Genomic DNA, 105272 nt, shown 5'->3' with positions numbered 1-105272 from the left:
TTACCTGCTGGCCTCCTGGGCTGCCTCAGCCCCGCCAGAGAACGGGGTTACGGCCCCTACAGACGTCTCGGGCACGTACAACAGTACTGGACATTTATTTTCATCAAAGTTATGTATCCAGAGCTGCAGAACGGTATGATTTCACCTTTCACCTATGGAGCAGATGCTTGCTCATGTTTCCGCAACTGTTTTGTTCCCTTTCTTGCTCCCTGCTTTCAGACAGAGCTGGAAACCACAGTACGAGATTGCCTGAGGAGAATCTGCATCGCACAGACACGTTACAGCATCTCTTGCTGCATCTGCGTCTCACAGGCACTGGAAGCCTTGCTGACCTGGTGGGAAAAATCAGACCACCTCATGGTATTTCAGCTTTATTTGCAAACCACAGGCTTTCGGCAGGCAGGCCGCTGTGTGACACCGAATCTGATCGAGCAGCTCTCGGCAGGCGTGCCAGGTCTAAGCAGAAAGGTGGGATTCTCCGTTATTCCTACACAGCTAAGAAGCAGCCTCTTTTCATTGTCAAAGGGGAGCACAGTAACCTGCAAGTCATGAACTGATGTTACAAACCTTCATGCATAAAAACCCACAGGAAGAAAACACTAAGATCGACTACGCTGGATGAACCACTTCTATCGTTTTATGATTTCCAACAAACTTTATTCAAAGCAAGGAACAGAAAACGAAGGGTGAGCCATTCTGTTAGAGGTACATGCATAGCTTTGTGGCATAGAGGTTCACCTTTACTGTACATACCTTTAAATATAATAAACGGGCTATAGTAACCTTTATAAAAGAGTTTGTCATATGCAACCGGCCTTCAAACAAGCCTTGTTATTGGTTATAAGACTTACACGTGGTTCTTGAAAAACTGTATAAATAAGCTTTAAAAAAGCCTAACAGAAAGACTACAGCCCACCAGCACGTCTGCCGCGGCTCGGGTCCTGGGAGCCGCCAGCACCTGCCCTGCCCCGGGACGCCTGCACCCGCCCCACTGACGCCGTGACCACTGCGGGGACAGACGGACGCGCTGCCGTCCCGGTGAATCCCGGAGCACGGCCAGGGCTGCAAGCGAGGTGGTGTGGAGATCTGCTCGGCGATGCTGCAAACAGATGAGCTGCAGCTCACGTATTAAAACCATACAGTTATCGGCTAAAAGTCCTTCGACTAGAAAGGGCAGTTGATGCTACTAGAAATGAAGTATTCCAGCCAAAATGCACCTTCATTTTCGTCCTGGCCACGAGCCAGCCGGCAGCAGGGCTGAGCGTGCTGCCACGCGTACGTCTGGGTGCCCGCATGCACAAGGGGAGGGCTTTCCGAGCTAGTGACGAAATACAGACTGGGAGAAATCGAGATGGGAGCGCTACCTCTCGGGAGGGTTACTCTATTTTCTACCTACGGAAAGAAGGGGCTGGGGCAGCTGACGAATGCTCGATTTTCATCCTGCGCTTGGGGGCGACCCACCGTCCCCCTCCCGCCTGGATCCGGCCCCAGTGGGACCCAGGCTCGCCCCGGCGGCGGCTGCGGCGGGGACAGCCACGCCGGCACGCCGGCAGCGCGGGGAGAGCGCGGCCCGCAGGCTGCCCCGCCGGCACGGGGGCCGTCAGGATAGCGAGGTGATGTTGGACCGTCCACCCGGCGGGGCGATGATTTTCTGAGCCGTGCGTCTGGCAATGTGGTCGTCTGCCTGCGACCCTAGGGAAGAGGACAGGCATGGGCTGTGCTGTCGGCACGGGGCGGGAGACCCACTGCTTAAATGCACAAATCGTAAAACATTCCCTTTGTGGGAAATACTAGTGTTTTCATTATATATAATTTTGGACGCTGTATTATCATAGTACAGTTTGGAATGGCTTCACTTGCCTGAACGTCTTTATTTTTTATTGCTTCCTTCTGGAAAACATTGTAAGTGGCTTTCGGGTAAATAAAGAGTTTCTATATAATAAATGTGGGACCTTGTACATTCACTAAACAATATGTGATCACCTGATTTCAACCAGCTAAGAAAACAAAATTACAAAAGTCATTTTATGGTAGAGCATTGGCTTTCCAAGGTCCCTAAAGCTGCCCGGCAGATTTCTGCAGGGTGCCGAGCTGAGCGATGCTGAATCGCTGCCTGCTGATGCAGAAAGACTGAAGAAATTATCTTTTTGGTTCCTGAAAATGGAGTTATTTGGCTAATCTCTACAAACCCAACCACTTCTAGCCCCTGACTTGCAGGGGATGCAGCCGGGGCTGAAGTCCCGAGCGCCCGACAGCCACGGCAGCGTCCCCACTGCCCGGGCAGGGCTGCGGTGCCACCCTCACCTTCAGCCTCATCCTCCTGCTCCCCCGGCCGCAGCCTCCACCTGCCTCGCAGCCCCGCCGGGCTCTGCCATACACGTTCGTCAGCGCGTTTACACAGATACTGTAAAACACCCTAGAGACTTCTGTGCTGCATTCAGTCCCCAGGCTGCTGCAACAGCAAGACTTGCTTTTTACTGAGCAAAAATTAAGTTTCTGTCCTCAGCTCTGCCCTGCCGCTCGCACGAGCCTGGGACTTTGTGACACCCAGGCAAACCAGCCCCCCGCCGCCTGCAGCCCCGACTTTGGCCCTACCAGACAAGCTGAACCCCGACTGGTGGAGGTTGCGCACGGCAGGAGCCTGGGCTTTGCCCGCACAGGGAGCGATCCTGGACGCCGGCGTGGGGGCCACGGCTTTGGTGCTTGCGAGGACATCGTGGACCGGTCCGTCGTACAGCCCTCTGGGGACGCCGTGGACTTCAGCCAGCTACCGGGGGGAGTGAGCAGAGGTGTAAGGCACGTATTTGAGCTAAGGTGAGGAGAGCCAGACCCAACATACAACATTGTTGTCCTTCTGTCTGTGCTTAACCCCCTACTGAGGGTTCTGGGTGGAACCCCCAAACAGACAGAGCAGACCCCTCCCCAGGGAGAGGGCAGTGGAGGATGCTGCCCGGCCCTGTGGGAACGCAGCGCTGCACCCCCGCAAAGGCCCTGTCCCCCCGGGAAAAGGGGCTCCAGGAGGTGGCCGGGGGGTGGCCGCCGTGCGAGGGGCTGTGGGCAACATCCCACGGGTGAGTGCCCCCGCCAGTGTCACCCGGTGTGACCGTCACGTCCTCCTGCAGGGAGGATGAGCTCAGCCCTGGGCGTTCACGGCTGCTAGGGGAGCCAAAGCCGTAACGACTTCGTTACCAGCGGTTCATCACGGATTTGCTTAAGGCTGTTTCTCCTCCCAGCAAAGCAGTGACAGCCCTTTGACAGCCACGGGGTCAGAACGGAGTTGTTTTGAACATGAGAAGTGCTGGGTTTCAAATTAAAAAGGCACGGACTGACAGGTTATCAAGACATATATAGCATTTTCTGTAGACATTTTTCTCTTGCATGACCTTTGTCTTCATCATGCTGCATATCTTGTGAAGAAAATACCCAGCTCAATGTTTTCCAGTGCTCTTTTTGACCATAGCTTTTGTCAAAAGCTCCGGTTAAATCAAGGATGAAGAGCTGGCACGGGCAGGCTGCCGGGGCGTTTGCAAAGTGCTGAACACGCCTGCCCAAACGCATTAACAGAACAAACCAGCCCCTCACCGCCTGGGCTGACGCCCGGTTATCATCCACCCGGCGCAGGGACTTCAGCTCACTGTGTGACAAGGTTTGTGTTTAGCAAACTCCAGCCTTCATGATAAAAAATATGGCACGGGGCGTCTGCTTCCACAATGGACAGAGATGCAGCCTGACCGCCAACAAGGAGCCCAGGAACCCTCTGCCCCAGCCGACGGGACCGGCCAGCCTGCCCTGCCGCTTGTCCGTGTGTGAAAAGGGATGCGGGACGTGCCAGGGAAATGAAGGAGGCCGCCGCCGGCGCCGCCAGATGGAGCGGAGATGGCTGCCCACCAGCGGGCAGTGCCGCGGGGGAGATCTGGCCTCCCACAGGGACCTGGCAGGGTCCCATCCATCCCCATCCCCATCCCACAGGGACCCAGCAGGGGCTCACCCCCAAACCCATCCCCATCCCTCAGGGAGCTGGCGGGGTCCCATCCATCCCCATCCCACAGGGACCCAGCAGGGGCTCATCCCCAAACCCATCCCCATCCCGCAGGGACCTGGCGGGGTCCCATCCCCATCCCCATCCCGCAGGGAGCCGGCAGGCTCCCATCCCCATCCCGCCCTGACTCCGGAGGCAGCCCAGGGAGCACCCCAGGCACCCAGGGGCACCCCGGGGGTTCCTGCCGCAGCTGCCAGCGCCGCTGGTGCCTCTGCAGGGAACGGGGGGTTAACGGCTTCCGCTCTGCACTCAGCTACAACGTCTATGAAAATGTCTGCAACAACTCATGGAAAAGGGGAGGAGGGCAGAGCTGTTAAGAAGCTTTTTATCTATTTGCCCGTCTTTGCACTCCTAAAAAAGCTGTGCTAGCACACTGAGGGATTTATCTTCTTGTATTTCCAGTAACTACTGACCGCTACATCCATCAGTCTTTGACAGATGCAAGGCAGATACTGGTAATACAGTAACATAAACTTTTCTAATACAGGTAGGAGAGGAATTCCTCCCTTCTACCTCAATGTGAAATAAACCAACCCAGATTTGCTAGAAGTCATTTTTGCTTTATAACTTTATAATAGGCAAATAATACTAATAATACTAGTATTATTAGTTATAATACTAAAATAGGCATTATTGATTAGTGAGCCAAACCACGCACCAAAGCAGTTACCTGACAACATTCCAAATTTCCAAGGCCTAAGAAGAAATAATATTAATAATATTCTTGTTGCTGTTGCCTATTCCATCAGGAAGCTTACTATAACAGCGACTGCAATACAATAACGCAGAGAGATTGCAACAAAAATACAGGATTATTGCAAATAAAATTCTCCTTACCCTGTTTCGTGCCTTTATCCTTTTATAAACAAAATCAGGGAACGTCTTTCTAGGAATGAAGCGACCTGACCCCTGGGTGACAAACAGGTTTCCATCTTCAAGAACAACTCTTCCTTGAGTTATGACCATGGTAGGAACCCCGTGGCACTCTGTGCCTTCAAATATGTTGTACTCCACATTCTGGAAAGAACAAACCAAGATATTCAATACGTTTACGATTTAAGAAGAGAAGGGGACAGTCTAGCCAACTATAGACCCCCCCTCGTTTTTGTACATTGCTCCCGGTGCACAATCAGTTGTACTTCACTAACCCGTTACATTTCAAATAATAAGGTTCTTCTAACTGGATGAACTAAAGCAAACTGGAATGGAGAAACTAAACCCTCAAAACACTCGGTACTTGCCCAAAAGACAGGCAGCACTCCTGGAGCAAACTAGGCTTTTACTATACATGAACAATTAATTATCTCTGAGCCCCAGAAGAGCCCTGCTTAAGTTCTCCATCTGGGGACAGAAGTTCTTGTCATTTCTTCCAAGTCACCGCACGTCTTCTACCAAAATAAATACGGAAAGTCAGGTCTGTTTTGTGGGAAATGCAAAATTGTGCCACTTGCTTCAAATGCTCCCATTACTATCACTAACAAACTATCAAACCCCAAAGTTTACAGTGAAAAAATGCAGCATTATAAAAAAGGAAAAGTGATTTTTCTGGACCAAAAGAAAACCTGTTTCTATTTTTTAAAGAAAACACCTGGATATTTCAATCACAGTGGTAATTTTCTTCAATAAAAAACATTTTGGTGAAAAAAACACATGGGTCAAAATGTTTCTACATTAACTTCAATCAGCTCCAGCACCAACATTCCTCACAACACCTCACCCCCTCTCTCTTTCAACTGCAGACTTCTGTCTGAGGGTCGTGTTGGAAGTTGGTCTGGGGACGTCCATGGCCTGGAAGACCACGGCTAAAATGCCATTAAGATGCACCCGAATCTCTCCTGACTGAGTGACCCCTACGGACAGGCAGCGCCCGTGGAGCCCACGCAGGAATGGGTCTGGCTCTTCGGGAGTGATGCTGATACAATAAACTGTATTGATAGTTTAATCATAGAATCACAGAATGGTTTGGGTAGGAAGGGACCTGACAGATCATCTAGTTCCAACCCCTTGCCATGGGCAGGGACACCTTCCACCAGACCAGGTTGCTCAGAGCCCCATCCAGCCTGGCCTTGAGCACTTCAGGGATGGGGCATCCGCAGCTTCTCTGGGCAGCCTGTGCCAGTGCCTCGCCACCCTCACAGTGCAGAATTTCTTCCTTATACCTAACCTAAATCTCCCCTCTTCCAGTTTAAAGCCATTACCCCTTGTCCTATCACTACATGCCCTTGTAAAGAGTCCCTCTCCAGCTTGCTTGGAGGCCCCTTCAGGTACTGGCAGGCTGCTAGAAGGTCTCCCTGCAGCCTTCTCTTCTCCAGGCTGAACAACCCCAGCTCTCCCAGCCTGTCTTCATAGGAGAGGTGCTCCAGCCCTTGGATCATCTTCATGGCCCTCCTCTGGACTTGCTCCAACAGGTCCATGCCCTTCTTCCGTTGGGGGCCCCAGAGCTGGACGCAGTGCTGCAGGTGGGGTCTCATGAGAGCAGAGTAGAGGGGGAGAATCCCCTCCCTCGACTGCTGGTCAGGTTCTTTTGATGCAGCCCAGGAGATGGTTGGCTTTCTGGGCTGCAAGCGCACATCGCCTGGTCATGTTGAGCTTCTCATCAACCAACACCCCCAAGTCCTTCTCATGACTGCTTTCAATCCATTCTTTGCCCAGCCTGTGTTTGTGCTTGGGACTGTCCCGACCCATGTGCAGGACTTTGCACTTGGCCTTGCTGAACTTCATGAGGTTCGCACGGGCCCACCTCTCAAGCCTGTCAAGGTCCCTCTGGATGGCATCCCTTCCCTCCAGCGTGTCGACCGCACCACACAGCTTGGTGTCATCGGCAAACTTGCCGAGGGTGCACTCAATCCCACTGTCCATGTCACCGACAAAGATGTTCAACAGCACCGGTCCCAATACCGACCCCTGAGGAATGCCACTCGTCGCTGGCCTCCACTTGGACATCGAGTCGTTGACCGCAACTCTTTGAATGTGACCATCCAGGCAATTCCTTATCCACTGAGTGGTCCACCCATCAAAACCCATGTCTCTCCAATTTAGAGACAAGGATGGCGTGTGGGACAGTGTCAAATGCTTTGCACAAGTCCAGGTAGATGATGACATCAGTTGCTCTTCCCTTATCCACCAATGCTGTAACCCCGTCACAGAAGGCCACCAAATTTGTCAGGCACGATTTGCCTCAGTGAAGCCATGTTGGCTGTCACCAATCACCTCCTGATTTCCCATGTGCCTTAGCACAGTTTCCAGGAGGATCTGCTCCATGATCTTGCTGGGCACAGAGGTGAGGCTGACTGCCCTGTAGTTCCCTGGGTCTTCCTTTTTTCCCTTTTTAAAAATGGGGGTTATGTTCCCCTTTTCCAGTCAGTGGGAACTTCACCAGACTGCCACGACTTCTCAAATACAATGGATAGTGGCTTAGCAACTTCATCTGCCAGTTCCCTCAGGACCTGTGGGTGCCTCTCATCAGGTCCCATGGACTTGTGCACCTTCAGGTTCCTTACATGGTCTCGAACCTGATCTTCTCCTACAGTGGGCTGTTCTTCATTCTCCCAGTCCCTGCCTTTGCCTTCTGCGACCTGGGTGCTGTGGCTTGAGCACTTGCTGGTGAAGACTGAGGCAAAAAAAGTCGTTGAGTACCTCAGCCTTCTCCTGGGTAACCAGGTCTCCTGTTTCCTGCCGGAGAGGGCCTACACTTTCCCTAGTCTTCCTTTTATCACTGACGTACCTATAGAAGCTGTTCTTGTTGCCCTTGATGTCCCTGGCCAGATTTAATTCTATCAGGGCTTCAGCTTTCCCTGGCTGCTTGGGCAATTTCTCTGTATTCCTCCCAGGCTCCCTGTCCTTGCTTCCACCCTCTGTGGGCTTCCTTTTTGTGTTTGAGTTTGTCCAATACCTAAAACAAGTTCAGCACTTACATTTTTCTAGTTCAGAGCGAACACATTGATCTTAAAATTTCTGTACCAGATGCAGACTGTCTCAGAGTAGTCACTGCTACTCAGTTACAATCCTGCCCTTTACAGTAACCAAAGGATATTTTAATTTGCTTGTATTTTAAAAGCAAACACAAGGTCCTTCACCACTTTATCCACATAAACAGCTCCTCCCTTGCTGAATGATCTGATCTTTGTGATCTGAAGAACTATATTGCTTTACTGCTCTCTTCTGACTCTAAAACCAGCTCAAGAAAATAACTTTTAACATATTTTACCAAATTGTGGGTTTTTGCTGAGATGATTTTAGTAGCCTTGGGGTTCCACAAAACCAAGTCCGCATCAGCGCCCACAGCGATGCGCCCCTTCCTGGGGTAGCAGTTGAAGATCTTGGCAGCATTGGTACTGGTCACCGCTACAAAATCGTTCTCGTCCATCTTCCCAGAGACCTGGGAAACAGAAGGGAAGAAGGACCGTCACTGGAGACGCACCCTGCTCCTGGCAGCGGGCAGCAGCCCCGTCTCCGTGGCTGGACCCCCGCTCTCCCACCAGCAGGAATGAGGCACCAGGAGAGGAAACCGCAGGACCCAACCAGGTGGCCGTGCGGTGTGAGGATCCGCGCTGCGACAGGCTGCAATTACGGGGAAAAGGGAGACATGGGGCACTGAGCCTTGTCCCTGTGGGCTAAATAATACAATAGAGGTTTTTAGTTTCCCTGGACTCTGTGAAATTTAAGGTCTCTGAAGAACAAGACCTTCACTGGTAGGCTCCAATTTCCTGTACACGTTCACGTCCTGTCTCATGTTCACCAAAGATGGTTAAGGATATTTCAATGAAGAAAGACTGGAAGTGAACCTAAATAGTGCTATTTATCATCTTTACTTATTATCTTTATCAACTTTATTTATTACCTTAAGCTAAATTCTATTTATCTTTGAACAAAGCCTACCGAAGACAGAGACTTCAGGGTGGCTTGGTTCCCAAGCTCCTGGAAGTCCACCCAGAGATGTCTGCTCTGTGGGATGCAGGCTAGAGCCTCCCAGGGATGCTCCTTGGGAGGGCAGGCTGCACCGGTGTGCCGGGACACGGGACTCGGTCCCACTGGCCAGACGCTCGTGGACCGCAGCTCTCCCTCGGCAGCGGAGCAGCTCTGCCCGGCAGACTCGGAGGTGCCGCAGGAACCCGTCCCCACCGGTGGGGCCTGGGGTGACCAGGCAGCTGGCAGGCATGGCCACGGCCACGGCCACCAAGGGAGAGACGCCCTGTCCCCGTCCGCCTCCCCAGGCCTCCTGCAAGCGCCAGGGAAGGGAACGTTGCATCTTACCCTTAGTAAATTTGTTGGAGAGACTTTCTCTTGTGACTGCAAGTGGGAGTGGGGTGGATGATTCTCGTACCGAAGCCTTTGAAGACTTTGTCACATTTTCTCTCATTAGCAAGCTCCTCTGAAGCAGCAGTCTAGACAATGTCACACCTCCTGGCTCGTTTGAATTAACGAGGACGCTGACATCACCTAGCACAAGCACCGCTCGCGTGCGCTCGCGTCCATAGCTTCGCAAGGAATCAGCGTTATTTCAGTACCTACCACACACTTTTCCCAAATTATCGCCATCCGCTCTTCGATGCCGTTGGTTCCCTCGGGGATGAGGGTGAAGTTGTCCTTCCCCACTGCCTTCTGCGCGGTGGTGAAGGTGCAGTGAGCGCTGCCTGCGACCTGCAGGGCCCCGCTAGGCAAAGCACAGCAGCGGAGGTCAGAGGAGGCACCCGGCGGCACAAACAGCCTCCTCGGCACTAACCACCTCCCCGGCCCCGTGACGAAGGCCACCCTCGCCTGGAAGACTGCCTGTGGCACACGCGGCTTGTGCCTTCGTGCTCCCTCTGTTTGGTACAGACTGGTTTCACCAACAAAGACTGTAAAGACAGGCGACTTACGATCCGTAAACCCTGAGGGAAGCCAAGTTAAAAGGTAATTTTTACAGGTACACAGAGGCATCGTTATCCCACAAGTGTGAGGTCGCTTACCCGTTTACTCGCTCTACTAATTTATACAGGAATTAAGCACTGGAGTCATCTAAAAGATGTAAACAGCAGCCTCACAAGCACTATTTATATTCTCTCCTAAACTGGCCATAATTTTTATTATTCAAGCCAACATTTTAATCTTTGTACCTTCCTTTTGAACCTCAGATTATTTTAGGAAATGGGTCTCCAAGCAAGGTTCTTTTAAAGCAAGGATATGGTTAAATAAAACAAGATCCTGGACAACCCCACGCTATGTACTATCACATACTACAGCGGGAGGAAGCGGATCCACGCTGGCAGGCAGGGCAAGAAGAGAACCGAGCCTGTGGCCCGGCGCGCCCGGGAGCACGCCGCCAGACAGGTCAGAGCCGCGCTAGACGGGACCACGCGTGTATTTTACTGCCTCTTAAGAAAACGTTCAATGTGTCGAGGTATCCTTATATCCTACGTAAGATATACTAACATGGAACACTGTTCTCTCTTAACAACTGTTTATCCTTCTAGGAAAAAACCCCACATTTCAGGGAATTCTAAGAAACGTTTATTTCTTCTTTAAAATATATATTGAATGCAATTCTTTTACAATTATCGGGATCCATAAACACCTCTCATCCCATTTCAAAAATTCTTCACGCATTACCTCGGGACCTGATTTTTCTATCTCCACCCACCCCAAAGTGCAGTTAGTGCAGAGAGCTGTAGCTTTCCTCCTGGTGCCGCTCAGCGGGCTGTGAAGATGCTAGGGCCGGGCTGCCGGCACCTGCACGCAAACCCCCCGCTGTGAATGAATCCCCTCTCCCACGGACTGCTTTCTGCAAGGCGGCGGTGACAACCGTGGTGCGTCTTTGCTGTGAAATGTTAAACCCTGGCCCGCGGCAAAGCTCCAACCCTGATTAACAGCTTGGCAGCTGCGTCCCTGGATACAGCCCCAGCACACGGGTCTGTATTTCCCTGCCCGTTGGCATTTTCCAGCCCGGTCTGGGCTGCCAGCTCCCGCTTGGTCTGTGCACAGCTCTGGAGACGCTCCCGCCGGCCCCTGGGGCTTTGCCGCGTACTCAATACATCAAAACAACTCCGCACGGTGACGTGCCCTAAAAGCTTATGTTTCACACGTTTTAAAATCTTGCAAATGCCCAACACTGCTTCCGAGAGAATCCTTTTTGTTTTAACGCTAAAGCAGCGCAGGCGGCTTTCCCTAGGACGCAGCGAGGCAGAGCGGCAGCGACGGCTGTCCCTCCCGTGCTGGGGTGCCCTGGCCACCCCGTGGGACGCTGCGCCCTCCCCCTCCGGTGCTGAAGGAGGAATCGGGCAGCACGAGCCTGGTTTTTACACAGAAGATCTGGTAACTATTACCTGGCTTCATCAAAGCAAAACTGAGACTCTCTTTGAAAGAGTCACCTGTCTCCTTGCTCAAAAACCCAGAGATTTATTCTTTTGATATGGAAAAGTGCAACAATTGATAGATTATTTTTCCTACTCTGATTATAATATCAAGGGGAAGGCTGAATTGCATGCTAGCCTTTGCTGTGCTGCTGCACCCTACGGTGCCCGGGTATGGGAGAAGACCGGGGGTGCCGCGGGAACGGGGAGGCTGTCACCCACCGAAAGGTAGGGGGGCCAGGCCAGCGAGGCCAGGGGCTGCGACCCCCGGCCAGCCCCGCTCTACGGGCAATGCCGTTGCTGTAAACGGCATTCGAACAAATGCGGGCGGGATGCAAACACGACAGATGCGCTCAGGCACCCGTGCCGACACGGAACTCACCAGGACAAGAGGGAGGTGAGATGATCCGGCGTGGTGGGGTCCGGGCTGATGGGGGGAGACGTGACAAAGGCTGCAGCTTTGGCCCAGTTTTTACTCCAGTAGTGCGACCCGTCGGTGCCCAGGCTGGCGGTAACGGGCTCTCCGTACACAACCGTGCCTACGGAGCAACCAGTTAATGAGTGCAAACGCGCCGCACGCCCTGCAGCCTCTTTGCACACAGTGCGGACAAACACTGCGGATAGCGATACAAGACGGTTTCACTTATCCTCAGTGCTCTCAGTATTTCAGCTTTTTAAATTCACGTTAATCCCTCAGATTACCTCATACGACTGGGAAATGCTGTCAAAACAAGTTTTGAACCCATCTATTTTCTCCTTAGACTAAACGTACATTTGTATCTACAAACCCTCACGCCTTCCCCCAAATCAAAGCAGAGTCTCTGGCAGAGTCTCCTGGCTGGGGGCAGAGGTGGCTGTGGACCCCCGCCTCTCCCTGGGCACGGCCTTCTGTCTCGCTCCCCGCGGGATTGCTTCCAGCTCTTCCCACTCTACCCCCAGTTTGAACCTGGAGCTTGCTCCAGATCCAGTTTCCATTTAGTCCATGACAAATGACTGCAAGTGAATTACTTCCTTTTTCTCAGCTGCGTCTACTGAGATTCAGGTGTCAAAGTTTCAAGCACATCTCCGCGAATCTTTCCAGCTCAGAGCAATGAGCTCTGGCTCACTCTGCGAAGAAGAGCCAACACCATGTTTCAGCACCCTTAAAATGTGAGAGAACTTGGGTGACAGCGAGTTCTTAAACCTTGCAGCTAGAATGGTATTCCTGGACATACTTAAATAGGCTCAATTAGCCTGCAAATATGAAACACTTTACCTTTTCTCTTTGCTTGAGCTAACACATCTGCTGCACCTCTGCTCATTATTTTGGTGATGTACAAGGGGCAGTTGGCTTGTTTCGCGATGGTAATTGCACGGTACACCGCCTCCGCCTCCACCTGCGGACACCAGAACACAGGCAGCAAACGTCTCAGGGCACCTCTGCTACAGCCGCAGCCGCTGCTCCAAACCCCTGGGTAGTTCTGCTGAAGGACTGGAGATCTTACCTCCTCGGGGCGGCTGAGGACGTGCCCTTCTGGCCCGGTAATCCCAAGTTCCAGCAGCCTCTTTTGCTCCTAGGTGGACAAAGATGAACGGAAGAGCCGTCAGTGATATGACAGCCTGTCCGAAGCCATGTGGGACACAAAACACCTTTTCAGGCATACCTGAAGGATGATGGAAATGCGTGAGTGTGACTAGGCGATACCATTTATACCTGTGACGCTCCATAAACCGCTGCAGCTACTTCCTAGTAGACCCGCCTCATGCTGTGGAAGCATTTCTGGACCGGGAACTGCTGCGTCCCAACGGTACCTTTGGACCTTCCCCACCCTTCAAACCCAGCTACATTTCTGGAGGATGTGTACCCGCTTACTCTAAGGCTGTGCTAGGTATGATGCATGGCTACGGGAAAGGAACGGATGTTTTCCCTTTCCCTGGGGCTGCCTGAAGCTGCTCCGAGAAGCCCACGGAGGAAGCCGAGGTGGGTGCAAGGCACGTGAGACCATCAGCAGGGCGCAGCAGCTGCCCCCTCTCCGGAGCTTTGCCCGGTAAGTCACACAGCCGTGGCCGCGTGCATTCCCCGTCCCCGGTGCACTTCGCCGTGCAGCAGCGGGGACGTGGCTCAGACGGAAGGCTGCTGCTGCTCGGCCCCTCGCAGTTTTGGGGGGAGGCAGCAGCGGGAGGGGAGGTTTTGCACAGCCACTGGCACAGCCGCGTGCCCCAGCACAGGGGCTGAAGCTGAGCAGCCCCCGCCTGCGCCCACGTCCTCTCCCACCCGGCTCCGCTGCTCCGGCGGCACCAGCTCCCCCAAAGAGCAACGCGCTCAGCCCCCGCTGCCACAGCCTCACGTCGCGTTGGGCACGGATCGAGTCCCCGCAGGGCCTCCATGTTAGCTGGGACCCCACGGTGACAGAAGCTGGAGTGAATGCTGGGTTGCACCCAGGTTACTCACGTTGTCTTTGAAAGCAGATGTCTAGCACCACCTCATCCAGTTTCCCTACTGTGATGTTCTACGTCATGTAACGGTCCCACTTAGCTGGCATCAGGTGCAAGGACATTATTCAACACTACGGACCAGATCTCACAGGCTTTAAAGGATCCTGCTCTTAGAGGATGGTTATTTTTCCATCCACTGTACTCCCATTGCAGATATCCTCCGAGTTTGTCCCCAGGGCTCGAGTGTCATCACGCTGGCAGCTTAAAGAAATACTTCTGAAGATATTGAACTGCCTGGGATCACATTATGCTTCACAGCCAGCTGAAGAAAAGGTTTCTCAGATAAAATCCCGGGGAGGTGGGAATTAGCCTTTATCCTGTTTGTTCAAATAAGCCCATTTGAAGGACTGGGAGCCTGCTTTCATTTTAAACTCTCCTCCCACACCAGACTGAACACCTGCGTGGCCATAAGCTAAGTCTGCTCTACCTGCAAGTCTAGCTCTACCTTGTATCATCTCATTGCAGTACGTATCTAAGATTTTCTTTTCTAAAGGTAAAAAGGAAAAATAATGAACACGAGCCAAGTCTGCAATACCAAGGAAGTTCCCGAGTACCATTTTTGGAGATAAATATTGCCAAGTGTAACGTATGTCATTTCAAAAGATCCAAACCTCTTTATTTTCTCCAGTACTCAAGACTTCTAAGACAGATAATGCAATGAAGTGTCACTTAAGGCAGTCAGTCCCCCTTTAAGAAGCCCCAAAACATACTTGTGGGGAACCACTGAACAGTCCTTGTAAAGATTTCTGTGACGACACCCAAGCGCATGCAAGGAACTGGGAGGATCTGCTGATTTTAGCAGGTGCCCCCGGTGCTCCCGCACGTTCTTCTGTCTGCACACGCTGTCACCACCATGTCCCCTGTCTGGTCTGCCCTGACAGGTCTCCTGTCAGCCCTTTCCCTCCAAGGCTGGGGTAATCAGCTTACACCGGGGAGCAGATCCCACCGGCGCGCGGGCGGACGCGCGTGGGCAGGACGCAGGAGCACCCTTCTCCGTTCCCCTGGCTGCTGCAAGGCTCGGGGCCCGCACGCACGGACCGACCGAGGCTGCTCTGCTGCAAGGCCACGAGCTCAACTCGGCTCGGCTTTTGCCGGAGACCTCGGAGGTGAGCGGCCGGGGTGATGCCCTGCTGACAGCAGACACTGAGCAGTGCCTGCTGTCCTGTCCCCAGAGCAACCAGGCGTCACGGCGGGCTGCTCCTCCCTCTCCCATCTGGACCAGTCCCTACTGGATTCGCAGCACCAACTGGAGGCTACAAGCGTGCTGGCACTGCTCCACCTTCCGCTAGACACCACAGCCCATCTGTTTGCCTTAAAATACTCTGGTCAGCCTTCAATTTAAATGAATATAACTACTGTACCTCATCGATGATGTCTCCGTTTTCAGCATGCACTTGGGCAATGGCCCCCAGGTCCCGAATAATGCAGAATATTTCATACATCTGCCAAGAGACAGTGGGTTGCCCAACGTCAGATAAAGCACAGCTCGCGCTCAGAGGGTGGGTGACGACATTCGCTGGACGCTGGCTGGCTCTGTTACCTGGGCATCGGTGCACTGAAGTTTGTCTTTGTAGGCCATAAAAACCAGGAAGGAGTTCACACCTTGAGAAAAGAACATGACGTGTGTGTTTACCGTCGCGGCCGAGAACTCAGTGACGTGGTACGGGCCGAGCAGGGGCGTTCGAAACGGGGGGAGGTTTGTGCCGGCTGGGGTCAGACTGAAAGCAAAGCAAGGCGAAGGGCTGGAACGGGAACTGTCCCCACAAGAACTGAACCCCAAAGCTTGGGAGCCATGAAAGACCATACACCCCTGTCTTTGGACACACCTGAACCAGAAAAACCCAACCCATAGCCCACTTCTGATTTGAGGGACGCTCCGTAACTTGGTCCGAATGCCCAGAATCAAACGCATTGCTCCCAGTCCGAGTTTTCCCTCCAGTGGTGGTTTCAATTTATGGTTCATCCTCAACTTCTTTCTGGTAACTGTCTTTGCATTAGTGTGTTAGTGCTAAGACTAAATTACAGCAAAAGATGAGACTCTCTAATATTTGAGCACTGTTATTAGAGCACTGCTATTCAGCAAGGGAAATAGATGGGCAGTACTTTGCATACAGCATTGCACCCAATCCTAATTTCTATCATTTCTATCTAACATAAAGGATGATTCATGAAGCACTGAGTCAAAGCCGGAGAATTGCTACTGTATTTTATATGGATAGAGGCAGCAACTAATCCCAAACTACAATCAAATTACAAATAAACCGTATTTGATGTGAGCATACATATGAAAAACACCCGGTATAAGCTTGGAATAGCTACATTACTTCAGTCGCTCTGCATTTTAATAGGAAATTCACTGCAAATTTCTATGTTAATTGACCAATTAAGCCCTTGCTTGCAAGACTACAAATTACACTGAAGTCATTTAGCTCTACATTAGCATATCTGAAAGCAAAATGTAGTTCCAAATGTGGAAATAAGTATTAATGAAATGCATGAATTCCTGCCGCATGGCCTGCTTTCCAGTAAGCCATGTCCAGCGCGTACTTCAGGATGTGCAGGAATTATAGGCACAAACGAAATCCCTACGGGAAGCCTAAAGCTTAGTTTTATCCTATAAGCCCCGTCTTGGATGTTTTTATAGAAACGCTTTTCTGTACATCAGGCAGCCTGAATCAGGGTGCCCGACACCATTCCTTCCGTTTCCAACATCAGTTTCCATGACTGGGCTGTGCATTGCCCAAAGGTGAGAACACACGAACGAGATGTTCTGGTATGAACATCGGTACGGTTGGACTCGATGATCTTAAAGGTCTTTTCCAACCTATACGATTCTGTGATTCTGTGAAGCCGGTGTCAATACCCCATCCGCACCCTTCTCCCAGACGGCAAAGGACAGGCAGGTCGCACCTCAGGAGCGAAGGAGCACGCTCCCCTCCCCGCACCCCATTTATCACCGGGCAAGAGGAGCACGGCAGAGCAGCAGTAACTGTCACAGCTTACCCTACGCCGACCTGCTTCTGTGCCCGTACTGCAACAATTACGATGGGGGGTTGTGGGGTTATAGCCAGCACACCGCCTTCCCGCCCTTACCCTTGTCCTTCACCAGGGCTTCCAGTTCCTCCTTCAGGCTTTCGTGCCAGCGAGGGATGTCGATGTGCAGCGAGTAATCGCAGCAGGCCTGGCTGTCGGCGATCCCGCGCCACTGCTCGTAGGCAGCCAGGAGGCTCGTCCCCGCGTCCGGGCAGACGTGGTCAACTGAGGAAACACTGCACAGCGTTAGCACGCGTGCCGGGGAAAGGGCTAGAGAAATACCTGGGGAGCGCAGCAGCCACCAGTAATCTTGTGCAAGACTCTACTGCTGTGGAAAGGAGACGTTTTAATACTAATTCATTTTTATAGCATTGATTGAAGATGAAGGATAATAAATTTCCCAGATAAAGTGAAACAGATGGAACAAACGACCTCCAAGTTACGGCTATTATGATGCCTGTTTTTCACGCAGCCTACCCAGCACAGCATCTGAGAGAGGCCGGTGACCAACGCACGTCCGTGCACACTTTTGCACAGCTCCCTTGGCATTTTCCATGTCAGTCACCCACAGCCCACCGGTTACTGCACTTCTCTGTCTTTGTTCCTGCTCCCTGCAGCGTGGGCCATGAGATCGGTACAGAGCTACGCCGGGGCTCGCTGAGCCTGGCCCTTCAGTCACATACTGCAGTGGGCCTTGGGACCAGAACAGGAGCAAACCAGAAATCATTACATTAACACAAAACTGGAACCCATGCTCACAGAGCCAAAAAACTCTTATAAAAACACACTTGCAAAGCTATTAAAAACCTATTAAAAGGTGTTTAAAGCTTTCTTCTATTTTATTCTCTTAGGAGGTGAAGCAGGAGCAACTATATATTTTTAATATATGTGTGTAGCAACAGAAGGAGGTTCCAAAAGGCACATAATACATTCTAATTAGCTTTGTAATGCTTTGATTTCTACCGCAAAAATCAACATTTTTCTGCTATGAGGGTAAATAATCTCTGCAGTGATAAAGGGCCCAATGTGTTTTGCTAAACAATGTTCTACGTAGAAGTCCATTCAAATGCTGCTCCATCTTACTGATCATGGTGGTTCCTCCTGCCAGGGCTGCCTTTGTGCCTTGGTAGAAGTCATCAGCAGAGGTCATCCCCATGACGGGCATCTGCAGCCTGGTATGGACGTCTATCCCCCCTGGCACCACGATCTGGCTGTAGGCATCAATTGTCTTCACACCACCAGGAACAATCAGGTTTTCTCCAATTTGTCTGAGAACAGTATTAAGATCTCCTGTTAACTGGCAACAACTTTTAAGTGAAGGTGCAAAAGCAACTCCTAAGTACTGCTCGTGGCACGCACGCGTGCGCGCTGCCCAGGTCTCCTCGCGCCGCGGGGCCGGGTTCTCCCCGGGAGGAGAAGCAGCTGCACGCAGGGAGCGCGGCATGCTCGGTCGGCGCTGGGAGCAGAGCCGGGGTCTGCTGGAGAACCCGCGGGTCCCACCCCGTGGGTCCCACCCCATGGGTCCCACCCCGCGGGTCCCACCCCGCCGGCCCAGCAGCACCCAGCCCACCCCTCCCGGCTCCGACACTCGCTTAGCAGCGCTGGGACACGAGGCCATCACCTGAGGGACCCCGCTCAGAACAGAGGAGCTGCGGAGGTCTCGGTGCCGGACTCCGTACACTACTTCTGACGTGCTCCTTTGCAGGGCTTAACCTGGCTCCTCACTCATCTCCTGCACAGCTTACACCAGCGCACAAACTGTCAGCACTTCTACGTCTTTCCAGCCACAAAAGCACACTAATGTAGCTCTGTCTTGACACTATTCTAAAAAGCTGTCCTTGTTTTTCAAAAAGGGAACATACTTCAAAGAGAAAAATGACGGAAAGGAACCTTGCTCAAATTCCATGGCACTGTATCATGCTTGGAAATTAATTATAAAATATAAATTTTAACTTACTTTATTAAACCATCCTCCACATAAATGTCTGCATAAAATGACTGATCATCGTTGACAATTCTTCCTCCTTTGATTAGAAGCTGGTCACTCTAACGGAAAAAAAACACACTTTTTTTAAAGATTACTTTATTTACATGCTGCTTTACTCATTATGAGGTTTCATTAAGTCTAGGACTTAATATTTGCCCTTCAAGCATTCAAGTTTAGTTGAATATCCAAACTACGCTACACCAAAGCCCAACTGTATTTTGCAAAGGAAACCATACACAATTGTCATTTGGAGGAACATACGTTCTCCTACGAAGCGCGGTACCAGCCTGGGGTACAGGCAGCACGGCCGAGCCCAACGGCTCCGGGTACCAGAATGCTCCCGCTTCAGAGGTCTGAGCCGTGCATCGGGGAGCGGGGCCGGCTGAAGGGAGCGTGCTTCAGCCTTCGCTGCTCCCGACCCGCCGCGCAGGAAGCACACGCACCGAGGGCCCGCCAAGGGCTCTGTCAGAGCAGGCTCAGAGACTGACCAAAGTTCTCAGCAGTTTTAAAAGGTCTGCAAGATAACATCCTGCAGCTCAGCCATGTATCTGCCTCCTCCATCAGCTCCGGTTATGGAGACTGTTGAGTGCACCGTATTAACCTGGTAATTTATTGACGTTCATTAGTTTTCACAGCCTTGTGAGGCAGATAATGCCTCAAGGACTTTCCTCATTTCAAAGCAAGAGAGTGGCACAGCTGTCAGATCTGCAGAATCTTTAACCAGGAAAATGAGAAAGCACAGGCATTTATGTAAATGTGGAACTGCAGCCTAATTTAAGAGGATTCCTTTCCCACTCTCTGGTGTTGCTAGAAAAATTATCACGAAGGCTAAAATGGGCAACACAAAGAGCATGGCCTTAGCACAAAAACAACGGAGGGGTGGAAGAGCACGTGGCAACACGGCCCGGGAGGCAGCTTACACCACAGCAATGTGTGCTGATGCAAACCAGCCTGGAAAACATTTTGGGGTCTTCTTTTAGGGAGCATCACTGGCACATTAAAAAGCCATTAAAGCCTCGCATTGTGTTTTTAAAACTATCAAGGCTTTTATTGCATCTTTATTGTTTTCCCTTGTCCCATAAAATCCATCAAAAGAAGCCTCAGTGTTGGCTGCCCCACGGGAGAGCCCTACGGCCCCTCCCCTTGTGGGGCCCATCTTCACCCCATCCCCATCCCCATCCCCATCCTCATCCCATCCCCATCCTCATCCTCACCCTCACCCCATCCTCATCTTCACCCCATCCCCATCCTCATCCCATCCCCATCCTCACCCCATCCTCATCCTCACCCCATCCTCATCCTCACCCCATCCTCATCCTCATCCTCACCCCATCCTCACCCCCATCTTCACCCCATCCTCACCCCCATCTTCACCCCATCCTCACCCTCTCCCCATCCCCGCCCCACGCCAGCCCCAGCCCCGCACGCCCCGCTCCGCTCTCGCAGCCCGCTAACGCAGCTCGTCACCGGCTCACGCAGCGCCCGGCAGCCACCGGGATGTTTTCAAGAGAACTGGGGAATGAGCCAGCAAAACGAGGGGGGAAGCACCGCTTCCCAAGATTTGTCCTCACTCCTGCCGAGAAGCCCTGGCACCCGGCGCGGGTCCCCCGCCGGCACCGCCCGGCCGGGGAGCGCCCGCCGCCCCGGGGCACCGCGGGGGACGGAGAAGCCGCTGCCGCCGGCTCTGCCAGCGAAGCACCGCGCCCGGGCGGGCTCGGCCGCGGCGACCCGCGACGGCCGGGGCCCGGGGGCGGCCCGACGCCGGGCGGGGGGGGCAGGGAAGGAGGCGGGCGGACGCTTCCCGCCGCCAAGCCCGTCCCGCGGGAGAAGCGTTTCCCGAAGACGCTCTCCGCCCCAGCGAAAGTCGGGGAGGCGGCGGCGCAGCCCCGCAGCCCCGCCGAGGGTCGCGCCCGCCTTTGTCCCCCGGCAGCCGGGCGGCCTTTGTGGCGGGGCCCGGCTGCGCCCCCGCCCGCGGCAGACAAAGCGCGGGGCCGCCGGGCTCAGCCCGGGCCGCGGCCAACAAAGGCAGCGGCGGGGCCGGCGGGCGGGGGCTGCCCCGCCCGCACCCCTGCGCGGGAGGGCGGCACGGCCGCTCCGGCAGCGCTGACCGCCGGGACCGCCGGGCTCCCGACCGCAGGAGCGGGCGAAACCCGGCGGCGCTCCCCGCGTGTCCGGCCCCACGGGCGGCAGGGACCGCCCCGCTCCAGCACCGCCGGCTGCGGGGGGGGGGACGGGACGGGACCCGCGGGCCCCGGCCCCACGTCCGGTCGGGTCGGGTCGGGTCGGGCCGGGCCGGGCCCGCAGCCCCCGGGGTCCCGCCCGCGCCCCCGCGGCGCGCAAGGGAGCCCCTCACCGTGACGCGGGGGATGCTCTTCTTGCCCTGGTGCGACATCTTCCCGCCGCGCTCCGCGTGCGCGTCTGCGTGCGCCTGTGTCTGTGTGCGTGCGTGTCTGTGCCCGTGCCTGTGTGTGCACGTCCCTGCGTGCGTGCGCGCCCCCCGCCGCTGCCGCCGGTTCCCCCCGCCCGCCGCCGGCCCGGGGCCGCGCTCCCGGCGCTACAGACAAAGCCGGCCCGGCAGGGAAAGGAGCGGAGCGGAGCCGCCCGGCCGGTCCCGCAGCCCCAACCGCCCCGCGGGCCCGGCGGCGGGACGGGGCGCGCAGCCCCTGCCCGGTCCCGCTGCCGCCCGGAGCGGCCCTGCAGCCACGGAGGGGGCCCGGGGGTCGCGGGGGCCGGTGCAGGTTGTGTTCCCCGAAGGAGAAATGGCCGCTCGCGGCCCCTCGGACCGTCCCCTGCAAGCAGCCCGTCCGCGGGGCTGGGCCGGCCGGCGGGGCTGGGACGGGACGGGAAGGGAAAAGACGGGGAGGGAAAAGACGGGGAGGGACGGGACGGGAAGGGACGGGACGGGAAGGGACGGGACGGGAAGGGACGGGACGGGACGGGGCCCCCGCCCGCCCTCCCGGCGGGGTCCCGGCCAGGGCGGCTCCGCCCGGGGCTCCGCAACCCGTGGGCAGAGAGGGGGCGAGGGCCGCCGCTTCCCCGCGGGGGGCTCAGGGCGCCGCGCCGGGGCTGGCTCCATGCCCGCGCCCGGGCCGGGCCGGCGGGAGGGGACGACGGCCCCGGCCCCTGCCCCGCCGCAGCCGCCCTTACCTGCGGGCAGCCGTCGGGCAGCTCTCCCGGGGCGGCGGCCCCCGGGGGCGGCGCGGCCGCGGCGGGGCCGGGGCCGGGGCCGGGGCGGCGGCGGTGCCCGCCGGAGGGCGTCCCGGGGCCGGGGGCGCCGAGCGAGGCGAAGTCCAGCGTCTTGTTGTCGAAGGCGTCCTCCACGCTGCAGAACATCCCGCCGCGCTTCTGCCGCGGCCGCGGGCTGCCCGCGCCCAGCCCCGCGAAGCAGGCGGGCAGCGGCTCCTCCCGCCGCCCCGCCATGGGCCGCGGGCCGGCGGCGCGGGGAGCTCCCCCCGCCCACGGCCCCGCCGCCGCCGCCGCGCTCCGCAGCCGTCTCGCCCCGCGGAGCGGAGCAAAGCGCCTTAAAAGCCGCCCAGCACCGACCGCCGCCCCCCGCCCGCCCCGCCCGGCCGCCCCGACCATCCGCCCGCGGCACGGCCCCGCTGACGGCCCCGGCTTCCCCCCGGCAGCGCCGTGCCCACCGCCGCCGTCCCACCGCCGGTCCCCCCTCCCGAGCCCGCGGCGGGGCTGGGGCGGCCGGCAGGGCGGGCTCCCTCCCCGGGCTGCCCGCGGCGGCGGGGCAGGGCCGCACGCCGCCCCTCGCCGGCGCTCGGTGCCCGGCGGCCCCTCGGGCTGGGCGGGCCGGGAGGGGCGGCCCCGCCGGCGGTCGGGCGCTGGGAAGGGGAGAGCGGTGGGGTTCGAGCGGCATTGCGGTGGGTTTGCCCGGGTACCCGTTATCCACGGTTTCACCACTCTTTCAGGCAGAACTTAAAAGGCGACTAAAAAATTACTGCGTCATAACCCAAGAATGAGCCCGGGCACTATAGCTAATCAAAGGCGTCCTTTGCGCGACCCGGGAAAAGAACCAACGCGGTTCATCCGATTTGAAGGTTTAAAACAGATCTTTTTATTAAAAGTTTGCAATACTTTATGTATTTTACAAATGAATAGAAAGTCTCTTGATAATATATCATATGAATCACGATACAAAAATATGTGTAAAATTCTGTAATCGATCAATCCAGCCCTGCTTCGGGCCTGTCAATTACTGCTTCAGCACTGAACCAACCATTACGTATTTAGGATACGGTTATTGGGAGATTATATTCGAGAACACAAGTCACGGCACACTGGCCATCGGAAAGAAACATTTTCTCTGGATTACGTTTTGCATAAGTTTACAATAGTTCCTTTTTATAAAATGTACAATATGTAAGTACAGGGTTTCATACACATATTCACAATACGATTTCCTGAGTCTAAACTAAATCCGTTCCTGTGCTACCGCACGCTGCCCATCGCGAGGTGGTGGTGGCGGTCGGGATGCAAAGGGAGTCGGCGTCGGCCCCCCCAGAGGGACCCGCGGGTGCATTTCCTTCCTCTTCACCGTCAGGAGTTTTCTTCACAAGCTGTGTAAGGCACTCGAGGATACGCTGAAGGCTACAGATAGTACTAGAGCAGGATACTGTAAGTAATAGCCACAGTCCTCCAACAGCTTGAACAAGAAGTACGGGCCTGAAATACACAACGCACGCACGGCTGTTGACAAAGCAAGCTGCAATTCCAGTGGATTTCAGTTTAGACGTGGTGCTCTGCGGATGCGGCGGCCGGCCGGTACCGCACCTGCGGGACCCGGGCCGGGCGCGTCTCTGCCCGCTTCGGTGCTCCTTCAGAAACGGCGCGTCTGAGCGAACGCACCTACGCGCACTGCTCAGGTTCCTGGAGGCGAAACGTGGCCAGCGTGCTGTATCTATCCCTAACACACCCGGGATACGCTTGGCTTAGCTGGCCCCCTGTCCTGGCGTTATTTGAAGGAAATCTGGGGAACTTACAAAAGATGCTTATAGGTGAGAAACCGGAGCGGGTGGCAGCCCCCGACTTGCGGCTGCTTCCCTGAGGAGCAGGCGCTCGCCAGCCTGAGGACAGCCGGGGGTCCCCCCGGGCTGCAAACCCCTCCTTTCCTCTGCTGCTCTACGGAGGGACGGAGGAACGGAGGGTCTGCAGGAAAAAGGCCCAGATTAGGGCAATGCCCCCCCGCCGCGGTCCCGTGCCTTTGAGACCATGTTTTTAAGAGATGCGCAAGGCCCAGAGGTGAGAAGACAGCAAACAAGATCTGACACAGCTCATCTCACGGATGAAGGGTGGCACCGTCTCCAGAACGGCTCTGTGCCACGGTCGAGGACTCATCGTACAAACTCCTCGCACAAAACCCCAGCTGGATCAAACTCAAAGTGACTGAAAATTGAGCGAAAACCCTCATGTTGAAATTAAGGAGCACATTTATGTAAATTTCCTGGTTGTGCATTTGTAAGAAAGAAACAGTTTTGAAAACATTCTTTGAGCCATTTTTTTCTTTCCTATGTACATATCTTTTTACATATAACTATTAACATATACATAAGCATAATCCCTTATTTACACACGTACCTGTCCTGTACAGTTAGCTTTTTCATTAAAAACCCCGTGATTAAGAAAGCCTAATTAATGGCAAAACTGGAACTGACATTCTAGACACATACACACAACGTGCAAAAGCATGGCCTGAGCACACAGCGATGAAACGTATCCACGCCACTTCCCAACGACGCGTCGTCACAGTCACCGTCCCCAGCCCCAGCCCCCAGCAGTGCACCGGCTATCGCCCACATTCCCCCCGGCAGCTCCCGAATTCCCCTGCTCCCCGGGACGGCCGGGCTGCAGCTTCAGGCCTTCCAGCTGAGGCGTTCAGAGAGATGCCAGCGTTCTGCAGGCTTCCAGCGAGGGTTCAGTAATGCCTTAGGCTGCAGGCAGTTACCTCAACTACTGGTCGCAGTTCTGCCAAGTCAATAAAATATTTTGAGACCTTACGTAGATAAGTAGAACTCAAAATGGACACACGTTTTAAGCATGAAATGCAGAAGTAAAAATGTAGCTCATCAATGTAATCCCAGTATTGGTATCGCTATCTGGTAGAACTGGAATTTGTTAAATTACTTTTATAATATAATCATATGCTGATATCAAAACCCGTAACCTTTGACTTAAAATGTCGTATTACTCCAGCGCAAATATAACACTTTTCTGAACAATTCATTTTCTTACATTTTTGTAGTTTAGCTCCCTTTGCTGTTTACACTGCCCAGTTTAAAACAGACGATTGATGTACAAGTATCTGGAGAGTTTTTAGAATTTCAGTATCAAGGGATTTTCTTCATAGCTTTATAAACTCAACACACGTTTTGTAAGAGGTGCAGGTACCTACAGAATAAAATAAATATGAGGATCAACTACACTTGGATTCTCTCTCCAGCACGCGATTTTTAGTCCCAAGCACTACAACATTTCCATTTCATGGGGTTGGCTAGATCGTGTTAAGTAGCTCTCAATTAAGGCTACAGTCGGAGCAGGCTTATTCAATTGCTGGTTGTTCTCTGGAAAAAAAGATAATTTATTAAATGCTAAATGTACTGTTTTCTATAGGCTGTACCATACATTGTATTATTCATTTTTCTTAAGCAATACTCCCCTAATAGGTTTCAGGTAACACTCAGAACACAATGATGATAATGATGAATTTCAAATTTGCCTCGTCTAGCTTCACACGACTTCTGAGGCCGCCTTTCCTGAACGCCACCCCCCGCAGCACCCACATCCCTCCCCTTCGGAGCATCCCACCGGGGCCAGTGAATTCCCGGGACGCGGGAAGTGCTGCGGATCGGGCCCCCGAAAGAGAGCGAGCGCACAAGCAGCGACCTGCAACATGCTGAGACACTGCCACTGCTGCACTGCAGCCAGCAAACAGCAACCAGGTGATTGGTTTGGTAATGGTTATTTACGAGGAGGGGTACAGATTATTCTCCTATCAGAAATTAAGGGAAAGAAAGGCTAAGACGAGTCTAGCTAAATTTCTGAGCTGACGAAGAGCTGCTGAAGAGTTAGTAAAGGCTGCTTAATTTGGTGGCAGAACATGCCCTGCAAGCAGAAACGATTCCCTCCCTCCGTTTCCAAACCCGGGATTCAGTGCCCATCCTGTATGGATGGACATACATCTCCGCACGTCGCCAGGACAGCGATAGGTGGTGAATTCTACCGCCAGGCACGGGGGACACAAAGAGACAACGCAGCAGCGTAAGCGACTTCAGAGACAGCTGATTCCTCCTGACAGTTGTACATCAGTGTCAGGGACAGAGAAAGGACTTGTGTCACGGAGAGGACAAGTTAATAAGCCACGGAGCCAAATTCGACCTCCTCAGGTGAGGAGAGATGGCACAAAAGGACATCAGGCCCCTAGGTGGAGAGGGTGGCTGCCTTCGAGCTGCTCTCTCCCTCCGTCTGCTCCGTTCTTTGACCGTTCTTCATCGTTTTCTATTTTACACTTAGCTACGAGACCACGGACAGACAGAAGGGGAATTTCTAGGGCAAACACATGGAAAGCAGAACAGTTCAGCCAATGATGGGAGGGAAGAGAACCCCCCCTTCCCTACCCCTTCACCCCCCAGACCTCAGGGCAGGCACGCTGGATGCCCCCCAGCACAGCCCTCCCGCACCCTGCGCGGGAAGGAATTAGCCCTGCGGGTCCCTGGCTGTCTCGAGACAGGGCTGTGCTGCTCACGTGTGCAAAATAAAAATCCAAGGACTTTAATAAGCAATTCCTAAAAAGACACGGAGCTTAGAGAAATCAAGAGCAAATAACATGGAATTTTAAGGATGCCACTTTGTTTTACGGGTGAGCTGTCACTCCACGCAGCAGCCAGGTAGGCAGCGCCGGGGCAGGGCAAGGAAGTCACAACGAGTTTACGTGAAGGCAAACAACGGGGCTGCGCGCTCACTCAAGATCACGGCTGCTGCCATTTCCAGTGTCACTTAAATGCTGTCTGGGGCACTGTCTGGAGGGCTGATGTTTGCTTATTTTAAAAGGAACACAGTTATCATTCTCTCACCATGCAATCTTCCACCAAAGAGATTTTTTTTTCAGAAAGCTGTAAAAATGGGACAGAAGCAGCATTTCAAAAATGGTAATGGATGCAGCTGTAATATCTGTGCACCTGCGCGTTCACTGCTTGTGACAAACTGCAGCTTCACTGAAACAGAGCAATCCAGAAAGGCAATTCATCAAAGGTTACGGATAAAATTTCATACGGAGAAGGAAAGATTGCTCTCATTAGCCTGTTGTTATTATTACGCACAGCCTCTTACCAAGACTGCAATGGAAGGAGATATAGATATAGATGTTTCTTTATTTATAAATGGTATAAGGCTATTTGCTGGGAGGTTGTTTAAACACACCACCCTGAGCTGTAAGCCCCATTTGCCATGCTCTTGCCTGTTGTACGCCGCTGGTAGGAAGCGAGGAGGCTGGCGGTTACGGGTGAGGCCATCCCCGTGACGCTCAGCAGATGGGCCATCTGCCCTCGCAGCCAACACCGACCCGCGCATTAGCAGCACGAGCGACCATATGGCTGAGAGAAGCAGCCAGCGTTCGCGTTGGACGTGCGTCTCTTACAATTGCTTGGGAAAATATGAGAAACGTTCAGGGAATAACAAAAAGGCAACTGAAACACATCGGCAGTAACGCAACTCGCTAAGTTAATACTTCACGTATCTTACTCTGCTTACATTAAGCGGAGTTAATAATCAGTTGAAACACGGGTGCAGGGTTAAATTGGCTGAAAATGTGAAATGAGATTTGCTTGAGCACCCTGACAGTGTGCAGTGAGTGTCACCGGGCAGTGTGCTTCATGGTGTGCCCAGTGTCACAGCCGGGAACCTCGGCGGCTGTCTTGCTGAAAAGGCCACAGACACAGCGAACATGGGGACTCAAACAGTCCTTCCTAGCCTGGAGGTGTTCTGCTTCGGGCTGAATTGCCAGGAATTAGAAGGACGAACCTGAGTCGGTGGCTTCAGCCCCCAGCACCCCTCAGCTGCACGCCTTTTGTGAGCCTGGGCTCGTCCTGCGGCTCGTCCCAGCCTGGTGCCGCGCCGAGGCATTGCCGGCCGGTCCTTCGGGCGCTCCGGGCACTGCAGGGAGGGCGAGAGACGCTGGAGGCGTTTCTAGAGGAGATCTCTCCTCTCTCCCAGCGGAGAGCCCGCGGGTACGAGCCTGAGGCTCTTTATCGTCTGTGAAATGTGAACATTTCGCAGCTGCCCTCTGCGAGATGCAGGGGGGGCAATAAATCAGTCTCCTGGGACCCTTATCACACGCTATGAGAAACCACGGCTTCAGAGAGCCCTCACACAAACGCTGCGGGCGTTGGGGGCTGGATCCCACCCTCACCTGGGAAGCCACAAGCTTTGTCACTCCTACGTGTGAATGCAAATTCCCTCCTGTCTCCCCACTTATCATCCATGCTGAGAATAAAAAGGTGGAATTTCCTTTTCAGGTTAAGACAAATGGGCTAGGCTTGGCTTCCTCTTTATTTTCCCCTTCCTCTCCCACTACATCCACATGCACGAGTGAATTTATGGCATATTCAACCCTCCTCTTATAAATACAGATAACCCATTGGTAGCTACTGCATGGGAGGGAGGAGGTCATAGAAAACAGGAAGATAAGAAATCATGAGCAGAATGAAATATTGAGGGGGTTTATTTAACCATTTAAAATAGAAGAAAAACAAAAGCGGCCACTTAGTTCAAAAAGGTTCCACAGAGTCGTGAACCTTTTATGTCAGGGAGGATGACAGGGCAGGTCCCTGGTGAGGAAGAGGGGACAACCTCTCTTTTTTCTTTTCTTTTTTCTTTTTTTCTGGTGAGAAAGAGGAAACTCTGCTAGTTGCAATGAAGTTATGGTGCTTTACAGTAGCTAAAGATCAGGCTAATAGAAGTTACGGATCTTGCAATACTCACACAAATTACAGCTGCAACCACAGCTTGGAAGAAGTGCACCTCATCTTTTAAGACGTTATTTTTTGCTAATATCTGACTGTGCGAGCCAGATGAGTGGTTGAAGACCACTCATACAATTTCCCTAGTTTAATTCTCTACTGAGCGAAAACAAGTCTCTGCAAAAATTCAGAGGCTTCTACAGGAGCATCATCCTGCCTAAAGCTAAAAAAAAGAAAAGGTGCTGTGGGCAAAGCTAGTCTGACTGTAAAACCTCCCTCGGACCTTTTGCCCACGTGCTCACCTGTGAGCGCAGCAGCTCCCGCGAGCAACCGGCGCTCGGTCAGCTTCTCCCTTCTCCCTTGGTGCGAAAGCTTCATCTGATGCTGCCCGACTCCGCGGCGCAGGAGCGAGCCCGATCCTCACCTGCTGCGACCTGCCCCGCTCGCCCGCCGCGACGCCCGGGAGCCCCGGCTTCCCGCGGTCCCTGCCCTCGCTTCCCCGGCCGTTTGCTCACCCTGCGGGCCGGCCGTCAGTACCAGGCGGCAGGGCCGGCTGCATTTAAGGCCACGTTCAAATGGCTTTTGCGGCATGAGTATCAGTTACCAGCTCCAAGAATCTCAGTAATCAGCAATTAACGATCTTTTACTGTCCACTGAAATTGTTACTAAAGTCTTAATTTTTATTTTGATTTTGGCCCTTAAGAGCAATTTTTGGAAGATATCCCGGTGAATATGTTTATGGTGTATTTTGTTCCTGACCACACTGATCTGGAAAACTCTGGATTTTTTCCCCCCTTGAAATAGTCAAATATACCAACTGAAGGGAAATGACCCCACATTATCCATCTACGTTGCTAAATCCTGAGAACATATGCCACGCAAAAGAACGATTCATGAGCATAAAGCATTTCGCTTCATAAATATCTAGAGGACTGGAATCTGCAACGCTGGCCCCCCCCGAAGCTTTCCAGCGTCCCCCGGGGCTGGGGCGAGCCTGGGGCCGGCGCTGCCGTCAGGGCGGGTCGGGGTTCAGCATCGCCTCCCTCACGCGAGCTGCCTGCGCCAAGCCCTGACCTAGATCGGCGCGCGGAGCCTCCGCCCTTCGCCGCCCATCGCTGCAGCTCTGCCGAGACCGGGACTAACGCGCGTAACAACCCGTACGGCTGATTTTTAACCATTTCTGTTCGCTTTTCTTCACAAGTTTATGCCATAAGCAGACCCACACGTAGGGCAAAGCTGGGTTTCTGCCATCAGCAACACGCTCACGAAGCGTCAGTGCGGATTGCCGGGGCTCCGGCACACGGCCGGGCTCACCCACCTTCCTTTAGTGGAGGTAGGAGGAAATCCGGCACAGATACGCTGGAAACGACTTCTGCTACAGGACAAAATAGTGTTGATCCTTTGATGCTTAATAGCAGGGTTTCTGAAAGCTGTTTCCTTCCATTACTAATGATTTATTTGTGGTAAAACCTTTTGGAAATAAACCGGATACTATTCATTTTACACCCACACATATCCATATATATGCGCACAGAAGAAGTCTATAGCATTTTCTTTTCCTGTTGGGTTTTGGAGCAGTGTGTAACAGAGAATGAGAAGAATATTTATAATTAAACCTATTTGATGACTCCTATACCATCCAAAAAGCAGCACGTGACAGCATGGCCTTGGTTCTCGTACTCCCACCAGAACAGGTTACATTTATCTATTTTAATCATGCATTGTTTTTAGAATAACAGCTGATTCTGCACTCAAAACTATTTGTTTTGCCCTTTAGAAACCTGGTTTACGTTAATTGCTGGTATCATCCCCTAATTATTGGGGGTATTTAATTTGGGTAAATGCTGCTTACGAGTGAATTTTTAATACATTTACATGTACTTTTCATGTAATTGGTAAATGATGTTAGAATGCTTTTTAAAAAGCATCTATTAGAAGATAGTAATTATGGTATTGGAAAATATGGTACGATAGCTATAAAACATATTTACTTATTGTGTTATATATAAAATATTAGATAATATGGCTATTTGTTACGTACCCAGAAAACATAGATAGCCTCAATTTAACTAAAGAAAAGAATTTAAAATATTTGTCTTCTATATTTGCAATAATGTGGGTATTAAAAACTTTATTAGCACTTAACCCTTACAGAAATCCCTATTTGCAATGTATAAGCAGTAAGTTTATGGCTGGAATCCCTTATGTAGCGTACGCATCCATCTGCTGCCGCGGCTGGAAGGGCTGAAGAGGCCACGAGGAGATAAAGCCTGTGGCTGGGAGCGTCTCCACGGGCAGCTGGAGATGGGGAGTTTCGTGTTTGGGGGACTCCTGTGAAAACTGCAGACACAGAAGCCATTCAGCTCCGCTCAGCCCAGCCAGACCGTTCGCAATGGATTTGTTGTACTTTCACAATGAATCTGCAGGAAATGGAGCCTTTCGATGGCAGCAAGAGGCGATGCCAGAGCTAAGCGTGCCCGCCTGGGGCTGAGCGGGAGCACCCACCCCGTCCACATCCCTTCACAAGAGGTACTGCAAGGGTCCCTTCCACTGCTTTAGGAGAACACGTGCTCTGCTGCTAAATTCATGGGCAAGTCTTCCGTACTGTCTGAAAATCATAATTACACAACAAAGCAGGGAATAAAAACATCCGCCTGGGTCACCTATTCTGTACTACATCAGCTGTGAAGGGCAATGGAAACAAATCATTGAAACAGCTCTGAAAGACAGAAAAATAATAAAAGCATGACAATCTGTCAAGCACCTGGTTGCTCACAAGCATTATTTCTTATTACAGATCACCAGGTCAGAGATACGAGATCAGCTGCGGCATTAATACATGACATTTAAAAAGGAAGTGTTTCAAAGCGGCGGGGAACCTAGTCAAGCCGTAAATGCGGAGCTAATGCAGAAAATGCGGGCTGACACCCCGACCGTAGCTCAGGCTGCTCCTGGGGGAAAGGCAGCCCAAGGGCGAGAGTTCAGGCAAGACGTCAGCCCCGATCCCAGCCCTGACGAGGAATCCCTGGGTCCGCTGGGTTGAAGGCAGCTGCTTAATCTTACTGAAACATAGCGCTCTTTCCTAGATGACCTTTTCACGGCAGTTTTTAGGAAACATAGCTACAATTAGCACACTCAGAAATCTGTTAAATTATAAATTTACAGCCTTTAGGACTCTACAGTCACTCTCTTGGTACAATTAGCGTAGGCTGAAAAGGTTGCTCTGATTTGACACTGTGTGAATATTTTGCAGTCCTCTTCCCTTCGTGACCATCACAGCATTGCTAACGCATCCTGGTATCTCCTTGACAGCCATTCTGACACTCATTTCATCAATTTGTTGTATCCCTAGGGTGTGTTCTTGTTTATAACAAGAAGGAAACTGGCCACTGGGGCAATCTGTCTTTAGAAAAAGCCATTGACAGAACAAAATTTCCTGCATCTGCCCCTACAGATCTGCGTAAGGCCATTACAGGTCTTAGTTTCTCGGATATGTTCTCCTTTCCTGGGGGAGGTTTATCTGGGATTTCTAACGACCCAGAAGTGCAGACACAGCCCTTTGCGTACCAACCCCACTGCATACATGCGCTGAAGACCGCCTGCACCCAGGCAGCAGATGTGGTGGGCCTGGGACGTGCAGGACTGGAGGCACGCACGTAGGTGGGTCGGGGGCTGCCCTCGCAAGCTGGACACAACACACGGACGAGGGAAGCCCCACATTTGTGCCGCTGTGGAGCAGATGAGGTGTGTAAGGAGACATCCTGCTCCCTGGATTCAGCAGAACTCTCTGATTTTAGTGGAGTACAGTAACACCCAAACCCTATAAGCAGCAGAGCTTTACGGAGGAATCAGAGAACAGGGCACCATCCCACGGACGCGCGGCCACCCTTACATTAACCTCTCCGGCGCAGTCAGTCTGGAGCCCTCCCGCATCCGATCCACCCCCTGGCCAGGCTGTGCCCTCTCTGCCGTCAGGCCGGCACCCCCGGAACCCCAAATCTGCAGGCAGCGGGGTGAGCTGGGCGGGCAGACACACGATGTTCCTCTGTCTTTGCAAAACCAGACTAAACCCAGAAAACTAGAAGTTTAAGACTCGCTAACACAGCATCCTAATAGCTAATAATGCTAAATAGGAAGTCAAATATCCATTGTTCTCGCCTAATTATCTAACCACAAATCTTCAGAATTGTGACTCTTCCCAATACATCTCAAAGCAAAATCTTCACGATACATTTTTATGCTTCTACATATGCATATTATAATAGCATTGGAAGGGATACATAATGTCCATGCTATGATACTACCAAACAGTTGGACCACTGCTTCAGGCCTATTATGTGAAACTTCATGAATAAAGAGCACGAATTCACACAAAGTTGTGCCTAGCAGCACTGTGAACTAGTCATAAAAAATTAAGGTTAATCTTGCTAATTTGCATTTATGCTTAAAATTTGATTCTCCGGATAATATTTAACCGTTTTGTTGTGCGTCTTGGCTCTCTATCAGAGATGAAAGGATGAGGCCCCTGACAGGAACCAAGAACAGGTTCCTGCTAATTTATGCTACAGTATGCTCAAAAATATTTTTTTTCTTCCTTTGCTATTACGTATAACAACTTCCCCAAAGGTTTTGACTGCTGCAAGCCTTGCAAGTTAATGCTATGCATATATAAATGTATCTGTGTATATATGTATGGGGGTGTGTGTACACAAACAATTTACAAATATAATGCATTTTTTTAAAAAAGGTTAACTTTATAATAGATTTTCCAGCTAATTAATTCTTCAGGCTAATACTGAGTTTGGTACGTTATAAAAATCTGTGTCCTTGTTATTTACAAGAACTCAGCAAGAATAAAATTAAGGGGAAGAGCACTTCAGACCTAATGACAACTGAATCTGCTGTGCCTGGGAGTACTTTGGAAAATGAATGATTAAACGAATGATTATCTTTAAAACCAGCTCTGTGGACCAGGCTTTTACAATGCAAGTCTCGGTTCTGTACTGAGTTATGCTGAATGTATATTTTGATTATAATTACTGATTTGTTGCTTTTCCCTAACAAAACCCTACATTGCTGATATGATAGGGATGTGAAACAAGCAGTAACTGCGGAGCGTGTCTAGTCCGTGAGGCACGCCGGGAAACGGTCAGTTTACGTAGAAATGTCTCGGTGGGGATTTGTTCCAAACTCCGGGCTCTGCCGGGAGCACGTCTGCAATTTTCTTTCTGAGAGAAAGACATGGGATGGAAGCTCCCGAGGTTTTGAGGGGGAAGCAGACATGGCACCGAATTGCTGCTGCTGTGCACACAGTTACAGGATGTTTACACTCCGAGAAAGCTCTTCGTTCCTTCTCACAGGTATAAGAACACTCGTAGGAATTATGCTGTGTATCAGATACCCCTACAACAACATAGGAATGTGGGCTTCTTGGTCGTAGAGAGGATAACGTAAAGAATTGTCTTAGGTACTGCCCTTTCTTAACCTGTCCGGAAAGCACAACGGAAAGTTACTGCCATAATAAAACAGATGTTCCACTTAGAAGGAAAATCTCAGCAGGGCTGCTTCAAATTGTCTTCCTGTGGGAGCCAGCAAAGCAGTAAATAGCAGCCTCTTCATCAACCGAGGCCTCTCCATGATCAAAGAGCTTTCCCAGATGCGCCTCAAATCTGCACTGTGCTGAAGCTATCCCTAAGCACCAGCGATGCCGTTGTGCCTGCCCGAGGACCTCCATCTCATCTCATCTCATCTCATCATCTCATCCCATCCCATCTGTAAATTCCGACTGACATCATTGTCATTTCTATGCATTTCAGTTTGGAACAGCCCCTGAAACACTAAAGCAGAAATCCTGTGCAACGAGACACTCTATGCTTTTATATAAATTGACGATCATTAATCTGCCGGAAATGACTTTATTATTACTGAGCCAAATTCTGCTCTTGAGTGAGATCAAGAAGGTCATGTGAGATGTACATCGCAGTAAAAATGAGCGGCCTTTGAGTCCTTTCTCTACATCTTCCCATGAATGCCATTTGCTCAATGAGAGTCTTCCTGGTGCCTTGAATCTCCCCTACACAGTTCACTTCAAACAAAGATGTTTTGGGTCATCCTGCACAGCAAAGAATTGCCAGTTAGTATTCTAATAATGTAGCTCATGAGCCTCATCTGCGTACCCCTGTGAAGAAAGCCATTTACAACGCCTTTCAAAATGCATGCATCTCTGTATACAGAAGGCAGCTGATAGAACGTTACAGGAAAATGTAAGCTCCAGCAGCTCATCATCTCCCCCGTGGATCGTTTCTGGAAAAATGTGCTGCTGACCTTAAAAAACCCAACCTCTTCTGACAACTAAAGCACACCAATAAAAAAGCAATTTGATTATGGGATCAATGCATAAAGTAATTTTAAAAAAAGTAATTATCTATGAACCGAGCAGCTTCACATGGACAGGTCCAGCACGGGCGCAGAAGGCGGTGATCGTGGCGGCAGCTCTGCAGGCGTGCGCTGGGAGAAATGCCACCCGCCCTGCTGCAGCGCACACTCGCACGTACCACCGCAGTTAAATAAAAACCTCAGATTCCGAAGATCTGAAGTTGGTATTTCTAATTGCTGCCTACCACAGGAAATACGCTGTATATTCTTTCTTAAAAATGTTAAGACCACTTCTAAAAAGAATGTATACTGACGTAAGAAACACAGGGGCTAGAGGACCTGAAAACACATGGGTTACTGTCCGAAGTGGTCCCTGATGAGCCTAAAGCTGGTTCACTGCTGTCAGCGTCCCTGACGGTTTGGGGGGGGGCATCTGGAGCACGTCCTGTTCCACAGGTGCCAATCAAACATGGGAACCCTCTTTTAGACTGAGGTCTTCTCTCCATCTTTCTGTCACTGAAAAAATGTAAATAATCTTCTTTAAATATTAATATTTCCAATGTTTTAATTAAGATTAAAATAATTAAGATTGTAATGACAGTACTATCTTCTATTACCAACAGGAAATCTTCCAGTCGTGAATCAAACTGGATCACCGCCCAGAGGTGATCCTTTTACAGAGGGAATATCTCTTTGTAAGGGTGAGCACAGGACCTGGTTTTGTCATTCCAATTTCATCTGTGTCAGCCTTCAGTCCAGGTGAACATGACGTAACGCCTCGAATGTATTTATCAGAAGGAATTTATTTACAAAAGATATTGTGCGGTAGCGATGGGCAACTACTCCTTCTCCTCAAACGCATACATTTATGGACCAGTCTCACAGGTCTCCATTTTACATACGGGTACGCACACACAAAGCACGTGATATTAGGTAAACCTTTTTAGCTATAAAGGGAAACATTGCATCGATACACTGGAAACCACAACCTAACAGCTGACTGTGTTTGGGACAGTTTTTCTTACCCGAACAGCTATTGCCAGCGAGAGCAGAGGGGTTATTGCCCACCCTGTACAAACCCCCATAACTTCTGCCGCAAAGCTCTGCCCACCCCGGCCATGGAGAAATTCGGTCTGTGACCACCCCCCGCTCGGCAGAGCTGGCTGCGGGCAGCGGCGTCGCGCCGGAGCTCTTCCTTCGTGTTTATTTAAGTCCCAGGCAGGGCCTGGGGGTGAACCTGACTGTGTCTGTCTGTCTCTCCGTCCCCCCGAAGCAAAGGCAATGTGGGAGGGGTAGGGAAGGACCAAAATTCCCGCTGCCAGGGGCACGGCTCTCCGCTGGGTTGGGGAAGCAGGACATCCCCATTGACCTCCCATGCTGCTGGGGTCCTCGGGGTCCCCCCTCCTGCCGCACCGGTGGCCCCGGAAGCCTTTGGGACCACGGGGGGTTCCCCCCAGAGACTGGGGGATGGCAGGGTCAGCAGCCACCTCCTGCGGGGTGTTGGATGGGGCCGTGGACCGGAGGGGTGTACGCGCTACTGTCCTCATCATGTTTCCCAGCCAAGTAACTCATTGCCAGTGTAAATTAGAAAAAAAGTAAGTGAAATGTGAATGAAAATACTTTTCTGAATACTATGTCTTTTCAATCCAAAATGAAAATTATTTTCATCTATTGCATTTAAAATACACATTTTTAAAGTAGCACGACTCCTTGCTGTTCATACAAATTTGACAGTGCATTTCATTACCTACCTAGTACTTTTTTGTTAGGAGCGACCACTGATCTAAAGAAATGAAGTTAGCATTTGTGATTATATCATACCTAACTTACTCAAGGAAAAGAGAGGTAGACAACTAAATAATGTTTACGTAAAGTCTTTGGTAATTGCAACATTTTCTCTGCATTATCATCAGAAACATTTTAACCCGAGCAAGAGGGACTAACAGCCATGTAAAGGAAGTTACATAGTACATACAATTATATGATAAATTAGTTTCCAGTTAATCAGCCTTACCTGTCGGGAGCTCTGGTTTTGCTTCCTGCTTCGCGCCTCCAAGGGACGGGCAGTTCCCACCTGCCCCCTGCGCCTCGGGGACCTTCGTGACACCGCAGCCGTGGAAGGAGGCTGGTTCTTGCCCTTCCTCGACAGCCCCAGGCTGTGCGCTCGGCTGCAGGTCCCATTGGCGACTCACCCTGGTGGGATTTCTGCCGGGTTTTCCTTCCTTCACCTGTTTTTCCAGAGGATCCATTTTTCCCTCCCGGCTCCTGCGCCAGCCTCCTGGGCTTGGGCTCTGCGGTACTTGTGCTCCCTTGCTTCAAGGCGATCAGATCTTCTGTTCCCTTTTGCCACCTCCCCCAGCCCAGAGCCTGCGCATCAGGGATAACGTGTTTTCCATTCGCTCTTTTCCAGGTTGAACTTTTTGTTGGGACGATGTTAAGTCTTTTGTCGCCATTTAGGGAAAGCAAATTAGAAATTATCGTGCCATTTTTCTCATTGTGCTGTGGGCCATGGTCTACTGAAAACTCCCCCCAAAATTACCACTTGATTCCTTGAAGGGTTCAAACATAGCTTCAAGTTTTTCCCTAAAACTGGGCTTGGGGAATATTCAACCAGCTGTTGGACATACCCTGTGTTATGAAGAAATACCTTGGAACAAAACACTTCATTTTCATTCACATTTGTCTTTTCATGAGTTACTCCTCTGGAACTCTTCCTAAAATCTTCTTTCAAGGCAGATTTTTAAATAACTATGAATAACAAATATAAATGCGCAACATACAAAACAGGACAGGGTCACTTCTACAGAGAAGCAATTTACTACCTGCTTAGCAGGGAACCAAAATATATTCAGTTTATCTGAATTAGTATACTGCTCCTTACGTAAAGCTGAGAGCCTGTTCAAGCAGCAGAGCCAGGACTCCGGGAAGGAGCCTGTGGCTGTAGGAGAGGGAGGGGGTTTTTGGCTTTCTTCTTTGTCGGCTTAGTTCTAGCTTTTCAAAATGCTCAGTCAGAGGTTTCAGTGGTGCAGCCATCACCTGTGCAGAGATTTCCACATACCCTAGTTCAGCTTCAGTCTGAAAAGGTCAGAAAGATTGCACCTTCCATCGCCAGTAGCAAAATATGAGAGATACGTGGGGTTTTTGAAATGGCAATGTCTCTTTTTCTGTCTCGGTAATCAGTGCTGTCTTCCTGTTGGTAACAGCAGAAGCAATTCTAGCTTCCTCAGTAGGCTGAAACAAGAAAAAGACACAAAAACATGCATCAAAAAAAAGTATATCTGGGCAAAAATAACGTGCATGAAATTTCTGTAAGGTTTATATTTATAACTATCTGTTTGAATTGTACAACTGATAAAAAAGGATTTGTGCTGTATTCTGTTGACTTTGATGACTAACAGGGAATGTTCCCCTCACTGCCACCCACGACGTGGTAATTTCTACCATCTCTGGAAGCACAAATAGATTGGCATTTTATCTCCTATTTACATGGGAAAAAAGGCGGGGTTTGGCAATATCTAGGGCCCTAAGGCATGATGCTGGGAGGAACACCCATTTATAAATGACATGTCCCCCCCAAACCATTCTGTTTTTTTAGCCTGACGACAGGACAAGCTAATGCAAGGGGTTTAATCCAGCTGCGAGCGTGTCAGACAGCCCAGCCGTGCAGGGAGAAGGAGCAGCGGCTTTAGAGATTTCCATTTTCAGATTATCTGGGGCACCCAGGAGACCCCTCAACGCTGCTGAAGCCTGAGCAGCAAGGGGAAGGCTCTGGTGCTTTACAAGAAGAAGAGGGGAGACCAGAGGTGATCCGAGGGCTTACCTTTTGCGTGTGGCCTGAAGGACTATGACCAAAGAATGAAAGCTAAAGAGAAAAATAAAAACAAAAATAAAAACTGAAAAGGGGAGGGAGGAGAGGAAAAAATGGAAGAGAAGAAAGAGAATAAGAGTTTACAGTGTGTTTAGCTGAGAAATAAGCTGTGGTTACAGACAGAGTGCAACAAAACTCTCAGTTGAAAAGAAACGTAAAGTGTGAAGGAAGCGCCGAGGGCTCGAGGCTCAGCTCAGCTCAGCCAGAGCCCGGCAACCCTCGGGCTGATGAGAGTCGTCTCCTGCCCCAGCGGAGCCCAGCCCAGTCGCAGCCAAGGGCTCAGGAAAAACAGGGAGGGAAAAAATTAGCTGCATTCTTCCGATACCTCAAAAAAACCCCCAAACCCACACTGCTAAGGTTTGGGTTTAGTTTCAGGTGAAAGTCCAGCTCAGTCCCTGTTGTACCTGAACAAGTTGTCCCATGGCAATGTCACTAGAAATAGATGATTTCAGATAAGGGTAAATTTAGGGTGAAGTTCAACAGTTATGGCTTGACCGGAGAAAGCTCGATGACATTGACCGCGGTGACAGTGACTGCTGTGGCTGCAGGCGAGGAGAGGAGGAGAGGAGAGGAGAGGAGAGCGAGCCTCCTCCTTCCCTCTGGGAAAGGCAGGTCCGTGCAGCTGCACGTGCAAATGCTGGAGACAGGAGGGAGAAAAGATCCCCGGCTCCTTCCCCGGAGCGCGTGCGAGACCTCAGCCCTCTGCCGTCCAGCAGCTCTCCATCGCTCCCTTCCCCGGGCAGACGGACCCCTCCATCCTTGCCAAGGCCCGTGTTTCGGACTTTACTGAAGGATAACAGAAGGAAAGACTCAGTTTAAGCTGGTAACCTTTCCTTCTCAGAGGGACTGATGCAAATGCAAAATGGTTTCCTGGAGCGCTCTCCCATTAGCTCACTGCACTAACAAACACAAACTTCTATAAGATTGTTTTCTTAGCCAAGATGAAATGAATACATGGTCATGTGCACATACAATAACTGTTTCATCTGCATTACCTTACCTTTTCCTCTAACTCTTTTATTTGTCTTTTTTGGCCTTCAATTCTTTCTTCTAGCTCTTTAATTCTCTGTCAGATTTCAAATAAAAAAATATTTATTAACCAACCAAATACAGATGTACCCAGAAGATGCATTATTTTTGGAGATATAAATTGTATGTGCTGTGCTTCTAAAAAAAATAAATTGGGTTCTAAGCCGTAGATGAGTCCTCTGTGAATGTCACTACACGTGACAAATTCATGAAAACCAAAATGCCCTGTTTGCAGGGATTATCCAAGACAAATCAAAATCTGGCCCCAGGACCATCCATTTCCGTACAGCCCTACGAGGAGAGGCTGGGGCTCACAAGTTCATTACATTTCCGTCTGAGGGACCGTCCCACCCCGAACCTCGCCGTGCCCGTGCACGGGCACCTACCTGCTGTGCATGCTGAATGAGCTCCATCCTTTCTCGCAGGATTTGGGCGTCCCTCTCCCGGAGCTCGCTCATCACCTGCCGCTTCCATTGCTCTACGGCACTCTTCAGTTTCTCTTTCTCCTCTTCTGAAAGAAGTTCGGAAATTTTGGCTCCAGCTTCTTGCTGCAGGGCATCATAGAGCATGGCTTCTAATTCCAGAATTTGCTAATCAAAAACAATATAAGGCTGTCAGCTTGACCTTGTCTCTGGTCGGATGAGGATTTTGTGAGGAACTGAAAATCCTACCCCGGGAAGGCAACGGGAGCGGTGGAGGGGTTGTGTGCTGAGCCTCCCGCCCAGGCCAGTGCAGGGGGAAAATACTTCAGGCTGCTTTTATCATGTGGGCAGCGCTGGAACTGGGACGGCCCCTGGGCCCAGCCTAGTCTGCCTCTCAAAACATACACGGGTGTCAACCTCTCCTTTCTGGAGACGGGGAGATGGCCGTGGGGAGAAAAGGCAAAAAGAAAGAAAAGAAAAGGAAAGGGAAAAGGGAAAGAGCTTCGTAAAAGACTCATTTTGTGAGTTACAGATACTTTTTAAATGTAATGTTCAGGCTCTCGGTTCACCTTTCCCAGCTATTCTGTTCGCAGCAGCAGAGGGTACGGCAGCACCAGTTCATACTCCTGCCGGAAAGGAATGACTCCCTGTTGTGTGCATTTCATACCAACTGGCTTAAAACGCCCCGTGTGAAGGCATTTCCAGCGCTTCCTCTGGCAGAGCTGGCAGCTCCAAGAGGCTTTATGCTCAAGAAAAATATATCTGGTAGCTGGGCTCTGTTCCTGCAGCCTCAGGCAGCAGAGCCTTTACTTCACTGTATCAGAAAATGTCTCTTGCACACAGACGGATGGACCCTCCAGATTTCTTGAGATATAGAAGTGTGTAGGAAACGGACTGGCAACGTTTCCCCAGGATCACCGAGCCTGGTACTCTCCTAGGGCAGGTGACCTTGCCAGATAATGTCTTCTGCTTCAAAGTCCAAGGTGAATGTTATTCTTTCACGCGGGCCAAAACCAAGACAAAATCTTTTGCAGCAAGTTTGATATAGAGCAAGAGACAGAGCAGTAAAAGAGGGCATCTTTGCACACCCTCTCCAAAGCTGCTGGCGTCTTGCAGAGCTCCCCATGGCTTCAGGGGAACAGGACTGCAGTCGTGTGGTTTGAACCTTGCAGAGCTCCCCATGGCTTCAGGGGAACAGGACTGCAGTCGTGTGGTTTGAACCTTGCAGAGCTCTCCGTGGCTTCAGGGGAACAGGACTGCTGCCATAGTGCGGCCTGAACCTCTAGACAGGCTGTTGGAAAATGCCATAGATGTCTGTTGTGATAATTCAGCTCAATTCAATCGACAGGTTTTTCCTCCTGAGGCTGCTGGTGGTGTTTTCTTACTATGTCTTAGCAGAGTCAGGACAGAAGAATACAAGCATTTACAAGAATAATAACATCATGGCACGAGTTACAGATACTGGTGATAACTGAAAGACAGCAACCATGGTATCTCTGTAGGGAAGCTCAGATCAGATCTCAGAAGAAGATTCTGCTTTTGCTTTTAAAAATAACGCCAACATCCTTGCTAACCATAATGGTCTCAACAAAATGCTGTTATCTGAAACACGGATTTCTGTTGGGCTCCAAACCTCGCTTATACAACCGGTACCCCCCTCTGATTGTATTGACTTGTGAAGAAAGAGGAGTGTGGGCAAACTCACGGTCTCCAGAGCAGCGTCAGCGTCAGGAGTCTCTGTGTGAGCCAAGTGCTTCTCGGAGCAAAATCCCCTGCCAGCAACCAAAGGGAGTGAAAACCGTGCAAAAAGCTTAGTGGTTACAGCTGGTAATCTTGTTGGCTGCAGTTAGCGGGGGAAGATTAGCGGCTCCTCATCTCAAGGGGCACAAAGGAAACATGGGAGTGAAACAAATTATAGAAATTAAAAGAGCTTTTGCCACTCGAATTTTGGGGCAGAACAAAGCTTTCTTGCTGCTTTCAGGCTGCATTTGTGCCAGGGAGTAAAGCCCATCACTTTGCCTGGGGACATTCGTGTGATGCATTGAAAGAATACAGGAAAATGCAAATAACCCTCAGCTACTTCTGCACGGGCTGCAACACATTCGTTACGCTCGTTCCTCCTCCACAAGCGGCAGAGCCAAGGAGGAGGTAGTTGTTGTCGGACCCTTTGGTAAATTCGGGATCCTGGAACTGGAGTTCCATCTCATGGATGGAGAGCGAGCGGCTGGCCGTGAGCCGCAGGGGTGCTGAGTAACACCCTAACTGACAGCCACGGCTCCGCGCCTGAGCTCTCCTGCAGACGTCGTGACGTTCCCAGGAGTTTCAAGCAATGCCATATGGTTTTTCCCACTCTGCTGCTGTTGCGAGTTTCCGCACACTCAGATTTATGGATCTGTTTCAGAACTCGTCCAAGACCCAGAGGATCCCCTCTCTCAAGGCTTATCTTTGAAGATGAATCCTACAGGGTCAGCCTTTGGCGGCACCAAAGTGCTTCTCAGAACAGCTCAAGGCTGCAGGAGACAATCTGGTGTTAGGGCTGAGACCGCAGGTAAGAGGGCTTGTGTACTTTCCAGGGTTTCCACTGTGCATAGACATTGGTTCCAGATATAGCTCAGCATTTGGGAAAATCAGTCTTAAAGATCAGCCTTACAGAAACAGAAAGTGTACTGAGTAAAACCTCCCCCAAATGGTTTGAGATACAAATAGATAATAGGTATCCAGAAAAAGAGGCATAAATACTCGTTGCTTCTCAGAAAGTGCAACTGTGCTCAAGATTTAAACAGAACTGAAAGAATGAGAAAAATCGATATGAAAATCTATGCATTTATGTCTTTCATGAGTATATATAGAACTTTTCTCTAACTGAAGGAAACAAGACAGCTGATGAGTGAAGAGATGGTTGAAACGAGATAATGATGAACCTGACCTAAAAGTAGTCTCATTTCAATAATACCTCCAGCTGTTTTGGTTACGGAGGCTGTAATCTAAGATCTAAGGGAATGCCTAGATCAAAATCTCTGTTTTGGAAGGAAAAGAGAAATTACTGAAAACATCATTTTCTTATCAGTCATTTACCAAAACCTCTGCTAAATTACAATCTGTGTTTAATAAATCAGTATTTAGGTCCTAATCCTGCAAGGACCATGCAAACACAAGGAACTCACTGTCAGCCCAGGGTATAGGTGGTTTGTTTAAAATTCAGCCTATTTAGTCCTCGGGCCACGCCATGAGCAGAGAGTTTTTCCACAGAGAACAGACTACACGTTACTCGAAGTAAGTTAATCAAGATGGCATAACGCAGTCAAGACTGGTTTTCCTCACCTTGTGGGCTTGGTCCAAGGACTGTTTCCTGAAGTCGAGCTCATCATCCAGGTAGCCCTTCTGCTTGCTGAACAGCTCCTGGGGCCACAGGGGAGAGGCAGTCAGTGCAACGCCCGCAGCCCTAGCGTGACTGCTTTCCTGCTGCCCCTCCCGCCCGTCCGCTCCCCTCATCTCGCGGTACCTTTTCATTCTCAAGATCCAGCATCTTCTGCTGCAGCGCGGACTCCGTCACTTCTATCTGCTGTAGCCACTGTGCACAAAAAACAGAGATCAGGTGCTTAAGCCTAAAGAGCAGAGGCTGCACGCCTGCGCGTTCAGCTTTCGCTGTGACTTCAGGGTGTGTCAGCACACACTGCAAGGACTTATTTAAATTCACTACATAAAAGAGGAAAAATTAGCTTTATTATTACATCTTTTCTTTGATATATACTGGTGATGGAAAAAAGGATTCTTTCTAAGCCTAGCCATTTACCTTTTAACATCATTTTGCTAGTTAAGTAACATTTTAAAATAAGCAATGTCTGTCTGCATTGCCTGAATGTTCCCTTTATTTTGACAAAAACTAGTGTAAGTGTAATTCCACATAAAGAACCAGGGCATTTTGTGATGAAACTATCATTTGCATCGCCAGTGTCTTCAAGTGAGCTATTCCGAGAGGGTCAGATGCTTTCACGACGCGCGTTTACTGATGAGTGATGCTGTTGTTATTACCTTTTCAGCCAACGTGAGAACTGTCCTTGCTTGTATGACAACTACTTGCTCTTCGTTGGTCAGATTCTGCACCAAAAGCAGAATATAATTACAACAAATCCCAGTGTCTTGTTATTAATCCACTACATGGGCTACTGCTGTGTTAAATAAATATGAAATTAAATATGTTTGAGGAACAGTAAACCAAGGCAAAGAAAATTAGTATTGTAATGCAACATTGTCGTAAAAACGATTGTAAGTATTCATGCTGAATTGTTATCATACATACAGTTAATTCTTCTAAAATTCCCACACTTACCCAAAAAAAGATGTTGACACTGGATCTATTCTCCCCAACAGGGAATAAACACACAGTTACACAAGACAAAACCAAGCTTAGCGCCATGTGCCATTAAGAGAAGGCATGCAATCAGCAGTCCTCTGTGTTCCATCGTATGCACAGTGGGTTGAGACACAATCCTTATTCTGCACGGCCAAAAGTCATGATTTTGGAAAACACTTGTTAAGATGTTAGTTTCTCAATTAATGTTTTTCAGGGTTTTTGTTGTTTGTTTGCTTTGTTTGTTTGTTTTTTAAAATGAAGTTATTTAACTGAATTTATACTGAAATTTATACTGAAACTATGTTTTGCATATATATTTGAATTTATACTGAAATTTATACTGAAACTATGTTTTGCATTTCATCCCAAACCTCGGTCTTACTCTGGCTGCATCTACAGTAGCAGAAGTGAATCCTTCTAGCGTGGGACCCCTCTTTGCTCAGACGCGGACAGCCGCGTCCGACCCACTGCCGTCAGGTGCAGGAGGACGGGCCGGTCTCCGTGTGTTATCATGGAAGTCAGTGAGAAGGGTGACTACGGGGAGCTCTAATTTAATGCACAAGGCTGGGGACAGTGAAAGTGCTATGGGGCAGGGATGGGAGGAGACCTGTCCTGAGGACCCCTGAAAATGGTTTCTTCCATAAATGTAAGTAATGTTTTTTTAAAACAAGTTATGTTACATTAAAAGTGAAACCACGCACGCAGAATATTAAGGGTGTTCTTCCCTGTCGTGTGAGTTATCCCCTGCCCTGACTCCCCTGTCTGCGGGGAAGAGGAGGGCATCCGTGTCCCTCAGCCCCGCTTTCTCCCTGCCCGTCCCCAGCGACCCCGTAGGCGGCAGGGGACGCGCTGCACCCCTCCGACCTCTGCCTCTGCTCTGCTCCTCGAGGGGCTCTCTGCAGGGTTCGCCTCACTCGAGCAGTGTTTAACTCCTGGCAGTTCAGCGGGAAGCAGCGAGAAGCTGCCAGGGCGCTTTACAGAGACGCAGGAGAGAAGATGTGCAGAAAAGGACAGAACCCCTTGCGCACAGGCGGGACGCGGGCTCGCCTTCCCAGCCTCCCTAACAGCCAGACATGACAACGCGCGCCCACGGGGCAGAGTCTGCCATCGGTGGCTGACTCTCGATGTTAAACACGTGAAAACAAGAAAAAAACAAGTGATGACAACAGTCTACAGTTATCTTAAAGCTAGCTGAGGGGAGAACTGGGGGAGAACTGCGAACTCCCCCTTGTGTCGCATCTGGAATTAACTTGTATGTAACAGGAAAAAAAAAAGGAGGAAATAACATTACAGACTAGAGATCATTCGTATAAGTAAAGAAGCCAAGAGGAAAAGAAAGAGAATAGAAAATGTGAGAAAAGCTTTTTCTGTTCCTGTTTGTCTCCAGGTTGCCTGTTTGGGAGGCTGTCCCAAAACACTCTGCACGGGACCAGCCTGACATTCATATTGCCACTGAAGACCACACTAGCAGGGGCATTAACAGATTAATGGGTATTCTATTTCTACGCATTAGTAGGGCCAGTCTTAGCTCATTGGTGATTAAGCTTATATGTATTTTTTTTTGTTCTTTGCACACAAAAGATTTTAGGATTCTTCATACTTCTGCCAGCGTGAATATCGTTAACTGCAGCAGTGGTGAAGATTATTCATTGCTTCAGTGTGTTTCAGCTCATCCACTAACTCCTGGCTTGATTTCGTGGGGCAGAGCGTGCAGATGCCAGAGGCTGGGGACGGCGGAGGTACGATGACCCAGCGGGTCTCGCTGGAGAGGTGGGCAAGAGGCGCTTCCAGGCCGCCGCCGTGGCCCTGGGGACGGCATTTTTGCTGCTGTCCGAGCTGTCCAGAGGCACAGGGAGAGCTGGGGCAGCTCAGGTGAGGAGCCGTGGGAACGGCGGGGGCCGTCCCGCAGACCCGATGTCTGCAGCGGGCTTCTCCCAGGGAGGAGCCCCGCCGCGGCCCAGGCTCGGCCAGACCCTCGGCTCTCCTCTGCCGCTCTCAGCCCCGGGCGCTCTGTGGCTCTGCTGGTAGAGGAGAGCACAGGAAAAATATACAGCGCATATATATCCTCTGTCTACATAACTATAGGGACAGTTAATCACTTCCATCTGCTAAAGGAGAAACGCTTTCAAATTTCTTACTATTTGTTTCTTCTTTTCACACTGCTGTTGTAACTTTTTGTTTAATATCCTGGTTACTATCGAAGGTTTATGGGTTATTAGACAAAATTAAAATAAATATACAGCTGCTAAAATGCAAAAGCAAAGCAAATGCAGGGTAAGCAAATAAACAAACCATGTGCGAACAGTGACCAGAAAAAAAACCCACCAAAGTTTCAAAATATTTTCCAAATCACTGAAAATTTAAAAGCAATATTGTGACACCAAGATCCCACACGGCACTGGTCAGAAGGCTATTAACAAAATCTTAAAAAGCCAGAAAACGCTTAGCTCGTAGCCCAGTACTTTGACCACAGGGAGGACAGGTTGTGCAGTAGCAAACCAAGAAGGCTTTGCTAACTTAACGTGAGGACGAATATTTACCAAAGCATGCACAATTTATTAAAGGAACATACACTTACGGCGTTATCCCCTAAAATGTCCAATTTTTTCATCAGCTCTGCTACTACTATGTCCTAACAAGAGAGAAATGGAAAACCAGGAGTCAGAACAGAGCGTCTGATTTTATTTAGGGAAAGGAGAGTACGAAACGAGAATCCCTTACTGTTACACCTTCTGCCTCGCAGTAGACTTGGAGAGGGCTTTTCCCCTCTGTAAAAGGACCATGATGGAAGTTGATGGCAGGCGATCGTCTTTCTCTCTCCTGAAATGACAATAATTGCTTCGTTACCACTCGGGTATGTCACAAACGGCAGCTTCACCAAGAACTTGATAAACACGGTTTGACAAAGGCTCACTCTAACTGAACGCATTGCAAAGCAATGCTATCGCAGAGTGACTTCATTTTGGGTGCACAGAAACCCTTCCTCCCGCACCCCGTAGCTGCTGACACCACCAGCCAGGAGCAAGAGCCATTGCTCTGGCCAGACCATGTGCTTTTGTGAGGGTGCTCGGGGCTGACAGGGGGACCTCCACCTCACTGCAAAGCAGGGCAGACATACATATCAACAGCGCTAGCGTTTTCCCACCACGCTTCTTCATTGGGCACGGGTCATGACCACTTACCTATTATTTTGACCACATAATATATTTGAACAAAACTATACACTTATACCTAGTATAATACAAATTGCATTTAAATTTTTCTTGTAAGTGGCTGCTTTGTTAATCTCTCTTTGGAGAATTTGGAAAACAGTTTCCAAGAGCTTATCGGTTCTGTTTATACAGGTGATGATACAGAAAACAGAAGGCTCAGTGGAGTAAACAGAGCAGTCTAGGCCATGTGGTTCCTTCTCTGCAGGCTTAGCAGGAGGTGAAACACAGAAATGATTTTTGGCAATGAAAAAGAAGTTCCTTTTTCTTTTTCTTTCCCATGTATGATCTGTTCTGGTTTTATCTCTGCATTTTCAGAACAGATGGAGTACAGGAAAATGTGTATCTACATCATGAGCCAATCTTCTGGATCTTAAAATTACTTAAGTAGCAAGACTGCCAGAACGACCTATCAGGAATACCGGTACTGAGCCCTGGGTGTTTGTTTGGGTTTTTTTCCTCTTGTATTAGCACTTTGTACCAAACCCTTTGGTCTCGTTCAGTGCAATGCAGCTCTTAGAGTAAACGCGGGCGAGCTCCCAAAGCCGCGGTGCCCCCGGCCATGGCTCGCGCAGCCCGGGGCAGGTGGGCAGGACCGTGGCTGCAACACGTGCTCACTTCAAGCTCCAAGATCCTGAACTCCAGGAGCTCGTTTTGATCCTTAGCGTCCTGGACATCATGTTTTAAGCGAGCTTCCTCGGCTTCCATTTGTTTTATCTGCAAAATAAAGCAACACGTGTCAGCACCATTTGCAGTGTCCCTCAAGATCTGCCGTGCTTTGACCGTGCTGGGGAAGCGCCGGGGCGGGCGCGAGCGCCCGGGGTCCGAGCCCACCCCCTGGGCGCAGCGCGAGTGGGGACTGCAGCGCCAGCGCCGGGGGAACACGGGGTTCTTCCCCACGACCACGTCCTCGCACGACCTCACACCGGGACACTTTATGGGGCCATTCGGAATGCCAGAAAACCGCTTTTTCTGGCAGGTTTATAAGGATCTTGTTAGTATACGTGAATTATTTCCAGTAGAGCTGCGTGATACAGACTAAACTATTGCACCTTCTGCATTCCTTAAGCTACAAATATTATTTGAATAATACAAATAGAAATATTGAACACCTTTTCTACCAGTTCTTGATTTCTTCTGTACAATGCTTGCTTCTCTTCAATCCACTTCATGTCCTTGAAAAAGAAATGACCGATACTGTAGGTGAAGCTGGCAACATTTAGCACAAACACAGTAGCAAGTATTTCATTAAATCACACATCTAGAGAAGAGGGACAGAATAATTTGCATATGAAATTGTAATTCCATTCTTTCCTATGATACGAAAGCTCACCCTTTCCGTCCTATTTTAACAGTCTGTAGTATACAAATGGACTAGAAACACTCCAATGACTAAAAAACCGCTTTCAGATAAAAGATTGGTTGGCATTAAAAGGGATATTTCTAGCTATGCAGTTACTATTAAATTTCAATTATAGTGAATACAAATTACTGAACACTAGGAAAAATAAACCACTAGTTAAATAATAAAACATTGGTTTCAAGATAAGAAACTAATTTCTTAGTTTGATGGGTATATAAAAGCCACAAACCCCAGAACATTATTTATCAGTAAGGTTAACAGTAATAAGAGGTTAAGCTGGGAGGGTAACGATCAAATGATTTAGCATTATTTTAAAGTTCCCAAAACACATTTTATGTTTCTGGGTTTGGGTTTTTTTTTTTGGTGTTGGGTTTTTTGGGCTGGAAAAGTAAGACACAAGCTAGAAACAGCCTGGGAACATTTCCTGTATTTCCAGCTGGGGGCTGGATGTTTGCAGTCTGCAATATTTCATTCTCAAGGCTATCCCAAGGCTAGAGGTGTGCCTGTTTCTTTATCACCTTTGGGTGCCAGCGTGCAAGGGGGTTTTAAACTCCGTACTCTTCTCATTTAAGGTGCATTTTCCTTTTAACTTTTTCCTGTGTTATGCTACCTGATGCACATCTCCGGACCGTGTCACCTCAGCGCCAGCACTGACTAGTTCACCGAGCCATGAGGAGGAGGGTGTTGCGCGGCGGAGCAGGGGTGCTTGGCTTAGGTTGCCACCCTGCTGCCAGGATGCTCCCCAGTTTCGGTGGTGTGGAGGGGGTGCAGGATCCTCCTGCATCCGAGGGGCCGCACGGCTGCGCTGTGAGCGTTCAGAGCCACTCAGCTCTGCAGGCAGGGAAGCAGAAACTCCCAACACCATAATGCCTTTTCTGTTTGGGGAACATGACGAGGGAGAATTTTCTAACACTAGCTAGGCAAGGACGCATGCGAGTGGCAAATATTTGGACCTCGGCACTGCAGTCCAAAGGGATCCAAATGGCCTGCGACAGCCAGGAGTACAACGCGGTCTGTGCCAGGGGCTGAATGTCACCCACCGAAAGCTGCAGTGGCACCCAAACCTGCCAAGACCTCGAGTGGGGCTGGCTTTGCAGAGTGAAATCTCAAGGTCAGACCAAGGTGACAGACTACTGAGCCAGCCTTGAATGAGCCAGTCATGCAAAAGCAGACACCTTGCAGTGAATTCAGAAATTAAAATTACCACGTGTAAGCCTTAACACATCAAAGCAAAAATAAGACATCTTAATAATGGCTGATGGGATGAAAAAGGCAGAGCTCAATAGATGTTTGGTTGAATGTGATGTGCTTCACGTTAATCATTTAGACTAAATTTCCTAGAGTGCAGTTTCACAGATTATTCAATTGTATTTCAAATTAATCCTTTTTGAAAGAATGACTGAGATGATTTGACACGCTATTGCATGAACGGGCTGCACGGTGAACTACACAAACAGCTGAACTAGACACTTCAAATAGCCCTAACACACAAGTTTACTCTGAATTTAAAGAAAGCATTCACAGCAAAGTTTTTCACATGATGAGAACCACTTTGTTTTTGCTGAAAATACCCAGCCTGTGCTGTGCACCTCCTCCTTCCCTTGAAATGTTTAACCACTTTCTAATTTAACACCCGCTTTTCTCCTTTTAAGAAAGTACAATCTTGTGGAGCTATAAGGAAAGCTGCTGGCAAGGAAAGCTTACTTTTACATCACTGAATAAACATTTCATCAGAAAATAAATACTCTTCCTTTATTTTACCTTCCCAAGTTTCTCCTAGGTATCAAAAATACTGGTAGTCTGTGAGATTTTAAAATAGACCAACTTCTTGCCAAACACAATTGTTCCCTCTCTTACCATAATACTTTCTCAGTATTTATACACATCTCCAAGTTGATAAGGGAACTGACCTGTTATTCACTGATTTAATTTTCAGGAGATGCATAATAAAACAAGAGAGAGCAATTTTAAGCTAGGGACAGATAGAGGAGGACTAATGGGCACGGCTCTCAGCTGGATGCCAAGCAGACCCTGCGCTTTGGGACTTCAGGCAGTGACAATGAGCATGGGCGTTCACCTCCGGCTGCGCAGGGAAATTCTCAGTGTCCTACAGATATATCGCACCCGCTTTGACTTCACAGCTGTACACGTACCGAATTCAGGCTCTCCTTACCAGCTGACTTTTGCTTTCCCTTACTGTAACATCTGCACATCACAGATCCTTTCGCACAGGCATCGTTTGCTGTTCTCTCCGTTACGCTGGGGCGAGTGAGCGTTAAGGCTGAGATCAGCGAAGATATATGGGGCTTTAATGGGTGTTGGTTTCAGGAGTTAGCATGTAAGCACTGATGGGGACTCAGGGCTTGGGGGACTGATGGTTGAGATGTTAACACATGTAAATGTGCAGAGCGGGGTTTGCAAAAGCCCTTGTGTGCCTGACTCTCCTCCAAACCAGCTAGACCACATGTATTAAGTGCTTTCTTTTCAATTAATTAACACGTTTATTGAAATAGTGCTCAGCAGGTTACATTACTGCCTCCTAAATCAGGGGTGCAGTGGTGGTGGGGGTTGTGCAGGGTAGGTCACTACAGCGCACACCGACAGGGACAGTAATTGCTTCCCTAGTACGCCTGCTTTGTACGAAATGAAACAGCTATCGAAAAGTCGCATCAGGATTATTCTACACATACATACACACTCACGAGCATCTGCAGTATTACACGGTAACGTGGACAGGCACATTTCTAGAGCCCCCTCCTTTTCTCCAGCACGAAGGCTGGAGAAAGGGCTGGTGTTTGGCCGCATGCATTACCTGCCCCTGCTCAGCAAGGGCCTTCTCCAGGTCTTCTATCTGAGCCTGAGATCGGTGTATTTCTGCTTGGAGCTGCTCACGTGTCTGTAGGATACGAGGGAAAAGGAAAAAAAAAAAAATCAAACTTTCTCTAAAAGGCAAAAGCTAACACAGGTACAGAAAATACTTAAAACATCAAACACTTCTAACAGATAATTTTTAAAGTTCTTTGGCAGAATAAATTTGCAGCTAAGCACATAACATTAGTCATTAATCATAAAAAGAAGCCTATAAGATAGGATAATAATTTTGAGACTTCAGTCAAGATTAACATAAAGAGCATCCCCTCAGGTAGGCAGTAGGACAGCAAAACATCCAGGCTTCTGCCAGCTGGTTACGACAGGCTGCAGCGAGCAGCCTTCCCTACTGCAGACCAAGGTGGTTAAACAAGCCAGTGTAATGCAAAGATTCCTTTCTCCATGAAGACAAACGGAAATTATTATGCCACAATTCTGGGCACAGATTCCTTTAAATTTTTGATGAGTTAAAAAGCTCAGAACAGACTCTACGTATGCAACGTTACAAACTGGCAAACTGCATTCCTCCTTATGCATTTAGTACCCTACCTTATGGTCTTACTGTAGTGTCTGTAATTTTTTACTATACTTGTAGCTTCATGCTCATTTAAATATACACCACCTTCCTACACGTGTTTTCTGGAGAATAAATGTGATCATTATTAGCTGTTTTATTAGTTAAATATTGTTTTATAGAACATTTTATTTCCTCAAACCATTTATCTGCTATTTATCTTGTTATTTACAATGAAAATGATCTTATTTGTTTGCATTACCTGCATTGTTCTCTCTTTTTGTTTCACTATGGAAAAAGTAAAATTAAGTAACTTTTCAGGCTGGGCATGTCTTGTTTCATTACGATTTTCTTTACATGCACAATCCCTAACGTTTCAGAGCAGAGCGCGTACTTCTGGGAACGTTAGTTTTAATGCAGTTGGAGCATTCAGAGAGAGTGAGGTGGTCCATGACTGCCAAACAGGGAGGTCGCTGGGAGAAAGGGGTGCTGCTAAACCTGGGTGGCCGAGAGGTACTCACCAGTGGAGACAGTGCTGAAATGAAAAGTTAATTCTTTGAATGATTCAGTGGAAGAAAACCAGAGCAGTTAAATAGCTAGGAAAGCCAAAATATTATTGTAATGGTGGGCTTCAGCTAGAGGAATCTGGCCGTTTGTTTTATGTCCAGCTGGGGCCAGGGCACTGCCGGCGGCTGGGACAGTCACAGCTCGGTGGTACGCGGTGCTGTGCCGCAGCTGCCGGAGGTGTCCCCACCGGAGGCACCGGCTGGACGATACGGGTATCTCCCAGCATCGTCATCCTTACCTCGAACTACTGTGAGTGTTCCTGGATAACACGTTCACACAATAGAGGCAGAGCCAAATTAAGCCTTTGCAGTTACATTTCTCCTATTAAACTTCAAACTGTTAGCTCAGAACAGAATTTGTCCCCTTATTTACTGTATTCACCCTTGCATTCTGTGCATGGTAAGTCCTGCCAACTCCTTGTAATATACAACATACTCATAATAAAGGTAACATTTTATGCCAGATGTTTGAAGCCACAAGGGCTGTGTGAGGCAGACAGGCAGGCAGAATAGCATAGGACACTTTGCAATTTAATTAAGAAAAAGAATCTCAGCTACAAGCCTTCTAAACATTTTATGAGGAATCACATAATCTCACAGAATCAAGAAGGCATCAAAATACCAAGCATTATATATTTAAGGCTACCTGTCCTCGATTTTTACAGAAAAAGAGCTTAATTTTAAGGATTTCCCATAAAAACTCTCTCTGAATTTCTCTTAAACTGATCAGAGGTGAAAAGACTAAACGGTAGCAATGGCAGTAGTGGTTCCTCCAGCCAACCAGCACTGCACAGGGGCTGCCGGACAAGCTGGCTGGAGTTAGGGAGCCCAGAGCCCACCTTGGCAGCCAGCCCGGCCGAGTCCCCTGCCCTGCGCTCCCAGCCGGCGGCATGCTGGAGGGGCTGGCGGACCCCAGGTTAGCTTGAAAACAACCTGGGCAAGTACAATTGGAAACCCCCATACAATTACAATCCTTTATTTGCATGTAATATAAGCCATTTAGACCTTAACTTCTCGTTCTGCATCCAATGTTCCTCCGACCTGTTCTTGCAATAGGGCGTACGCTCGTTGCAGGGCCTGGTACTCCATCGTCAGCTGCCGAAACCGCAGTTCTGTCTCCTCCTTGGCCATACCCTGGAATTAAAACCAAATATGCATTGCACCAGTTGCCTTTTTCTGCAATGAAAGTAAAAAATATTATGAGAGTGGATTATGTTTGCTTTCTCTAAAAGGTGCCAAAATTATTACTTTCAAAATGCAATTTGGGGAGCACAGTATTAAAGATCTTGTTTATGTGCCCTCAGACTATTTCTCTTTTGTCCCTTAAACATCTCTTGCATACACTTCAAGAAAATGCAATATAGAAAAAAAAAAAAAAAAAGATAATTCCTCCTGCCTTGGAAAGATAAAAACTTGCCATCTATATAACATACTAACCACTGAGTCGCCCTTTGTTACTGTAACAGGCAAAGTCATCACATTTAAAGGTGAAAATACAACTTTCTGGAAACAACAAAAGGTTTTCCATCTGGAGAATAAGCCAAGCCTGACAGTCTCACTCAATTATTAATACCCTAATCTAGAGTTAATACTTGTAGAAATGGTGACATTGACATGAAAAGAGCCCTTCATCTTCTTCACTCTCCTTACAATATCCAGCATTGAATGCTTTCATGTCAGGTTGACCGGAATATTTCATTTGACATGAAATGAGATTGTACTGCTGGTTGCATGCATAAACTTTGTACTATCTGAACACGGAAAAAAATGTAAATACAGGAATGAAAAATAAATAGGTTCATACATATAGAAATACATTCAGATTCCCTGCAGTGCAGCACACACCTGGTAACCAGTCATGTATCTTTTATGATGGAGACAGGAATTCTTTAGGTTCCCTTTGAACAGATCTAATTACAACCACGAAACAGGTGGAACGGCAGATGAAAAACTGCAGCCAGCATACCGTAAAAAGGCTGCAAGTCATTACAGCAATTTTTTGTTTATTACAAGATTCTTGTTAAACCCAGAAACATGTAACGGTACAGTGATCTGACACACGCTCGGGAACACGTTTGTAGGGAAGCCCTGCAAAACACCAGGATTAATAACTTTTATTTGTATTACCAGCTACCTTTGTGTACTCTGCACTCAGAGCCTCCAGAAGAGTCACGACCTCAATGCCCTGGCGAGGAGACAGCCTTTCCTCTGGAGACCGGTGCTGTACGTCACTGCTGACCTCTCCTTCCAGAACCACAAACCTTATCGCTTAAGGCTGCACTCTGTGCCGAGGTCACAATGACAAACAGAAGGACCTGAACCAAACTACACGCACACAAACCTGCAGTAAATCTCAGTGTGAACAGGTCTTCCTAGGGTTGTCCAACTTCTCAGTCCTTTTAGACCTCTAACCTACAAACCCATTATAAATCTAATATTCTTAGGGTATAATATTTCCAGCTTGGTTAAAAGTTGTGAAATTACTGAAGACTTGAGATCCGAAGATATTAACCAACATGCACAGTATTAAATTTAACATAAATTTTTAATTTTCTGGTCACAGGTGACAAATGAATGATATAACAGACCAGGAATTTCATTAAAAATTAGTAGCGAGGTTTCAAAACAAAATAACACATATTTTTGATGAATACCTCTTCCAAGTCATCTTCAGGAGTGCAAGGGGTTTGATCTGTCCGGTCAGTTTGATACGAGATAGAGGAACCATCAGACTCCAAGGAAGCTTCTTCATCGTAGCCGAAAAACGTCTCCACAACCGGCTTCTGGCAGAGACAAGGTGTCAGCGAGCGCAGCCGTGCCGTGCGGCAGCGGTGCCGTCGGCTGCGCCCGCCCGCGGCACCGGGGGGACAGCAACAACTGCGGACGCATGTCTAAACCCTGCGCCTTTGTAGGATTTGAACATATACACCTTCGGAGGAACCTGAATTCCAGATTATTGGTAATTTTCACTCTACTGGTTTTTGAAAAACCACCCAGTTCTTTACCTGCATTCTGTAAAGCTCTTTCACCCCAATGGTAGTGCTCTAACGACAGCTAAAACTATTCAAATCACGGGATTGTTGTATTTCTTATCAGGTATGATGGTGTGCAACCTCAAAGCCCCTGCCTTTTTTTAATGTATTTTCCTTCCAAGTTCCCTAGCTAAGGCAGATCACCCTTTTTACTTCTTTGTGTGTTCATCTCGGCGTGAGGTGGGAGTTGTGCATTGAAATGCCTTTGTTAATCCATCGTCATCACCACCGTGTCCCTCCTGTCGTTACCACAACTATCACATGAGAAGTTAGATTGTCAAGAAATATTCCACTTGAAAATTTGAAGCTAATCACCACAGCAACGTTTTTACAGTTTGAAGAAATCCATTTTTCCACTCAAACCTGCTTTCTGTTTAAAAGAACAGGGTAGTGGTGGTAAAAAAAAGATTTATTGTGAAATGCTTGAAAGTCAAAGAGGACATTTCAAACACAGTTAAAGATATTTTTAATTGTTGATTTACAAAAAAAATTTCTAGATTTTTGCCTTTTTTTTTTTGATTTGCAGTGGATAACTTTTGAAGGAGACAAAACCTAACTCTCCTTCAAAGGCCTGGTTGCCATTTGCAGGAGCTCAGGAGTTATCTCACGTCGACTGCAATTCATTGTTTATAGATTCATTAGCTCCATCACCGCCTTAATTTTTCATATGTAGAGCACAGCTTACTCTCAGGTCACTGACATTGTACCTTACGATGTCGTTACAGTGTTCATATTTATATTATCATCCTGCCAAGTCTTCATTAACTAACATTTTCTTTTTCCCTGAGCTCTGACCGTCGCTCCTTGTAACCAGCAATTTTTGCACATTACTAAACTCCGTAATGAATTATTTACAACCTACATATGTTTTCAGGCAGTGCCATTAAAAGATCACTTTGAGATGTGTTAATTCACAAAATCTGTCTCATCTTAAGACAATCACATACCATGGAAGCCCCACGGGACACCGAAACTGCTCGGGGTAACCGCAGAGCATGCAAATGCTTGTAATGCACAGTGCAAACGGTTCCCCTACCCCTGCCAGACCTTGTCTGAATTATCCCAGCACTGTCCATGAATGTCCTTGAACCCAAACTTAAGATTAGGACCCGTTTCTAGACCCTCAAGGAGGACGTCCCCCCGCCTGGCTCCAAGGCGCTCGGGGCACCCCAGGAAGCCAGCATGCCCATCAGCATGTCAGGATACAAGGGGGTTTTTTTACCTTAGGAATTCTTGTCATTTTTTTCCTTTGCTTCCTATACCTCAACAGCTTATCACGTTCCTGAAAGAATCAGATACATACGTTAGCTGTTACTCAAATTAACTATGTCAGTACTAGTAGTCATTAAGGAATCAAGAAATAGTGCTGTCAGTGCTGGCCACTGCCTCAAAATGAAATAACCATGTTATTTCATTTCAAATCATCAGTTCAAATGTTAGTTTTACTCCAACATCTTCCAAGTTTGCTGTATACAAGTAGCAACTGCTCTTCATGTCCATGACAATCAAAACAGCAAAAGCAATCTGATTATAACCAACACAACGCGCTGACAGCTTAGGCCTCGTTTCAGAGCTGCTCCACGAGCAAGCACGCGCGCTCGAGCCCATGCTATGGCTCTTCTCTGGCAGATGGGCTCTGTCCGGGGCTGAGAAGCAAGGACCGACTCCTGCCCTTGGCTCGGTGCCGTGGCTGTTCGTGCGCTCTGGAAGGTGCCCGCACGTAACAGCCCAACCACACAAAATTCAGGGACAGTTTGAACTCAGCACTTTCAGTCTCAGCTGACTTCTCGAAGGATCTGCAGGTTCCCAGTGCTCCTGAAAAAGGGTTTGAGCATTTATTGCTGCCAGCAGATTTTTCTGTTCAGTGGAAATTATGACGCTCTTCATAGAGTCATGTCAATTTTTTATAGTACTGAAAAAAATTTCTTTATTCTGGATTGCAAATACAGGCAAACTCCAGGACTGCAGAGAGTAAAGTTCTGAAGGGAAATCTTTCACTTTAACCATTTGGTAAAAGGATGCGATGACGCTGTGGGACATGGATAATGTGCCACTACCGTCAGCCCAATAGCAAATCCTAACATCAGCAGCAGTGACAGAAGAAATGGAATACTTGTTTTGCTCGACAGCACAAGCTTTGCTGCACGCTTGGCAATGAAGAACAAAACAGTACACGTTTTATCAATACGTATTAGTGGCTTAACTTCACAAAACTTTTACCGATAATAACAAAGCGATGAGTCGGGCGAGGGCAGTGACTGAGAACATGCCAGTATGGGCGAGACAAAGCTAGTGGTAATCAGACTCTCAAAGAAATGCGATTCCACCGTGGCAGAGCTGTCCCGGAGATGGGGGACACTCGCTCCCAGCCGTCAGGACAGGGTGACCATGCTGACCCTTGCCTAGTGGTGAAAAAATAAGCTTTCCTCTCTCACAGAGCTTTCCTCTCCACTATCACTATTTTTTTCTCTGGTGAACAACTTCTGCTGATACGGCCTTTGACAACATCTATGCTGAGAAAAACACTTGTGTGTTAGCTTGCTGCCTGAATGGAGATGTAAGCGATAATAAATGTTATTATACCCTGCGTGCTTTATTATACCCAGCATAAATTGCTGAATGAAGAGCAATTTAAAGCACACAAAGATGAGGATGAAGTTAACGTCATTCTTACCATGACACTCTTCACATAGCCAGCAGTTTCCAGTGTCTAATGAAAAAGAATGAAATAATGTCAGTAAGTGTACAGACTTAAAAAAAAAAACAAACCCAAAGAAGCTATTTTCTTGAGGACTATTACGATTTCAGTATTTTCTCTTTCCGAAGACTGAGAACATGTTAACAAAGAAGCAAGACCCCAAACACAACACTGCAGAACACCCGCCTTGTACACAGCAGCCTTTAGCCCTGCTGCTGTCTCCAGCTAAAGGAGCTCTGACACTTTCTCCCGCAGGCGCAGGAGCCGGCCGTCAGCACGCCTACTGGACGTGCCGCAGTGGTTCTGTCACGCAAGCGCAATGTAGCCTGAAAGGATTTTTCCAAATGCTGTGCCACAGATAACTTATATTCAGTTCGATTACTAGTAACCATAGAAATGCCTACCATGTTCCACTGATGCGAGCTCTGCCCGTTAGCTCACAGAACCCCAAGCAGCCCTTGCTTAGGCTTCCTGTTCTTCTGCTATGGCCTTAGTCGACCTCTCATGAGAGCAGCAGTATTACACCTTACCTTGGAGAGTTCATCAATGATATTTTGCTGTTCAATAACTTGTAGTCTCAGGAAATCAACTTCTCTTTCTTCCTGGCTGTGGTCAAGGTCATTTAGAGAGCTCGGTCTCCTTATTGTTCCAGCTCTTTGCCTCTAAAAGAAACCCACACGGCAGAAGAGGAAATGATCAGAAAGAAGGCTGTGCCAAAGGAGAGTACACAACCCTTCCCTTCCCAGCTAGCGATGCGTCTAATCGAACGGCTGTTCTGGCAGCCATCCCGCTCCCCTTTTGCTGGGCGATACAGCTAGACTGCAAACACGCCGGGTGTTCCTGCTCCTCAGACTGCCGCGCGAAGCTCGCCCTCACCAAGGAGGACAGCGGGCGTGGGGGCCCATCGCACCAAAGCGAGGGGCTAGCAGCAGCTCAGCTGCACCCGCCCTTTAGTTCTGCCAAGAGCTGTGCGGCTTGCTCTGGGTGGAGAAGGAATTTGGAGAGCTGGGACCCATGTCGCTCCTCTCCGGGCTCCTCTCGCTAGCTTTGATCTGCAGCAGTCCCGGAGCTGCAGCGGTCACGGGGATGACCCCAGCCCTCCTGCATTCATGCAGTGCCACAGCTATTGCTGCTGGCTATCGCCCACTAACAATATTCAACTGAAAAAAAGGGAAGAGAGGCCCAAGGGCAGATTTCCTAGGGATTACGAGGTGATTCTGGTACCAAAGTCAAAGGTGAAGCGGGGTGATTTGTGCTCACGTGGAAGCTGAGCAGCCAGTGACGGAGCAGTCCGATCAAAATGTGCAAACTCATGCAATTTATTTTGGTTTTGAAGCTAAAACAAAACATTTTATGTAAAACAAAACATGTTCAAGCCACAAACCACTCTGTAGTGCACTGCAGAACATCTCAGCCAGCACCGGAAAGGGGAAAGTTACCTATCGAACTTGCAAGCTTGGGATGCATCAGCCCTGTGAATACTAAATTACATGGTCTTCCTGGAGCACACAGAGACTTACCATTGCTATATTTTCTTGTGTTACAAATTTTAATTTATTTTCCATTCGACGTAAGGCATGTGACAATTCTTCATTCTTCCTACTAAGGCGTTTATTTTTGTCCAAAATGGGCTTATACTGACTTTCAGCTTCTCTAAGACGTTTTAACTGAAAGACAGAGAGAGAATTAACACCTCCGGAGCTGTTATTGTTCATCAAATATATTATTCATTTTCTTTAACTATCACACTAGCAGTATTTTCTCCTAACACAAAGCAGAATTGATCAAAAATTCTTGGTATTTTCCACTGGGAAGCAGATCGTTCCTCCTTCATGAAGTATTCAGTCTGTGCAACAAGCATATCGTGTGGGGAATGTATTTATTTTAAAAAATAAATGAAAAGAATTCCAGCTAATGCCAATAAAATGCCAATAAAAATTCATTGTTATATAAGCAAAGATGAGTGTAATGTGGCATACCACCACATACAGAGCGTAAGGAGGAGCCAGCTACTCCTCCAGTGATTCCAAAATGGCACAGGGGAAAATACCTCGATATTTTGGGGGTAAGGCACGGCCACGGCAGCGCATTCACAAGCAGCCATCGCTGCGCTTTGCCGCTGCACTCACCAGCTCGTTCCTCTCCTCCGACAGCAGCGCATTCCGGTCCTCCAGCTTCCTGATGATGGCACTCAGCTCCGCGATTTTAAGTTGGAAACGCCGGGCATCCTTTTCATCCAACTGCTGTTCCTAAAACAAAGATCAACTGCAAATAACTGTTCATAAGTGTACACGCAATATCAATATTTTTCAAAGCTCAAACTTTTTCTTATCCCAAATCCAAACATTTCAAAACATTATACGGCAGAGTGTAACCTATGTAACCTAACTGACCACTGAAAGCTGCAGGATGAGACCAACAGAAAGTTAGGAGTGAAAATGTAACAAAGTATGCAAATGCAGAAGTATGTATATGCAAATACAAAGTCACAAATGGTAAACTTGGAAACAGAAAAGAAAATATCAAAAATGAAGGCAATGTTTCCAATGTATGCCACTGTTGAACTGAGTGCTTCAGACACATCACCCGCTCTGAGGACTTTGTTGTAAGAAAATGATATTAAAAATACTGAAGTACAAGTGGGGAAAATCCATGCAATTATACCATTGCATAAGCTCTTCTTCCATAAAGCTGTGGCCCTTATTGGGTTCTAAAGGGTCACTTGTAAAGCCAAAGGGGTAGCACTTTATCTGAGTGAAAATGCTTAAATCAAATTAGAAATGAATAGAAATAGAGGTAGACATGTTCTCGCTCAGAATCAGAGAGAAGTTACAGCTATTTACAAATGTGACAGACTTTCCCCCCTTCTCTAGGACTTGTTCTGATGTTTGGCAGAAGTTGAGTACAAATCGAAACAAGCAAATTAGCGCCCATAGTGCTGGTGGCACTTTTGGGAGGTCTAGGGTTCCTCATTCAACAGGTGCAGGAGAGGCTTGGGACAAAGAATAAAATAGATTGGCTTGCTCATGTACAAGTATTTACACTTCTACTGAGAAAATTAAGGCTGTTGCAAAAGAAATCTTGATGAGAATCAGCAATGAAGAAAACTTGCATACGTCAGATATATGAGGTCAGTTAACTGAGGGTTTTTTAATATTAGCAAATCAAGGCAAAAGCAGAAAGGTGCCATAGTTATATTAAAACAGCCATTGTGAAAGGGTGACTAAAATTTAATGTTCTGGATGTTGCATTGTAGAAAAGAAACAGGAGAGAACAGGTTAACAGGTGTTTAGTTCGCTTTCTGGTCCACTGAAAGCGAGAGCACTCAGCAGCACGCAAACCCGGGCCAGCAGCGGTGTTCCAGGAGGACCGCGGGGCTTCCCACGCTTTCGTGCACCCATTGCCTTCCCCCGTTTCCCTTCGTAAACTGGCCTTGTACATCTGCTCACAAAATCCATAGTTAGCAGTTCCGAGAGCTAGCACGCATACATTACTTGGTTAGAAATGCATTTGCATCATTTGTTGGCAAAATTGTGTCAAACTGTCAAATTAAGGCAGGTGGGAGAGGTATGGTAGAGTGAGGAAAAGGAAGAGGAAAAGAACAGAAAAATTCCACCCTGCTAACAAAACCAGACCAACCAAACCAGAAAACAAAACGACAAAAAAGCAAAAGCTCTCCCATAACAAGCTTTGATGTGAAATCTTAAAGGTTTGGCTAACGCACGAGAGCAAGAAATGGGCGCCTCGGGGCTTCCCCTGCACGGCTATGGGAAAGCTGTTGCTCGAGGGTGCACTCATCAAGATTCTGTCCCTTTGTGCCATTTTGTCACTCTGCCTGCTCGTTTGTGTAGGTGAAACCACGTGAAAGTGCTTACGGGGCTTCCCGAATGATCTGAAGCGTCTCCTGCACCACTTGCATAAGGAAGTTCCCGCTTGGGGCTGCTCAGATGCCGATCAGACTCTTTGATCTGGGAAAGTTGTTCATCTAAAGCCTCCTTTTGGAGCTGCAGTCTCTGAGCATGCCCGGCTTGAACCCCTAACTCTCTCTCCAGCACGTAGACTGCTCTGTCTTTAAATTTAATCTCCTCCATCTACAAGGAGAACAGAACACAATCACACAGGCAGGCAGCGGCTTGACAACAACAGAGCATCTTACGACCCCAAACGCGGCCCGAGAACATTGCACAGAGCCAACACCCCTCAGCGGGGAAAATACAACAACTCCTTCTGGGAAACAGAACAGCAACGAGTACTTGACAGTGAACATATGAACTCAATCGCTTAACCAGCTCATGAGTATGACCTCTCTGGAGGTCACCCGGAATAAAATCTGTCTTTTCAGCAGAAATTTTTTTATTCAAATGATTGGGAAATAACCCGTATTCTTAGCACCGTTTCAGAACAACCTTAAAAAAAATTAAAACCTAATATTGATACCACTATTTGGATTAGTTCACTCAAACATTTCAATGATTTTGCAGCATTTTGCTCGGACATCACCTTTTGAAAATTTGGATTCATAATTTTAAAAGAAAAATATTAAAACCTGAATATCCTTTTAATTTTCAAAATACAGAAGGCATGTGAATTTCTTTAAGTCTTTTCCCAAAAGTCTCCCAGGTGAGCAATTTGTTTAATTATCCCCTTTCCGTGAAAGGTTTTGCTTATGCATAATAAACATTATGCAAAATCACTAAGTGCTCAAATGACAAATGTCCCGCCACCTCTAATTCTCTCCTTTCCCATTTGCCTGTGCTGTTCTCTCTGAGTTCGGAGAGCCATGCTCATCGCCGTTGGATCGGGCACAGTGAATTTGCAGGTGCTCCAGGGATATTTTCTGGGTATTTTTTCCGAATGCTAATGTGGAATTAAAGCCTCCCTCTCTGCGGAGCTGAGCCACGGTCACCCGTGGAGCGCTGGGCTCGGAGGCGTGCCGGGGCCAGAGGGTGGCTCGCACCGCAGGCCGGGTGCACGTGCCACGGCTTACGCCAGGATCAGCCCCGTCGAGTCTGTTTGGGGCGTTCAGACAGGGATGGCCGGTGTCCTGCCTAACAATGAAAAATTACTGAGCACGCCCCAAAATCTTCCTCTGTGGCTGCGACGAGGTACAACCGCAAGAGAATCTCAGGCTCTTCCCAGCTGGATTGCAGACGTATACATTATACATGAACATAAAGTATTAATTACACTCACACGCCACAGGGTTGCCAAATGTGCTTACAGATAATGATTCTATGGAAAGAAAGAAATCACATACATCCCCTAAAATGTCTGTTGATCTGGTTTCAGACACCATATATGCATAAGATTTTTGGCATACGTTTTTGAGACCTCACACATTTAATTTAAATGATCAGCTTTTAAAATGTGGCCTGCTTGAAATAGGAACATTTTGCCTTGTGAGAACCGCGTTTGATACTTTTATCTTTGAAAGCTTTGTCTGTAAACCTGGAAAAAAATGACATTGTGAATTGAGAGATCACTCAAAGTACTTTGTTTCCAGTAACTGCAAAAATGGCCCATCCAGGGACAAAGCAAGTGATGGCAGCTTACACACCCCCTGCAATGGTATCGGGAAATTACTTCCATTAGGCGTGTTTGGGTTGATTACAGCTTACAGCTGCGAAACAAATTACGCGGGAGAGGACACGGCGGGCTGGGGCACGACGTCCCTCCGTCGCACAGCGTGGGGCTGCGCCCGCCCCCGGGCCCGCTGCGAGGTGCACCGCCACCCCGCCGCCCTCACGCTCCGGGGAAGCTCCGCGGTTCCAGCTCCAGCCGTAGGCGAGAGCCAAGGTGCTCCCCGAGGGCCGCGCTGCCCTTCGGTAGCTGCAGGAAGGAAGAACTGAGCTGCAAACCCAGGGAGATCCCGCATCGTCCCGGGGGAAGAGCCAGCCTTTGCCGAAAGACAACACAGGACAACTCCTCAATACCTGCGTGGAAGCTGTGTTTTGAGGTTATGCAAAATTTAGATTCTTTTAGTAAAATGCAGCAAAGGAAATGTACTTTGGGTGCCGTTTCATGAAAGGTGCTTTCAACAATTTCAACAAGGCAACGGTCTACTAACTTTGAATGAAACAAAGAGATGCTCCCTGAGGTCCTTCTGCTGAATACCTAATCAGGTAGAAATCTAAATGGATGTATAGATGAAAAGGTAACACAGCATCAAATGATTATTTGTTTAAAATAAGCAGAATATTGGGTAGTTGATCCCAATTTACATGAAAACAAAGACATGTTACAACATAGGCAACACTTTACATTAGGAGGAACAAAGAAGCTGGAGAAAATACAAAAGATTTCACAGTATTTCACTAATGGTTTGTTTTCCAGAAAAAACCCTAAACATAATCTTCAGAAACGACAAACATCAGTATTCACATTTCCCCTCATATGATTAAATTCACGTTCATGAAATATGCATAACAGTTTGATGTTTGCAGCCCGTTATTAAATAGCAACGTTGTAGAAACAGTACAAATCGAAGGAAGCATTTCACTGAAAAATATTATTTAGCACGCTTCTTCCTAGCGTTAGCGACATAAAGAAAACGTAAAGACAAGAAACAACTTGCCACTCACTGGAAGAGGCGCCGGTCCGCAGGCGCGCACCCCACCAGGCTGCCGCACGCCCCGGCCTCATCCTGCGAGGGGCGCGGGCCCGCAGCGCTCCTCCTCCCCACCCCCGAGCCTGACGGCTCCAGACACCGGCAGCGCTTGTCAACGGGCGTCAGCGCGCGTAGGAGCGCAGCATCCAACCACCTGAGAGGACGCCCTGCGCTGTGGATGTTCCCGCTTCAGTCCTAGCAGGCTGCCTCGACTGGGGATGAATATTTATGCGGGAGCGCTAATTAATAACCAGCCCGTGAGCACAGCTGGTGCCAATTATGCAAACATAATCCCATGCAAAGTTAAATTTGTTATTCCCTCCTTGTGCTACCCAGCGCGATGCCTGTCACGGTCTGACGCGCAGCTGGTTTTAAGCCGTGTGGCTCTTTTTAAATCTATTATTTCCATCATGATTGTAAAATCAACATGTAGGTTCCCCGGTTGGGAAATTTCTCTTTGCCATGTTCCCGGGGCCTTCGCTGCTCTGCAGATTCACAGACGCCATCAGGAACGTGGCCGTGCGGCCCAGAAATCCGCCTTTGAAGCTACCAGCGCCTGGTGGATAAAAGCCGGTCATCCGTAGGCAGCGGTTTTAAATGCAAACGAGAAGCCCCTTTCCAGCTGGAGCTGCTGCATGACAAACGCATCTCCCCACGGGCACGGTGTCAGAGCCAGCAATCGGGACACGCGCGGAGCCCTGCCCCAGGCCTCGGCCATCAGGAGCAGAGGGGGCTGAACTGCCCGGCCCCCGGCACCCAGGCTGGCCACGGAAGGCCCAAACGAAAGGAGAGGGGGTTGCCCTCCGGCGTGATCACCCCCTCGAGAGACGGGGTTGGCAGAAGGGGATGTCTGCCCCGCGCGCAGCGGTGCTCACGTTCACCTTCCCTCTCTGTTTTCCTGGCGTTTTCCTTAAGGCTCTCAAAGAAATAAATGCAATTGCCCCTTTGCCCTGGTGATACATGTCACTCCCCAGCAACAGCCAGCTAGATTAAGTTCACCGGGTTTTGCCAAATACTCTACAAGAATAACTCAAGCTGGTGTTCTGATACCGCACATTTAAATCAACTACTACGATCCATGTTTTAAGATAGCTTGGGGGGGGTGCAGTAGCAGACCTGCAGAGTGACACTGCTGACTTGTTCCTGTTCCTAACTCAGGGCGTTTAAGCTCCGCTAACATGCTTACACTGCTAAGTCAGGCTGTCATAGAACGCTGCGGCACCAAATCCGCGCTGATTGCCGCCACTGCAAATGGTGGGAAGAGAGCCGATACAATACAGGAGCAAGCTGAGATTTCTTTTTCTTTTGACCATGGAGAATTCTTCCTATTTCAGTAGAGATGAAAAACAAAATACAAAATGTAATCACCTCTCACGCTATTGTAACGTCGTGCTACAATATGCATTACAACGTATATTGCAATAAGAAGCTGCACATTGCAAAGTACATGACGCATCTTTAGAAGAGCAAAATGCTCCTTACAGCCACTTGTGTCATTCCCACACCCACGCTGTGGCTCCCAGGAACACCCCAGCCCGTTTTACTGATCCTCCTGGCAGAGTGGGGCCAGAAGCTGATGCATCTCCCCTTTCGTTGAGGGAGGAGATGAAAGCTGAGAGCGTTTCCCGCTGATGTTGCTGCTAGAGGCTTTGCAATGAGCAGCAGCTCCTCGAGAGGATAATTTCTCCTTGCCGTTAAGCTATGACACAAGAGCAAACCCCCACCAGAAGAGGTGGTCCCACACCCTGCCTCTCCCTCCCAAATCCTATGCCACTGCTAGTCATACGATACAAGTTGGCTCATCATATCGGTCCATGGGAAAACTTCTTTTTCACTGTCATGGTTAATGTTCTGCCAAGGCAGCTCTCTGGACTGGCTCACTCTGTGCGTCCGTGGCCCGGTGCAGGAGAGCTGGGGTGGGCACAACGCTGGGGGGAGCACGGCTGGGGCTTTGGTAGCCTCGTGTGCTCAGCTTGGCTCAGCCGTAAGGTGAAAATACACTCCCTGGCCTCTGAATTTCCTGAATCTCGCAGGTTGCATGCGTTTTTAAAAGTCATCATTAGATGACATTAGAAAAAAACTGTGGCTATCCCATTCCTTCTTCTGAAGCAATTAAGCAACCCTTATACACCGGCAGCCATCACCCGCGCCTGGAAGCCGTCGGGCATAGCCCCAGCCCCACTGTCCCGCAGGACAGCAGTAGCTGCGGCTCATCAGCCGTGCAGCGGTACCTCCCAGGGTCAGCCAGGAAACTTCTCCTCTCACATCTTCTTCCAGAAGTAATCCTCATAAAAAGGTGATCGCTGTCAGCAGCGCATGACCATTGCTCCAGGAACCTTGCCAAATGGTCAGCCATGAGAGGAGACGATATGCCATCTGTTTTCAGTTCAACAAGGACGCACTGTGATATGTATTACCAAAAACCTCATTCTACAGTGGGATTCTGCTACAACTTTGGCCACAGAATGATACTATTTCAGGCTGATTAAATCCCAGTTATACTTAACCAAACAGAAAATGTTTATACCGTGCCCAGTAAATGTAACGTGCCCAGTTCCAGACAGCTGACATGCTACGGCCGCTGTTACACACGGTCACCTGCTACCCGGCACCTGGTGACACAGCAAACCGCTCCTCTAGCAGAGCGGCCCACGGCCCGGGGCCGACGGCGCGGCTGCCCTGGGAAGAGGCTGGCAGACCTGAGCGCTGCGGCTGCCTCGCCGGCAGCTTCACCGGCTCAAAGGGCTGACACTGATGGGCAGGTCTGGACCCTTATTACCGTCCTGCAAATCACCATAATTCCACTTAAATCACTGGAACGATGTTGAGAGATGCAGTGTTAAGCTGTTAAGCATAAGAAAGGTTAAGCGTTGCAGGTGAAATCGTAATTTGCTGCCCCACTCAGGCTATAAATAACCAAAAAATTTCCTTTGCTAGGTGACTAAAGGCTTTTGTTTCTGAAAACTGGTTCCTTTTGGAGTGTGAGGTGTGAACTGCAGCACACAGAACCGGTGGTGTTATATGTAAAGCTACTCATGTCAAATTGCTAGATAATTCTGGATTTATAGTAAGATATATTGAAAAAGTTACTACTCAGAGTAGATTTTTCAATGAATAATAACTTGCACAGCTTGTAACAAAAATTCTAACAGAATTAAATGTAATACTATATTTGAAGAGTAAAGTACATTGGATGGGAGAAATAATTGTGCACAAAGAAAGATTCAAAGATTTTTCAACACTTGTCCTATTTTGCGTTCCCCTCTTTTGCTCTACCTTCAAACATACATCGTACTTCCCTCACACTCAGGACATGCTCAGGACAGTGTGACTATTCAGTGCCACTGGTAAATGCTGTAAAATGAAGCGTGTGGTGTCTCAGACCTGCACTGCAGAAAGCAGAAACCTCGCAACCACTGCCAACAGCTTCAAAGCGCTTCCAGACGTACAGCAGCCCCGAGCCCCGTGTTAGGCGTGTTGTGGCACAACAACAACGCGGCTACGGCACAGAAGAGAGTAGACTTCTTGTTTAGGACCACAGAGAAAAATGTTTTTCAAAACTGGACTGTCAGACACAAAAGGAACAACTCAGAACTGGGAGGTTTAGTCACCCTCCAAAATGTAGGAGTAACGTTGTGTAGTTTTTAATATAAGGCAAAATCCTTCAGTAGCCCAGGTTTAGTTGGAATAAATACTGTTGTAAATGAGGTTCAAACCACAAATGGTGAAAAAATTCCACATTCACAACAAGGAATTATTCACCTTGAATAATCTGTCTACCTTTCAGTATAGGATGACTGCTGAAATACCTTTATAATACCAAATATGGTAATTTTTCACCATATAAGGGAATAAAAAGGAGATGATAAAGACTAAATCAATCACCAATGAAATTAATATTTAAAAAGTCTGCTTCCTACACTTTTCATCTGATATCATCCTTTAAATCACCTATTGTCACTAATTTGCCGCTGCCTAACAGAGAAATCTCAGGGAAGTGCCTGTAAAGATAGAGGTTCAGAGTGGTAGTGAGAAGATGGGTCTCCTCTTTGTCCGGGGTGCTGGATTACCGTAAGGAAGCCATGAAGGTCTCAGTGTGCCATGGTCTTACATGAGGTATCAGAGCAGGTTATTAAACCTTTTGGTAGCCATTGTCAACTTAAGTTTCTTCAATTGAAAATAAACACTTTCCAGTCTCTAACAAATCTCATTTCTTCAGTTTTTCTGATTTCTGTTTTAGTCTCCTTATAAACGAGACAGGAGGAGGGGAGGCTGCAGTGGCCATTGCTGTTCAGCACTTCTCCTTTCTGACCAATCTACATTTAAGTAAAATTTAAATTCTCTTTACTACATTGAATTTTAGTCCCCGTTAAGCAAAAGTCGAGACTGGTTAGTCTCAGGGAATTCTCCCGACTGAGGGGCTGTTTTCCCTGGATGTGCACACACTAACACAGGGTGTGCTGTTATTAGTGGGAGACCGTACGAATGTAATTAAATACATTTGTGTAGTATTTTAAGCTGTTTTAAAATGCACAAATTAAAATCTAAAAATTGTTTACTAAAATTAGAAATTCTTTAGAAAGAAGGTCGTTGGCATACTTACTTGTTACCATCTGCAAGGGACTTTCATCTTTCACGTTAACATTTCTTAAGCTTCTGAGCCAGGGATAGCTTAACTGGGTTAGCTGTACTTCTCTGGGGAGCGTCACACTCAGACTTTACAGACACAAACAGCACAAGCCACATGTGCAAACAGAAACCAGGAGGCCAGAATAATTTGAACATACATTTTTGCAAAACACCTTATTTCCTTTCCTATGCTGTCCACAGAACTGAAAGACGCTCAGCTGTGCTGTACAGGATTAGTCCAAAGCCATCAGCATCAATGAGTAACAGTTACCCTGGCACCCAAAAAATAACTAGAATAAATAGCTAGAATTTTTATTTGGTAAATACTAAGCGTGAACTGTTTCTAAAGAGAGATTACACCTTGTTAGCTGTTACAATCTGCAAGCCTCTGCATGCCTGTAGTGCAAAACTACCAAAATTACCACCTGCAAATATTGCCCCTCTACTGTAACAGCCTGCTTGCTGTGTACGCAGGGTCTGCTGAAACATGTCCTGGCACGAGGCTGCAAGCTGGGGAGGAGCCCGCTTGCAGTTGCATTTGGAAGTCTCCTTTTGACCACAAGAATAAGTTGGATTTAGTTTTGCTGCTGGGGATGAGCACAGCGCCCAGGCAGGCGCAGCGGGATCCACCGCCTGCGGTGCAGCTCTGCCTTCTCCAACTTCTTTTCTGGGAGAGGGCAAAAACGCAGGGATTCCCCTTAGAAACCTGGCGAGGACAAAGTTCATTCACTGGCACTGGGACTGGCTTGATGCAACAATTTAACTGCATTCAAAGTTGTAGTAAGTCAACAAAATGGAAAGGTTCATATTAGAGCTGGTTATTTTGAAAGCCTGAGCATGTATATCCTGCATCTCCCTTGGCGAAAGAGGATGATGCTGAAGACCAAAACGAACTCTAATTTGCTTGAAGTAAATTTGATGGCTGTACAGTTCCTTTTTGCATAATGCTGTATCTTCCTACCACATCTGTTACTTTAAAGGCCATCTAACATTTTTCCAAAAGCCTGAAGTGAGACCTCAACAAATGTATTCCTGTCTGTCCAATAAAGAAAAAAACTTAGTTTTAATTTGAAAGGAGAATAATGGATTAGTACTAACTCACCTTTTTAAAACAATCTTTGTCTGACTACGTATGGAAGTGTTTTCCATAACCTAAGCCTGCATAGATGTACTTGACTTGGAAATGAAAATCCGTACCTATCAGAGATAAATAACTTCAAAAAATTACATTACGTTAAAGGACTTCGCATCATTACAAAGCTAAACATGAATGAGTACAGCTTGTCTTTCTCTATTCTGACTAAACAAAAAAAGCAGTATTTTTCTAGGCATGAAATAATAATTTGCTCAAAGGTTACTTCCCCCCTCGGTTAAAATGGCTAAATAATGCATTGTACATGAACCACGGAGCTTTTAAAATCCTGATGTGAATCCAGTAGCAATTCAGGGCTGATGTCTGCCACAGCCGTCACATGAAGGTGCAACCCCATCGCTCTGCTGGATGGACGGACCTGCTCACGTCGGGCCAGTCTGCGTCTCTCTCTACCTCACTGCAACCCCAGTGAGGCTCAAAGAGTGTACTTTATTGACGGCCCCTGTCCTAAAAGGGAAAAAAGCACTGGTTTTCAGTGATAGTTTAAGTGTTTTGAGAATGGCCTCATTTTCAGAGAGAGGAGAGCTTTTACCATATGACGTGGCACCAGCCTTTCCCCCCTGCAATGGCAGGGCCCTCCCCGGAAGGTGCCGGGGGCCAACCTTAGGGGTCCCATTGAAATCAATTACAGTCGAGTCAACGGAGCTGAGAGTACTTAAAGTCATTCAGGAAGCACTCAGGGCTTGGTAAAACGATGGCATCATGTAATTTAATTAGTACAGGTAGATAATCTGATTCTTTCAAGCAGGAATTTAAAACAAGTTTGATTTTCAAAGGCAATTTAGAAAACATAACCTCAAACTGCTCTATTCCTTATAACTAAGGACGTATTTATTTTATAGCTTCTACATTAGAGGCCATTAGCGTGGACTTTTCATGTAATGCAGCAAGTTTATTTAGGATGTACATTAGCCATCCTTTCATTCTGATATATTAAATCAATGCATCTAGTAATGTATGTTTAGAGAAGAAAGTACTTACACTGCAGGATATTTGAACAGTATCAATAGATCAGTTGGTTATAAATTATTTTAATATCTTCTTCATAAAAATAAAATAATCTATGGGGGGAAAAACCAGCCTAAAGTCCGAGAGAATGGGTAGCTAAATAAAGGGTACGTAATGCTCCACTGACTAATGGAGCAGTGCACGGAGTGCCAGCCGCTGTCAGTCACTTTGGTTCGTTAGGACACAGACGATGCTGTGTGCTGGGTAGGTTCTGCAGGGCATTCACTGAAGCATGGCTACGCTGCCGTGCTTTGATGTGGAGCCAGTCTGCAAGCTGATTGTGCGTTTTTAAATTTTTTTTAGGATTTGGATAATAGTCAAGGGATGATGACTTAGAAGAGACATGGATGAGTTTATACAGAGACACTGAATGCTATCAAAAAGCATGGCAAACACAAAAAGATGGTAACTTCAAATAAATACTGAGACAAGACCCAAAATACGCATCACGAGAGTATGGGTGTTACGTTTGCTGCCATGTCCTTGGGCATGGCAGCAACAGTTAAGGGGTACAGTCCTGCAAACCAGCTGTGCGTTCACAAGACCGTGTGAATCGTAAGGCAAGCGTCTGAGATGGCAGTGGAGAAGTGTTGGTGGCCTGCCCGGCTCTCATGCAAAGACTTCCCTCTTGGAGGGAGCTCCCTCCCGCAGGGAGTTCTCCCCTTTTCCAAGCAACATGATCCAACTGAATCTCTCCAACAAGTTTCCAAACACACCGGAGGAATACTCCAAAGCCATAAGCATGCAGCTATTGCCTTTGAGAGTCGCACTGTTGCACCTGAGACTCCAGTGGTTCGATTAGGTGATTGAAGGCTGGTCAGCATACACAAAGACCCAGTGAGGATCAGAGGAGCAATGACGGGTGAGGAACCCCCGTGACCTACTGAGGTCGGGAGCCTGCTGAGTCGCTGCTCACGGGGCCACCAAAGGAGGAGCACCAGTGCCTGTCCTGGGGGAAAGCCACCAAGGTGGGTCACAGAGAGGAACGCCTTCCTGAACACCTTGCAGAGTGAAGGGGGTCATTGCCTACAGGGTATAGGACTCACTATGGGATGCAGAAGAAAGAGCATTCTGGGATTGTGTAAAGCTCATTATGTGATGTTCACAGGGACTAGCGAAGGCAGGGAAAGGTAGGGACCAAGGTGGATCAGCAAGGGACAAACGGTGGGGAAAGAGAGGCATGGGCCAAGAACCATAACTGTTTTGTAGAATTCCCCTAACCAGCTAGTAACCCAAGGCCTCTTCCTGATATCTGACATGTGAACAATATTAATAAGCACTGACATGGATAAAGAAGTTCCTTACAAAACATCTTAATTGTTTTTAAAAAACATTTTGACATCTCTACTAGTAAATGTAAAACAGATTTGGAGCAAGCTCCAGAAGTTGCCCGTCCATATCCATTCATCTGAGTCCAGCACTGAACTTTCATTTACTTACTATCAATAACATAAGCGTTAGTAAAAACTGAGATGCAGATAGCAACACGTACCAGTCTACGAATCTCTCTCTCACACTCCCTCTTAATTCTGCTGATTTCCTCTTGATGCAGGTGATACACACTCCTTATCTCTGCTGCTTTAATTTTGTCAGCTTGGATGACCATAGTTAAAGCCTCTTCCACTTGTTTCTTAGCCCCCTTCAGCTCTGAAATTTCTTGCTGCATTTTTATTTTCTCAACTTCAAACCCCTTCTTGGCCTCCTCCTTTGCCTCCGTGAGCAGCACTGTTTTCACCTTGTCAGGAGCCCCATCACGTACAGCATTGAGAAGGGTCTGTAGTCTCTGGATTTCATTATCTTTAATTTTTATTACTCTAAGTAGTTCAGCTTCATGCTGTCTCAAAAGTGCTTCTCGAACAGCTTGGAGCTCCTTCATTTTCTCTTCATGAAGTTTGACTTTGAGCTCTGTTACCACCACTGTACTTTTATGCTGTTCGTGCTCTTTGATCTGCTTAACTTCCTGATTTTTCTCTCTTTCCAACTTGCTGACCTACAAGGAAAATCAAAAAGGTATTTTTAATCAACAATGATTAATACAAATTACGATATTATCTAGAAATGGTATGGATCACTGTACAATATTAGACCTTAAGGTTGTATGTCTGTGCCTTAGAGCGAAAGCCCAACCTGGTGAGTTAGTATTACCACATGCAACCTACATATTTGGCTTTTTGTTCATTCTTTATGATCTAATACTTTATTATATATGAAACATCCCTTTTTTAAGAAGGTTCCTGATAAAAGTAGGGTCACTGAGCTCTGCCGCACAGCCTTCATGCTTACAAAAGAGCAATTTCCTCTCTTGATGCATTTTGTGTGAAGAAAATACACGTTGCAAACCCCTGTAAAACATTTTCACAGAGAAAAGTTTTTTACGATTTATGGCAAATACTTTCAATGCACTGTCACAGTTGTCATTGGACTCGAGGTTTGGCAGGTACCTGTGGGGATCTTCAGTAACGCAGCTAATCTAGCAACGCAGTCGGGAGGACTCGGGGTTGTAAAAGTGATTCTAAATCTTCCACAGACACTCTGGGCACAACTCTGTCTCAGCCCTGACAGACCCACCCTCTCTCCAGAAGCACCAGTGAGTGTCCACCTTGTCACGGATGGAGCCACTGCAGCTCCGCACCAACAAAAGCAACCGTGACAATGGCTAAAGCCCTTAAGTACAGGCTGTCCTCTGGGTGGCTGTGGCTCTGAACCACTGCACTTCGTCAGGCACTGATGTACAGCCTACTGTCCACGCTGCTGTCCGTTGCACTAGGGACTACACATCCCTGCTTGGGAGGTTCTGCTTGTGCACACACACCAGAAGAGCCGACAGAGTTGGGTCATCAGTGATTTTCTGGGGTACAAATGAGAATCATGTGTCTTAGGGGAAAATATGACCCACCTCAGCTTTTTATTGAAGTGGTTGCTGCGTAACGGCAGGTATTGCACTAGGAGATATTCCCAGCATGTATTTGCAGTGTTTGCACAGCTGACCCTCTCCTTTGGGCAGGTTTATTCTGAGGCAGGGAGTGCATGTCTGTTTGCTCTGTCTTTTCTGTCCTGTAACGCTTATCAGAACAGCCCGTGCACATATTTAAATGCTAAAATTAAGAAGTGGATATCCACTACATTGTAATTAATTACTCAAGTGTTTATTGGGAAGAAATGGTCAGGTCAATTCTCTTTAGAAAAGATGCATTTTTCTTGCCCAGTTGACACAATAAGGTTTCCTTGCTAAGAATATGCCTAAGCCTGCCTCACAAATGAGAACACTGCAGAACCAAACCACGCAGGTGTAAAGAAAAAACTGTGATGTTACAGAGAACTTCAAGAAGTCTTCTACGGACAAAGTAATTTGTGAAAATAAGAAAAAGAACCCTGACAAATCTGTAGAAAAGACTTTTCTTTCACTGGAGATCAGCATAAGTGGAAATATCTGCATATTTAGAAAAAGAGAAACACAAATGTATCATTGTAATTTTGCACATTATTGATATTGAGCATAAAAGTCTAGGCACCAATGCCGATTTTAGCATCATATTCTATTTTTATAATTAAATTATAATGCCTTGTAATCTTACTGATTCTTTAATTTGCCCAATTCAGTGCCCTGAAAAGCATGAGTTAACACAATATAAACGAGCGTCATAAAGTTATGCAAGAAGCACAAAACCCAACTGAACTAGCCATCAATATCCAAGTGCTACGGGAAGCGTATGCTCAGAAACTAGCCTACCGTGTCTGTAATAGTTGCTAGAAACAAACTAATGTTTAAGATAATACACATTTAGGAATTAGCCAGTATCTTGTGGAGTAAGTCTGGGTCCTTACTTCATTTTTCAGCTGGATAGCTGCAGAAACTGTCACATTGCCTCCCCAAAAGAATACGTGAGAATCCAGATGCTAAGCCAATATTTTGGCATGCAGATCCAAACTGCGCTGTGCACATGTATATGCAAGACAGAAAAAGCTCTGTGCAAGCTACTGTGAAGCCCCCAACAATTGCATTTTATCAGATGCTTTTTCAGTGATGAATTATGCATTACAGATAACTAACTGTATCTGACCACAGAAGGGTCAAATGATACTTCAATTTAAAACCATACCATGAACTCAGGAGGACCCATGATGAGAAGCGTTGTATCAAAAGGACTGGGGAGGACAGGGGGAAGGAAAACAGGTTCCTCAGTCTTAAAACTGCAAACGCTGCTTCACAACAAAAGGATTAATAGGTGTTCTGTTTAAATATATATATATACACACCCCCTTAGGAGCTCCCTTAAAAATTAGATTCATAGTCTACAATGCCTGATAATGATGCAAATTAATGGAAAAATGCAGAATATCATTCTGTCCCTGGCATGATAATGCATGTCTGTATTAGCATTCTGGAACCAAAAAACCTCAAAGTTTATCAGTGGAAACTAATTTGGGGGATTATGGAAAACCAAATAAATTTTTCATGCCCTCACTGAGAAGTGGTGTGAAGGCTATGGCTAAAAGCTCTTAGAGTTGATGCTCAATCTGCATCGGCTGCTGCTCTCTCCAAGGCTCAGGGTAAAATCGCGGCTCCTTAAACTTGGCAATCAGAAGTCTATTACCGCACATCTGAAAATGGTATGCAGCCAGTTTGAAGGATTTTGAGCATAAAATCCAAATTCAATTAGCGTAAATGTGAAAGAGAATAATAAGCAAAGAGAATTTCTGAATAACACAAAATTGCATTCAAAACCCTCAATGCAGACATCCTCGTAAATAGGTAAATATTTACTAGAAAAAGTTCTAGTGAGAGAAACAAAGGACACGGACAGCTTTCAGCCCACCACTATAAGTATGCCATCTGTTTTGAGCAGACGTTTGTTTTTCCACATCTTTTGCTGGCATTTGGCTATGCGATTTTTCAACTTCATTTCTCCCTGGGTGGCGGGAGCAAGCATGCTGCCCGCGGCCGACCTGCCGGCCCAGGGACTGGCCATCCGCACTGCTCGGCTTTCCCACCTAGAGCTGTACCGCCGAAGCACCCTCACTTTCAGAGATCTTTTGTCCCATATGCACGTTATAAATGTAAGGAGAACAATTTAAAAATCTGCAGTAAAGGGGTTGCCTCTTGTTTCCCACAGAAGGTTAGTTCCTGGTGCACGCACTCTGATGATTTATTGTTGAAGTCATGCACAAGGTCAGCTACAAGAGGGGCAAAGAGTGGTTAGCAGTCAGAAACAACAGACTATCTTTATTTTAGTTAACGGGTGGAGGAAAGGAAAAGACGCACACCTTACTCTTTTCTTGCTGGAGCTCTATCTGGATGTCGGTGAGCTTGGCCCTGAGCTCTTCATTGGCAGCCTGCAAGGCGGCCAAGGCATCCGGCTTCTCCCCCCTAGCTCGGCTGCTGGCACCCTTCTTGGACATGGTGAGGCCGCGCGGCAGGGAGGGGAGTCCCGCCCGGAGGCCCTCGTCCCAGCGCTCGCTCGGGGCTTCTCGTCCTTGCCTGCGTCCCACTACATTTTCTTGCTTGCCTGGAAGGAGGGAAATCACATAACCACTGTCAGAGCACTGGAGGTGGGTAGGCGATGCGATACGCACCAAATGCGTGGTGAGACACAAGGCATTTGTAGAAAGCACGAGGTACAGGTCAGCCAGCTAAAGTGGCTCTTCCCTGGATTAAGTAAGAGCACAACACATTGTCAGGTGTAATAATATTTTGTATTACACCTGTATAGAGCAAAACATTTAAATCACAAACTATAAACGTTTTCTGTCACTTCATTTGCACTGGAATTCACACAGTGCAGAGGACGTGGATGTTCAGGAGGGATGTCCAAGCAGCAGCCCCTGGCACCGTCACGGCTTGGAGACAGCAACAGCTGGGAAAACTATTTTCAGTATAGGCAGAGTACTTTTATGTTCTTTTAAAAAAAAAAGTCTTAAGAAAAACAATGTTTGGTTTCCTACAAATACTTTTCAGATATTCATGATGTAAATAATAGAAGTAAAAAGAAAGTAAGGAGCTACAGAAGCAAGCAGAGATTACCCAAAGGCAAGAGAAGCTTTCTATACAGGAGTGTGCAGTGTATCATCAAAACAGCAATTCAGATCTATCTAGGTTTATCTAAGTCTGGTAACAACGTAGGAGTTTTATTCGCACTTAGAGGTTTTGAGTCAAATCTAAGCTAATGAAACTGAGGCAAGCGAATTCACTCTATTAAACAGTGGAGAACCAGGCAAAAGTGGACCCAACTTCACAGAATTCATATATTAATGCACTCTATGTCTAGTCATTAATCCCAACACATTCATAAACTATACAACGTACACAATTTCTAGTGATAACTTCAGATTTGTCAACGAAACATATAATATTAAGTACAGTGCTAAAAGCTACATGCATTTGTTGATTTTTATTTCAAAATTCTCCAACAGAGACTCTGCCCAAGAATGAACAGCAGCATTCTGGAATGGGTAAGCATTATTAAAGCCTGTAGAGACTGTGCCAAATTTAGAACATCATATTATCAATGAAACTCAAAGGTCCTTCAAAATCAATACTATTAAGGAAAGAGTGTAAGAGTTATTGAAAAGTCATATCCTTGCAAAAAACATATTCTAGCTTAGTATAACTGTCAGGCACAGGGAGCCTAAGAGCAAGACACAAACTCACTCCAAAGAATTCGCAGTCTGAGACAAAGACAGATGAAAGTAGGGAGAAAGATGGTAATTTCTATGTGAATGCAATTTTTATGCTGCATCCATCCCATGGTTCAGAAAACTTTATCAGACTTCTATGTAAAAATAAATAATTAAACTAGTCATCAAGTCAAATTAAATCCCTGTCACCTGTGAGCTGTCTGCACAGACTTGACTGAAGGTATCGCAGTTTGTCCTTCCTTCGATTCATTTCTTAGAGCTGTTGATGCAGACAGACAGTCATTAATATTATGCACTTGGTCGCTCTGTGCTGAACGAGCCAGTAGGAGGGCGTTCAGGTTGCTGTCGTTTCTTCCTCTGATCAGTATTTAACTCAGTGCTCATCAATAGCATGAACAGATTTAATTTAATAGAAACCTGAGGATAGCAAGAAATTCTGGGCAAAACGCTGTGTCCTGGAGGCTTTGTTTAGCTCCGGAGCAGTGGAACATAGGTACTGTCTGCTCTGTCCCAAAATATGGATGTTTCCCCAATGTTTCTTTCACACTTTGTACACTTTCTGAAGGATCTTCTCTTACAACAACATTACTTTGTCAAAGCACCGCGGAAGGGGAATCCCCACGCTACCCCACAAGGTCCTTGGTAATTATCCCGTGCAATTTTTCAATCTGTGGATGTAGGCTACGGCTGTGAAAACCCAGTTCATTCCTATTTAAAAGATAAACAGCAACACACACAAAGAAACAGTTGCCTCTCCAGACAAAGCTGACCCACTAAAGTTTGTTTTATAATTGTCTATGAAAAAAGTTAATGGGAGTGAAATCATGAATGAAATGCCTAGAGGACCAGCCAACAAGCTCACACAAAAGATACACGCTGATGGTAATGCAAAATGGGGAAACACCATCAGCAAAGAGAAGGATCAAAATAATATTCAGGGAACTGGGTGACCCTAAAGACTGTAGCGAGAGGAGGTGTGAAATCCAGTGGTGTAAAGGCTCTGTCTTTCAACAAAGTTCTCAGACAAGACTTGGGCCAACTTCCGACGCAAGGATGAGGACAACATGGTTTCGTTGTTTCTGTTCAGCAGAACAGATCGGGAATTTTACAATAACATGTTAATTTACAGAAGAATCTAAAAATCCAATGAAAAAATGTTTCACTGGAAAACTTTGACCTGCTTAGATAAAACTATATCCTGAACAGATTACGGGTATTTCTCAGTTCAAAAACTTATTGGGATTCATTTTTAACTGTCACTACATTTCTAGTTTGAAGTAAATCCTTGTTTTAAAGATCTGTGTAAGTTATACTATAAAAATACACAAAATAGCTCAAATTTGGGAAAATATTTCCAACCTTGTTCATACTAACCTTATTAACGTGGGTAACCATCTTTTTGGACGATGACCTTCAATGCATTGGTTTATTCATCCTGACTCATCGTCAAAACCACAACAGAGCAGCACTATTCCCTGTCCAAGCACCAGTAGAGGCTTAACAGTTCAGGGCAGCTGTAATAACAAAACAACAATAAATAATAATAGCAAAATAACATAATAATAGTAAAATAATAATAATAGAAGAGCCTGATTTGAATCCTAAAAGCAAAAACCTGCATCCATTAGGGAGAAAAGAGCAGAGGGAGGCAGCCACCTCGGGGGATGTATAAATGGGATGTGAAGCTGGGAGAGGGCTGAGAGCATCCGGGAGAAGTGGCTGGAGTTTGGGAGTAACTGGGCAAAGCTGCTAGGAGCCAAGGAAATCAAATAGGACAAGCAGTCACTACAAATCTACGCTGGGTCAGAGTAAGAGTGGGGAGGCTGAGACTTAGAGAAAAAAGTGGGGAGAAAAAATAAAATTCCTGATATTAGTTGACCAAACCAAGGTAGTACAAACAGTCTTAATCCTGTTGTTTCTCAGTCAGGCTTGACTTTGTAGCCTTGAAGTTTCTATTAAAAAAATGTGTTTCGTTGTTCAAAGAAATAGAAATAAATAAAATTTTACAGATATTGCCTGAAAAACCTATAAACAGGAGTAGATGTTCTTAGCATTTAAGATTCTTGCTTCTTTGTGTAAGAAGATGCAATACATCAGTGATTGTTCTACAATGGAGGTTTTAAAAAACCCCTCTTTCTTTATAGGTAAAAAAATGGGGCAGTCTATAGCCACAGGCACTGAATTCTACCCACTGTGATGAATGAAGCATTTGTGCATATTGCAATTATTTTCTTAAACGATATGTTATGATGATAGATGCCGTAGGTGGAGTCAGGTTATTTCACAACCTGAGGAAATGAGAATCATAGAATTGTTTAGGTTGGAAAGGACCTTTTAAGATCATCGAGTCCAACCGTTAACCCAGCACTGCCCAGCCCACCACTACACCATGTCCCTAAGCACCACATCTACACGGCTTTTAAATACCTGCAGGGATGGGGACTCCACCACTTCCCTGGGCAGCCTGTGCCAATGCTTGACAACCCTTTCGGTGAAGTAAAATTTCCTAATATCCAGTCTAAACCTCCCCTGGCGCAACCTGAGGCCATTTCCTCTCGTCCTATGGCTTGTGACCTGGGAGAAGAGACCGACCCCACCTCTCTACACCCTCCTTTCAGGCAGTTGTAGAGAGCGATGAGGTCTCCCCTCAGCCTCCTTTTCTCCAGGCTGAACAGCCCCAGGTCCCTCAGCCGCTCCCCATCAGCCTTGTGCTCCAGACCCTTCCCCAGCTCCGTTGCCCTTCTCTGGACACGCTCCAGCCCCTCCATGTCTCTCTTGTAGTGAGGGCCCAACACTGAACACAGCATTCGAGGTGCGGCCTCACCAGTGCCCAGTACCGGGGACGATCACTGCCCCAGTGCTGCACAATACGAGCTCTTAACTGCTTTCATTTGAATGTCAGACAAATAATAATTTGAACGACACAGGGATTTGTGAAAATAATTTAAATCAGAAGGATTTTGACAGACAAGGGCTACAAGAATTTTTGTTTGCTTACAGAAAATAAAACTAAGGCATTGATAAAAGTAAACTGAAAGGCAAAAGTTTTATTAGAGGCATGCCAGGAGTGCAAACCCAGCAGCCGATTTTCTGGGAGACAGCGCCTGGTAACAGCGTAGAGTAGCCAGATACCTGCGCACACGCGCCCCGGGCGTCCCCGGGAACGCAAGCAGCAGAGGACCAACCGCTTCGCTGCCGCGTGCTGGTATTGCCTCGCAGAGCCCCTCGGAGCACCACGGAGGGGCTCACCGCCCCGGCTCCTCCCCGGCAGGGCTGGGGACCTAAGGGTTTCTAAGCACAGTTCGCTTGGTGGGAATTCTGCCTGAGGTCGATTTGTAGCACTGTGTGTCCTCATACTTTCAGTGTTTAAGATTTAAATTTTGTTTAAAATGTTACCAATGTTTAATTGTATGAGTTGACGCATTTTATGCCAAGCAACGGCCTAAATCTGATTTTTCTCTACTAAAAAATAAAATTTAAAATTGGTTAGCCTATTTCAAGAAAGAGAGGCTTGTATTGCAACATTTGCTCTGGAGAGCTCTACAAAACCTTTGAAGATGACGTCAAATATTATCAGCGAGGTGTTCCCTGTTGTCCCACGAAAGCAGCCCAAGTGCAGTAAGCTGAACGCCTGCCAGGGGCTGCAGTTGCCCACCCTCAGCCAAGCTTTGCTAAGGCTTCGCTGGCCAAAGTCACCGCCCGTGTCTGGCATCCATCCCCCCAGCCGTCAATGCCAGGAGACTTTCTGCTCTGCAAGCTCGGCTGTGGCTCAGCTCTACACGTCCCATGGCAAGTCTGAGGTAACAGACGAAAGGGGACAGCACTGACTTTCAGATCCTACAGGCTCCCATCGGTGCAGTGTGGGCGAGGGGACCGATGTCGGAAGCGTCTTCCAGACTGGAATGCTGAAGCCTTAAAGATTTTCCCAGAGAAAAATCAGCTCCCTTGCCGGTACTTAAAGTAATATGACTGCTTCAAGAAGAACTCCACAGAAATTGGCTGAAGACTCTTTCACTTAAGTCTTTAAGGATGAAAAGGGACATAATGATAAAACTTGAATGTAGCCAAGAATAACATCCAAGGATTAAGAGATCCAGATAATAGGAATTTGATCAGCCTTGGTAATGGTCCGTCTGCACAAACGTACCAACAGCAACGAGATCTGAGGAACAATGGAAAACTGCTCCGCACGCCGCGTTCCCAAAAACTTGTGGGGGAGGCAGGGAAGGTTTCTCAGAGGAAGGCCTGCAAGAAAGGAGTACATGTGCCCTTTCTCAAGGCAAAAACGGGCTATGATAGTTGTAGATTTGCTCATACGGAGTGGGAAGGCGCCTGCGGAGGCGGTGGCTGTGGCTGTGGCAGCCTTTCCACATGCATTTAGAAACCAGTGGGGATGGAAGTGCTGGTCAAGAAGTGGCAGCGCCCACCCGGGATGCTACAGCTGGGTTTGTTCCTGGATACATCAAAGCTCAGGCCCTGCTGGCAGCTGCCCCAGCTAGCAGAGATGCCCTGCACGTCCCTCCTGAAGCAGAAAACACACTCGAGAATGAGAGAAAAGGAGGTGCCCCTGCCCTCGCTGGGTCCCGGCTCCCTCCCAGGAGGCTCCCGCTTCCCCTCCCAGCAAGACAGGAGCCAAAGCTCCCTGCTTACAGACCCGACTCGTTCCTGGGGCATGAGCGGGAAGGAAGGTCAGCCTAGGACTGAGCAGCTTCAGTGTTACCAAACGCCCACTTCAATGGTTTACCTGTAATTTTACTTTATTCTGTGCAAATTAATGAATGATTAGTAACAATACAAAGATCTTTAGATGATCGACGTTCATGAAACTCCATTGGTTTTAAAGACATTATGAAAACTTAAACTAATGAAGCCTACGGCTCTTGGACTTCTAAGTGCGAAAAGATTAAAATGCAGCGTGAGCAGTATATATTATTATTGACCAGGTTGATTTATCTCTGGTAAACCAAGAAATATAATCAGACTTGCTGTTCACCTGCAAGGACATTGATTTTGAAGGCAAAACCAGCAAAAAGCAACCATTATTGGTATTTACAACAGAGACTTAATGTTAGAGAATAAAAGCTTCAATAGACACGTTACATGCACCATTCACTTATCACCATTTTTTCCACGCTGAAGAAAGCTGCAGGACGGATAAACAAAAAAGCAGGTAGCAGACAGGTACTCACTCACTTGCGGTCCGATACGTGACCTGTGATTTACTCCCGGGGAGCAGACCGCTGCTGGTGAGAGAATTCCTCTGCTGCTCTGCCTTTCCTCGGGAGGTCTCAACCTTCTGCCCCGAGCACTTTGCCTCCTGTCCTACCAGGCTCCCACCAGGCAGCACTGGTTTCTGGTTTGGGGGGAAGGCACTGGTGCAGGTGCAAGGGGACACGGGGCACAGGAGCCCTTTCTCCCCCGGCGTTCCTGCGTGGCCCAGAGGGCTGTGGCTTCCTCATCCTTCAATGGCACATCTCTGAGCTGGGCATCAGAGAGGATGAAAATACTGCCAGGAACGGGCACAATCCAGAGAGAAGGGAATCCCAGCTCCCTTCTCCCACCCACAGACCTGCCTGTGGCCGCAGGTATATCACACCGACGTGGGCTGCAGCAGCCCGCATGGGGAAATAACTGCGGAATTGCTTTGGGCCAGGGCTCCCAACCCAAATTTCTCAAAGGCCCAGGTCGCTGTACAGATTGAAGGGGAGAACCCAAAACCAATGGTTTTATTTTCAGGAACTGGTGATACACACAGAGGCCCCCTCCCATATTCATTGTCCTGCAGACCATAAAGGGATTTACAGTTTGGAGTCACTGGTCCATTTGGTGTACGCTGGGTTGTTATTCCCAGGGGTAATAATGGGAAATCAGACTGGACAGAGTAAGACAGCTTTCTAGCGACAACCATGAGCTTCTGCGTATGCAACAGGACAAGCATCATTGTTGGGAACTATGAAAGTAGTTATTTGTATTAATAAAAGTGCCGGTCTTGTAATACAGAGACAGCAGTGTCTGCTGGTGCATGCCTGTGCACAGAAAAGCCATCTGGGACTGGTGGACAAATGCCAGTCTTAAAAGAATATTTCTCCCAAATACTGGGAGAAAAAATTTCCACAAAAAATGCTTCCAAGCCAACGTCGTTGTGCTGATACAGAATGCAGCAAAGAGATGGTTCGTCGTGCTGGCGAGGGAACGCAAACCTGCCCTTGCCAGGTTGCTCGGTGCCCTGCTCCGACAGCTACCTAGCGTGCGGTAAGCCCGGGAGGCTAATGCTGAGTGCCAAAACTGACCACAGACCCCTGAAAACTCCAGGCCCCTACAGCTAACCGACCAGCTCGGTGGGACACCATCATCGGGGTGCTGGGCAGTAGTGGGCAGAGACGCCATTTCCTATAAAACCAGTTACGTTGCCTTTGATTTTACCTTTTTTTTTTTTTTTTTTTTTACAGTGAGTTATGTAGAGGGTGACATCTATAAGACATCATCTTAATAGAACAGAAAGGTCTTCATATTTTTGATTCTGGGAGAATATATTACACATCCGATTCCTTGCATGTTTGATATTGAAAATAGCATTAATAATACATCATAAGCTGCTTTTAGCAGGGCTCATCATTCTTTTTGCCTCCTGACTTGCAATTCAGAAGTCAAGGCTAATTGGAAAATGTGTTTTCTAGATAGTAGTTTCTGAAATCAATGTTTCACTGCACTTAAAAGTAAATGAATAAATCCCTACCCAGAGTACCAATATTTTAAGCAAAATATAGCTTAAGCAAAACACTAGTCTTACAAATACTGAAAATTTCAAATCTATGATACAGCCTTGTGAACACTGTTGTTTTCCATTTTTGACAAATTGTTATAATTAATTAGTTTAGACAAACCTTTTTGAGTCTCTGGTGCATCTCAAAACATCATAATAGAAAGAAAATGTAATATTGTTTATGGCTGAGTTCCCACTTCCTCATATGGGGAAGCTCTTCTTGAGTAATCTCAATTTTTCATTTAGGATTTCAGCAGTCTATAGATCTGAATGCAAGAAAACGAGTTTTCCTCTGAAAAGTTATTTCATGCTAAGCCAAAGCGCTCTGCCAATGTAATCATGTCACATGCTGGTTTTGTGGTTTTTTTTTTTTCTGTACAAACGTTTGTCACAAATAGTATATTATTCACTCAGCTGCAATGTGAGGAGAAGAAAATCTGTTGGAAATTACATGGAAAAATACAGTAAGCAGGTAGCAAGCCTTGAAAGCACCGAGATCAAGAAATAATTGCCAAGACAGGCATTGCCGTGTACGTATGGTTATGGTGCATATTTCCTGTATACATCCCATGAGGATTTCTTCTCTGTGCTGTTTAGATAATGATTAAATTGAGACTAGTTTGATAAAACACTTTTTTTTTTTTTAAATACAACCAAACGTGGGTAACTCAACCCAAACTTCCAAAGGAGCATATCTGTCTTGACCACGCTTTGGCTGAGAAAGTTTCAGGTTCAGAACAAAACTTCTCATCAAAACTAGCCGAAGACACCAGCGTAAGCAAAGCCCGAGTACACCGGACTCATGCAGAATGCGAGACGCGCGTTCAGGGCCCTGCTTTTAATCTAGTGCATGCTCACTAGGAAACAGTGTCTCGTCTTGAAGATTTCCACTCTAAACAGAACTACCAGGCGCTGCCATATGCTCGCAAATCCCTCGCGGGCCGCCCATATTGCAGAGTTAATGTACTCCTTTACCAACAGTTGGCTGGTTTAGAGCAAACCTCAGTTTCCATAAGGGAGAAAAAAAACAACCAACCAACCAACGTTTCCCAGTGTGAAATAAGTTCTGAAACTTATTTTTGATGAAATAATACCTGATTTAAATTAAAAATAACAAACACCCGCTCCCCCCACCCCCCATACGGTAACGAGTCTCTGCAGATGGAAGTCTAGCCAAAGTTTTGCTTAGGATTAGATCAATCCCAACCACAGCTTTAACAGACACATGTCAAATCCTGACTGACCTGAATTTTTCCTCAAAGATTAATCCTTCAACCACAGTTAGCTTTAACTCACTGATGGGTGGACCATGTTTACAAAACCCAAGCACAATCCTGCACCGTGTGAGCGATACATATGTACTTTACCCAGATCCTATATGCAGACTTACCTGTTTGCATCATGCACACACATCCCTAAACCACATCCCCTGATTTTTCATCATGAGTTTTACACAGTTTGTTGGGTTTTTTAAAATGTAAAACATAGCTGGGTGTCAATTATGGGAATAGTTAATGGTTTATAGCAAAACAGAAGAGATTAATAGAATTTCAGTACTGGAAGGCATAATTGCTACTAAATCTCAACATGTACATTTTAACACACAAGTTTAATGTCACCTAAGCACGCCACCTGTTTAACTTTACATCTTTTATGGCTAAATTGCAGAAAGTGAAAGAATTAATTAGAAACAGTGGCTATTATGTCAGAAGCTAATTCTTTTTTCTCAGATACTCCACAACACTTAAGGTACAAAAATACATTGGAGTTATTGCAATAATATTACAATAGTACAACTGTCCAAAATCTCAGTTAAACTGGAGCAACTCAGAATAATTCCACTGATTTGCGGAGGATTATTAGTGAGGAATGCATTTCAGACTTAATTCTGTCAGTTTAATATTGTGTCATTCCATTATCTTGATCACAAACAAACTGTTTGAATAGTGCCATCCATTTTCCCAAGGAATTCATGCCTGTATAATTAACTACAATCAACTGTAACACAGATGGCATGGCATGATCCAAAAGCACTTTATGGAAACATTTTAAGCATGTTATTAACATCCCCAAATAACTATTTAACACTACCTCTCCAACCCTCTTCCGCATGAACACACAACACAGCTGGATTTGAGAGTGGAAAAGGCAGTGTTTAACTGCAACACTGTTATAAAAGATTTTCAGTTCTTGGATTTATTCAATTTATAAATGAGCCTGAAAATAACAGACTCTACTGTGGCAATAAAAACATTGCGGTTTAGATTTCAGAATTAAGACTGATTTCCAGAATGACTCATCCACATCAAGCTCAGCTTTGAAGAACTGGGCAGCATGGAAGGACACTGACGGGAGGAAGAACCTTTCTTTAGGTTGACCATGGTTACCCAAAAAAGATATTTCTATTTGGCAGTTTGTTTTATTTCTCAGTAGATGTGTGACCAGTTCTAAACTAAGATAAAAATTTACATTTAACAGCAGACAGACAAGAATTTGAATGGAAAGTCGATTAATCTCCCAAACAAAAACAGTCACAAGTTGTTAGATGCCCATCAAGCTCTAATGAAAAGCTGCTCCTTCACTTTGAAAAAACTAAGGATCAGATTATTTCAAATCTGATTTTGCATTACTAAATATCCTAGTTTAAATAACTTTTTCCTGAGAGTTGCTGAGATTCCCGTCCGTAATTTCAGCCCATCTCTGCCCATTTATTTAATAGTGAGCATGTCCCTTGGCCCATAAACTGATTTATGATGCTGCTTTAGGGAACAGGCTGCAGTACCGACCGAAGGCGACAGCGCTGGGGATTAACACCATTCCTCTCCCACAAACATCTGCTTGACGAGGGCAGTCCTGGTGGGGGCTGGAGGTCCAAAATCTCATGGAATCAAGCGCAAGCCCTCCAGCATGATCTCAGACGGGAAGATGGTCCCTGGGAAAGACCAAGAGAGCCTTAGGTAAATTCTGGTGAAAGGGAGATCTTTTGCGTTATAGAAGAGACAACGTGCTGCTTTTCACACGGGGCCAGCTTCTGGCAAGAACATTGCTAGAGAAGATAAAGCCAAGAGAGATATCCAATTTAGAGATGACAAAAGAGTTCATAAAAGAGAAGCTGTTCAAATATCACGTTACCATCACTTCAGATTTGGTGCTCAGTATCACACAATGGGGCTTCGTAACATTTGAAGCGGGCAGCACTAAATGAATACTCGGTGTGCGAACTGGAACTAGGGTGGGAAAACCATAACGAACATAACAGTCTTTTATATGGATTGTCACACAATTAGCTGGAATTATTTTAGGTACATGGATTTCTATCACACGATAACATCATAGCATGTGGAAGGGAAATAAAGAACAGTTCTGGAAATTATTACGTGCTCTGGGGGTTATTAACTCAGCCTTATATTCCTTCCTGAAGGAAGCCGGCAATTCAATATATCAGAGCTCTGCAGGATTCAGCGAGAGCAGTGCTTTTTAATTATTGGTGTTCATCCATGTACTTGTACAATCTCTCATAACAAATCAGGAGACAAGACAACAGCATAAGATTTTTGTCATCTTAAAGGAGAGCTGCAGAGACACACACATAAGAGGTCTAAGTTATACACAGATACAAAAGACAAAACAAGAGTCTTACTACTGTCAGGTTTAGCTAAAAAGCCAAGGTTCTCAAGTCAGAACAGCAGTTCTAAGCTGGAGTAGCACTAAGTTCAGCAACAGCAAGCCAGCACTGTTCTCCTGTAGAACTGGGGCAGCTACAGCAGGCGAATTTTACCGAGTGTAATGTTATACGAATAGCTTGGGTCCCACTGAAAGTAGTCTTAGGCACAGGACGGGCCAGGTGTCACACCTGAGGCCAGGCAGAGGTTTGATGACAGCTACAGACACCGCCTCAGCATCCCAGCCACAGGTCAGCAGCCCGACCAGACAAGGCTTCCCTCCACCGCACCTCTGTGTCTCACCCGTGTGTTCCGGGCAAAGTCTCTGTTAAAAATCACTAACGGAGACGCTAAGAAAAAGAAACAAACCAAACCTTCACTTATTTGCAGGTCTTGCTCAGGAGATCACAACTGCCGTATTTAGCTTATACACTTGGCTACAAAATAACAGATTTAAAAAAAAAAAAAAAATCAGAAAAGCTATTGAATTTACCACTAGTACCCTTAGGGACACCAGATCACTGTTTAATATGAACTGCTGCATACCTAATTATTTTGTAAGCTTTCACAGATTTCACGATTCACCCAATAATCAGCACGAGCAGTGTCTTTTCACAGCTAACAAACGTTATGAAGAAACAAGAAGTCAAAATACCCAGCTCATTGATACTGCACATTAAGTTATGCACTGAATAAAATACACGTTAAGAGAAAAATAAAGAAATATTTAGCAAGCAGAAAAGGAATTGAAAAAAGGAAAAAATATTGTTAGCCAACTTGATACAAGAGCTCCAATCTATCTTTAGAAAGAATGCATGTCTGCAAGGAATAAGGATGCTAGAGCAGAACAATGCTGCCGGGAGCAGCCGTATCCCCTCGCGGCCTCACCCACAGCCCATTGAAACCAGGCTCTTTCCGTCTGTTCCACTGGGTTACGAACGAGGCACTTGAGCCAAATTCCACTTAAGCCAGCAGGAAACTTTCCATCCACTGTAATGATCCAGTCATTAAGATACTCGGAAGTCAAAAATAAGTGCCTAAAAGGCACTTCTCCAGAGCTCCAATTTAAAAGCGAAAGATTCTCTCTTCAGAGATGGCCCAAACCCTCGATGGTGTAAAACGCTGGAGAGGAGGAGGTGCCGGCGAGGCACAGGAGCGGGGCAGGCGATGCGCTGCGGTGCTGACCCCAGCACAGGAGCGGGACCGTCCCCGGCAGCTCTCCTGCGGGCAGGGAGGGCGGCAGCAGGGCCTTGGCCAGGCAAGGCGAGACGTGGTCTTGCCCGGAGGCTGGGCAGCCCGTCCTGCTGACGGCACACGGCCGGCTCCCGGGAACGCTTGCCGGTCCTCCTTCCTACCTGTTCCCTCCTTGTGCCACAGAGAGGGAAAGGAACGAGAGACAGCTGTGTCAGGATCAATGCTGGAAAATAAACGAATTGTTATTTATCCTCAGAGCTGGAAACAGGATGAGTCACTGGAGCCAGCCATCCCGAGGTCGCTGCTCTTTTCCTAAGAATCTTTTCCAGTTTCTAGGGGCAGAGGGATGATGCTCCCGAGCCGCACACGGACACACGTCAGAGGGGCCTCCCCTTGCCCGCTCACCTCCAGGGCAAGTACAGCTGAAATGTCAGGAAAAAACAGAAAAGTAGTCAGGAGAATGAGGACAGCAGAGTTGGTTGAGTGCTTTGCAGAAAAGCACTATATAAAGTTGTAAGCATAATACTCAATCCTCATAACACCAAATAAGATGAATTTTTTTCCAGATGACCATGAAAAATATTGCAACCTTGAAAGAAATTTACATGTGAAAGCAAATTCATATTTAGCCATGGCTGTACCAAATATGAGTAAGTTAACCTCCCTTTGGTAATGTTTTTGTATTTGCTGTTCGTACATATGGGGCCTATTCTGATTAACCACTTTTTGGCAAATAACCTGTCAGCTCGGAGAGCAGCACTTGGACACGCTCCTGTAAATCACAGCCCGACCCAGGCACCGAGCTGCCTAGAGAAGGACCCTACTGACACTCGTGCTATGAGGCAAACTCTCAAGCAAGAACCAACAGATCCTATAATCCATGACACGTATCGAAGTACTCAGTATTTACACAGAAAGGGAGAAGTACTCCAATATTATCTGGTTAAGTACATATTTCCAACTATAAAGAAAACATCCACTTTTTAAAAGATTTTAAAAACAAAACAAACAAAAAACCAACCCAGCCCATGGAAGATGACTGAATAAAATCCTAAGGGCAAAATGCCCTCCCAGATAACGAAACAGAAATACTGCAAAACCTTGCAGCAGCAAAGCTCATGTTTCTCAAAGGAGAGGCAAAGCAACAAGCAGGAAGGCAAGTGCTGAAGGCAGGTCGGAAAGAACGCGCTGAAGAGCAAGAAATGCCGGGTGTGATGTGAAACAAACCCTCGCCTGTGAGGCTGATAACCGAGCCGCTGCCACGTGGGGGCTATGCAGATGCCGTGGCGTTTCGCTGCTGCTGACCTTGTCAAGGTGATTTCTGTCAGTAGGTGCCTGTGCATTAACCAGATGTTCCTGGCTGAGAACTTTTAAGCTATAATCTGATTTTTTAAAGCTGATTTGATTTGAGATGCTGTATCAACCTTTCTGGTCAATTTGCTCGGCATGCAGATATCCATTTCTCCGTAGTTTCACAGGACAGATTAGTAAGGGGCTTTGAGACTTCCTTTCAGCATGGCAAAACCAGACCCATTAAGTATTTCAAGCTTTTAAGGGGGATGGAAAGGGTAAGGGTTGTTTCAACCTAATTTTAACATATGAAGTCAAAGGATCCATTCCTCTGGGAAGATCTTATTTTCAACACGAGAGCTCTAGAATTTTTTTTAACCAAGGCCAACAACCAGAAGACAGGCTGACTTTCACAGAAAACCACAGTTTGTATACATTATCATACTCAAGATATAATTTCAGTTAGTAACAAGCATAACATAAATTGATCTATCTAATGCGACACTAAATGTTATAAGCATTACATTGAATATAAATATAATTGAAATTTTTTTTTAAACGTAAAAAGAAGTGGAATGAGCAACTCGGAAGGTGGACCATCCAAACCAAGTGTGTGTGCATACGCAATGAGAAAGCTAACAGAATTTATACCGTGTTACAGAGCCTCCTGCTACCAGGACCAAGAACGACAAGCGTACACAGAGGATTAAATCTCCAATAGCACCATGTGGCCTCTGCCTGCCTACAAAAGACATCCAGGGACCAATATACAAATTATTTTTAAAAAAACACAAAAACTCCTACCACAACAGCAACTGCGTAACCGCTGTCCTAAGAGTTTCACGTGACTGACTACAACTGAACAGCAACTCTGAAAGCTCTCCTGATCTGTGCTGCTCCCCAGCTGGGAGACTACAAGGGCCCAGGCACCCCTGGGCAGCGCACTGGCACCAGTATCAGCTGGCACCTGCAGAGTTGAAGTTCGGGTCGGTTTGCTGGTTCTAAGGCACAAACCTGGGGCAACCTCAGGATACGTAAGTGCATGGAAAAGTCTCTGTTGGGGGGGGAGAGAGAAGGAAAGGGAAAAAGGGGAACCTCAGCAGCTGTTCTGCTCGTGCTCTCTATCGTGTCACTAACATTTACGGGCTGGAGTTCACTTCTGTGGCCAAGTCACTCATTCCCGAGTGGCATCTTCTGGCAGCAGTGCCTGCTGATGTCTTATCTCAGGAGAACTTCCTCCCATGCAGATATCTCCCTCTCAGACTTGTTCAGATGATTTGGAAAAGTGCTAGCCTTGCTTTTCATTGTGAAAAGTGCTGTATAAAAGAACTGGGAAAACATTCGCACAAACATCTCCATTTACAGATGGGAAACAGCTACAGAGGAGCTCTCTCCTAGCTATTTGTTTGGTGTGGCATCTGGGTAATCTAGGATTTGAATTCAGGATTTTCCAATCTTTTAGCCTTCTGCACTTACTCCTTCAGAGAAAGTTGCTTCTGGCATGGGTTGCACTACACTGATCTTTAGCTAAGAGGATGCGTCCATCTGGCTTCTGACCTTCTAGCCGATCATTGCTCTTAAAAGCAGGGAGCAGCCAGGACTGGGAGCAGAGGCAGTAGATTCTGCCGGCAAGAAGCCAGTCGGGGTGCCTGAGGGCACAAGAGGTGCTGCCCGCTGGGGTCTGCGTCCCTACCAACTGCTGGCATTGCAGCTGGGCAAGTCCTCCAGAGGGTGGAGAACTCTCCAGAGCAGCAGAGGGTAGAACTATGCATCTGCAAAGCTCAGGGAGATGGGAGATGTGCAACGTAATGTACAGCAATAGCTGTGTCTGCTCTGCTCCAGGGTAACCTGAATTTGTTAAAGTTTTGACCAAAAAACCCCCCAAACCTGTGCAAATATCTCAGATCATTAAAGCCATAAGAGAAGTCCATGCCCAAGCAGACATGCTGATGCTCCTGTGACCACCTGCACAGACAGCTACTCGCCAGCAGGCAAAAGGGTTTCACAGCTGAAATGTGAGCTGCATTTGGGCTAGCGGGCATGACCTCAGTGAAACCTCGCACGTAAATGTGTAAAGGATGTGAGAAGGTAAATCTGAATCTCAGTTTCACAGTGTGCATTTAAGGGCTGGATGCTTATGCAGTTAACTGCCTAAGAAGGTTTAGTACCGTGATGTGTAAGGAAGTCTAGTCATGGATGGGGGATAGAAACAAAGGAGGAGCAACTACTAAAATGGGGAGATTCACAGCTGCGAGCTCCAAGGACCAGAGCTAGGGCTGGCAGAGCTAGCGCTGGCAGCTGGTATGCTGCTAGCGACCTGTAAAGGAGAGTAAAGGGTAGGATATAAAAATCTGCTGATAGTAGAGTATTATTTAGGTCAATCAAGATGAGAGAGGAAGATAAAGCAAGAAAAAGGAAGAAAAATAAAACAATAACCTCAAACTAGAAAATTAGGTAACTAGGCAACATGAAATTCAATATGGGAAAGTACAAGATAATCTATATTTAAAAATACAATTTGACATATCCTGCACACAGAGATTTAGAAGGAAAGATCAAGTCATCGCTGAGGACATCTGTTGTGTACGCAGCTAGGTAAATAAGATATTAGATTGTAATAGCAGGAGATGGAAAATAAGATGAAAAGCATTATAATGTTGCAGAAAGATAAGTGGTAGGTACTCATTATTACACTCATATTAATCTAAAAGAAACATAATAGGTACAACCAGGTAATAAAAGAATCAGGATCTGTGAATTTTTTGAAGAGACATTAAACAGGCAGTTATAAAATGACTGATATTATGTAGGCGAAAAGGATGTTTCATTTACTTTTTCACACTAATGCAAGAACAAGAAGCCACCCCATGGGGCATTGGCAGGAGGTAGTTACGTGATGTTCCCAGTGGAAAGATGAATCTTCCATTTTGTATCACACACCACGAACCCTGGCAGCAGCTCTACATCAGTCTGCTGCTCCTGGGGTCAAACCACCACAAAACAAATTCAACGGGTGAGAAAAACGCTGCCGCTCGGAGTCACAAGATGCAGGGCGACAGCGTCAGAACTGGCAGCATCCAGCCCCAACGCGACCTGTAACGGCGTTCGTGAAAGGTACAACAGCAACTCTCCTGGCAGCAACTCTACTAGTAGCCTCCTTGGGTTCAGTTTCAGTAACTAAAGCAGCAGTGCAACAGGTTTTGCTGCAAATCCCTCCCAAGTATTGTCAAGAGCAGAACTGTATCGCTCCGAAACCCTTGCTTTGAATATACGTTGCATAAATCCTTTACAAATGAGGAAGCAGAGCATTCCCTGGGCTGGCACACGGTTAGCAATGGAGCCTCTGCTACACTGATCAGAAAACATCCTGCAACACAAACTCTGGAAACAGTAAAGCAGAATATGGAAGAGACAACTGTTTTAATTTGCGGGTATAGCACCTACATCAGCCCTAGAAGGTAAAACGTTAGGAGATCCTTGCTCCCCCCATCTGATCCGGCTTTTACATACTCTGACTGTGGAAGGATGCTAAAAGAAATAAATGAAATATCATTAAAATTATACAGCCTGTCTTTGCAGTGCACAGGGTTTGTTGGTGGTGGGTTTTTTGAGGGGCCTATAGTAAAAGTGACTGCAGTTTCACTTTATTTTCAGCCACATATAATCAGTAAAATCCAGCTTCATTTCTCATAGTTCGCTATAATTTCTCCACAGTTCTGGACGTATAATTAAAATTCCACATTGCTTCACTTCTTTAAGGCATTCTCCCTACATAATCAAGAGTTCTCCAGAAAATAAATCTGAACGCGAAGCTCATTGAGGTGCTCCATCTGCAGCCTCCGCCGTTGTTTCAATCAGGATTATCATTTCGCTCTTAATTCTACTTCTCACCCGCCACGGATGAAGCACGACCACCCCCCGTTCAGCTCCGATGTGCGTGGGTGGACGATTGCCCCTCTGACCCAAGCTGACTCTCAGTCTGTGAGCCTGTGCAGGGCAATATTCTGCTTTATTACAGGCTATAAATAGGACTGAGGAGCCCCACAGTCTAACCACGGCGCAATGAGGAGTACAGCGAGATCGTTCTCATTTCTGGTAACGCCTCACCTTAATCCCAGCTCGCATCAAGTGTGTGTTACAGAGCTAACATGTCTCTACATCTGTTTTTAAATTTGTATTCAATTAAACCACCCAACAGAAAAAACATTACGTTACATCTTTGTGTTGTCCAGCAGCACAGGAGCATCCCAGCTGCAGTCGGGCTGGATCGGTTGCTTTTCTGGCCTCCAGCCAGCACCGACAGCACCTCAGAGCTCCCTGTCCAGATTCAAACAAGTGCCGACACTCAGCATAGCATTTAAAAATGCTCGTACTAAAGTCTCAAACGTTGGACCCAAGCATAGGCTGGATGCACATTTCACTTCTGGGCCGTGGAGCTCCATGACTGAGGGGAGAACGTGAACATGAACACAGTTTACATGTATTTGAAGTCCATTTTGTTTTGACAGGCTGACAGAAAGGAGCACCATGTGCACAGAATCAGGCTCAGAAGTTTCTCTCAACATTGCCTTGAATCAGGCTATAATTAGGAAAGAATGAAAATATTTACGTGGCCATAAAGAATATATACACTACATCCAAGACAATATTTTTTCCTTGACAACTGTTTGCCACTGCAGTATAATTAAAATTATGATCCTGTTCCTACTGAAGTCAGTGACAAAATCCCCCCCCAGTGGGCACAGTAAAATAAATAACATCGTATTACGAACGTAACAGCCCCACGGAACGGGAAGGAGCGCGCCCCGACACAAGTGCTGTCAGGCCGTGCGGACCCGTCCACCCCGAGCTCCCGCGCCCTTTCCAAGACACCGTTCTCAGCCGCTCGGGCAGCTTCAGGTCAGTCCCCACGCACCGCTCTGCCTTTGCTTTTGCTAAAATCGATCAGCTGTTTAAAAAAAAAAAAAGCTAGGAAATTCATTTTAGCAGTAAAATATAAAAAAAAATAATCTGTTTTCAATGACCTTTCAGAGAAGGCCATGGTTCCCAGCACGCAGCGGCGTGTGGCCTCCGCCCCACGCGCAGCACTGTGTTCCCCCTCTAGATTCGGACTTTCCTTGCCCAAACAGCATCAGGCAGGGCGAGGCCAGGCGTCGGGGCTGAAACAACGAGGTGTCTTGGCCCCCTCCTTGCCCTCCTGGTTTACTTTTTTCATTTCTGTACTGAAATCACACAGTTTCTTCTTTCATCTTGCTTTGTGTAAAAGCCAGTGGGACAGGACAGACGTCCTCGTAAGACAGCCCGGGAGCGGACCCGCCTGGGCGAGGAGGAGAGGAAGAGGAGCCCAAGGGCTCGGGGCCGGGGGGAGAGGCAGCGGAGGGGCAGCACCAGCTCGGCAGCGGGGAGCAGGCCCAGGCCCAGCGGAGGAGCTGGGTGATGCTGATGGGCAGGCGCAGGGGATGCACGGCATCCCACCGGGACCCATTTCAGAGACCTGGCTGGGGAATACAGGTGGAGCCGGCGGGACAAAACTGCAGGTTATACGGGAGAAAGAGCAGAGGTGCGGGTTTCCGTGGGGCAGCAGCCGCAGCAAGGTTTGTTTGCTTTCCCAGACACTCGCTCTGGGCCTGGACAGGTTACAGCCTCGCTGCCCTTCTGCCTGCAAAATGCAGGAGCCCGGCGCGTCTCTGCCACCTCCTGCGCTGATGCACACACGATGGCAATGGCTGCTCCCGCCCTCGGGGGACGGCAGCGCACGCTACAGCGTCCTGCGCGGCGGATAGGAAGTTTGAGCTGGGCTGATTACCCCTGCAGCAGCAAAATCACAGCCCCTAAAGATATTGCTGAGATTTTTACCTACTTTTAAAAAACCTATTAAGAAGTACGTGGAAAACATACGTTCAGCCATAGCATCTTAAGTTTAATATTTGCTTTTGAAATGTTCTTACTCTTAAAATACAAATCTGCAATTTACAAGTAAAGTGACCATGAATTAAATGTCCACATATATATTTGAAATAATAGCCAAAAATTATTCTTCTGTCTAGATAATATATACCTTCGCAGCATTTCAACAAAACCAGAATTACTTTCAAATGGCAAATGCTACATTTTAATGGTGATCAGTGCATACTCCTGGGTCCCTGTGCTACCTGCAGCTTCTCCGTTGTAAGGAAACCTAGCTGGCTTTCCTCCAACCGTCACTGCCTCCTCCCCATATAAACTTGTTGTCTGGATTTGACACCCAGTTCTGCAGACTTAAGAAGATGAAAAAAGCTTCAGAAAGCAAACAATCTTTGATTGTGCATCTGAAACACAGTATAGAAGCAAGTATAAATACAGCTGGTACAACTCCAGCAAATAAACAACTGTGCAAAGCCTGGAAAAGTACCAGGCCTTTGCTACGGAGAGATTCATAAATGCGAGGAAAGCAGAATAGACTCGGGACACTAAGAGCAGCTGCTCAAACAGAAAATCATTAGCTGCTTTACTGCAAGGTATACATAAGCAGTGGAGGAAGCAATGCACCTGGCTACGCACCACCTCTCCATTCAATCTGAGAGAGGAAAGCAAACAGAATTTCCCTTTCCATCAAGAAGAAAGCTTTCCAGTCATGCTGGCCCCCTCCTTCCCAGCAGATCTGCTTCGCGTGCCACTGCCCCCCCGTTCCCCACCCTGGCAGGCACGGGCTTCCCTGACCCGCGAGGCTACCGGCCGTGCCGGGGGATACGGGAAGATGCAGGGCTGCATCCAGAACCGGTCCCTACAAGAGCAGTGCCAGCCACAGCCCGTTTCCCGAGGCGGGACTGCACTCTGCCTTCAGAGAGGGAAGGAGCTACCACCGTGATTTGCCCAGCATTTGCCTCAGAAGAGCCACACAACCCCAAGCCCTGCAAGACAGGAATGTAACTGTACACTTCTACAGACTGAATTAAACTTACAATATACTTTGATGAGATTTTAAAATCATTTCAGTCAAGAAATGCACTCGAGAAGGATTCTGGACAGCCTTTCCTCACCTTTGCTTCAACTCCAGCAGCGCGGCGTCTCCCGGCTTGTCACAGCTCCAGCTCCGAGGGGGCTGTGACTCAGCAAAGGGAGCAGCTTTTTATTTTTCAGATGGAACTTACCAAACCGTGCCAATATTACGGGGAGGATCTGCTTCCTGAATCCACTTCTCTGCCGGTCTCTCCCGAGATATTACCACTAAACCCTCCCCGTCTGGTTACATTATGACAACAGGAAACAGTTTCTTTGGGGAAAAATCAAATGCAAGCCTGCACGGGAATCAGGCTGAGAGAGAAAGAAAAAAATCCCAACCTCTATCTACACTGTATTAAAAGAAAAGGTGGCGTCTTATTATTAGCCTAGGAGTTCTGCTGCTCCGAGTCAGACATCCTTAGATCTGCGAGCATCTGCGATGCAGCTGAAGCTCGGCGGAAGAACAGCCTGCTGCCCGAGAAGCCCCCAGGCCGGCTGCCGGGGGTGGGAAGCGCCCCGGGAGGGAGGCAGCTGCCGCCGTTCCTGCCCCGTCGTCTCTGCCCACCGACAGCAACCCTCCGGCCCTTCCACAGACACAGATCAGCTGGAGGGCCAGCGGTCACCTCGTACCCTGCGGGCAGGCTGGGCACAAGGCCTGGCTCATGGCAGGGCAATGGGTGCGGGGGAAAAGAGCTCTTCACCCCAACCACAGCCCCTGCTCACAGATGCCGCTGCCTCCCTCTGCTCTGCCGAAACCATGGGGAAACTGCGCGTGGAAATCTCTGCGTAGGATTTCGGGCAAGTTGTGCAGACCGAGATCGCTCTCAGTTGGGCTGAGCCTACGTAAGGTGGCAGTACCTCAGCGGCACTGCAGGTACAGGGTGTACTGCCCTGGCCGTGCAACCTGCGGCTCTCGCTGTTAAGAAACTGTGAACTCCAACAGCTCAGCTCAGCTCTTTTCCTTAGCCAGAACAAGCTAATCAACATTTTAAAGTCCCAAGCCTGTTCCAATGTAAAATCCCATCTCTCACACTAACCTAAGCAGCCTAGCTCGTCATTAGGCAACACACGGCAGCGTGCATTCAGGTACGATGAACTGTCCCAGAAGTGCTGAACATCCACAGCTCCAGGCCAGCTCCAGTACCAGCCATTCATCAGGTCTGAGGCACAAACCCGATAACCATCCATCTCACATTTGTCTTCCTCTCCCTCTACAGTCGCTGCCAAGAGGGTGCTGCTGTACGGGATGCATAGGGCTCCCCTGAACCCCATGAACCCACAGCAGCTCCTGGGCACAATCTGGGGTGCTCCCAGTGCCACTGTATTGATCCTACAAGATTATTTTCTTCATTCAAGATGTCTCCGTTCCCCCTTACACCAGACAATAGAGAACTGACTGACTTTTTTTCTTCCCCAGGGTTATTTTCCAATTTTTTTTTATTTTTTTTTTTACTATCTCACTTTAAAACAAAGATAAGAGAGATGTTGTCACTGCCACTATAAACTCTATTTGCTAATAACTCGCAAAAGCAAGCGCAAGAAAGAAAGCAAAGGCCAGCCCCGTCCAGCTCTGGGTGCTGCAGGCAGGGGGGCCCTGCCAGGTTTCGTGGATGATGCTCGGCGCGGGGAGGCTGGGAAGTACCCGTGGCGCAGGGGTGCCCGCAGCCCGAGCCCGGCTTCCACCGCTACCAGGGGGAGCCCTGTCCCTGTCCGCTCCCCGAGACCTGGCCCTTGGAACTTAAAACCATGAGTAAGTGTAATTGTTCAGATGAATGATTAGCCCGTTACTATGGAGAATGAAAGCTGAAAGTTTACTTCCAGACGCATCTAAGCAAGAAGTGCTTGAGAGTCCAGCCTGTGACATATTAGCAAACATGTATTTTAACTACATAAAGTCTTTCCCTCCAATTTTTTAATTAGAAGCAAGAATGTGGATGTCACTTAGATACGAGTATTTTCTTGTTTTTCTTCCACTGCTACTACAACTGAATCCCAATTATACCCTGCAAATCTCCATGGATTTAATAAAGTCCTCGGGGTTACAAAACTTCTGACCATCAGGCTTTTGAGATACAGGGTACTCCAGCAGTAGTCAAGAATTGGTGAAGAAAAGGTAAGTATACAATTTTTACGTCTATCCGCAGCCATAAATCTGTTTAAATCATTAAAATGTTAAAGATCATCAGCTATAGTTTGGCAGGTGCTTACCAGCGAGAACTTCCAATATTTCTTCTAATACAGGGCCTTGACTCCATAGGTACCATGGGATGGCCCATGGTTGAGGGATGCGGGGTAAAAAGCAGCAACAAGGAAAACTTCACAACCCCCCCGAGACCTGTGGATTTCCAAAAGCCTTCTGCTGCTGCCCTGGGGCTGGGCCCTGCCCCTGCCAGGAGTGAGTATTTCCAAAGTTGGCACTTTCTCCCTGTGACCCACATCCAACACTGCATCAGAGGTGACACCAGTGCCACAGGGCACGAAGACGGACAAGGCGGGTAGCAGGAAGCCTTTGAGGAGGGTCTGTCCACACCAGCACGCTGTCACAGAGAACACCAAAACCCATGTACAGCGGCCCCGCCACAGGTCTCGTACTTATGAGTGTCTTTTTGCAATGAGAAAAACAAGAGGTGCCTGTTGGTGATGACAGGACCCTACTGGGAGGGGAAGCGCTGGCTGGGAGCGCTGTGCTGCCGAGCCTGTGCCACGCACCCAGTGCCACACGGGGCGGGCTGCAGCGCGGGCAGTGTCACCCGCTGTCTTCGGTGGATGTAACGCCTGCCTGTAGCCGCAGCAAATCTTCTACTGGTTCTGCCACCAACATCTATAGGTCTAAACAACTGTGCAGATAGAAACACTGGCCCAGAGCTGATGCAGTTACCAGTGTAAAATGAGAAATAAAAGGTATAGTTGAGAGCTTTAGAATGGATTAAAGGGGTGAATGAGTAAGAACACAGAAGAATAAAATTTTCGTGGCATGCAGGAGACCATAAGGTGAATACTTGAATTTAAAAAAAAAAATAAATCAATATTAGCCTGAAGTGCTACAGAATCCCAATTTAAAATAGCAAGACTTGAAACCCCCAAGGACACCGCGCTGGGCAGCCTCTTCTGCCCACTTGGCTGTCCTCCCGCTGCAAAAGTTTCTGCTCGCAGCTGGTCAATACGCCGGCCTTCCTTCCAAGCGGTGGGAGGCACCAGTCTGAATCCTCCCACAAGGAGAGAACCCCACCAGACTCACCCTAATTATACACTAACTATGGTAACATCTCAGAAAGGGGGGGAAAGATGGGAGGAAAGGCTGTAACATCTCTATTTCTTCCTTATTGATTTTGTATGCAGTCTGGCTCCTGATTTCTGCCGCTTTTTGTTATAATATCCTTAAAATGGAAATAAAATGTCTTGTTTTGAGCTAAATAGACATTTTTGGTGATCAAAGTTTGCCTTGTCTCACCCTTCTTCCCTTCCTGCTTCTCTTTATAGCACAGGTTAAGGCAAAAAAATAATTATTTTGGTTTGACCCACACTTTGACAACTTTTTAGCATACAGCCATATGAAAGGAAAAAGAAAACAAGTTTTATGATGGGCCTTTGAAAACACAAGTATTTGTGCTTTACTGCCAGTTGGGAATTTCTGTTCCTTCTTTCCCCATCTCATACTTCAGATCCTAAGATGCAAATAGACCCCATCCTTCCCCACCGGATGAGAAGCCGCCGCACGCACCGTCTTCCTCCCCAGTGGAATAATTTGGAAGACACAGCCCAGCCGACGTGATCTGCAAGGGCTGAGCAAGGCTCGCTCAATCCATTTGCAGCGATATCATCACTCTCGCTAACGGGATTTTAAGAAAAGATTACTTTCTTCACTGGCAAACGGGCTCGTACCCAACAAGATTTTGAAAACAAATACATACTCAGGAACCCAGGAAAACAAATACATTACCCACGCAGCAGCTTTAAAAAACCCCAAGCCCAGCAGAACACTTGAATCCCTCCTGATGGGAGCAGCTGCAGTTGCTATGGAGCCCGGGCTGCCCGCGCAGCCGTGCCCCTGATGTGCTTTGCTTTATTTCAGACAGTCTTCTGCCTGTCTTGTAGCAGACTGCGACCGCATCCCTGCCCTGTGCTTTCCCTCTTCATATTCTCTTTTTTTTTTTTTAAAACAGAAGGGCAGTATCTCTGCTGCAGATCAGTAAATTATATTTACAGTAAGATCTCAAAGGACCACAGGCAAAAGGCAATATCTGATGCACACTGCTACTGTGATGAACTTTGCTGACTGCAGAATTTTTATAACAGATTTATTTCTCAGTTGTTTTAGTCAAAAATATTAAGATAAAAAAATTGTGATGATGTCAAAAATGAAACTAAAATGTTTTAGAATAACATTTGATTTTTTAGAATTGCTTACCTTTAATTAAAAACAAGAGTTTAAAAGCACTGTTTTAAAACATTTTCCAAGAAGAATGCATGTGTGTCAAGTGATGTTTGCATTCTATCTGGGAGGGGCTTAAAGGGAGAAAGAAGTTTCCCAATAAGGAAAAACATTTCCGAGATGTTTCAGCTGGGCTAGTGCATGAACTAAGCCAATAGTTTTCACTGTCGTGGGTTAGTATAGGCTATCCCTCTGTGGAAAACCAAAATCTCAAAGGAGTCTAGACAAAACTCCAACCTGACCCCAGCAAGTCTGCAAGACCAGCCGGATGCTGGTGCTGCGGCTGACAGAGCAGCAGAGGCACGGGCACACCACCACGTGAACGATGCCATCTCCTGCATGGCAGCAGCTTGCACCTGAGGAGCTCACCGTTAGGAGCAAATCTACAAAGCACAGAACAGTCTACATGCAATCGGCGCTTCATTTCTTTTTTAAAGAAACACAAAAAACCCAACAGCTGCCTCAAACCCAGGCAGGACAAGGAATGGATCTCTTCCTGCTCTAACCGAGTCAGCTCCAGCAAACTGATTCAAGAGGGGTTTGGGGAGGAAAGCTTCTTACTCAGCCAGGAAGCAGGATGGGCTTTTCCTACTATTGCCGAAGAGAAGGGACCTCTAAATTTTATTCTTCTTTGTCCTTTATCATCTCTGATGACTGAGCAGCAAATGCTAAAAATAAATTTCCATGCTTCATCTTCAAAGTAGATGTGGTACAATGTTTAACAGCCCCCCCCAACCTATATCCCAGAGAGAATATTACAAATATTTCAGAATCCACATTAAACTTTATGAAGAGGTACTGTAAGCCTGCCAGATGTGATATTTTACATACAGCTTTGGCTCTGTAAGCTCCTTTCTAGTCCTCCTCTCATTCAGAGACAGCAATTAAGATAGCCACACGTTTCTGAAAAGCAGGCCAACACGAAGTGCTTATGACTTACTGCACAAAGGGATTTTTGGAAAACCGTGACCTAAAACTGTTATGAGTTGCAGAGGAAATGAAGGAATATTTTAATCTCCAGGGGCAAGTTTGGGCCATTCAGGTTTCCACTTCCTTCATATTTCTGATGTTGAATACAGACTTTGTAGGCAGGCAGTAGGCAGGACACAGTCCAAATCCAGAAACCGGTTCGAACTTCCATGTGAAAACACAAGAGTGATGAGATAACTATATTTTTGTAACAAATAACTGCTACTAATCCCACCTGCATGACTGATGGCCTAAACTTAGAGGTAATAAAACTGATTTTGGCTGTAAATAACATGAAATAATGTCTCAAAATTTTGACTCAAAGTGAGTCAAGCTAGTGCTTGGAATCCAACATTCCAAGGAAACTTGAGGGACCTAAGCTTGCACTTATATTACTTTAAATAGATGAGTCACATTAATATGAAATAAGCATGCAGGAAATTATGTTCATAACCACAAGCTTGAGCTAGAGAACCAAAGCTAAGTTTTATAAACAAAAGGTGCCTTGTTTTACAATAGCATCCAAGGTTCTGCACGCTATCACCTATTGCACCTGAAGCGCTCACCTGGGGAAAGGGGCCTCCTGCCTATTTTCCACGTGAGGAAACGTCTCCATTTACATCACTGAATGTAACTGATGTGTACATCTAGGTCCTTTGGGCAAAACAGTAATTATTGCTCTTAAGAAGATAAAACATTTCAGGTCCTTAGTGCTGATCATAGCGGGGAAAAAAATCTTTGCGAGAAAAAATTGGTTTCTCTTTTGTACAGTTTGACTTCCCTTTTTTGGAAGAGTTTATACTCTTTATAGAGAGCCTATATAAAC

At 47.5% G+C, this 105272-nt stretch overlaps 2 protein-coding genes across 6 annotated transcripts; both read right to left on the bottom strand.

Moving 5' to 3' along the window:
- Positions 1–614: 614 nt before the first annotated feature.
- DPYSL4 (dihydropyrimidinase like 4) lies at positions 615–22434 on the bottom strand. 2 transcript variants are annotated; one of them, XM_072869202.1, is made up of 14 exons: positions 22010–22434; positions 18833–18921; positions 17959–18143; positions 16936–17100; positions 15383–15444; positions 15204–15284; positions 12852–12920; positions 12623–12743; positions 11750–11906; positions 9551–9692; positions 8247–8417; positions 4877–5056; positions 2596–2767; positions 615–1692 (listed from the first exon to the last, which is right to left on the bottom strand). In XM_072869202.1, exons 1-14 carry the CDS (start codon positions 22280–22282, stop codon positions 1601–1603), a joined length of 1959 nt encoding a protein of 652 aa, XP_072725303.1. In that variant the 5' UTR covers positions 22283–22434; the 3' UTR covers positions 615–1600. The 2 variants fall into 2 exon arrangements, with proteins under 2 accessions (XP_072725303.1, XP_072725304.1); XM_072869203.1 differs by lacking the exon at positions 22010–22434 and adding an exon at positions 21216–21702.
- A 476-nt stretch (positions 22435–22910) lies between these two features.
- On the bottom strand, positions 22911–99207 carry JAKMIP3 (Janus kinase and microtubule interacting protein 3). 4 transcript variants are annotated; one of them, XM_072869200.1, is made up of 27 exons: positions 99084–99207; positions 88705–88850; positions 80530–80669; positions 77785–78026; positions 74012–74509; positions 62998–63213; positions 61252–61371; positions 60643–60789; positions 59653–59784; positions 59099–59134; positions 57647–57706; positions 56047–56175; positions 54398–54526; positions 52257–52340; positions 49194–49256; positions 48700–48798; positions 47594–47692; positions 47445–47504; positions 44551–44616; positions 44021–44089; positions 43840–43917; positions 40483–40686; positions 40068–40133; positions 39020–39061; positions 37214–38430; positions 35539–35715; positions 22911–23536 (listed from the first exon to the last, which is right to left on the bottom strand). In XM_072869200.1, exons 4-25 carry the CDS (start codon positions 77917–77919, stop codon positions 38284–38286), a joined length of 2679 nt encoding a protein of 892 aa, XP_072725301.1. In that variant the 5' UTR covers positions 77920–78026; positions 80530–80669; positions 88705–88850; positions 99084–99207; the 3' UTR covers positions 22911–23536; positions 35539–35715; positions 37214–38283. The 4 variants fall into 4 exon arrangements, with proteins under 4 accessions (XP_072725301.1, XP_072725302.1, XP_072725300.1 ...); XM_072869201.1 differs by having other exon boundaries at positions 22911–25258; positions 47451–47504; XM_072869198.1 differs by lacking the exon at positions 22911–23536 and adding an exon at positions 34382–34936.
- Positions 99208–105272: the final 6065 nt, after the last annotated feature.

The sequence above is a fragment of the Ciconia boyciana genome, chromosome 8 (genome assembly GCF_034638445.1).
Source record: "Ciconia boyciana chromosome 8, ASM3463844v1, whole genome shotgun sequence".
NCBI classification, from domain to species: Eukaryota; Metazoa; Chordata; class Aves; order Ciconiiformes; family Ciconiidae; genus Ciconia; species Ciconia boyciana.
Note: the sequence above shows the minus strand (reverse complement) of the source record. Positions and strands in the feature narration are given on the sequence as shown.

Coding starts and splice junctions, on each gene's coding strand:
- JAKMIP3 (XM_072869200.1), bottom strand. CDS start 77,919: ATGTCCAAGAAGGGTGCCAGCAGCCGAGCTAGGGGGGAGAAGCCGGAT. Junction 61,372..62,997: donor CAGATCATTCGGGAAGCCCC/GTAAGCACTTTC, acceptor TCTTTGTTTTAG/GAACAGCAGTTGGATGAAAA. Junction 38,431..39,019: donor CTTCAGGCCACACGCAAAAG/GTAAGCCCTCGG, acceptor TTCTTGTTTCAG/CCTACTGAGGAAGCTAGAAT.
- DPYSL4 (XM_072869202.1), bottom strand. CDS start 22,282: ATGGCGGGGCGGCGGGAGGAGCCGCTGCCCGCCTGCTTCGCGGGGCTG. Junction 9,693..11,749: donor CTCACCTCCCTCTTGTCCTG/GTGAGTTCCGTG, acceptor TGCTTTGCCTAG/CGGGGCCCTGCAGGTCGCAG. Junction 2,768..4,876: donor GGATAAAGGCACGAAACAGG/GTAAGGAGAATT, acceptor TCCCCCCGGTAG/CTGGCTGAAGTCCACGGCGT.